Below are 121,896 nucleotides of genomic sequence, written 5' to 3' on the forward strand. Positions count from 1 at the left end.
GCCTGCACCCCACACCCGTCTACACCTATTCCTCTTCTACCACGAGGGTGTTAGGGCTCAGACTCTACAACTTCAGTTGGCTGTCTTTGCCACCTGTCCCAATTGCCAGTGTCCCACATTGCCCAGCCCCCTCTCTGGAAGTCGCCTGTCCCCTGAGACTTAACGCTAGTCTGGTCCCTGACAGAGATGTGGGTGAGTTCGCATCTAAGTAGCCTAGCGCTTCCCCGCCCCCACCCCTTTCCTAGAAGCCAGAAGCTGCGACGTCACTTGCAGGTGTCAGCTGCCCCGCCCCTCCTCTCTCCGCCTTAAAGGGGTCGCGTCTCCCGAGGCTTCCCAGGGGCGTAGATAGCACCTCGGCGGGACCCGTGAGGGCTCCGTGGCCGCGGTGCGGGAGGTGGGTGTCCGGATCCTAATCCTGCCCTTCTGGCGTGGTGTGGCTCTTGGCCTCCGTTTTCTCGGCCTGAGAAGTGGGGACGCCCGGATTCCTCGCACTGAAGCAGGCGCTCAGGGGGCATTTTCCAGGCCCGGGAAGGGGGTGGGGCGGCAGCCCAGAGAAGCCGCTTCACCCACCGGTTTCTCGGACCTCGCCCGCCCCACCCCCACGATGACCGCCCACATCCTCCTGCTGTTGCTCCTCGCCTCCTCCACCCTGGGGGACCCGGACTCCGCGGGCAGGTGAGAAACGCCGGTGTCAGCGGGGACACAGCCGGAGGGAGACCGCGAGGGGCGTGCGACCTCTCTAGGCGGTTTTCCGCTTCGGTGGAATCGGAAGTTGATCAGGAAACGCGCCCGCCAATCTCGGGAGTTCTGGGTCGCCTACAGGGCTCCATTTCTCGAGTGGATTGTTTGAACCCGCTTTTCTCTCACGCTCCATCCCCAGGCGGCCCCAGCGCCAGGTCTCCCAGCAGCACAGGCACCTCTGTTCACTGGGCACGTGCCAGACGCACCGCCTGCCAGAGATCATATACTGGCTCCGCTCTGCCTCCACCAAGGAGCTCTCAGGGAAGGCGGGCCGCGAGCCTCAGGATCCCCACAGCTATGGGCGCCGCCGGCGGCGCGCGGCCAGACTCCTGCTGCGTCTCCAGGACCCCAGCCTGAGGCAAGGAGGCCAGCGCAGTGCCCGGCTCTCTGGGTGATGTTGGGCATATCTCTGCTCGTCCCCTGGCTTCAGTCTACCCATCTGTGTATCGGGGCCGTGACCCCAAGTTTCTTTTCCCCTAACTCCACCTCCTGGGCTCTCCCCAGGCAGCGACTGGGCTGGACCACGTGCACACCGGACCCAGCATGGACAAAGAATATTAACGTCCAGAGCTGAATAAAACGAGAGTTCCATGTTTCAGTCTCTGCTTGTCTGTGCCCATTCTGGCCTCCCAATCTGAGCTCGGTCCCTGAGCCCCTCACCTTTACCCACGCACTTTTCCCTTCACGGAAGTCCCTCTGACTAACTTGAATCCAATCTGCTGTAGCACCTCCACGCCAACTTAATCCCTGCAGCTGCATCTTCCGTGGGTGGTTTTGGTGGGCCGACCTGACCCCAAAGCAGTCCTCCCCCCTCTCCTGGGTGGTAGGGCTGAGATTCACTCTGGCTCCCACGCGCGTGGGCTGTGAGTTCCAAGCTGACCTTCCTTCCTCAAAGGGAAAGAAAAGAGACAAAGAGTGGACTGGAGAGCCGAAGAAACGGGTTCGGAGGAGAAGTGCTGCGTAGAACGGGGGAGGCCCAATGGTGGAGAATCAGGCGGGTAGGAGTCTGTGGGCTGGGAATCGAACGGAGGGAGGGGATTGGACGCTGGGATTCGAAGGGGGCGGGAACTGAGCGCGGGGATTGGAAGGGGGCGGGGATAGAAGATTGGAAGGGGGCGGGGTTAAAACCTGGGACTTGAATACCCGGCGAGGCACCCGTTAGACAGAAATCCGGGTTCTTGGATGTTGGATAGTTGGAGGCGGACAGGTGCTCCGGAGGCCCATCGACCAAGTCTTGGACTCATAGTCACTGGGATTGGGTATATGCAAGTGGGAGGCTTGAGTCCGGCGCTCTAAATCGGGGGTCGGGGGGGTGTACTCGGGCTTGGTCTCCAGGATCCGATCGGCGGACCCCTGACTCAGCGTGGTAAGTGCCGGACTGGAGTGGCCCGAGCTCCTGCGGGGGCTGGAGGATTGTGTCTTGGGTTGGGAGTGCGGGCCTCTCCATCACTTGTCCTCGACGCTCGCCTCTGCTCTCAGCCTCAGCATCCCTGCCCGCGAGGCATGCGCAGTAGGGTGCTTCCCCCCGCATCCCCTTCAGCCCGGGGGCGGGGGGAGGGGACGCTGGGCTACCCCAGAGCGTATGAATTTATAGAGAACCCCCACCCAAATCCCCCCTCACTCCCACCCCCCAGCCCCAGACTTGGAATGGGAAGCGGAAATGGAGTGGACAATGCCAACGTCCGGCAGGTGTTCATTTCAAATGGGTTTAGGACTAATGTTTTTCCCGAGATCCCGCAACTCACCCTGGACCGGTTTCCCGCCCCGAACCCCGAATCTTGAAAGGCCCTTGCGGGGGGGGGGCACTGTCCCCGCACCATGTTCTCAGAATAGCCGCAAAAGGGCTATTATCCCGCAAATTATCCCTCCTGCCTTTCTGTGTGTTCACAGAGGTCCCCAACTGAAGTCCTCCCGATACCGGAGTCTTCGGCCAGGACCCTCAAGACCCCTCAGGTGGTTAGGGAAGGGTGAGCTGGCGTCCTATATCCCTGGGTCTGCGGAGAAGGGTCTGGGGGTCTGGAGAATGACCCTCTGTCCTCCTCCCAGGGCTGTAGCGTGACATGGCTGAAGCGCACCAGGCCGTGGGCTTCCGACCCTCGCTGACTTCGGACGCGGGAGAAGTGGAGCTCAGTGCCCCGATGTTGCAGGAGATCTACCTCTCCGGACTGCGCTCTTGGAAAAGGCATCTGTCCCGTTTCTGGGTGAGGAGGGCTGCGGCTTGGTTTCCTTCCGGGAATCCAGTTACCTGCTTCCGGGATGCCTGAGGCTCCCTTCCGGCATCCTGGTGGTCCCACTTCTGGGATCCTGTCACCCCTTCTGGGAATTTTGGTGTCTACTTCAGGACCCCTTAAAGCCATTTCCGGGTTCTCTATGGCTCACTTCCGGGATCCTCAACCTCACCTACTGGGAACTGCCCTTTACCTCTTGTACCCACTTCCTGGAAGCCCTTCCCACTCTCCCCACACCCACAAACACAACTTTCACTCCACTTTCTAGAACTCAGTCCCCTTACCGTTCCCTTTCATCTCTACCTCTAAACGAGGTGCTTCCGATTCCAGAACCCCATGGCTTGATCAACATCTTGGGTAGCCCACACCCCAATCCTGAAGGCCCCCCTTTGCCATAGTCCTTACCCACTGGGTCTGAGAGTCCCCTCCTTGCCCCTGCTGTGAACCTCCAGTACCCTCTCCAATATGTGGCACACCCTCCCTACAGTTCTGAGATGTGAACCTCCACTGTCTGTATCGTCTAGTTACCCATCACCACAAACCCTGCTGCCCCAGCTCTGGAAAAGACAAACTCCTTGCCCTAGAATGCCCACATCTACCCAGGGCCCACCCAGGTCAGCCCGAGACTCCCTGGTTCTAGAACTCTGGCACCATCTACGTATGGAGTCTCCCTGCTTGTCACACCCTCTTTCTGTGAACACAGGTCTTGAACACCTATGGGGTCTGCCAGGACTGAGTTTGAATCCTGGCTCTGCCACTGACTAGCTGTGTGGCCTTGGGCAAGCGCGTTGCTCTGAGACTCAGGTTCCCCACGTGTGAAACAGGAGTGATGGTAGCACCTCCCTCACAGGACAGTTTTGAGTTCATGTAAGCACTGAGCCAAGTGCTTGGCCCGTGGCAGGTGCTGAGTAAGTGTTAGCTTTAGATTATAATATTGTTCGTCATTTACCGAAAATCTGTGGAGCATCTGTTAAGGGCCTGGCACTGTTTGGAGCGCTGGGGACACGGCAGGGAGCAAGACGGACAGATCTGCCCTCATGGAGCTCTTGATCAAGCGGGAGGAGAAGGCAATAAAGAAGATAAACAAGCAAACCATAGAGTATTTTAGGTAGTGACGTGCTATGGAGGAAGATAAAGCAGGCAGGGAAGAGGGAGCATGGAGGTGTTATAATAAAACCAGGGGGCAGCCCAGGAGGATCTCTGGAAGCCGAGACATTTGAGCAGGGTGGATCACACTTCTGTGGCCATATTGGTTGTTAAAATGGTTATTAAAATAGAGATGTATCTGCTCCAGTGAATAAATAGCCACTAACCCAAACTCCCAGAGAAACCCCGCCCCTGGGACCCCCTGCACCTCAGGCCAACCCAGCAGCTAAAATGTTAACCTGTGGTTAAATACACACATTTATATATATATACACATAAACAGACATTTAAACTAAGATCTAATTATATACGGAAAAATGCACAGATTGTTTTTAAGTGTACAGTCCTTGAATTTTGTAATATCTTTGTAACCTGTATAATACCTGTGTAACCAACTCCCCATCAAGACAGCACTGCCATCATTCTAGGATGTTCCTTCGAGCTCCTTTCCAGCCAGCACTCCCTACCTCACCCTCACTGCGAGGCAACCACTGTTCTGATTTCTATGCTTATAGACAGATTTGGACTGGTGTTGCTGTGTCGAATATTTTGACTGTCACCCCTGTATCTGAGTCACCTCTGAAGCTCTTTTCTGACTCATGTCACCTGTTGCAAATGGCCCCCACCAGATCCTCATATTAGTATTAATTGATAATTGTAATAATGACAACTCTTGCCTTTCTGTCACATAGCTGCCTCTCTCCCTGATGGTCACGTGGAGCTCTCACATCCTTCCTCTCCAGTCTGGGACCCCAGGAACCATCCTGAAGCCGTAGCTCCTGGAACTTGGTCCCAAGATGGGGGCTGTGCCATCAGCAATGCCAGAGCTGTAATTCCATAGACTCATTGCTAAACCTTACTTTCTTTTCTTTTTTAAAAATTTATTTGTTTTATTTATTTATTTTTGGTTGCGTTGGGTCTTTGTTGTTGCGTGCGGGCTTTCTCTAGTTGCGGTGAGCAGGGGCTACTCTTCATTGCAGTGCATGGGCTTATTTTGGTGGCTTTTCTTGTTGCGGAGCACGGGCTCTAGGCATGCGGGCTTCAGTAGTTGTGGCACGCAGGCTCAGTAGTTGTGGCGCACGGTCTTAGTTGCTCTGCGGCATGTGGGAGCTTCCTGGACCAGGGCTCGAACCCGTGCCCCCTGCATTGGCAGGCGGATTCTTAACCACTGCGCCACCAGGGAAGCCCTAAACCTTACTTTCTTCACTTAAAAAATGGGAACCTTGACAGTCCCTGCCTCAAGGGATTGTTGTAAGCATTAGTTGTCTTAGCAGAAGGCCTGGCTCACAGAAGTGACAACTCCAGCATCGCGATTCTTGTCTTACATGCCACATAGGTGCTGTGTAGCCTCCAGCATGTTAGTAACTTCTCTGAGCTTCTGCTTTCTCATTTCTAAAATCAAACTAGGTAGTAATGTGTCTCAGGCTCAGTACCAACCAAGCCCTTTGACTCTGTTGCTCATCTGGTCCTCATCAGGGCTTTTTGTTTTTGGCTGTGCCGCGCGGCTCGTGGGGTCTTAGTTTCCCAACCAGGGATCGAACCCGCGCTCCCTGCAGTGGAAGCATGGAGTCTTAACCTCTGGACTGCCAGGGAAGTCCCATTAGGGCCTTCTAAGGTAAGCCTATCATTAGTCCCATTTTACAGAAGCCCAGAGAGGTGCTTTCACTTTTCCCAGGTCACACAGCTGCTAAGATGCAGAAGTAGAGGCAGAGCTAGAATTAGCAGTCTGGCTCTGGAGTCCATGCTGAGGCCCCACTATCCTGGGGTGCTTTTCTAGAATGTGATCTCAATATCTGTGCCAAAAGAGCTGTTGTGAATTATGTGCAGTGGGTCACTTGGGCCAAGCATATGGCACGGCATCCGGCACTTAGTGGGTGGTTCATTGGCAGGAGATTTGAGTGTCATCTGAAATAATTTCCAAAGGAATATGGAATTCTGAGATACGGCAGACTTCAGAGTTCGGTACCTTGTGGTTCATCCTGGTGCATTAGGGTCACAAGGCATCCCGGATGGTTTAAGTGATTGATGGTGGACCCTGGAGCCAGGGAACCTGGGTTCAAATCCTACCTCCACCACTTCCTGGCCATGTGGCCTTCGAGGAGTTCTTCAAACTTCCTATCTCCTCAGTTTCCTCACCCATATGATGAAGATAATAAGAATTTCTGTCTTACTGAGTGACAGGGGAACGAGATAATTTAATGATGCTCCTTGTACTTGGGAAGTGCTATGGAGACATTTCCTGTTATTAGGATGCCCCTGTTCTATTGCAATACAGAGCCCTAGATAGAAGAACTGAAAATTTCTTTTAAAAAGAAAATTAAACAACAAAAATAACCAAATTTGCCAGTAACCTTTTCCTGCCAAGCCAAAGGGAGACTGCCAAGTAACTACATCTCCAGTGAGAAGTAGCTTAGCAACAGAGGGGATCATCATAATAATTACTGAGCACCTACAGCGTGCCTGGCTATGAGCTATGCAATTTACCATTCCGCTCCCCCCACCCCGAGCCCTCTGCTTTGTTTTTCTCCATAGCACCTCTCGTCATCCGACCCACTTCACTAAAGCCTTTTCTTATGTAGGTATTGTCTCTATCCCCCATGAGAGCAGGAATCTTGCTGTCTTGTCACTGTTGTTAGACTGCAGTAAGCATTTGTGGAATATTTCCTCATCCAGCCCTTGTGACAGCCCTATGAGCCCAGTACTGGGATTGTTCCCATTCTACAGATGAAGAAACTGAGACAGAGAGGTAAAGTCACTTGCTTGCGGTCACTCTACTAGATAGTGACAGAGCAGAGATCTGAACGCAGAGGGTGGGGACTCCAGAGCCCAAGGTCTAAACCATGATCTCTGAGGCCTTCTTGGTTATTAAAATGTGGGAAGAGGAGAGGGAGTGGTTTCTTGAGCCCTGGTGGTGATACCAAAACCAACAGCAGCTCTTATCCCGGCTTAACCATGCTCTCTGTGTGACTTTGAACCTATGTGTTTTCTTTTGTAAAAAGAGAACATCTTAGTACCTACTTCACGGGGTTGTTGGGAGTTAATTAAAGAGTTAAGCCTTGCAAATGGCACCTGGCATGTAGTAAGTGCTCATTAAATGTTAGTCGACTCTTGGGGCTTCCCTGGTGGCACAGTGGTTAAGGATCCGCCTGCCAATGCAGGGGACATGGGTTCGAGCCCTGGCCCAGGAAGATCCCACATGCCGTGGAGCAACTAAGCCCGTGAGCCACAACTACTGAGTCTGCGCTCTAGAGCCCACGAGCCACAACTACTGAGCCCACGTGCCACAGCTAATGAAGCCCGCGCGCCTAGAGCCCGTGCTCCTCAGCAAGAGAAGCCACCACGATGAGAAGCCCGCGCACCACAACGAAGAGTAGCCCCCGCTCGCCGCAACTAGAGAAAGCCCGCAGGCAGCAACAAAGACCCAACGCAGCCCAAAATAAATAAATAAATAAATAAACAAAAATTTAAAAGGAAATGTTAGTCAACTCTAGCATGCTCCCCTGGGAGTCTGATTAGTTACCCAACACTTTGATTCATTCCTCAGTCATCCCATGGCCAGCTCCTGAGCTCTGGACCCTGCTGTATAGGGGATACCAGTTTGCTTTTTTGACAGTTTCACCTTCGGGGTCCTGCCTGGGAGTAACCTCTCCTCCAGGAAGCCCTCCCTGACTCCTTCAGGCTGAGCAACCTGCCGTATCCTATCGCCATTAGTACTCACTTCATTCTGGTCTGACCTCCCTGGGGGCAAGACCCAGATGTGTCTGTTCCCCACGGCGTCTGGTACACCCAGCTCAGTGCTGAATCAACATCTAAGAATGGTGCTGAGCAGATGGGATAATTGATTGAATAGGTGCCCTTTCCTCTCCGCAGAACGATTTTCTCACAGGTGTGTTCCCTGCTAGCCCCCTCAGCTGGCTGTTCCTCTTCAGTGCAATCCAGCTTGCCTGGTTCCTCCAGCTGGATCCTTCCTTAGGACTGATGGAGAAAATCAAAGAGTTGCTGCCAGACTGGTGAGGTCTCCCACTTCAGCCCAGTAACCTCCTAATCCCTTTCCCTCCACCCAGTAAGTTTCTCTATCAGCATGTATGCCCCTTAAAGAAAAGTAACCCTTGAGACTTACTTGGGGTCAGATAAATAAAGGTACAGACTCAAGTAAAAGGAGGTGATTTCCTCTCTTGCCTCTGTACATTTTCCATCCTGGCTGCTTCTTGCTAAAGGGGATGGTGGCAAAGTAGACAATATCCAGTTATGGTTACATATACTAATGGAAGTATGAACTCTGCTAATCTACAGTTGTGTAGTCTTGGGCAAGAGACCTCACCATTCTTGGTGTCAGGGTCTTCACCTGTAATGTGGTAATAATAATAATTGCTTCTTAGGGTGGTTGGAGTAATTAAACAAAATCATGCATGTGGAATATTCAGTACATTACTAGGAGGTTATTAAATAGGAGTGGTTGAATTACTATAGTTGTTGGGGAAGGTTTGGAAACCAGATGTGGGTGAAGTGGCAGGTTCTAACTCTTGGATTAGTCCTCCTGGGGAAGAAGGTTCAAACTTTGTGCAGACGGCCTCAAAGGGCAGATCCAGGATCAGACATAGAAATTTCTAGGAAGGCTAGATTTACCCACAGAGGGGAAGTGGCTTGCCCCGAGTCCTCCAGGTGGGATTTGCTCACAGCCTGTCTGATTGCAACTTTGCAAACATGTTGATTTACTGTATCTTTAGACCAGCATTTCCTGAACTTGAGTTTGTATTGAAGTCACCTGGAAGGCTTGTTACGACACTGATCGCTAGGCTGAACGCCAAGAGATGGAGATCATGGGGCCCAGAAATTTGCATTTCTAACAAGCTCCCAGGTGGTCCTGATGCTGCTGGTCCACGGGCCACACATTGAGAACCACTGCCTTACAGTGTAATTTGATCTGGTATATTTCACTAGAAATACCAGCTCTTATTTATTAAGCACCTGCCAGTTTCCATGGGAAGTGATTTTAGAAGCTTGGTGTCTCCGCAGTCCTGGGAGGAGATGGTGGGTGTACCGAGAAAAAAATCACACCTAGCACTTCACAAATGAGGAAACTGGACTTTTTCTGACCAACTCGAATGCTACAGGATATTCCTCCAACAGCTAAAAGATCAGAGTCAGCGTGTTAGGAACGGCAGGCGCTGGGTGGGGCTGGAGGCGAGGGGTGTTCTGAGGCCAGGAGACCCAGGCCTATACTCTTTCTCTACCCCACCCCCACCCCAGGGGTGGACAGCATCACAGGCTTCGGGGGGTCCTGGCGGCCGCGCTGTTTGCTTCGTGTCTGTGGGGAGCTCTGATCTTCACGCTTCATGTGGCCCTGAGGCTACTTCTGTCCTACCACGGCTGGCTCCTCCAACCCCACGGAGCCACGTCCTCACGCACCAAGACCTGGCTGGTATGCGAGGGGCAGAGCCCTGCTCAAACTCTCTCTGCCCCATTCTCTCTGTGGGTTGCCACTCCGCTACCCCCAACACCTGGCTGCCGGGCTGCAGTGAGGAGTTTAATGAACCACTAATTTTCCGCCAGGCCCTGGTTCGCATCTTCTCCGGCCGCCACCCAATGCTCTTCAGTTACCAACGCTCCCTGCCGCGTCAGCCTGTGCCCTCCGTGCAGGACACCGTGCGCAAGGTGGGCCAGGTACCCGGGGATGGGGCGGGAGGCTGCTGAGCAGTGGGGTGTGACTTGCCGTCTTCCCCTCCTTGCCCCTCAGTATCTGGAGTCTGTCCGACCCGTCCTCTCCGACGAGGACTTCGACTGGACCGCGGCCCTAGCACGGGAATTCCTGAGGCTGCAGGCGTCACTGCTGCAGTGGTACCTTCAGCTCAAGTCCTGGTGGGCGTCCAATTATGTGAGTACAGCATCCTGTAGGCAAAAGTTCTGAGCCGGCCCTCCTAACCCTGCCAGTTTTTCGCCCCGCCCACAACCCCCGGGCCCAGCGGAGTCTGGAGCTTCACTCCAGACGTGAGAACATTCTGAGCCCTGCCCCCACGCTCCAATATTTTAAACCCAGCCCCAGATGGATCCAATATTCTGAGCTCCTCCCTCCTCTCCCATATTCTGGAACCCGTCCATCCTGTGCCAACATTTTTGAGCCCCGTCCCCCCGTGCTCCCGCATTCTGAGCCCGGCTCTTCAATAATCTAAGCTCCGCCTCCAGGGTCCGCCCACACCCAGAGCTCCGCCCCCAACCCTCCAATATTTAAACCAGAATTCCGGGCCCCTTCCAACATTTCAGCCCCTCCTCTGGCCTGCCGAGTCTGTAAGTCCCGCCCCCAGTTCTTGTTTCCTCTCCCCTGTCTGGGCAAAGACGCCAAACGGGCTTCTACTATGATTTCAGGAGCTAGAGCCCTAGAACGCACTCTGAGTTGAGATCCTTGGGAAACCGAGGCATAGAACCAGTAAGCGAGTCACCCTGTAAGCGGCTTCCAGGCCTCCCATTCCGTAGGAAGCCACAAATATCTGTCAGGCAGCATGTGATGAGGTGGAGGTAGGAAGAAGAGACGGATGTATCACTTTTTTAGATTTCACATATAAGTGATACCATATAATATTTGTCTTTCTTTGACTTACTTCACTTAGTATGATAATCTCTAAGTCCATCCATGTTGTGCAAATGGCAATATTTCATTCTTTTTATGCAAGCCTTAGTAGGTTTTTTTTTCATAAATTTATTTATTTTTGGCTGCTTTGGTTCTTTGTTTCTGTGCACGGCTTTCTCTAGTTGCGGCCAGCAGGGGTTACTCTTTGTTGAGGTGCGCGGGCTTCTCACTGCGGTGGTTTCTCCTGTTGTGGAGCACGGGCTGTAAGCACGCAGGCTTCAGTAGTTGTGTCATGCAGGCTCAGTAGTTGTGGCTCACAGGCTGTAGAACGCAGGCTCAGTAGTTGTGGCGCACGGGCCCAGTTGCTCGGCGGTATGTGGGATCTTTCCAGACCAGGGCTCGAACCCGTGTCCCCTCCATTGGCAGGAGGATTCTTAACAACTGTGCCACCAGGGAAGCCCAACAAGCCTTAGTTTTAAGGGGTTTTTTTTTTCCCTTCATGCTCTTGGACCAGATTCTGCTCTTAAAAAAAAATATATATATATATATATATATACACACACATATAAATAATATAGCAATTATATAATATATAAATTATATAAATATGTGTTGTTTATTATATATAAATAATGTATATACACACCATATTATATATATTTCATTGTACCTCTAAGGCACTGCCAGTTATAACATACAGCATTATCTTATGGACAACTAAGGGAAAATAAAGTCTAACACAGTGCTTTCTTATCACTTATTATATAGGTCGATCCTCATTATTCATGCATTCTGTATTTGCAGATTTGCTGACTTGCTAAAATGTATTTGTAACCCCAAATCAGTATTCATGGCACTTTCATAGTCATTCACGGACATGCGCAGGATGGCAAAAATTTTGGCTTGCCCGACGTGCACGTTCCCAGCTGAGATGGAACAGGGCTGGAAGGAACCTGACCCTGATTTCCCCTTGGAACAATGGCTCAGTGTTCGCTAATCAGCGTTCACTGCCACTTTACAGGACATAACGACCGCGAGTAATAAGAATCAACTGTATACGTTAAAACAGCTCAGACTTACTTAGACATAGATTTGTATCAACTATCACTCCCAAGCAAGCTCAGAAAAACGGAAATGTAAATTGTAATAAATTGGCTTAAGCATCCCTAAGACTTTCACGCTCAGAATCCATCTCTTCTCAATTGCTTTTTGACTCAGACTTGTCCGTATCTTCCTACTTTCTGCACAGCTTCATCCTCTGTGTTGTCAGGAACACAGTAAGAACCTTGACAATGTAGCATTTCCTGAAAGATCCTATGATGTACCTAAAGCCATTGGTGCAGTGCACTAAAGTGGCCTTTATTAAAACCAGATAAATTTTTGCTTTGCTTTGGAGATTTTCTTTTTTCTTTTTTCTTTTTTTTTTTTTTTGCTTTGGAGATTTTCTGATTCATCGCCACCTCCCCAACGCCCCTACCGCCCCACCCCTCCCCGACCTCCCATCCCAACAGTTGGGTTCCTGGAAGTTAAAATCTTGCTCCACAATGATCTCTAGGATTTTCTTCTGAGTCATAGACTTTAGCAAGCTTTGATGCTGGTGAGGCTTTTCTTTGAAAAAAATGGTACATGATATGCATATAATGTTACAAATTATTTATTTATTTATTTATTTATTTTTGGCCAGGCCACAGGGGCATACAGGATCTTAGTTCCCGACCAGGGATTGAACCCATGCCCCCTGCAGTGGAAGTGCAGAGTCCTAACCACTGGACAGCCAGGGAATTCCACAATATTATACATATAGTATTGTAAAATACACAAATCTTACATGTACAGCTTAATGAAGTTTTATGTATGCATATAACCAGACAACCCCTGGCTAGGTCAATATATCGAACTTTTCTACCGTTCGCTGGAAACTTATGGATTTTTCCAGAAGATGTTGCACAATTTCCAGGGAATGACAACTACATCCTGCCTAGTCTAAGCGTAAGGAAGTGTAGGATGCCATGAACTTTAAGACGCAAGCAAACATGTATGTCTTCATAGATTCTACGCGATTCTATGACATAGAAGAAAGAAAAACATCTAGAAAACATTCAAGTCCTCTCTGACTGCCTCCCTTTAATTCTTGTTTCTCCCACCATCGCCTGTGAGAAACACTTCGGTCAGAGTCTGTTCTGAGTGTATATATACATATATTTATACCCAGGGAGATATATACATATATTTAAGTATATAATTTTTATTTATAACATATAATTTTAAAGTATTTAGTAATATGTTATATATCATAACACATTAATATTTAATATTATATATAAAACAAATATCATATATAATTTTAATTGTGACTAAAATATACATAATATATTGGGCTTCCCTGGTGGCGCAGTGGTTGAGAGTCCGCCTGCCAATGCAGGGGTCAGGGGTTCGTGCCCCGGTCCGGGAAGATCCCACATGCCGCGGAGCAACTAGGCCCATGAGCCATGGCCGCTGAGCCTGCGCGTCCGGAGCCTGTGCTCCGCAACGGGAGAGGCCACAACAGTGAGTGGCCCATGTACCGCAAAAAAAATAAAATAAAATATACATAATATAAAATTTGTCTCTGTAACCATTTTTCAGTGTACAATTCAGTGGTACTAAGTACAGTCACAGTGTTGTGTAACCATCACTACTATCTCTCTCTAGAACTTTTTCATCATCCCAAACAGAAACTCTGTGTCCACTAAGCAAAATCTCCCTATTCTCACTTCCCCAAAGCCCCAGGTAACCTCTGTTCTACTTTGTCTCTCTGAATTGGCTTATTTTAGATTTTTCATAGAAATGGAATCATACACTATTTGTCCTTTTGTGCCTGAGTCATTTCACTTAGCATAATGTTTTCATTGTGGCCCCGAAGACTTAGAACTTCATTCCTTTTTATATTAACATTCCATCATATGGATAGACCACATTTTGGTTGTCTATTCATCCACTTGGTGAACAGGTTGGGCCTTAGTAGTATTTTTTTAAATAAAATGGGATAGTTTCATATATCTTGTTGTGTGCCTAGCCTTTTTCACTCTGCAGCCTGTCTTGGTGCTCATTCTCTGTCAGTAATGTAGATGTAACTTTTTAAAAAATTAATTAATTTATTTATTTTTGGCTGCGTTGGGTCTTCGTTGCTGCACACGGGCTTTCTCTAGTTGCTGTGAGTGGGGGCTACTCTTTGTTGCGGTGCGCGGGCTTCTCATTGCGGTGGCTTCTCTTGTTGCAGAGCATGGGCTCTAGGTGCGTGTGCTTCAGTAGTTGTGGCACGCGGGCTCAGTAGTTGTGGCTCACAGGCTCTAGAGTGGAGGCTCAGTAGTTGTGGCGCACGGGTTCAGTTGCTCCACGGCATGTGGGATCTTCCCGGTCCAGGGCTCGAACCCGTGTCCCCTGCATTGGCGGACGGATTCTTAACCACTGCGCCACCAGGGAAGCCCAGATATAACTTATTTTTAACAGCTGTGAAGTGTTCCATAACACGAGGGTTACATGGTTTAGCTAACTGATCCCCCATCGATGGACTTCTAGGTTATTGCTAGTTATTGATCTTGATGCCTCCTTCATTGAGCTCCACCCTCCCTATTTGACATAGCAAAGTCTTGGGGGGCTCCCCTCCCCCACTCACCCCCCGTACCTTGACCCCAGCCACCGCAGCTTTGTGTCTCTCTGCCCCACTCCTAGGTCAGTGACTGGTGGGAAGAATTTGTGTACCTGCGCTCCCGGAACTCACTGATGGTGAATAGCAACTATTATATGATGGTGAGAAGGGGAGAAGGAGGTTAGGCACCGGGCCGGGGATGGGGTTCATAGTTCCTGGGGTCTAGGGTTGGGGCGTCTGGGTAGAATGTGGGGTTTAGGGTCAGTGACCTCAATCACAATCTGGATTTCACCATCCTGCCTCCGTTGGGATCAAGACCTGTGTTTGGGGTCAGTGCCCCCATCAGAGGCAAACCTGACCCCAGGCGTTTTGCTATCCCCTGGACCGGCCCGCAGGACTTCCTGTATGTCACGCCCACTCCCGTGCAGGCCGCCCGTGCCGGGAACGCGGTCCACGCCCTCCTCCTGTACCGCCACCGCCTGAACCGACAGGAGATCCTGCCGGTAAGAGGGCTGCCCCCGCGGGCTGGGGACAGAGGCTGTGGTCCTGAGACCATGAGGCCACATGGGTCCTGGGAAGCAGTTCATGGGCCCATGACCTCCTGCAGACTTTGCTGATGGGAATGCGGCCCTTGTGCTCTGCCCAGTATGAGAAGATATTCAACACCACGCGAATTCCCGGGGTCCACAAAGGTGAGCCCCCTCTCCCCTCCTCACTGATAGAGGCAGAACAGTGTAGTGGCTAAGAGCACGCTCTCTGGAGCTAGCCTGCCTGGGTTCAAATACCAACTCTGTAACTCCCAAGCTGTGTGACCTTGGGCAAATTATTACCCTCTCTGAGCTTCAGTTTCCTCTTCTCTAAAATGGGGTAATAAGGGTACCTAGGGTGGTGAGGATTAAAGGAGTGTGTCAGACAGTGCAAGCCACTTGGTAAAGTGCCTAATAAAGGTCATTATTCTTTTTTTGGGGGGGGGTATAACTGCTTTACAATGTTGTGTTAGTTTCTACTGTACAATAAAATGAATCAGCTATATGTATACATATATCCCCTTCCTCTTGGACCCCCGCCCCCATCCCATCCATCTAGGTCATCACAGAGCACGTTATTCTTATAATGTATCACCCCTAGACCACATCCGCCACCTCCGTGACAGCAGACACGTGGCTGTCTTCCACCGGGGCCGATTCTTCCGCGTGGGGACCCACACCCAAAGCGGCCTGCTTTCCCCGCGGGCCCTGGAGCAGCAGTTCCAGCGAATCCTGGACGACCCCTCTCCTGCCTGCCCCCACGAGGAGCATCTGGCGGCCTTGACGGCTGCTCCAAGGTGAGGGTCACAGATCTGGGGGCCCGGAGGCCCAGCCAGCATCTTGAGGTTGCAGGCTGGGTGGAGGCTGGGCAGGGTAGAGAGTCAGCCGGAACTCAGGCACTCCCCCGACAGGGACATGTGGGCCCAGGTGCGGAGGTCCCTGAAGACCCAGGCCCAGGAGGCCCTGGAGGCCGTCGAAGGGGCTGCTTTCTTTGTATCACTCGACTCTGAGCCCGCGGGGCTCACCAGGGAGGACCCTGCAGCTTCCTTAGATGCCTACGCCCACGCCCTGCTGGCCGGTAGGGGCCACGACCGGTGAGTCAGCCTGGGGATTTGGACCCCACCCCACTTGTGACCCCAGACCCAATGCATTGAGACCTGGGGACCTCTGAAGCAGACAACTGCTAGACCTGGGACCCCAGATCCAGAACCACAGATCTAAGGACCACCAAACCCCTGACCTGGACCCTCAGACCTTGAGAAACTCTAGACCTGGGACTCCAGACTTAGAATCTCAGACCCAGTGACCCCAGATATGAGGATTAACAAATGCCAAACCTGGGACCCCTAGACCCAGAGACCTGCAGCTAGACCCCAAGCCTGGGGACCTCAGACTCAGAACTGCAAACTATGGAATCCTCAGACCTTAATGCAGGCACCCCAAACCCAGGACCTCACACCTGGGACCCCGCCTACGTAGAGATCCTCAGACAACTTCCTTGATGCCCACCAGGCACCACTCTGAGTTCTGAGGCTCCTGGGAGAGTCCGCCTAAGCTCTCAGCATCCGTAAACCCTGAACTTTTTTTATCACATTCTTTCAAAAGCCCTGAACTCTCCAAACCTGAGACACATCTCAGAGACCATCAGTACCTCCACCTTCTTAGAGCTCCCCATACCAGGACCCCAGCCCTGATTCCTAGATCTCCTCACAGAAACCCCCTGAGTTCTCACAGAGAGCCCCCCGACGTCCCTCCTGGCCTCTTTGGTGAATACTCTGAACTCTCCCCCCGCAGCTGGTTTGACAAATCATTCTCCTTAATCGTCTTCTCCAACGGGAAGTTGGGCCTCAGCGTGGAGCACTCGTGGGCTGACTGCCCCATCTCAGGACACATGTGGGAGGTATGGCAGCTGGCCGGCCCCACCCTGTGGGCTGCCCGCCCCCCCCCCCCCCCCACCGCCCATCTCCAAAGACCTTCTCCAGCGCCTTAAGGTCAGAAGAAAAACGGAGGCTCAGAGAGAGGCAGAGACCAGACCAGGGTCGACCTGCAGCAAAAAAGGGTGTCTGGGATTATGACCTTTCTCTCTCTCTCTCTCTCTTTTTTTTTTTTTTTTTTTTTTTGCGATACGCGGGCCTCTCACTGTTGTGGCCTCTCCCGTTGCGGAGCACAGGCTCCGGACGCGCAGGCTCAGCGGCCACAGGTCACGGACCCAGCCGCTCCACGGCATGTGGGATCTTCCCGGACCGGGGCACGAACCCGTGTCCCCTGCATCGGCAGGCGGCCTCTCAACCACTGCGCCACCAGGGAAGCCCTCTCTCTCTTTTTTTTTTTTTGGGCCGTGCCACATGGCTTGTGGGATCTGAGTTCCGCAATCAGGGATCGAACCCGGGCCCCAGCAGTGAAAGCGCCGAGTCCTAACCACTGGACCACCAGGGAAGTCCCTATGACCTTTCTTTGATGAATGGGCATGTGGGGCTCAGAGAGGGGAAGTGATTTGCCCAGAGTCACAGAGCGAGAATAAGAATCCAGAATGCTCTGAGACCAGAGTGTGACCAACCGTATCATACTCGCACTGGGTCAGACCTATCTCCCAGCTCTGGTTTGCTGTGTGACCTTCAGCAAGTTACTCCCCTCCTCTGAGCCTCAGTTTCTGCTTCATCAGGTGAAAAGGTTGGATTTTCTTTTATCTTTAAGCTCCACTCCAGTCCTGAGAACCTTAGCATCTCTCTTTTCTCTGTTTCACTTAGTACCTAAATCATAAGGGGTGGTGTCTGCACCCCACCAGTTTCCCAGTCTTCCGTGGTGCTGCATGAGGGGTTAGCTGGGATCCAGGGTGCGGATTAGGCATGTATGAGGGGAAGGGAGGTTGCTTCCAGATCTTGAGAGCAGCCCCAGGTAAGCACTGAGTCTTCTGTGCCTGTTTATTGTTTATAAAATGGGAATTTGCCTTTGATTATATTGGTAAATGACACTCTCAATTTAATTTAACCTCAGACCCTCAAGACACTGCCTGTCATCTGTCATCTCTGCATATTGACTTTGAACAAAGAGATGTCACATAGAGTAAGATAAAGAGAAATGGAAACTCTAAGGCATAAAGTGAGAGGTTCTTCTCCTCCTTTAATTCTAATGTCGAAATGGGGACCTTAATCCCTTCTTTCTAGGGAGAAATTAAGTGGGAGGCTGGCCCATAGTAGGTGCTCCATCAGGACTGATTTAAAACATTTAACCACCAGCAGGGCATGGGTACCACTCAATCAGAAGGAATGCTGAGCCCTAGAAGCCCATGCTGTGCCCAGCTTTCTCTCTCCTGTCCTAGGATCATGGCGGGGGTTGTCTTGGGAGGGCTGGGGCGGCCACTGGTGGCTCTTTATCCGCCTGTCAGAAGTACAAGGGCAGTAAGCACCGAGTATTAGTATTAGCCTTGCTCTCAATGAGTATGACCCCAAGAACCCACCTGTGACCATCAGACGTTTCTGTTTCTCAAGGATTGTCCCTGACCCCCTTAAGAAGGGACTTAAGAAAAGAGGTCCCTGGTTAGATGTCCCTTGGTCCAGAGGGAGGAAGGGACTCTGACAGCTTTCGTTTGTACACAGTTCACTCTGGCTACAGAATGCTTTCAGCTGGGCTACGCGGCAGATGGTCACTGCAAGGGGCACCCTGACCTCTCACTGCCCCAGCCCCAGCGGCTGCACTGGGACCTTCCAGACAAGGTTAGGCCTGGTTTCTAGGCCTCTCTTCCAAGTCCCCAAATTCCTGGCTTTGACTCTAACCTCATCCCCACTGCAATCTCAACTGAAAAATCAACCCCATCCCTAACCCAACACCAAACCCACACCCCATCCCCCCAAAAGCCCCAACTTCAAACCCCAACCCTCTCTTCAGTCTAACCCCATCCCAACCACAACCCCAAATGCAAACCCACCCCATACTAACCCTCTTCCCACCACCCAGCCCCACGCTCAACCCCAATCCCATCTCCATCCCCGATGTCAACTTAGTTCTATCCCCACTCAAGCCCAACTTCATCTCCACACCAAACTCATCTCCATCCCCAACTCCATCGCTATTCTTAAATTCAGTTCCATCTCCAACCCTAACCCCATCCTCAACTCTAGCCCCATCCCATACCCAACACTAACCCCATCCTCAACCCTAACCCCATCCCATACCCAACCCCTAACTCATATCCCATCCTATACCCAGTCCCAACCCCATCCCCAGCTCCAATTCAGTCCTCATTTTCAACCCCATTCCCCATCCTATCCCTATCCCCAACCCCAATCCTATCCTGACCTTCACTGCCAGCCCCATCTTTAGCCCTTCAGCTCCATTCCCTTCTTTGTCCCCTTTTCCATATTCCACCCCAACCTCACTCCATTCCCATCACTTCCAGCCCCATTCCCAGCTCTGACCTACCCCTATCTGTAACCCCTGGCCATTCCTCCCTCCTCCTTCTCTGGCAGATCCATCTATCCATCTCTCTAGCCCTGAGGGGAGCCAAAACCTTGTCTGGAAACATCGACTGCCACGTCTTCCCCTTCTCCCACTTCGGCAAGAGCTTCATCAAACGCTGGCATCTCTCTTCAGACAGCTTCATCCAGATGGCCTTGCAGCTGGCCTACTTTCGGGTCAGTTGGGTTCCCGACCCCCCACCCCCTCTCAGGACCTCAGTTTACCTGGGCCCCCAAGACCCGCCGCATTGACCCCTTTAATGACTTCTTTTATTGCCATGGTGAGTCCGCCATCTTGATTTCTCTCTCCCAGTCACATGTCCATGGGTAGGAGGAGCTGGAGGTCCAGACAGAGGGGGGTCAAGTCCGTGAAGACTTCCTGGGCCTAGCTGACAGGCTGCTCTCCTCCTTGTCCCCAGGACAGGGGTCAATTCTGCCTGACTTATGAGTCGACCATGACTCGCTTGTTCCTGGAAGGGCGGACAGAGACGGTGCGTTCTTGCACGAGGGAGGCCTGCAACTTTGTGAGAGCCATGGAGGACAAAGAGAAGACAGTGGGTGTGGGCCTCGTTTGAGGCTTCAGTCATTTCCACATACTCATTCATACATTTACAAACTTTTAAGGAGCACCTTCTCAGGTCCAAGCTCCGTGATGGGACAGGGGAGGAACCAAGCCTGGTCTCTGACCTCAAGGAGCTCACTGATGGGGGGAGACAGAGGTAGTTCAGCACAGTGTGATAGATGCTTTAATGGAGGTCACACAGAGGGCACTGGGGGAGCACCCAAGAGGGAGCCCTGGTTCCACAATGTAGGTCTCTTTATTTAACCTCTGTGTGACCTTGTGCCTTTCATTTGTACCATTCTTCATGTTCCCTATATAACCTCTCTGCTCAGAACCCCCCAGGCACCTCTGTTCCCTCTCCCCCCAACTTACGAAGTATTGTGGTTCAATGGAAGGAGTTTGGGCCCTAGAGTCAGACAGCCCTGGGAATCCACCTGATTCTGCCTTGCTGTGTGACCCTGGGACTTCCCCTCTCTGTGCCTGTTTCCCTTCTGCAAAATAGAGTTGATATCCCTGCCTTGCAGGGATGTTGCAAGCTAGGTTGAGGCCGGGGGGTGTGACAGGCCTCAGCAGTAAGCCCACTTCCTGTCTTTCCATGACCTGTGACCTCCCCGGGGACCCCAGGACCCACAGTGCCTCGCCCTGTTCCGCTTGGCGGTAGACAAGCACCAAGCTCTGCTGAAGGCAGCGATGAGTGGACAGGGGGTCGACCGCCACCTCTTTGCTCTCTACATCGTCTCCCAATTCCTCCACCTGCAGTCTCCCTTCCTGGACCAGGTTGGGGTGCAGGGAAAGGGTTAAAGAGGGAAGTGGCAAACCACTGGAGAAGGGAGGCACTTCCGGGAAAGGAGGGTGATGTTGGAAAATGGAGGTATCAACAGAGGAGAGAGTTAGGGGGACCCGGGAAAGAAAGGGAGAGAGCGGACAGGGAAAAGGGGCCAGGAAAGAGGGGCGTGGTTATGGAAAGAAACGCGAGGGGCGTGGTCAGAGAGGAGAGGGGCGGGGTCACGGCTTGAAAGGGAGAGGGGCGTAGTTGGGGGAGGGGGGACAGGGAGAGAGGGCGGGTTCTGGGAGAAGGAAAGAGGGGTATGGTCAAAAGGGAGAAGAGCAGAGGGGTGACGTCAGGAAGCGGAGGGGCAGAACGGCACAGATTTAAGGGAAATAGGCAGTTCAGCCAAGGCGGCGCGGAGTTGCCGGTCAGTTTGTCTTTATTGCACACGTGACCGACTTCTGTCCCTCAGGTTCACTCGGAGCAGTGGCAGCTGGCCACCAGCCAGATTCCTGTTCAGCAAATCCACCTGTTCGACGTCCACAGTTACCCCGACTATGTTTCCTCTGGTGGTGGATTCGGGCCTGTGAGTGGACCTGGGCCCTGAGGGAGGGAGGAGGGGGCTGGGCATCCGCACTCCTACCTAGTGGGGGGTGGGGAGGGGGACCGGGGGCTATGTTGTTGCCCTCACTCTGTCCCTGTCAAGGCTGATGACCATGGTTATGGTGTTTCCTACATCTTCATGGGGGATGATGTGATCACCTTCCACATCTCCAGCAAAAAATCAAGCACAAGAACGGTGAGACTAACCCACCCCCGCCCCTTCCTCCCTCAGGACTCCCACTTCCCTGCTCTCCTAGGAGCGCAGACTCCCATCTCCCGACCATCCCATGATCCAGGAGTCCTAATACCCAAACCCCTCACCCCTCAGACCCAGGAACGGGGACCCCAGACCTCTTGTTTCTCAGCCCCTGGGAGCTCCTCTCCCAGCTTCTCCTGGACGTGACACATCTCTCCTTCCAGGACTCCCACCGGCTGGGGCAGCACATCGAGGATGCATTGTTGGACGTGGCCGCCCTTTTCCGGGACGGGCAGCGTCTTAAGCGCAGAGGGTTAGGGGAGGACGACTCGGGGCACAGCCGTGACTCTCTCCCCTGCCATACCAGGGGCTCCAGGGCACCCACGACAGCCACTAACTTTTGACACCTTCCAGAGGGGAGCTGGTCTCCCCAGGAACTAGGGGGAAGGTCTCTATGGCTGCGCTGGTGCAGGACAGAAGCAGCCTGTTTGGGTTTGGGAATCCCACATCCGGTCTAATAAAGATGTGTGCGCTGGGGATGTGGTGTCTGCCGTGCTCTCGAGCTGGGCAGGGATGGGAGAGGTGAGGGTCAGGGTAGAGGAGGAGAAAAGTTCCCATCCATCTCCAGGCCCCACCATGAATTCCCGGTTACAATCACCACATCAGGTATAACCCCCAACACCTGCCCAATTTACTGCATTTCCAGCTCTAGTCGCACCAAACCCAACCATTCGAAGCCCATCCCAGTCAAACAGTCCCACGAGCTCTCATGAGCTCAGTTGGAACACCAACTGCCCACCCTAAACTTTTTTTTTTTTTTTAATATTTTCTTGGCCAGTCTGCAGGGCATGTGGGTGCTTACTTCCCCGACCAGGGATCGAACCTGTGCCCCTTGCATTGGAAGTGCAGAGTCTTAACCACTAGACCACCAGGGAAGTCCCTGCCCACCCTAAACTTAAAGGTTGACATCTCCTAAATGAATCCCCCAGGATTCTTATTACTTCTAGAGGCTGCCGACGTTCCTAGGTTATGATCCCATCTTCCATCTTCACAGCTAGCATTGCTGCATCCCTCTGTGGCTTTCTCCTCTAGTCATACCTCCTGTGACTGACTCCTGCCATCATCTTCTAAGGACCCTTGTGGTCCTTAGGACCCTCGTAGTTAGACTGAGCCCACCCAGATAATCCAGGATTAGCTCCTAATCTTAAAACCAACTGATTAGCAACCTTAATTCCATCTGCGACCTAATTCCCCTTTGCCATGTAGCGTAACACATGCACAGGGTCCAGGGACTAGGAGGTGGGCATCTTTGGGGGAACCATTGTTCTGCATACCACAGGGGCATAGATGAAACCAGACTGGCCACGAGTTGATAAGTAGTGAAACTAGGGGAAAGGTCATTGGGATGGGGATGGTTCATCATATTATCTTACTTTTCTTTTGTAATTTTAAAAAACTGACGTATAGTTTATTTACAATGTTCGTTAGAGATTGTCCTACTTTTGTAGATGCCTAAAAATTCCATGACAAAGAGTTAAATGAGGGGGCTTCCTGGCGGTCCAGTGGTTAAGACGCCGCACTTCCACTTCAGGGAGCACGGGTTCAATCCCTGGTTGGGGAACTAAGATGCCACATGCTGTGCTGGGCGGTGGGGGGGGGGGGCAAAAAAAAGTTAAATTCAAGGTTATTGAGCTTAAAAAAAAAATTAAATGAGTGAAAATACTGCTCAGCTTTTTCCCTCCTTTGCTGATTATAAAGAACACCTCCCCACTCCAGCCTGTCCAATATAGTCATAAGCGGGCGGGGGGTGGTGACTGTCACGGGGGTCTGACCCACCTGCTCATGCAGCTTATTTGTGTCTTCCGGTCCTGCTAATGCCTGATCTAGGATCCACCTCCCGATGGATCGCTGTTGTATCCGCCCACCCTGAAATACTTGGGGGTTCCAACAGAATAAACTCACGATGGGCCATGCTGGCTGCATGTCATGTGATAGCCTGTGTTCTGATCCTACATCTCTGTCGGCTCAGTGGCACACCAGGAGTTCCTCTGGAACGTGGTGCATGGCCTTGCTTCGCCACCCTGGGGTCGACACTGTGCTTTCTCTGTCGGGAGAATCCTTGGCAGAAACCGTGTGTGACATCTTTGCCAATCTACAGATATTTCTGGGTCCCATGACCCAATCGGCAGGGCTGCTTGCATTGCAGCTTGTACCTACTGCAGGTCTTTTCCTGGCCTGGGAGTCACTCAAAGCTAGAAGTCTTCCGTGTCCCCCCAAAAATGGATCAGAGCAGTATTTCCCAGTGTAGAATATGCTTCCTCCAGAACCTGAAGATGCCTGAGCCCATAGGATGAAGAGCGCGGACTTCTTTCTTAGTGGTAAGATGCAGTATTTGTCCTTCCCTTTCCAGTAGGTACTGCCCACTCCTCAGATGCCTGGGCTTCTAAAACCCTCACTGATGTGATAGGTCCCTGAAACTTTGTAAAGTTTATTTCCCATCCCCTGGACAGCATGTGTCTTATCAATACCTCTAATGCACTTCCTGCTTCTTCTTTATCCAGTCTGATTAACGTGATATTATTGATAGGATGAACTAATGTGGTATCTTGAGGAACGTTTAAGCCAGTACTGTGCGCCACACATGTAATTAAAATTTGTTAACATCTTGTAAACTTGGCTTGGAGGACAAAAACGTGAAGATGTCCATATTATCCAAAGCGATGTACAGATTTGATGCAATTCCTATCAAAATCCAGTGACTTTTTTAATCAAAATAGAAAAATCCAACCTAAAATTCATATGGAATCTCAAGGGACACTGAATAGTGAAAACAATCTTGAAAAAGAGGAACAAAGTTTGAGATCTCACACTTCCAGATTTCAGAAGTTATTATAAATCTACAGTAATCAAAACAGTGTGGTACTGGCATAAAGGCAGACATACGGAACAATGGAATAGAGTAGAGAGCCCAGAAATAAACCCTGGTATGAAAGGTTGCCAGGACCGTTCAGTGGGGGAAAGGACAGTCTTTTCAACAAATGGTATTAGGAAAACTGGATATCCATGTGCAAAAGAACAAAGTTGGAGCCTTATCTGATACCGTATACAAAAATGGACTCAAAATTAAAGACCTAAATGTAAGAGCTAAAACTATAAAACTCTTTTTTTTTTTTTTTCTGCATAAAGCTCTTTATTGTTTCCATTTGGTCCATGGCTGGGGAGAGGGCTCCAGTGTGGTTAACAAGCTGCCTACTGGCTTCAGAGAGGGGCTTCAGGCAGAAGCCCTGACACCAGAGGGGCTCCTCAAAGGCTGCTGGGATCTGCAGGCTCCTAGTCGTGCTTGAGGGTGAGCCTTTCAAAGAAATGCTCGCCCAGCCCAGCCTGGGGACCAGCCAGCTTGCGGAGGTCGATCAGGTGATCGCCCATCTTCTGGATGAATTTCACTTGCTCATCTAGGAGGTGGCTCTCCAGGAAGTCGCAGAGGTGGGGGTCTGCATGGGTAGAACCCAGGACATGCAGATCCACAAGGGCCTGGTTCAGGTTCTTCTCCGTGAACACAGCAGCTTCCACAGCGTCCTGGGTTTTACCCTACCACCAGGTCCTGTGTTTGACCCTACTCAGCTTGGGACAGCTTCTGCATGTCCTGGAGGAGGGCGCAGCCGCCATGCTGGTTTTGCATTTTCAAGAGACGCTCGGCGCCCTCGAGCTTCTCCTCGGCCAATTCGCAGAAAAAGTGGCCCACGCCCTCCAGAGTCAAATCCTCCCGGTGGAAAGAGAAGCCCTGCAGGAAGAGATGGCGGGAATAACGGTTAGCAGGAGGCGGGGCCAGGCATGCGGACTCCGCCTCTGACTATCCGACTGGACAAAGAAGGCCAGCGCGTGCGCAGAGAGCCGGAGGTGCGCCGCTGAGGGGAACTTGGGCTGGGGGCGTCCTGGGGACCCTCACCAGAGAGAGGTAGGTGTAGGAGGCCCGCAGATGCATGTTGACCAGGCGGTTGACGGCGGCCTCCACCTCGGTGGAATAATTCTGACGAATCTGGGAGCTCATGGTTGAGGAGTTAAGCCCAAAAAATGGTGTCGGCTGGTCCCATTGAGCGAGGATAGCTGAGTGGCTGATTCGAAGGTTGCGACTGGAAAAAAGGTTGGAGGCTGGTGGGAGGCTGGAGCAAAGGGGCGTCCCTGGGTCTGTTGAATTTAAACACTGTTGAAGCAAGAGACAGATCGGGGCGGGGGGAGAGGGGCCGCAGAGCGCACTCTATTAAACTCTTGAAAGAAAACGGGAGGCAGGGACTTCCCTGGTGGCGCAGTGGTTAAGAATCCATCTGCTAGTGCAAGGTACAGGGGTTCGATGCCTGGTCCGGGAATATCCCACATGCTGTCGAGCAACTAAGCCCGTGCGCCACAACTACTGAAGCCCGCGCGCCTAGAGCCTGTGCTCTGCAACAAAGAGAAGCCATCGCAAGGAGAAGCCCGCGCACCGCAACGAAGAGTAAGCCCCGCTCGCCACAACTACAGAAAGTCCGCGCACAGCAACGAAGACCCAACGCAGCCAAATTAAAAAAAAAAAAAGGTTAAAATTGTAAACTTTATATTATGCGTATTTTGTCACAATTTATTTATTTGAAGTATCATTGATTTATAATATGTTAATTTCTGCTCTATATCAAAGTGACTCAGTTATACATATATACATTCTTTTTTTTTCCGTATTATGGTCTACTGGCTGAATATCAGCATGTCAATTTACTAATATTTTTAAAAATTGTATTTATTTTTGTCTGTGTTGGGTCTTTGTTGCTGTGCGGGCTTTCTCTAGTTGCAGCGAGCGGGAGCTACTCTTCATTGCGGTGCACAGGCTTCCCATTGCCGTGACTTCTCTTGTTGAGGAGCACAGGCCCTAGAGCGCTTGGGCTTCAGTAGTTGAGGCACGCGGGCTCTAGAAAGCAGGCTCAGTAGTTGTGGTGCACGGGCTTAGTTGCTCCACGACATGTGAGACCTTCCCAGACCAGGGATCAAACCCGTGTCCCCTGCATTGGAAGGTGGATTCTTAACCACTACACCACCAGGGAAGTCCCCACATATACATTCTTTTTTTTTTTTGCTGTACGCGGGTCTCTCACTGTTGTGGCCTCTCCCGTTGCGGAGAACAGGCTCCGGATGCGCAGGCTCGGCGGCCATGGCTCACGGGCCCAGCCGCTCCGCGGCATGTGGGATCTTCTTGGAACGGGGCACGAACCCGTGTCCCCTGCATAGGCAGGCGGACTCTCACCCACTGCGCCACCAGGGAAGCCCCTGCATTCTTTTGCATATTCTTTTCCATTTTGGTTTGTCACAGGATATTGAATATAGGTCCCTGTGCTATACAGCAGGACCTTGTTTTTTATCCATCCTATATATAATAGTTTTCATCCGCTAATCCCAAGCTCCCAAATCTTCCCTCCGCTACCAGCCCCCCTTGGCAACCACAGGTCTGTTCTCTGTATCTGTGAGTCTGTTTTTGTTTCACAGTCGTGTTGATTTGTGTTGTATTTTAGATTCCACATATAAGTGATATCATACGGTATTGGTCTTTCTCTTTCTGGCTTACTTCACTTAGTATGAAGTAAGGATGGACTCTAGGTCCATCCATGTTGCTGCAAATGGCATTATTTCATTCTTTTTTATGGCTGAGTAGTATTCCATTGTGTATATCTATGCCACATCTTCTTTATCCATTCATCTGTCGATGGACATTTAGGTTGTTTCCATGTCTTTTGCCACAGTCTTAAAAGCCAGCCATTGCATTTGCTCATGCCTGGGTCGAGTTGGACTCACTGGCCTTGCTGTGGTCGTTGGGCATTGGTCACTGCATCAGGCTGAAGTGTCAGCTGGGAAATGGGATGGCAGGACTCTCCCTCTCCATGGGGTCTGTTTCACGAGTTTCTCTCCAACAGGGCAGCCTGACTTGTTCTATGGCAGCCCAAGGGTCCCCAGGGCACAAAAATGGAGAAGCCAGGATTCCTTAAGCTTAGGTCTGGAACCATCCTAGCATCATTTCCACTGTATTCTTCTGGTTAAAGCACGTCACTAGGCCAGACTGAAAGGGAGGGACCTACAGAGGGTATGAACACTAGGCTTTATGGCTCACTGAGCCTCTAATGAAACTGACTCCCCCAGCAGTTAAGTCTGTGTGCTCCTGCAGCCACTGCTGTGGGCTGGGGTGCGGGAGCTCCCTAGTTTCTGCTTTCATGATTGCAGGAGATAATAGCTACCCTGTAAGGGTGCTTTGGCAGTGCTGTTCTGAGAGACTTTCCCAGAGACGTAGCCCAGGGTCCTCTCCTCCAGCCCTTCCTGACAGTTTCTCTCTTTATTTCCTTGTATTCAACCCATTCTGCTTAAAAGAACTAAGGTAGCTTCTGTTACCTTCCCTTGAATTTTGACTAACTTGTAAACATTGCCACCGAGGGCTTACTGCCAGGGGCAGGGGAGTATATTAGTTTCCTGGGGCTTCTGTAGCAAAATACTACACACTGGGTGGCTTAAAGAGTAGGCCTTGATCGTCTCACAGTTCTGGAGGCCAGAAGTCCAAGGTCACGGTAGAGGCAAGGTTGGTTCCTCCCAGGGCCTGTGAGGGTGACTGTTTTCCAGGCTTCTCTCCTAGCTTCTGGTGGCTGTCTAGCAACTTTTGGTGTTCCTTGATTTGTAGAAACATCACCCCAATCTCTGCCTTTATGTCCACGTGGCGTTCTCCCTGTGTGTCTGTGTCCAAACTTGTCCTTTTATTATAAGGACACCAGTCATATTGGATTAAGGCCCATTCTCATTACCTCACTTTTTAAAAAAATTTTATTTATTTAATTATTTATTTTTGGCTGCGTTGGGCCTTCATTGCTGCACGCGAGCTTTCTCTAGTTGCGGCAAGCAGGGGCTACCCTTCGTTGCAGTTTGCGGGCTTCTCCTTGCAATGGCTTCTCTTGCTGTGGAGCACAGGCTCTAGGCGCGCGGGCTTCAGGAGTTGTGGCACGCAGGCTCAGTAGTTGTGGCTCGCGACTCTAGAGCACAGGCTCAGAAGTTGTGGTGCACCGGCTTAGCTGCTCCACGGCATGTGGGATCTTTCCAAACCAGAGATCGAACCCGTATCCCCTGCATTGGCAGGCAGATTCTTAACCACTGCACCACCAGGGAAGTCCCTACCTGATTTTAACTTGATTACCTTGGTAAAGACTGTCTTCCCAGTCAGTCACATTCTGAGATACGGGGGTAGGGGCTAGGACACCAAAATGTATTTTTGGGGGGACACAATTTAATTTATAACATGGAGTAACACTTTTCAGGGGAGAAGTTTGATGAGTTTCACAGATTTACCCCAGAGGGCTTATGCAAATAAAGTTCTTTTCAATTTTCTTCTATTTTTCCTAAGATCTATTTGGAATTTATTTTACAGTAATATATCAGAAAAGGATCTAAATTTTATATATTTTAAGCAATAACTCTGTGGTTTAATAAAAAGTATTTGGTCTTTGTCATTAATGCCTGGTGTAGGAGAGGGAAAAAAACACACCTTTTTTTTCCTCTACCCTCTTATGTTCAGTGTATGGGGCAAATTAGACTGATAAAGACAGAGTAACAGGGAAACAGTTTTATTATTAAGTATGCATGTGGAGGCCTTCATAGAAAAGTGAAGACCCAAAGAAGTGGATAGGCCTGAGAGCTTATATACCTTTTTCTTTTTTTCTTTTTTTTTTTTTTAGCTTATATACCTTTTAAACAAAGAACAATAAATTGTGGAGATGCAATGTGACAGAAAAAAAAGTTTTAGGCTAGGGGTGATAAGTTGTGGGAAAGTGACTAGGATATATATATGGGCAAAACTAATGGAAGATAAGACCCATCTTGTTGTCAACCTTCCATCTTCTTCACGGTCATAAAACTGCCCTGGGGGGACTTCCCTGGTGGTGCAGTGGTTAAAAATCCATCTGCCAATGCAGGGGACACGGGTTCGAGCCCTGGTCCGGGAGGATCCCACATGCCGTGGAGCGACTAAGCCCGAGCGCCACAACTACTGGGCCTGTGCTCTAGAGCCCACGAGCCACAACTACTGAAGCCTGCATGCCTAGAGCCCGTGCTCCCCAACAAGAGAAGCCACCACAAGGAGAAGCCCGCAAACCGCAATGAAGAGTAGCCCCTGCTTGCCGCAACTAGAGAAAGCCCGCGCACAGCAACGAAGACCCAACGCAGCCAAGAAATTAATTAATTAACTTTTAAAAACTGCCCTGGGAGAGGGGGTTTATGAAAGTCTTCATTTCTCAGAAATTTCTGCTTTTAGTCAGATAAGAGTAGCTCTGAGAAGGCTTCTTTCTGCATCTGTTGATTCTCATTTGCCTCCAGTTCAAAATAATCCTTATGCCAAAGTGCTGTATTTTGCCCCTTCATTGCCACAGAGGTCCTAAAAATTCCTAAAAGACAATATTCCTTGGAATGTCTCGGTGATAAAAAGTGTTTTTGGTATGCTGGTGAGATGGCTCTGGGCTGAGGGGCCTCTAGGTAGCTTCAGGAGAGGGCCTGGTCTCCAAAAAGACCAAGCAGTGATTAGAGTGTTGGGACTGTCAGCCCCACCTTCTGGCCTCTTGGGGGTGGGAGAGGGACTGGAGATTGAGTTCAATCACCAATGGTCAGTGATTGACTCAATCATGTCTAGGTAATGGAACCTTCATAAAACCCCTGAATTGTTGACCTTCTGAGTTGGTGAGCATATAGAGGTGCTGGGAGGGTGGCATGCCCAGAGAGGGCAAGGAAGCTCTGCATCTCTTCCCCCATGCTTCGCCCTATCTATGCCTCTTTCCCCTTTGGCCCTTCCTGGGTTGTATTCTTTAGAATAAGTCAGCAATAGTAACTGAAGTGCTTTCCTGAATTTTGTGAGTTCTTCTAGCAAATTATTGAACCTGAGAGGCATGGATCATGGGAACTCCTGAATTTGTAGTTGGCTGGGCAGCACTGGGGGAAGACTGGGCACCCCATTTGCAGCCAGCACCTGAGGTCTTAACCTGCGGGGTCCGGGCTAACTCTGGAGGGTTAGTGTCAGAATTGAACTGAGTTGCTAGACACCTAGCTGGTGTTGGAGAATCAGAGAATTAGTTAGTGTGGAAAAACTATTTGATGTCAGGGGAGGAAAAAACTTTCACCCCCCCCAATAATATTTTGAATAATTTCACTATTCTTGGTTGATTTATAACAACATATTTGTCAGATATTATTTTATATGAAATTTTAATATTTATCTTTTTTAATCTATTTTTTAAATAAATTTCTTTACTTATATTTTTTATTTTTGGGTCTTCATTGCTGCGCGTGGGCTTTCTCTAGTTGCGGCGAGCGGAGGCTACTCTTTGCTGTGGTGCACAGGCTTCTCATTGCGGTGGCTTCTCTTGTTGCGGAACACAGGCTTTAGATGCACAGGCTTCAGCAGTTGTGGCTCACGGGCTCTAGAGCGCAGCCTCAGTAGTTGCGGCGCACGGACTTAGTTGCTCTGCAGCATGAGGGATCTTCCTGACCAGGGCTTGAACCCATGTCCCCTGCCTTGGCAGACGGAGCCTTAACCACTGCGCCACCAGGGAAGTCCATTTTATCATCTTTTTAATCTTCCTTCAGAACCGCATGATTAGTGTTACCTTATATTTTAATATATTGGCTTTAGACCCATCTTATTACACTTCTGTAGAAAAAAAAAACTTTGCTTCTCTCATATTATTTCTTCAGAAGACCTTTAGAATAATTGGATAAAATTCTTTAAAAAATAATCTCATTGGGATTTTGATTGAATTTGCATTAAAACCACAATGGAACTTGTATAGAATTAACATCAACACAACATTCAGACTAGCTATCCAGGAAAATAATTACTCTCAGGTATTCAAGCATGCTTTAAAAGATACATTTGGGCCTTAGGGGTACGGAATTGGATTACTCATAGCCGCTAGTCCTTGGCACACACTACAGTTATGTGGGCACAGTTATTAAGCTATTATCTCTTGGTTTCAAATTCACTCCCTTGTGAATCTGGGACTCTGGGACACTGCAAACCGCACTTCTTCTTTGCCAACTGGCTGTGTTCGACTCTGCCAATAGGGGGCACCAAAGGGACTGTAGAAGCCTGGAGGAAGCAGTGGGACTGGGCTCTTCCGGTTTGCTCTCTGCTTATTTCCTGTCAGTTTCTTGTTCTCATCAGCATCACCCAGCACAGCTTCTTTACCCCAGATGAGGCAGTTCCTTCCTGTAGCAGCTGCTAAATCTAGTTTGCAGTTTTTCCAAATCTTGCACACCCTCACAGACGCCAGCACCATTTCAGGGTGCTTCCAAGGAAGGTCCTAGTCCCTGGTGGTCCTCTGAGGTCAGATACACCTGCACCATCTGAACAATCCCCTCCTCCTCATGGTCTGAGTTTCATCTTCACTGAGCCTCTCATCCAAGTGTTTAGTTTTCATAATTCTAACCTATATCCTTTGTTTTTCCTGCACCAGGGGTGTTAGCTGCTTCCCGTAGTTACTACGACCATGATAGCATAGGGCTCTCTTTCTGCCTTTTCAGTTACCTGGTTACCAACACTTCATACCTAAGTAACATTTCTTTATATGAAATCATCTCTGTGAAAATAACTGGTGTGATTTCTGTCTCCAGAATATAACTTATTTTATTTTATTTTATTTTATTTATTTATTTATGGCTGCATTGGGTCTTCGTTGTGGTGCACGGGCTTCTCATTGCTGTGGCTTCTCTTGTTGCAGAGCAAGGGCTCTAGGCGAACAGGCTCAGTAGTTATGGCACACGGGCTTAGTTGCTCAGCGGCATGTGGGATCTTCCCAGACCAGGAATCGAACCCATGTCTTCTGCATTGGCAGGCGGATTCTTAACCACTGCGCCACCAGGGAAGCCCTCCTGAATATACCTTGGCTGACATCAATATTGGCAAGAAGCAGATTGTCAAAAGATGGGGTGTGGAGGTGGTTTAGTTGTTTTTTAGGATTTGAACGTAGTGATGAGCTCTTTGCCAAAAAATGGGATGCTAGTAATCCGTACTTTGCAGTGGCATCATGGTAAATCATATATTAGCATCCACGTTGACTGTGATGAGGTTCCAACTGAAATAAGTGACTTGGGGGATCCAGTAGCTACTGCAATTAACCTTTAGGGCGCTAAAAATGGCCACAGGGATAGTGATATTCAGTTGAGTCTTTTACCATGTTTACCTTTTTTTAATTTTAATTTTTAAAATTTTCTATGTTTTGGCTGCGCTGTGTGGCTTGCAGAACCTTAGTTCCATGACCAGGGATCTAACCTGTGCCCCCTGCAGTGGAAGCATGGAGTCTTAACCACTGGACTGCCAGGGAAGTCCCTCAGTTGAGTCTTGACTGCTGTGGTTCTTGGTGCAAAGAGTGACCTCAGGAAACAGATCCCCAAAATGGGATTCTGGGATTAGGTGTTCATCTGCTTGAACTTCAATGAAATGATATCCATGTAGGGGGAAAATGGGATTACAGTTATCCCTAGAATACATTGTCTCTAGGAGGAATATAAAATGTTGTAATTCTGGTTCTTTTACCCATTAACTATGTATCCTTGTGTAAATAATTTATCCTCTCTGGACCTAGTTCCTCCTCTGTAGCTTCCTCAGTTCAGGCTGCTATAACAAAGTTCCAGAGACTGGGTAGTTTAAACAATTTATTTCTCACAGTTCGGGACGCTGGGAAATCCCAGGGCAAAGTGCTGGCAGATTTAGTGCCTGGCGAAAAGCTTGCTTCCTTGTTTGCAGATGGCTGCCTTCTTGCTGTATTCTCACATGGTAGGGAGAGAGATTGTCTTCTTAAAAAGGCACTAATCCCATCATGGGGCTCCACCCTCATGACGTCATCTGATTACCTCCCAACGGCCCCATCTCTAAATACCACCACATTGGGGATTAGGGCTTGAACATATGAATTTTGAGGGACACAGAGTCCATAGCACTATATAAAATGAGAATAATTATTCATCCTCTGAGAGATTTTAGATCCCCCAATTCCCACTGTCTTGTTGGTACAAACAGAACCACATTAATAAATCTCATACCTGCTATCTTCAAATCTATAAATCAATCAGAGAAGTAACATCTTTATAATGACATCTTATAAACCATGAATGTGGTATAATTCCCCATTTGTTAAGGTCTTTAACTTCTCGTAATAATATTTTAAAGTTTGATGTAGAGATCATAACTTATCTTTTGTTGGATTCCTAGACATTTTTTAGTTTTATGCTACTTAGAAATAGCACCATTGAAAGTTTTTCATTTTCTAAACTTTCATCACTGGCATACAGAGATAATTTTTTTATGTCACCTTTTATTCAGCTTCCTTGCTAAACTCACTGATTTTTAGTAATTTATAGATTCCGTTGGATTCTCTTTGATTATATGTACCGTTATGCCATCTCAGAATAATGATAGTTTTCTTCCTTTCCTATCCTATAGTCTCTCTTTTCTTACCTTATTGCAATGGTATTAGAAGAATAGGGGTTACCTTTGGGGTAGAAGGAAAGGGTAATGATTGAGGTTCAGGGAATGCTGGTCAGGTGTAGTTTCTAAATCTCAGTGGTGGTTACACAAACATGTCCACTTCATGAATTCATTGAGCTGTTCACTTTTTTTTTTTTTTTTTTTTTTGGTGGTATGCGGGCCTCTCACTGTTGTGGCCTCTCCCGTTGCAGAGCACAGGCTCCAGACGTGCAGGCTCAGTGACCATGGCTCACAGGCCTAGCCGCTCCGTGGCATGTGGGATCTTCCCGGACCAGGGCACGAACCCGTGTCCCCTGTATCGGCAGGCGAACTCTCAACCACTGCGCCACCAGGGAAGCCCTGTTCACTTTTTTTTAAACGACTGGCTTTTTAAAAAAATTTATTTATTTTTGGCTGCATTGGGTCTTTGTTGCTGCACACAGGCTTCTCATTGCGGTGGCTTCTCTTGTTGCAGAGCGCAGGCTCTAGGCCCGCGGGCTTCAGTAGTTGTGGCACACAGGCTCAGTAGTTGTGGCTTGGGGGCTCTAGAGCACAGGCTCAGTAGTTGTGGCGCACGGGCTTAGTTGCTCCGCGGCATGTGGAATCTTCCCAGACTAGGGCTTGAACCCGTGTCCCCTCCATTGGCAGGCAGATTCTTTTTTTTGCAGTACACGGGCCTCTCACTGTTGTGGCCTCTCCCGTTGCGGAGCACAGGCTCCGGATGCGCAGGCTCAACGGCCATGGCTCACAGGCCTAGCCGCTCTGCGGCATGTGTGATCTTCCTGGACCAGGGCATGAACCTGTGTCCTCTGCATTGTCAGGCGGACTCTCAACCACTGCGCCACCAGGGAAGCCCTAAGCTGTTCACTTTTAACTTGTGAACTTTTCTGTTTATATTTCAACTGTACATTTAAAAATAGTATTAGTGTGGTGGTTTAAAATATATACACAAATTGACATTCTCTTAAAAATATGTCTGCAAATTCTTTGACACACCCTGTGAGTATGATCTGGACTTAGTGACTCAGTTCTAGTGAATATAAAAAGAGAAAATGATGGTATGCAACTTCGAAGACTAGGTCATTAAAGGCATCTTAGCTTCCTGCTTGTTCTTAGACTGCTTGCCCTGGGGGAAGTTAGCTGCCAAGAGAAACTGAGGCCTCCAACCAAAAGCCATGTGAATACGCCATCTTGGAAGTATAACATCCAGCCCCAGGCAAGCCTTCAGGTGACAGCAGCCCCAGCTGATATCCTGACCGAAAACTCTTGAGGACCCTGAGCCAGTACCATCCAGCTATGCCACTCCCAGATTCCTGACCCTCAGAAATGTAAGATAATATGTTATAAGCAGCTAAGTTTTTTGGAGGGGAGGGTAGTTTTTTTACACAGTGGTAGACAACATCATTATCTAGTAAAAGTCATCCTAAAAAATGTTGGCTTGACAGGCTCAAACTGCACCATAGAACCTTATTTCTACCCCCTGCCTCCTTTTCAAAGAACTGTACTGGACTTCCCTGGTGGTCCAGTGGTTAAGACTCTGAGCTCCCAATGCAGGGGGCCTGGGTTCGATCCCTGGTCAGGGAACCAGATCCCGCATGCCGCCACGAAGATCCCACATGCCGCAACTAAAAGATCCTGTAAGCAGCAACTAAGACCCGGTGCAGCCAAATAAAAAAGGCAAATAAATAAATAAATATTAAAAGACAACAAAAACCCAAGAAACTAAAGAACTGTACCACCATCGACACCCTGTTGGCTGAGGACCAAGTCATAGTGAGCACGGAGGCTGGTGCATGGCGCGTGTGCAATTTTACTGGCCCTCTTTTGGTGCCGAAAAGGAGATGGAATTCATGCCAGCATGAGGGGCCATTTATTGCTCAGGGGTTGGGCCCCCACGTTTTGGGGGAGTTCCCCCATCATTTCCTCCCCCCATTGTCCCCATGGACCCCTCGAGTGGCAGGTTGCTGAGTTGATCGTGGAGAGAGCACATCTTCAAGTGTAGATAGTCCAGAGCGGCCACCTTCTCCCTGTAACGAGACAGTGGGCAGTTAGTACTCGGGAGGCCCGATGCCTCGGGGCTGGTGTGGAAGCCGGGGGTGACTCAAGCCCTTTCCGCAAGACCTCACCCTCCTCCCATGCCCTCAGCCTCCTTCCTCACTCTGGCTTCATCTTGTCCGTCAGCAGCAGGTTCTTGGCCCGCAAGGCTTCGTCTTGGGCCAGCCGAAGGGTGGAGCTTAGGGCCTCTGCCCTGACATGTTTGGCCAAGGCCTGGCGCTCCAGCTCCTGGGGAGAGGAGTGTAGGTGCTGCTAGGCTTGCTGGACTGGGCTGGGAGTGGAGGGGGATCTGGATCTTGGAGGGCAAAGGGCAGGGTCCCCTAGGGTCCGCATTCCTCCTCCAGAGTATCCCATCATGCCTTGAGCCTGAGGCTGACCCCAGCATCCCACAGTGCACTGGGCCTCCCAAGTCCCATTGTGCACTAGACTTGTGTCTGTCCCACTATCTGTCCCCTACTGCACTGGCCTTCTTTGTCCCTGTAAGCAGTAAATCAGCATCTATCACATTGTCCCCTAATGCCCATGAGCCATCATGCATTTGATGTCCGGGCCCCGGTATCCCATCACATGGGGATCATCTACATCCCATAATTCACATTATGGGATGTGACCCCCACATCTTATCAATTAGGCCAGCCTCTCAGTCACAGTAATAGTCCTCAGTGCTCTGGTTCCCTATATCCCACAATGTACCAGCCCCCATGTCCTATCATGTCTTAGTCCTCTAGATCTGCCACATGACTGTCCGTTACTGCCTCATTTGTCTGTTTCACCCACTACAACTCATATCCCATCATACATTAGGCCAGTATCCCATAATATACTAGATCTCTATGTTTCAGAATGTACACCAGCCTCAAGTTCCATCAGTTATTGGGCCTGAGTCTGTGTGCAATGCCTCACGAAGAGCTGTGGTTCCATTTCCCATAATGCATTAGCTTACTGTGACCTGCTATTCGCTGGGTCCCCTCTCTGATCTCAGTGATCCCATATAATGCATTGCCTCTCTTAAGTCTCATAGAAAATCAGGCTTATATTCCATGAAGCTATAGACTGGTGTTTGTCTCCTCTGTCCCACAGTGCACCAGATCCATGTCCCATCATGCTTTGGGCCCATATCCATCACCCAAGCTTCCATAATGATTGACCTATGACTCACTAGACACCAAACAGCTCCCCTCTCACCCCGTCCCGAAGTATTAGAGCCAAGTGTTCCCCCAACACCTCCTGCCCACAGCTCATCCTTCCCATCCTGCCACACACCAGAACTGTCCTTGTGCCTGGGGCTCCCCCGCCCTGCCCTGACCAAAAAGTGGGGCATAGTGGCCCATGGTCCTTGGTACCAGAATCTTCTTGTGTAGCCTCTGGCAGCTGGGGCAGGCAGGAACCAGGCCCTTCTGCTTCACCTCGTCCACTAGCGGGGTCAGCGCTCGCTCCAGCAGCTGCTGCAAGAACTCCGTGGACAACTGCTGTCCCTGGCTGGGGGAGGGGTAGTCACCAGGTGAAAGAGGCCTCGGACCAACTCCATTCCCAGGATACACCATGCCCATCTCCCCAGCCTCCACCCAGGTCCCGTTTCCACTATGCACCCAGGCAACCTTCCCACCATGCACTGGGCCCAAACTACAGTTCATCTGGTATGCTCTGGTTTCCACAGCGTGGGGAGATCTCACAGTGCCTGGGGATTTCCACCACACGGTCCTCGGTTCATCAAAAACTCACATTTCCCACAATGCACTAGTTAAAACCGATCCCATGTTGTATTGGAAATGCTCTGCACCCTCCCTAACACAGATCAAGCATGGTATCTGTCGACTTCCAACACCCCAAGGTCTCATTTCCCTACGATGCACTGAGAAAACCTGCCTCCCACCCAGTACCACTGCCCAGCCTTCCCACAATGCACTGGAAATCCAAGATGCTCGAAAAACATCAAGTCTTTCTTGCGTTCCACAAGACACTGACTTCACCTTGTGGGGAGGGAAGAAATGTGACTCCCATAATGCCGCGAGACTGGCCCATCCTGCAATACATGGGCATGCCCTGTCTCCCACAATGAATTTCCCTCTCCACTCTTGCTAAAGTCTCATCTCCTTCAATGCTTGGTCCTTAATACGATGCAGAATGCACCTGGAGCCAGGCGCTGCCCCCTTACCTGGCACAGCGGGCACAGGAGCCTTGGGGGGCCCGATCCAGGTTCATAGAGAGGTCAGACCCTCTACGAGAGCTCTGAAAGTGCCGCCCAAGCTCCTCCAGAATCGGTTTCACCGGGCTCAGCGCCTCCAGTTCGCTCCTCAGTGAAGCCACAGACACTGCTGACCGCTCCACCCTGCGGTGTGAGAGTAAACAGTACAGTGAGGTCGCCTCTCCAACAGTATACAGGCATCCTCCGATTTTTGAAAGTTCGCTTTACCCCACTTCATTTTTACAAAAGGCCTACATTAGTACCTGTTTTCACTAACCAAAAGAAGTCCGAAGAGGATTTGCCCTTTTATGCAAAAAAGCGCAAAGCATTTGTTTTGTAGCAAGCTGTTACAGAAGCAGGACACGCTCCAAGCAGCGAGAGTGGCGCCACCCAGCCCCTTCTCCGAGAACTACACTCAGTATCTCAGCACCAAGCCACCATAGCTTTGAACTGTGTTGTCTATGGCCACCTGTGCTTTATCTCAATTTATTTTGTGCATCTGTTAGCAAGATGTATTCTAAGGTAATTGCTTCTTCGCTTTATGCTATTTTGGCTTACCGAAGGTTTCACAGGAACTGCTCTACTTTTGGATGGCAGGGAAACCTGTAGTCCCAGCAAGGCTCCGCCCAAAATTAGCCCAGCACCTCTGTCTCCACCCAGTTTTCAATACCCCGCTCTGCCTTGCCCCCTCTGCTCTGATTGGTACCTCCTTTTGCATTTTATTGTCGGGAATGTACCTCCCTGTTCTCTAATTGGTTTCCCCTGTTCCTGCTTGGCTCCGCCCCTTGTCCTTGTAAGGTGTGGAACTCACCTCTTCTCTAAGTGGCTCCGCCCCTCAGTGCTTCTTAGGTATAACACGCCCCTCCCTACTCTCTAACTGGGGTTTCCACCTGTCAGTATATGCGCTCCACCCGATTGGCTCCAGCTGATTGGCCCACCCCTTTCCCTCAAGGCTCCGCCCTCCCACCTCCCCGCCCCGTGCGCTAGTCTGGGTCCTTACATGGTGCACAGCTCTTCCGTGCGGCCCCGCAGCTCTTGCAGGCCCCGCGCGGCCTGAGCCTGCTCGCGCTGCGCTCGCTCCCACTGGCCCAGGAAGCTGTCGACCCTGCCGCCTAGGCCCCCGAGCAGCCGTAGGGCCTCCTGCACGGCCCCCTCCTCCTGATGCCACCGGGCGGTCAGTGAGGACACCTCCCTCCTGTAAGGGTAGAGGTAAGGAACGCGTCAGGGCTAGGTTTGAATACGCCCCCGTCCGCCGCGCCCCGCCAAGACCACGCCCGTGGCTCCGGACCCACCCTGTCCCCGAATTCTCCTGTCCTGTTCATTTATTGGGATCCTCTCATGTCCTCCAGAACCCTGCCTCTATCCCCTTATCAGGTATCCTGGCCTTCTCTCGGCCTGCCTCCCAGCCCCACATCAGCTCCTCCAGACACTGCCTCCTCAAGATACCGCTCGCGCCAACCCTGTCCCCCGGAGTTGGAGCCTCCAAAGACCTGCCACGTCCCAAAACCCGCCCACCTCATTTTCACCAGACGCGGACCCCCCTGCCACCGGCCCTATGTTCAAAACTCGGTTCTTCGAAGTCCTGCCCTTCCAGGTCACCGCCCCCAGAACGCTCCTCTTCGAGGCTCCACCCCCTGGGCCTATCCCAGGATCCCACTCACCTCAGCTCCTCAAGGTAGGCAGAGACCTTCTGCAACTCCTGCTCGCTCACGATGGGGCCCTCCCCTGCCCGGGGCCCCATTCCCCAGCCGCCTGGGGCCAGGCCTCGCCGTCGTGGGGATCCGTCGGGGCTCCCTGGCGGGCTGGAGCAGCCTGGGGGCTGGGTGGCGAGGCCCAGGCCGTGGCGGGAGAGGCCAGCCTCCAGCTTCTGCTCCAGCCCCTGCAGCTCAGCCTCCTGCCTCCTGGGCGTCTCATCCTGCATCTGGAGGTAGCGCAGCTTCTCCTGGGCGGGGAAAGAGGGCAGGGTTACTGCCTCCGGCCCCTTGCCTCCCACCACTACCACAGCCTCCACCACCAAATCCGCCCAGTGAATTCCTGAGGCTGGAAAGTGAATGGATGTGGACACGGGATATCGGGAAGTCCCACCTGAAGTCTTGATGGACTCCCGCTTGCTGTTACTAGGGAGGGATGCCCCATTCGAAGCCCAGCTGGAGTCCAACTCACCTTGGACTGAATGCCTGCCTCTTTGTCTCCATCTATCCCTCCACCCTCACTCTAATCCTCGAAGGCATCCAATTCTAGTCCCTCCTGTTTAGGAAGAACAGCTGAAGCTTTTCCAACATTTTGGTGGGAAATGAGTGGGTATGTGGGCAGGACAGGCATTCCCACTCCAAGTCCGATACGAATCCCTCTCTCCGGGACTTGAATATGACTGTGCATGGAAAAGTATGACCATGAACATGAAGGGGCAGTGTGGTGGTGGTGGTGGCAGGGCGAGAAGTCCCACCTGAAGTCTACCTCAAGTACCTCGGTTACTTGAGTACTTTCCTCAAACCCTTAGACACCTCCCCCTTACCTCCAGCAGGGCAGAGTTCTGCTTCAGGACGTTGGTTTTTATTTCAGCATCTTCCACCGACCGGGTCACCTTCCGGCAGTTCTCCTGGGTCAGGACACCAGGGCAGGACCCCTGCCTTCGCATTCCAGTTCCGCCTCCCAACCCTTACCCTCGCTATTTTCCATATAGCCTCCACCACCACCACCCCCCCCCCCCCGCGTTTAAGGCACGCCCCCTCCTTCCACAAGGTCTGCCTTCTGCTTATTGGTCTGCCCTTTCCCGGCTTGGTTCCCTTGGCTAAAGAAATGGTTCTTCCTCGGACCTCTGCCATACTACTTTTCCACTTCACCCCACCTCTCTCCTGTCCACCACTCCATTCCTCCCCTCTTCCTCTCACCCTCTTCCTACTTCCACTTCCTACTCCTGCCCTGTTCCTGCCCCACAGCGGCTCACCTTGAGTTGACTACAGTACCCTTCTAGTTCTTCCGCCTCTTGCCGCCTCCTCTCTAGATTCTCACTCAGCACAGAACACTCACTCTGGAGCATGGAAGGGAGGAGAGGTTAGCCAGGGCCTCAAGGAGACACCCCGTGGGGAGGAGAGGTGGGAAGCTTCCTTTCCCTTCTGAGCCTCATTCTCCCCAACTGGGCTATGGGTGCTTTGAGTTGGAGGATAGCTCTAAGAGGGCAACGTGACCCTGGAGGAAGAGGAGATGTTGCGGGAGGGGGCGGGTGGTCCTCACGACCTGCAGCGTGTGCACGTGCTGGTTAACCCTGGTGGTCTTTTCCTTCAAGCTGGTGATGGAATCTTTGGCGTGGACCAATCCACTGTTAACCCAGCTCTGGGGAAGAATGGGAGACAGGTGGGTCAGTGGGTGCGTGGGAGCAAACCCCAACCACAAGAGAAAGTCTAGAACTAGCTTTACACCTGGATTCTGCCCTGGAATAGCTGTGGAATTTGGGGCCAGGGCTGCGCCTCTTTGATTCTTGGTATAAAACCGGGGGGCAGCCTCGTTTTCTGCTTAGCGGATGGCAAGAAAAATAAGTAGGATCCAGGAGGGAGTCGGGGGTGGGAAGCTCAGACATGGGGGAGAAGGAGGTTGGTCTTAACCTGAGATAAATGCCTTTGGGGTCCACATACATAAATAAGATAAACTGTTAAAACACATGCCTGTCTTTCCCTCCAGGCAGTGGAGAATTCCAAAGATAACCCACTTTCCAGATATAAGCACTCACGATGCACCAGGCCAAGCCCTTACCCACATTTTCCTTTTTATTCCTCACAACCACACCTTTTGAGGTTATTTGCCCCATTTTGCAAGCGAGGCAAATGAGGCCCAGAGAGGGGATGTCCCTTGTACTCCCGGGTACACGAGACAGGAGGTGGCCTTGTCAGAATTTATGCTCAGAGCCTTTGTTTCAAACCATGACGCCATATGGCCTCTGTTCATTGCTACCTTATGTCACCATAAAATTCTTTGTGACTCCTGTCAAACAAACTGGCTCAGGAGGGATGAATATCTATCATGGATCTCCACTCTCCCATTTCCACATTTATAGAAGAGTTAGCCTGGTACCTCACTGCTCAGCCAAAGACGACAATTCCCAGCTGCCCTTACAGCCAGGTGTGGCCATGTGGAATATGAGTGGAAATAATGCAGGCAATTTCCAAGTCATGCCTTTAATAAAGAAAAGTAGCACACCTCCCTTTCTCTCTCCCTACCATGTTGATAGCTAAAGCCAGAGCAGCCATCTTGGACCATGAGATGGAGGACACAATATAAAAGAAGACTGGGGCTTCCCTGGTGGCTCAGTGGTTGAGAGTCCGCCTGCCGATGTAGGGGACGCGGGTTCGTGCCCCGGTCCGGGAGGATCCCACATGCCACGGAGCGGCTGGGCCCGTGAGCCATGGCCGCTGAGCCTGCGCGTCCGGAGCCTGTGCTCCGCAACGGGAGAGGCCACAGCAGTGAGAGGCCCGCGTACCGCAAAAAAAAACAAACTGAATCCTCCACCCTGTGAAGCCGCCATACTTAATTCCAACCACTTATGAATACTTTTATACATGTAACCAAGAGAACATTTTCCATCTTGTTTAAACTATGCTACTTTGTACCTTTTTGTTACAGCAGCCAAACTTGTGGCTTAATAGCTGAGCCCCCAGAACACTGGAGCCTCTAACCTACTGCATTTGAAGAGACCTGCTATACTTGAGACATTTATGTGAGCAACAAACTATCCTGCTTCCACCAGCTATTTTGGTTTCTTTCACAGCTGTTGAACTAATACACAAACAGAAAAGAGAGAGCGAGCTTTCTCCATTGTAAAATGGGAACAACTTCACATTTCTTGCATAACTGCTCTGGAGAACAAGTGTGATAAGAAATATTGTATTAAGGTGACATCAGCAAAATGGTGGAGTCGGGAAGCCCCACATTCCACCCCTCCAAACTGGCCAAAACTATGAGTCAAGTCATTGAGGGGATTATAACAATCATAAATATATATGCACCTAATAGAGCTTCAAAACACATGAATCGAAAACTGTTAGAATTGGGAATTCCCTGGCAGTCCAGTGGTTAGGACTCTGTGCTTTCACTGCTGAGGGCCCAGTTTCAATCCCTGCTCAGGGGACTAAGATCTGCAAGCCCCACAGTGTGGCCAAAAAGAAAAAAAAGACACTGACAGAAGTGAAGGGAGAAATTGACAATTTAACAGTAATGGTTGGAGACTACAATACCTCACTTTCAAGAATGGATTGAACAACTAGATCAACAAGGAGATAGAAGACTTGGACAACACTATAAACCAACCAGACCTAACAGGCACCTACAGAACATTCCACCCAACAAAAGAATACACATTCTTCTCAAGTGAAATTAAACATTGTTCATATGGTCGAGGACAGACCATATATTAAGTGACAAAACAAGTCTCAATAAATTTAAAAGGATTTGAAAACAAAGTATGTTTTCTGACCTCAATGACCTCAGTAGAATGAAATCAGGAATCAATAGCAGAAAGAAATTTGAGAAACTCACAAATATATGGAAATTAAACAACACACTCATAAACAGCCAATGGGTAGAAGAAGAAATCACAAGAGAAATTATACTTAGGAATGAGGGAAAATGAAAACACAACATACCAAAACTTGTGGGATGCAGCAGAGGCAATACTTTGAGGGAAATTTAGAGCTGTAAACACCTACATCAAAAAAGAACTTAAGGGCTTCCCTGGTGGTGCAGTGGTTGAGAGTCCGCCTGCCGATGCAGGGGACACGGGTTCGTGCCCTGGTCCGGGAGGATCCCACATGCCGCGGAGTGGCTGGGCCTGTGAGCCATGACTGCTGAGCCTATGCGTCCGGAGCCTGTGCTCAGCAACAGGAGAGGCCACAGCAGTGAGAGGCCCACGTACCGCAAAAATAAAAAAAGTAAAAGAACTTAAGATCAGTAACCTAATCTTCCACCTTAAGAAACTAGAAAAAGAAGAGACAACTTAACCCAAAGCTAGCAGAATGAAGGAAATAATAAAGATTAGAGTGGAAAAAAATGAAATAGAGAATAGAAAAACAGTAGAGAAAAATCAACAAAACCAGAAGTTGGTTTTTTGAAAAGGTCAACAAAATTGACAAGTTTTAAGCTAGACTGACCATGAAAAAGAGGAAGAAGGCTCAAATTACTAAAATCAGGAAGGAAAGAGGACATTACTACCAATCTTACGGAAAGAGAAAAGATGACAAGGGAACACTCTGAACAATTGTATGTCATCAAACTTGATAATCTAGATGAAATGGACAAATTCCTAGCAAAACACTAACTCAAGAAGAGCTCGGACATCTGGATAGACCTGTAATAAGTAAAGAGGTTGAGTTAGTAATTTTAAAACTTCCAACAAAAAAAGCCCAGATGGCTTCACTGGTGAATTCTACCAATCATTTGAAAAAGAGTTGCTGCCAATTCATCTCAAACCCTTCACCAAAAAAAAAAAAAAAACCAGAAAACAAACAAAACAGAAGAGGAGGGAACTAACTCATTCTATGAGGCCAATGTTACCCTGATACCAAAACTAAAGACATCACCAGATAATAAAACTACAGATCCATATTCCTTCTGAAAGCAGCCACAAAATTTTCAACAAAATACTAGCAAACCAAGTCCAGCAGCATATAAAAAGGATTATACACCATGCCAAGTAGGATTTATCCCAGGGATGCAACATTGGTTCAATGTGAACATTAACCCATGTAACATTCCGTATTAATGAAATATAGGGGGGAAAATACAATCATGTCAATGAATAGAGAAATAGCATTTGATAAAATCCAGTGCCCTTTCATGATAAAAACCCTCAGCAAACTAGAAGCACAAGGGAACTAGCTCATCCTGGCGAAGGGCACCTACGAAAAAGAAAAAAATTTAAAACCAATAAAACCCACACAAAACCATGGTGGTTTAAAATATGCCCACAAGGTTTCTGAGGCTCTTTTAAAATGTGCAGCCTTATTCCTGTCACTTGAGTGTCAGCTGGACTTAGTGACTCATACCTAGTAAATAGAATAAGGCAGAAGTGACGGTATGTGACTTAAGACATGAGTTCATAAGAGGAACCATGTCTTCCTTCTTGCTCACTCTTACTCTGGAGAACGATAGTTGCCATGTTCTAAGCAACTACCTATGGAGAGGCCCGTGTGGCAAGGAACTGAGGCCTCCAACCAAGAGCCATGTGAGTGCGCCATCTTGGAAGCCCAACCTCCAGCTCCAATCAAGCCTTCAGATGACTGCAGCCCCTGCCAAAATCTTGACTACAACCTCATGAGAGACCCTAAGCCAGAACCACCCAATTAAGCCACTCCAGGTCTGTTGTTTTAAGGTTGGGAATCATTTGTTTCACAGCAATAGCTGTGATATTTTTAAACTGAAGACCCAATGGTCCTGGATTTCCCATAGGTAGCTGTTCTGGGAAAGTAGGGGAGCAGGTTCTGGAGTCAACTCAGTTCTTCCACTTACTAGCTGTGTGACCTCAGGGAGGGGACTTCACTTCTCTAAGCCTCTGTTCCCCTACCTGTAAAATGGGGAGGGACTAACAACTACCTTCACAGGGCTGCTGTTGGGAGGAACACAGGCTAACCCAGAAAGGCCCTTGGTCAATACTTGGGAAAAGAGAAAATGCAGCTGGGGTCCCTGGAGGTGAGTTTTAGCTTCACTGCTAGCCTTGGCTAAAAGAGCGAATGGCATGGTGGTGGTGGGGAGCCAAACCTGGGGATAAACCTCTCCTTGGCCATCCACATGCCATGCAACTGGGCAATCCAATTCCCCACTCCGAGCCTGCCTCGGTTTCCCTTCTTGTCAAATGGGAATGAGGATACCTTGCTCAGATGGTGGTGAGGAAAGGTCAAGAAGATGATAGGATCCATAAGCCAAGTGCAGTGATTAGTGTCAGCATCGTTAAAGACAACACGACAGGACCTACCAGGAAAGCGCTTAGCACCAAGACCCTACAGCAGCCTCAGGGAAATCTGTAGACAGCAGGACAACTTCCAAGCAGGACTCAAAAGACCTGGTCTGGCCATTTCCGCATGGAGGCACTGACCTTCCCCCAAAGCAATACTACCTCCTCAGCTGCATCCTTTGGCCTCATAAAGATGTCAGAGCTTAAGACAGGAGCCAGGGAATTCCCTGGTGGTCCCGTGGTTAGGACTCCATGCTCTCACTGCCAGGGGCCTGGGTTCAATTCCTGGTCGGGGAACTAAAATCCCACAAACTGCACAGCACGGCCAAAAAAAAAAAAAAAAGCCAGGAGCCAAAGCTGTTTGCTTCACCATTCTTCTGCTGACCCTCCATCCAGTCTGGGAATTATCACTCTCTCACCCAGGGTCTCCATCGCTCCCAGGTTCTCTTCCTTTCCTCTCTAGTTCTCTGTCCCACCTCTCTCTCTGGTGTCCGTTCCTTCCTTCTCTGTGTCTCTGGCCCCCTCTAGCTCTGGTTTTCTGTCTCTGTCCCCCTCCCCAGGTCCCCATCCTCCTCTCTCTGGGTCTCTGTCCTCCTTTCTCTCTGGGTTTCTGCCCCACCCCCCTCTCTGCCCATCTCCAGATTTCTCTCCCGATGTAGCTCAGATGCTGTGTGCCAGCCTGTGTTCTTCCTGCCCACCTCCTCACGGTTCCTGCCCATACCCTAAGGTGCTGACTGACAGTACTTTTTCCATTTTATGGAGAAGCCCCATAGAGGCTGATGCTCCCCTGCAGCCCCACAGTGAGCCGCAGCTGCATCAGACCTTGATCTTGGCCGCCCAGGGCTCTTTCTCAGGCATCACAATCCTCTGGAGGATGTGACTCAGAAATAGCTCCGGTGGGAGGCGGACCTCTGCAAGTGCTGCCTGAGCGATGCTGGAAGAGAAGGGGAGGAAAGTGTTCTGGCGGGAGGGGACGCCTCCCAGGCCATCCATCCCACCTGGACTCTCTCTCTCTGCCTGCTGGCTTCTCTCCACCTGGTCCTCTTACCCTGGACCGTCGCCCAGCCTGCCTGCCTCCAATCTCTCCCCTCCAAACGTCTCCCACCCGGGGCCAGAGGCATCTTCTAGGGAAAGAAACCATCACACTCGCTAAGCTTCTGGTCCTGACCCTGCTTCTTACAAGCTCTCTAACCTTGCAGGGGATCACTCCACCTCTCTCTACCTCACTTATTTTTGTTTTCATCTTCCTTGCAGAACCTCTAAGAGAGGAAAACGAGAGCCCCCCCCCCACCATAGGGATGTAGCACAGTGCCTGGAACATAGCAGATGCTCAGTAAATGGGTGTGGAGCCCAAATGCCGAGTTGCTCCTGTCCCCCGCCCAGGAACCCTCAGTGGCTCCCCATTGTCCTCAAGAGAATGGAGAATGCCCACATTTCTCAGCCTCTGTGTCCTGTGCCCACCCCCTGCCAGCCTTACCTCTCCCACACACCACAATCTAGCCACAAGGACATGTTCCCCAGGCTCTTTTCAGCTCCTGCCCTTTTGCGTATGCTGTTCCAGCTAGGTGGAACACCCTTCCCTGTATTCTGCCTTCCTTTATCTTCAAGATCCAGCTTGTGTGCTGCCTTTTCTAGAAAGCCTTCCTTGACCATGGTCGGCTGGGCCAAGGCCTTCTTCAGGGCTCCCACGGTGACCTCTACTGCCCCCAGCAATGCGGGTGCTGACTCCTAAGCCCGGCTCCACTACTTAGAAGCCGTATGACTTTGGGTATGCTAATTAACCTTCTAGGGGCTCAATATCTTCATCTGTGAAATGAGGATAAAAATAATGACTAACTATTCCGTGCATACAACTGACTATTGTGCTAAACATTTTACATGAACGAATTTCATTTCATTGTCATGACAACCTCATGAGATGGGTGCAATTCTCTCCAGAACTCTGTTTTGGGTGCTGCTATATTTCCTCTTCCTAGAGCAGTGCCTGGCACATTGTAGGTGTTTAAGAACTATTTCTTGAAAGAACAAACACATGCATCTCCATTTTACAGATGAGAGCACTGAGGCTCCTGGAACACAGAAAGTGCTCAGTATGTGCTAGTGAATCTTTTTTTTTTTTTTTTTTTTTGACCATGCTGTGTGGCATGCGGGATCTTAGTTCCCTGACCTGGGATTGAAGCCATGCCCACTGCAGGTTGGAATCCTAACCACTGGACCGCCAGGGAATTCCCGCTAGTGAATCTTATTAGTATCATTCTGGCCGTGATTATTGTTAGTGTAATTCTCAGTGTCCATGTCAAGCCAAGTTCAGGGTCTGACCCAGGAGAAGCCTGGCAGGGGGTGAAGGTTGGTGGGAGAGTTAAAGGACCAAGCTGTAGCATTCTATGCTCTAGTCAGGAATTCTCTAAATTCTCCTAGGTCTTGCTCACCTCGCAGTTTTGCCCCACAGTCTGAGGTGGTCCACTCAGAGAACTCCTGCTTATCCGTCAAAGCCCAGTTCCAACACTGCCTCCTCCAGAAGTTTTCCCTGATACCCCTAGCCTGGTTTGAGGGGCCCTTTTCTGGGATCCCCAGTGTTACCTCCATTATGGAATTTGTCACCCCAGTCTGTATCTGTCACTCCCACCAGACGGGGGGCTTCCCTGGGGCAGACACCTGGCCCGATTCCTATCTGTGACTCCAGCTTCACCCAGGACATTTGGAAGTGACTGAATGAACAAAAGACCAACTCGCAGGCAGCCGGCAGCATTCACCCTGGATGGAGCAGATTTATGGCTGACTGTAGGGCCTCAAAGGGTGACACGAACCTTCTCATTCCGAATCAAGAAGACACCCCCCCAAACCCATCCTCAGTATTTGCCTACCACCAGGGGAGAACCCTCGTATTCCCCAGCCCGGCCAAGGGCCCTCTCACCAGTATTTCCGTGATGTCTGGGTCATCTGGAGCCCAGGGTGGGATGGGCACGGGCAATGCCATCAGGCTGCTGTCTTCCACGGTTGAGTCTGTCCCCGAGGAGTCGGTGAGCTCCATGGTGGCCAGGTTGAGCAGGGACACATTGGTGCAGGCTGAGGACCGTTTGAGGTTCAGGCAGCAGTGCATTGGCTCATAGGACATCCGAGGCTCCACCCTAGGGAGGAGAAACAGGCAGGAGGGTCAAGATGCCACCCCAGCAGGGTATGGCCCCTCCCACCTCCCTGTCTGCACATTCCCTACTCTCTCTGATTTCAACCTCGCCGCCTGCTTTCTTCTTTCTCCTCCATCCCTGCTGCCTGTTTTCCTCCCTTTCCACCAGCACCCACAGTGGGACTTGTGTTCTGTCAGAGGCAAGGGCTGGGTGCTGGGACCGCCCCCAACAGGGTGTGACAAACCCACCCGTGGAAGGACACAGCCTTCTTTTTCTTTGAGATCCCTTTGACTGGGCTGGTCACACCCCCAGGAGCCTCGGGGACCAGCTGGGAGCGACTCTCGACCCCCGCGGGGGGGTCCCCAGCCTCATGGATCTCTTTGGACTGCCAGATCGTCTTCACCACCACGCTCGCCATGGCCTGTGGAGGGCCCGGCTCCCAGGGGCTCCTTCCTCTGAGGCTCTCCACCTACACTGACCACTGACCCTCAAGGTCCCCTGTCCCCACAAGCCTGCCTCATAAAGGACCCAACCAAAGGGCCCCAGTAACGGGGGGGGGGGGCACAAGGGTGGGGAAACATGACTTGGCACGTTCCCCCGGGGGGCTCAGTGAACTCTTGTTCAGGATTCTAGTTCTACCCCGATCTGTCCCTCCCCTTCAGAAGCACAGTGAAATTCCTTCTAGTCCAGAACTTAGAGTGGACGGACCCACTGGTTCTTGGGAGGGGTCCAAATTACCTTTCCCTGAAACTCACTGTGGGGTCACCCAGCCCCCCCATTCAGACTTGCTTCATCATGTAATACATTGGATTTGTCACTTTCCCAGGATCTGGGGGACGATGAGGATTGAATACCAGCGCTGGAGGATCTTACATTCTATGGGGGGTTGGAAGGGGACAGGCAGGCAATAGAAACAAACCAGAAATACCAAATGTCCGAACGTGATATAAAGGGAATCAAAACTGGGTGATGGCCATGTGGACATTTGTCAAAGCTTGTCAATTTGTGCACCTGGGATCTGAGCCTCTTATTGTGTGTGAATTCTGCCTGTTAAAGGGTCTAAGCAGGCACTGAACTATAGTTCATTATGTGCATGTTGAATGTTTGGAGTTGTGTTAGACCCCGGGACTGCTGTAACAAAGTCCTGCAGACTGAGCGTCTTAAACCATAGATAGGTATTGTCTGAAAGTCCTGCAGGCCAGAAGTCCAAGGTCAAGGTGTCAGCAGGGTTGGTTCCTTCTGAGGCTGTGAGGGAGAATCTGTGCCTCTCTCCTAGTATCTGGTACCCTTAGGTGTTCCTTGGTTTGTAGATGGCCATCTTCTCCCTGTGTCTTCACACTATCTTCTCTGTGGAACTGTTTATCTCTGTGTCCAAATTTCCCCCCTTTTAAGAAACTGGACATATTGGATGAGGGCCCACCCAAATGACCATGTCTTAACTTGATCATCTGCAAAGACCCTATTTCCAAATAAGGCCAAATTCACAGCTACTGCGGGTTAGGACTTGAGCGTCTTTTGCAGGACGTAATGCAACCCGTAACAGGGTTGATGAGTACTGATATCTGCAACTTTGTTTTATTCTGTTTTTTAATTGTTTTTTTATTGAATAAATTTGACTTTGTTGTTGTTGTTTTGTTTTGTTTTTTGCCACGCTGCACGGCTTGTGGGATCTTAGTTCCCTGACCAGGGATCAAACCTGGGCCAAGTCCTAATCACTGGACTGCCAGGGAATTCCCAGACATATAGTGTTTATAAATTTAAAGTGTGTCTTACTTTGATACATTTATATATTATAATATGATTGCCATTGTAGCTATATTATCACATCATTATAGCACAATATTGTTATCTATATTCACTATACTGTGTATTAGATCTCTATGGCTTATTTATTATTTGTTGCAAGTTTGTACCCTTAAACAACATCAATCGTATCTCCCACACCCTGTCTGCTGGTAACCACCATTTTAATCTTTTTTTACAGGTTAGACTTTTAAGATTCCGCATATAAGTGAAATCATACAGTACTTGTCTTTTCTGTCTGGTTTATCTAGCTTAGCATAATGTGCTCAGGGTCTGTCCGCGAGGCTGAAAACAGCAGAATATCCTCTTTTCTCACGGCCAGATAATATTCCATTGTGTGTATATACCACCTGGTTGTTTCCATATCTTGGCTATTGTGAATAGTGCTATTTGCAACTTACTTTGAATGCATTAAAAATACATGATGGGAAAAAAAAAATACATGATGGGGGCTTCCCTGGTGGTGCAGTGGTTGAGAGTCCGCCTGCCGATGCAGGGGACGTGGGTTCGTGCCCCGGTCTGGGAGGATCCCACATGCCGCGGAGCGGCTGGGCCCGTGAGCCATGGCCGCTGGGCCTGCGCGTCCGGAGCCTGTGCTCCACAACAGGAGAGGCCACAACAGTGAGAGGCCACAACAGTGCATACCGCAAAAAAAAAAAAAAAAAAAATACATGATGGATTTGGACTTCCCTGGTGGCACAGTGGTTAAGAATCTGCCTGCCAACGCAGGGGACATGGGTTCAAGCCCTGGTTGGGAAGATCCCACATACTGCGGACAACTAAGCCCGTGTGCCACAACTACTGAGTCTGCTCACCTAGAACCCGTGCTCCACAACAAGAGAAGCCACCGCAACGAGAAGCCCGTGCACGGCAACGGAGAGTAGCCCCCACTTGCCGCAACTAGAGAAAGCCCGCGCGCAGCAACGAAGACCCAACGCAGCCATAAATAAATAAAATTAAAATAAAGAAATGAATAAATTAGGATAACTTGGGGAAAAAAAAAAAGACTCCTGCGCTCCCAGTGCAGGGGGCTTGGGTTCGATCCCTGGTCAGGGAACTAGATCCTGCATGCATGCTGCAACTAAGAGTTCACGTGCCGCAACTAAGGAGCCAGCAAGCTGCAACTAAGGAGCCCGCCTGCTGCAACTGAGACCCGGCGCAAGCAAATAAAATAAATAAATTTTTTTTAAATTAAAAAAAAGGGGGCTTCCCTGGTGGCACAGTGGTTGAGAGTCCGCCTGCTGATGCGGGGGACACGGGTTCGTGCCCCGGTCCGGGAAGATCCCACATGCCGTGGAGCGGCTAGGCCCGTGAGCCATGGCCGCTGAGCCTGCGCATCCGGAGCCTGTGCTCCGCAACGGGAGAGGCCACAACAGTGAGAGGCCCGCGTACTGCAAAAAATAAATAAATAAATAAATAAATAAATAAATAAATAAATAAATAAAACACATGATGGATTGATGGATGGAGGAAGGGAAGGCCAGATGGACTTGTGATAAAGCGAGTGGAGTAAAATGTTAATGCCAGCATTGGGGCGATGGGGTATATGGGTGTTTGCTGTACAGTTGTTTCAACTTTCTGAATATTTAGAAGTTTTCATTGTGAAATGTTGGAGAAGAAACTGGGTGATGGGGATGAAATGATATCATGGGGGGGGCTTGCTTTAAAATAATGCAGTGGGGGGTAGGGAAGTCAAATGCAGGGGATTATAAATGAAAGAATAAAGGTCATATGTTGATAACTGTTCGAGCTGGGTATATGGGGGTGCATTATACCCTTCTGCTTTGCAGGGGTATATTTGAAAATTTCTATAACACATTAAAAAAATTTTTTTTGGTTTTTATTTTTTGGCTGCGCCGCGTGGCATGTGGGATCTTAGTTCCACAACCAGGGTTTGAATCCAAGCCCCCTGCATTGGGAGTGCAGAGTCTAAACCACTGGACCACAAGGGAAGTCCCTTAAAATGTTTTAAATTGAAGTATAGTTGATTTACAGTGTTTCAGGTATACAGCAAAGTATTTCAGTTATATATATATATATATATATATATGTATATATATTCTTTTTCAGATTCTTTTCCATTCTAGGTTATTACAAGATAGTGAATATAGTTCCCTGTGCTATATAGTAGGTCCTTGTTGTTTATCTATTTTATATAAAGTAGTGTATACCTGTTAATTTCAAATTCCCAATTTATCCCTCCCCCCTTCCCCTTTGGTAATCATAAGTTTGTTTTCTATGTCTGTGAGTCTATTTCTATTTCGTAAGTTCTTTGTATCATTTTTTTAGATTCCCCATATAAGTGATATCACATGATATTTGTCTTTCTCTGACTTACTTCACTTAGTGTAATTATCTCTCGGTCCATCCATGTTGCTGCAAATGGCATTATTTCATTCTTTTTCATGGCTGAGCAGTATTCCATTGTATATATGTACCTCATCTTCCTTAGCCATTCATCTGTTGATGGACATTTAGGTTGCTTCCATGTCTTGGCTATTGTAAATAGTGCTGCTATGAACGTCGGAGTGCATGTATCTTTGAATTAGAGTTTCGTCTTTCCCGGATATATGCCCAGGAGTAGGATTGCTGTAACACATTTTTTTTTTTTTTTTAATACTGGATAACGTGTTCAAGTACGACACGGAGAGGTCACTTTATTTTTTTATTTCTTTATTTATTGGCCATGATGCACGGCATGTGGGATTTTAGTTCCCTGACCAGGGATTGAACCCATGCCCCTTGTGGTGGAAGCACAGAATCTTAATCACTGGACCGCCAGGGAAGTCCCGAGAGGTCACTTTAAATCCCTAAATCCAGAAGTTCTCTCCTAAGAGGGGACATTGCATTGAGACCTGAAGGATGAGCCAGCCATGGGGAAAGCTGAGGTGGGCAGGGGGCAGGAATGAGTCTGGAGGGTCTTAATGGTCAAGAGGAGGCCGGTGTGTCTGGTGCATTTAAGCTGCGGAAGGACACAGCTGACTGATGTTGCAAAAAGCACCCTGAGTGGCCAGGATGGAAGCAGGGAGAATGGCCAGGGATGTCGCTACAAGGTTCCAGGCAAAAGATGATGGTGATGGTGGCCTGCACCAGGTGAGGCAGTGGGGATGGGAGGAGGCGGCCGGCTTTGGGGTGTGTCCTGGCTTTGGTTTGGGGTGAAGGACGGGAGGGGGTCCGTCCTGGCAAGAGTGCCTGGGTGATTGATGGTGGGCCCAGCTGCCAAAATGGGAAGACTGGGGATGAGTGTAGTTTTTCTGGAGAAAATCAGGAGTTAATTTGTTCAGGTCAAAATCTTAAAAGCTATTGTGGTTCAACCCCTGAGCAATTCGAGGAGCTCCTGGGGTTCCCTCTTAATGCTCCATCTTTTTTTTTTTTTTTAAAGATTTGATTTGATTTTTAGTTTTTTGTCTGTGTTGGGTCTTCGTTGCTGTGTGCGGGCTTTCTCTAGTGGGGGCTACTCTTCGTTGCGGTGCGCGGGCTTCTCATTGCGGTGGCTTCTCGTGTTGTGGAGCATGGGCTCTAGGCACGTGGGCTTCAGTAGCTGTGGCACGTGGGCTCAGGAGTTGTGGCACGTGGGTTCTAGAGCGCAGGCTCAGTAGTTGTGGCGCATGGGCTTAGTTGCTCCGCGGCATGTGGGATCTTCCCGGACCAGGGCTCGAACCCGTGTCCCCTGCATTGGCAGGCGGATTCTTAACCACTGCGCCACGAGGTAAGTCCCAATGCTCCATCTTGAAACCAAAAAGGACTTGTCTAAGCCTCATCTAGAACCTCATACATGAACTTGTTCATGACATGGTCTTAAAACTTAGTAATGGGTCACCTCCTCAGCCCCTGAACCCCAGAATGGTCTTACTCAAATCCCGTCCTGTAATTTGTTGCTTTCCAATAATGGCCTTGTGGCTGCTGAGCGCTTGCGACGTGGCGTGGCATGTCTCAGCTGAGCTGTGCTATAGCACAGATTTCAAAGACTTAGGAAGATAAGAATGTCAACTATGTTGAAATGATAATATTTGGGTATATGGGGTTAAACGAAATATATTATTAAAATTCATTTCACCTTTTCTTTTTACTTTTTTTTTTTTAACGTGGCAGGAGTATACTGAAAACTGTACTTGTGGCTCCCACTGTATATCTTCTGGGAAGTGCTGCTCTAAATGGGCAGGGATGAGTCCATGAGCTCCTGTGGGTGGCGCCACATCCACCCCCCCACGCAGGATGGGACAGTCCCAGGGATTTTCAGGTTAGGGTGGCTCTTCCCAATCTCACGCCTCATGTGTGCCCAGAACGCCTCTGCTTTACAGCCAATCTTAAAAATTAACTTTTGGCTAATTTATGAGCTCTAGAGGGGGCTGGGAGAGGACTGAGTTCCCCCACCTACCATGACAGAACTTAGAAACAGGACATCTTTCACCCCACAACAAAACCCCAGAGTTTACTCTATCTGGCTCCTGGTGGGCTCTGGGTGAAGGGTTGGTTGAAGGTGGTGGGTGACAGGGAGGTGGATAGTTAAAGCTGGGAAGTGGGTCGCTTTTCCCTCTTCCTTAGGGACAGAATTTTCCTGTTCTTCAGACTCTGGATGTCTCTCTTCGCATCCCTCGAAAAGCAGACTAGTACCAACCTCACTACTGATATATATATATATATTTTTTAATGGCGTTATCCATACCCCCAGAATTCAGAGTGGATGTTCCCAGCACCCGTGACACTCCCCCAAGGCTCATTCCAAGAATACTAGGCTTCTGAGATCGGAAAAGGCTCGCAGGTGGGGCTTAGTTCCTCGAGGTGACAGAATGGACTCTTCCCGTTCCGTTCCTTTTGCCCCAAATTTCTCTTTAGCCCTGGGCGTTGGAGTTCTGGAGGCTTTGCCTTCCCCAAAACCAGTCACCCAAAGGTCTCTGGGGCGCCAAGGGGTAGTGGTTGGGCGAAACAAAGCGGATTCACCGATTCCTTCCCTTTAACCAACGTTCTTCATTCAGTACCAGGTCCCCTTCTTGTTCAGGAGGAGCTCCAAGCCCAATTTTTTATTCGATATCTGTTTAATGGTGTTATGGTTGAAAAGAAAAAAGCCATTGTATATTGAAAAGTGGTTAAAGGCCAAAATATAGTTTACATCCAGGCTCTACCACTTCTGAGCTGTGTGACCTTGGGCATGTCATTCAGGTCCTCTTCGGACCTCAGTTTTAACCTCTGCTTAATGGGAGTAGACTTGAATTACTGGGTCCTCCGCTCTGGGATACTTGGTCTCCGGACAAGTTTAGGTCGCAACATCTTGGCCTCTAGAGAAGGTAGGGGAAGGGGGAAGGGATGTCTTCCTGGAAGGAGATTAAGGAGTCGGGGGTGAAGGAAAGGGAGAAAGGAGAACAGAAAGACGCTTGCGCAGCAAATACCTCACGCTCTCCTGCCCCTCCCAACCCCTTCTCTGCAGCAGGGAATTGCAGGCGCCACTCCACCTATCCTAGCCCAGCCGAGGGACAACCTCCTGCTCCTTCCTTCTCTACGGATCGTCGCCCTCCTCCCGCCCCCACAACAGCCCAATCGGGGGTGGGAGTCGGACTGGCCCGGCGAATCCTCGACGCCTGCGGGGGCGGTCTACCCGCCCATGGGCCTCAATCAACGTAAGTCCCGCCTGCTCGAGCCCGCTCCCCCGCCTTCCTTCACGTCAATCCCTCCTTTCTAAGAGAGCGACTGGATCCAATCAGTATCGGAGCCGGCCGAGCGGAGGGGGCGGTCCCACTGTACGTAACCGAACTCCGCCCGTCTCTCGGGCAACGCCCCCACCCCCCCTAGGGATCGGAAATAGCGGGGCTCTGGGCCAATCGTAGCGGCGTGCCTTTGTCCAGAGACCAATGAAAGAGGGAGTGGGGATGAGCCCGAGTCTGAGCGGCAGTAATACAAGCCAATAGGCGGCTGAGAGCTCAGGATGGTGGAGGGGAGGGGTGGGGCCGGGGGCGGAGCCGCGGCCTGCCAGCCCGCCTGCCTGCCAGCCCGCCTGCCAGCCCGCCCTCCCCCCTTGGCCGGCTCGGCTCCTCTGCGCTGCCTGGGGTCCTTCCCTCCCGGTCCCCGCCTGCCAGCCCCCGCTGTGCTGCGCCCTGCCCGGCCAGGCCTGGAGCCGACACCACCGCCATCATGCCGGCCGTGTCCAAGGGCGATGGGATGCGGGGGCTCGCCGTGTTCATCTCCGACATCCGGAACTGTGAGAGAGCGGCCGGGGGACACCGGGCGAGGGGGAGCGTGGGATTGAGGGATTCGGGGGTTACAGAGGGGCCCAGGGGATAGAAATCCATTGCGGTCTTAGAGTGAGAGGATAGAGAGGCCCCGGGGGTACTTTAGGGTGGGGGGGATGGGAGGGCTTAGAGTGTCATAGTGTGCCTCTTGAGGTGACGACACGGAGTGGCTAGAGGCGTCCGGGAGGGTCTTAATATAGAGGAGGCTAGTAAAGTCCCGGGGATGGGGCATAGAGTTGTCCCTGGGAATGGAAGAAAGGCTGGGGGATCGTATTAGAGATAGGGTTAGAGAAATCCCTGATGTAGCTAGAAAGGGAAAAGGGTGCATGGGTGGGGGTATCCTGTGGAGAGATAAAGTGGGAGGAGGCCAGAGAGGACTGGGAGGACGTGAAACACAGGAAGCCTAAAGGGACTGGGCTTGAGGGCCTGGGTGAGGGGGTGTCATAGAGGGGAAGGGACTAGGTAGGTCACCGAGGCTCCCAGCTAGTTCATAGAGAGGACTTGAGAATAACAGAAAGTCCCAGGGGTTTGGGGAGGAGAGACGGAAAGGTGGGGGCCTGTAGTGGGCCCCTGGTGAGGGATAGAGGGGCTCCAGGATGGAGGATTGCTTAGGAGACATGGAGGGCAGTGGAGAAGGGGCTAGAGGGGGTACTGGGAGGAGCACAGAGGAGAGGCGCTGCAGGTGGAGAGTCTTGGGAGAACCTGGAATAGCGAGCTGGGGGCCTGCAAAGGAGAGGACATTATAACGCGGGGTCTTGGGGTATGTGCCAGAATGGGGAGAGCCCAGATCTCAAAGAAGGGGACAGGGGGCCTTAGGAATTTGTGGGGAAGAGATCTGGAAAGCTGGGGGTGGGGGAAGCCTGGCCCCAGAGAGGGGTCATAGGTCAGGGAGCAGGACAGCCCTGAATCTGGAGCGCTCTCCCATCTGACCACATCAACATGGGGGCAGCCATCACCAGCAGGAAGAATGGTCGTGACTGTGGGAGGCCTGGCGCCAAGTCAGCTCCCAGCTCCTGCGAGCGGGTGTTGGTGTTTTGGGCTGCCAAAAGCTTCACAGGCTGTGTCCGCGTGGGCTTTGGGGTCAGCCAGACTTGGGTGTGAGTGTGAGCGCTCTCACTCCCCAGCCGTGTGACCTGGAATAAGAGACTTCGCCTCTCAGTTTCCTCATCTGTCAGGAGGGACTGCTGATCACACCTTCCTGATGGGGTTGTTATGATACCGAATGTGGGTGAGGCCTTTCACACACTCCAGGCACTAGGTAGCTTGGCTACTGTTCTTGTTATTTGGCTGGGTCTGAGGAGCGGCCTCTGCTGGGTGCCCAGTGATGATTTTAGAATTTAGTAGGGATGGGAGGATCTGGCATGTAGTAGGTGCTCAGCGAGCAAGAGGGGTGGAAACTGTTGGGTCTCAAGTGGCGGAGAGAGGTTAAGTCTGTTATGAAAGGGGTGGAGCTTCGAGGATTTGTGGGTTGCGGGGGCCAGCTGTTAGCAGCAAGTGTGCATTGCCTCTGACACCTGCCTTGCGACCCTTGGCAAGTCATTCAACCTCTTGGAGGCTCCCTTTTCTTGTCGGCCGACTCCCATTGATCAGAACATCTTGTCTCTGAAGGTTCGTTCATTCGTTTATTCATTTGACAAAAAGCTTTTTGATCACTCCAGTGTGCCAGACACTGTTCCGGGGACTGGGGCTATAACAGTGAACAAAAATTCCTGCCCCTGGGAGCACCCATGCCAGGCGGGAGATTAACAAGTAAACACAGAGAACCGCAGGGTCAGACGATGACTAGTGCTGTGAAGAAAAATAAGGCAGGCAAGCGGGGGAGGGGAGGGACCAGGATTGAGAGGGATCGAGCCCTGCAGACTTTGGAGGAATGAGGGGTCCAGGCAGGAGAATGGTGCATTCAAAGGTCCTGAGGTTGTAGCGTGCTTGGTGTGGGTTCAGATAAATGCGAGGAGGCTTGTGTGGCTGGGGCCAAGAGAGGGAGGGAGGGAGAGCGGTGGGAGATAAGGACAGAGAGGGGACAGGGCTTTGTGGGCCACTAGGAGCACTTTGGCCTTTCTCTGAGTGAAGCTAGAGCAGCGGGAAGGTTTTGAGCATAGGAGGGACAGGAGCTGATTGATGTATTAAAATAGTTCCTCTGGCTGCTGGGAAGAGAACAGACCCAAGGAGGTCCGAACAGAAACAGGGAAGGAATTAGAGGGCCGTTGCAGGCATCCCAGTGAGAGACGGTGTTGGTTCGACTGGGGTGAGAAGGAAACGATGAGAAGTGTTTGGTTGGAGATAGATTTTGAAGGATCTGCAAAGGGATTGGATGATGGGGGCAGGACAGGAAAGAGAAAACAAGTGGGTGTCACTGCAGGACCCCAGAGGGAAGCCAGAGGACGGAGGGGAGACTCCGACTTGGGGGCAGTGGAAGTAGTTTAGCCAAATGAACCAGGGCTGGAGAATCAGGGCTTCCCCTTGTCCTTGGTTTTCTCATCAAGTGTAGGTTGAATGTTTCAAGCCTTATCATGGGCACTGGAGAAACAGTGGTAAATAGGACAGACTTGTCTGTACCCCCATGAAACTCCCAGCCCCTGAGGGAGACAGGTGCTGCATAAAAATCGCAGCTGTCCATCTCCCAAGCACTTGTATATGGATGTTCATACAGCATCGTTCATGATAGATAACCAAAGAGTGGAAACAAACCCAAATGTCTGCCAGCGGATGGATGGCGAAACACAATGTGGATACCCACACGATGGAATAGTATTCAGCCATTAAAAAGGAATGAAGTACCGTAGAGGCTACAGCACGGATGAAGCTCGAAAACATCATTTTAAGTGAAAGAAGACAGACACAAAAGGCTACATATTGTAGGATTCCATTTCTATGAGGTGTCCAGAATAGGCAAATCCAGAGAAACAGAAAGTAGTTGAGTGGTTGCCTAGGGCTAGGGGGTGGTGGAATGTGGAATGACTGCTAATGAGAACAGGGTTTCTTTGGGGGGTAATGAGAATGTTCTGGAATTAGATGGTGGTGATAGCTGAACGACACTGGATCTGCTAAAGACTACAGAATCGCTCTATCAAATGGTGAGCTGTGTGGTATGTGAATTGTATCTCAGTTTTTTTTTTAAATTGAAGTATAGTTGATTTACAATATTGTGTTAGTTTCAGGTGTACAGCAAAGTGATTCTGTTATACATATATATATATTTTTTCTCATATTCTTTTCCATCATGGTTTATTACAGGATGTTGAATATAGTTTCCTGTGCAAATCCTGGTTGTTTATCTGTTTCATATATGCCACTGTTAGATGATATATTAATTTTATTTTCTTTACCTAAATTGAGGAAGAAACCTAAAATCAAATCTAAATATATTACAAGGCATTCGGGGAGGTATGTTTTGTTGCCCCTCAGAAAATTACCTGAAATTTACTTTCAAAATTAGATCTGCTTGTTTAAAAGCCCTATCCTGGCTCCTTTCTTGTTTGCATCAAGTTTTTTTTAAAGCGGAAAAAAATTGTAGCTGTCCTAAGTCCAGTGAGGTAGAGGGCCACAATGATGAGAGAACGGGGCCTCTGTCTGCTTGCGTTGCCCAGACAATGGGGGGGGGTTAGCCAGGCCAAGGGAAGGGGAAAAGAGCTGTGAAGGCAGAGGAACAGCAAGTGCAAAGGTCCTGAGGCCCCGTTGAGACTCTGTGCTAAGGCCTATGTGGCTGGTACAGAGAGGGATGGGATCTGACACTGGGGAGGTGGGCAGAGGCCAGGTTGGTGTTTGTCCCGAGAGCCCCAGAGAGGGTTTCAAGCTGGAGTGAGGGCAAAAGAAGGGATGAGGGACATGGATGAGGCCGTGCTCAGAGCTGAGCAGGTGGAGGACAGCGAGGAGTGTGGAGCCATCCTGCTGGAGGATCTGAAGGGCATAGTGGAATTCAGGGGGAAGGAACTAGAAGGAGGTGAAAGGCAGGCTTTGAGAAGGAGAGCCAGGAAGGGCAAATTCTGCAGATAAGAAAGGGAGAGGTGAGGCTGGGCCCAGCCTGAGGGCGTAGTCCTGTCCTGTCTGGAGGGGAGTCAGCCTCCCAGACGCTTATCTGACTGGGAGCTCCCTAAGGCAGGAGCTGGGGTTGCCTCCTCTCTAGGGCCCAGCTCCCCCCAAGCCCAAGGACAGTGTGAGTGAATGAATGGGAAGGGGGTTGCTGGGCTGCCATAGTGCCCCGAGCTCTCCATGAGGGCACATCCCACTGCAAACTGTGACCCATTCTGTTTGTGGCGTCTCCCTCAGCCCCTGGAGTGCAAGCCCTGGTCTGATCCCTCCCCGGGTCCCCACTTCCACCTTCTGCAGGGCCTGGCCCGCAAGAGTCCTTGGGAGGTGTTTGCTGATTGAATGAATGAATGAATGAATGGACAAATCAATCTTTACTGAGCACTGATTGAGTGCTAGACACTTTCTAGGTGATGAGACTAAAACGGTGAGCAAAAGTCCCCTTCCAATGGTGCTCACATTCTAGCGGGGAAATGGACCAATATACAGGTAAATATGTAGTGTTCAGGTGTTCAGACAGGTAGCAGTGAGTGTTGGGAGGAAATAAAGCAGGGAAGGGGTGTCGGGGTGTAGGGATGGCGCTCTCATATAGGCTGCTCGGAGCGTCTCTCACTGAGCAGGTGACATTGGAGCAAAGAATTTGGTGGGTGAATTGGCCTGCAGCATCTGGGAGAAGACATTTTTGGCAGCGCAGACAGCCTATGCAAAGGCCCTGAGGCAGGACTGTGCTTGAGGTATAGGAGGAATGCGGTGAGAGGGTGGGAGTTGTGGTCAGAGAGGGAACTAGTGGATCCAGTGACGACTTGTTTTTACACTGAGCCAGATGGAAGCCAGGGAGAGATTCAGTGCAGAGAAGGGACAGGGTTTGACTCAGCTTTTCACAGAATCCCTCTGGCCGCTGTGGAGAGAGCAGAAGGAATGAGTCCCACTTTGGTGGTGCTCCAACATCAGTGTGCCGTTGGGGACAGCGCCCCTCCCCCCACACCCCTGCTCAGGGCACTTAAAGGAACTGGCTTTAGGTTGTGAGTGGCATCCAGATGCTGGCAACAGACAGATCCAGGCCTGAGCTCCGTCCCTCTCTACCTGTGTGTTATCTAGTGACCTCGGTCCACAATCGCATTCAGCACCTCCCCCGCGTCAGGACTGCTCTGGACCCTGTGTCAGGATGCTACACGGGACGCAGCCACCCACCCCTGCCCTTGGGGAGCTGGCATTCCCAGCCAGAAGCCGAGGGCTTACAGAGCAACATGTGCCCCCTTAATATGTTAGGCGGCAGCTCAGGGAGGTCTTTGCAGCTACGTTCAAGTAAGGGAATGACAGGGTGTGACTTGGTTGCTCAAGGAGAATATTTTCTCTCAGAGATGTTGACAATTTTGATAACGTCTAACCCAGGGTTGTCATGCGGCGATCCACATACGTACATTTTTTAAAAATTGAGGTATAGTTAATTTACCGTGTTATGTTAGTTTCAAGTATACAGCAAAGTGATTCAGTTATACGTATATATATTAAATACATATACGTATGTCTATATATCCTTTTTCAGGTTCTTTTCCATTTGAGGTTATTACAAGATATTGAGTATATTTCCCTGTGCTATACAGTAGATCCTTGTTTATCTCTTATGTATAGTAGTGTGTGTATGTTAATCTCAAACTCCAAATTTATCTCCCCCCCTCCCCCCCACCCCTGCAGTTTCCCCTTTGGTAAACATAAGTTTATTTTCTGTGTCCGTGAGTCTATTTCTGTTTTGTAAGTCAGTTTATTTGTATCCTTTTTTTATATTCCACAGATAAGTGATATCATATGATATTTGTCTTTCTCATCTGATATTTGTTACTTCACTTAATATGATAATCTCTAGGTCCATCCACATATGTACATTTAAATTTTCCGTAGTCACATTAAAAAAGTAAAACCAGGGAAATTAACTTTAATATGATTTATTTCCTTTACCCCAGTATGCCCCAAATATTATCTGAATGTGTAATCGATATTTTTTCAATGATTAACAAGTCAGTTTATGTTCCTTTCTCAACTCGGAGGCTACAGTTTCTTTGGAAATATTTTCTCTGTCTTAAGAGTTCATAAAACTTACGGTTAAAAAAGAAGATTCACAAAGGGTCCAAGTCGTTCCAGACATACTTTTCCAGTGACTGAGTGGAGGACTGGTTTTTAATTTTTAACTTACTGCAATTAAATAAAATTAGGAATTCAGTCCCTCCATAGCACCAGCCAGTTTTCAAATGTCCAGTGGCCACATGTAGCCAGTGGCTCCGGTGGTGGGCCGCGTGGGCCAACATGTTCTGAACTTTATAGGGGTCCAGAGTCAACAAGCATCATCTCCCAGAGCCCTCTTTGAGGACTCAGGGCTGTTGGGACTTGTGTGGGAGACATCGGAGCACATCCTAGTAGAGAGAAACTTTTGTTGCTTTGTATTGTAAACAGTTGTCTGGAAGGCAATGAAGGGTCTTGCAGTGAGGTGCCAGCCAGTGCCTGGGTTACCGCCATAAGCGCATGTCAATCCCTTCATGGTAGTCCAGGTTTGTTAGGAGGCCTTTTGTGGCAGTGACAGCCCCACCCCGATGCCCCAGGTTAAATGCTTAGGGAGGCTTATTTCCCCTACCCAGAAGCCCCAAGGTCCTTCTGGAGCCGTCAGCAGTAACCTGCCCTGGCCTGTAGCAAGGGGGTGGCCTCTTTTCCACCTGCACGGCCCTCACAGCAACAGCTGCGGGCAGAATGGGACCCCCTGCCCTCCCAGGGCTCCCCAGCACCCTCAGAAAAGCCAAGAGGTTGCACGGTCTGTCCCCGCCTGCTGTGCTGGCCCCCAGGCCTTTGCACAAGCTGGTCCTCGTGCCCAGAGCACACCTCCCCTTATTTCTGCTTGGTTCATTTCAGCCTCGTCTTTTGAGCCTGAAATCCCAGGAGCGCGGAATTCCCTGGCGGTCCAGTGGTTAGGGCTCCCTGCATGCTTCCACTGCAGGGGGCATGGGTTCTATCGCTGTTAGGGAACTAAGATCTCACATGCTGCAGCGTGGCCAAAAAGGAAAAAAAAAAAAAAAAAAAAATCCCAGGAGCTGGCCAAAAAAAAAAAAAGTCTCAGGAACTGGGTACCAGGAAGCCTTCCTCCCCCCCATCTGATTCCAGCGTCCCAGCCCCCACTGTGTTTGTCCCTGTGAAAGTTTTCCCCATTGTCCCTGTCAGCCTCTCCAATCAAGGAGCATCCCCAGGGCAGAGCAGGTGTGACTCATCCCTGAGCTTGGCCCAGGGAATGTTTGAAGATAAAGGAATCTCTTTAAAACACCCTGAAATGCTTGCATGCCTCTTGTGACGGGGAGCTCATCCTTCTGTCGCAGGCTGGCCGAGTGATGGAAAGTTTCTTCCATGAGCCCAGTTCTGTCACAGCTGCCTTCAGCCCCTTTCTCCCATGCGTTACCCTCAGCAGCGCCCAGGTGCTGTCTCTGGGCACCCAGGCTCTAGATATTTGCAGAGGTTATGTGCTCTGCTGGGATGCATTTCCTCTAGGGCCACAGAGCATTCTCTTTTGGAGACCTGATGCTTTGTTCTTTCTGTGAATTCTTTTTTGTAGCAAAGTATATTGGTGGTGCAGAAGACAATATCAAATAGACGTGGACAGTTTAAAGACTAAGGAAAAAACATATACACACACAAACATATATGCTTTGAATATTCCTTACTTTAAATTTTATTTATTTATTTATTTATGGCTGCGTTGGGTCTTTGGTGCTGCGCGCGGGCTTTCTCTAGTTGCGGCGAGCAGGGGGCTACTCTCCTTTGCGGTGCGTGGGCTTCTCCTTCCGGTGGCTTCTCTTGTTGCGGAGCAGGGGCTTTAGGTGCGCGGGCCTAAGTAGTTGGGGCTTGCGGGCTCTAGAGCGCAGTCTCAGTAGTTGTGGTATGCCGGATTCATTGCTTCACAGCATGTGGGCTCTTCCCAGACCAGGACTCGAACCCTGTGTCCCCTGCACTGGCAGGCGGATTCTTAACCACTGCACCACCAGGGAAGCCCTAAAAATTTATTTTTAATTTTTACACATAGCAGGCACTAATAATATTTTTTTATTAAATGAGCGAAATGTCCAACTATACCATAATAATTAAATAAATTACGGGATAATTCACTCAGCTATCATAAATTCTTTAATTAGGAAACAGATTCTCATACCATGATGGTGGGATATAAACTGGTTCATTATGGGAGAGCCATTTGCCTTCATATATCAGAAAAATTTGAAAATGGGCATACTTGTTGCTCTAAGAACTTTATTTCCGGGACTTTATTCTAAAAACAAATTACATAGTGTTATCATTTAGCTATAAAGAGGTGTATTGAAGAACACTTCAAATTAGCCAAAATTTATGAACTATGGCCATTATTTTTCTTTTCCATATTCTCTGTCATGTGCTTATGTTATCTTTGAATTTTTGTTTTTTTTGGCCACACCCCGCGGCTTGCAGGATCTTAGTTCTGTCACCAGGGATCGAACCAGAGCCAAAGTGCGCGTCCTAACCACTGAACCGCCAGGGAATTCCTGCATATTCTTTAAATTGTCCATATCTGTTTTATATTCTCTTCTACATCATTGATACACTTCACTATACAAATATATTAATATATATTTGTATACAAATATATTAACTTGTATATTCACATATACATATATAGTGTATCTATAAAAAAAGCTCACAGATCAGAAGTGATGAATTTTGATGAATTCATCATCAAAATCTGATGAATTTTCTCCAACTGAACACAGCTGCGTAACTGGCCCCCAGGGTCAGAAACAACATCCCTAGCTCCCTGGCACCCCCCTCCCCACTGCTCAGTCATCCAACACCATAGGTTAGTTTTGCCTGCTTCTTGAAGCTTTTAATAGAGGTAAACGAAGGCCAGAGAGAGCTCTAGGCTCAGTAATTTAATTGCCGTTCAGATACCCGTCTATCTGTGGTAAAAGTTAGGCAGCCACCGTGTGCTATATGGTCCATTTATAAAAGCTGTTTGGTTGTTTTTTCTCGTCCCTACAGAATAGCTTTAAGGCAACTGATTAGAGCAATTGTGTGGTTATCCTCAGGTTAGGAGGAGAACGGAACCTGCGCACCAGTTTTGAGGAGCTGCCGTGCTGGTCACCGCCCCTGCCCTGCCCCCAGAGGGAGGTGCTGTCCTGACCCCCTGGCCACCCTCCGGTGGGCACACCTCAACAGTGTGACGTGGTTCTGGCTTAGTTCTCGCTGGTGAACTGCGCCTGAACCCTCCTCATCTTTCACGGCCCTCCTCAAATGTCCCCTATTCTTGGCAGCCACCAGCAAGGCCCCTGGGGGTGTCTGGGTGACCTCCAATCGTGCCCATCTCGCTCAGGTGTGGGGACAGGGCCCCGCTGCCTGCGCCCCACCAAGCCAGGAGTCCCTGGGGGAGGATCAAAAGTGCCAGATCTGCGTGGGCCCTGGGTGCCCAGCGTCGCCCCACTCAGGCCTGGCCCACAGGGCTTAGGAAACGTGTAATTAATAAATGAAGCATCAGATAGCCTCTGGGCCACACAGGCCAATTCAGCCTCATCACTGAGGTACTGGCCCTTCATCGCCTGGCTCCCAGAGACCTCCCACCCTCCCTGAGGCCTGGGAGTGGGTCACTCTGTACCTCTTCAGCCCCTTTTTCTTTCACATCTTCATGCCTTTCCTGAGCTCAGGCACTCAGTAAGCCTGTGGAACGTGGAGTCACTACCCAGAAAAGTGGCAGACGCTGGCCCTACCCTCGGGGCTCTGGTGTGGTCTGGGGACAGCAGCAGACCCAGACACGCACAGCAGCGTTGAGGGAGGTGACCCGGGCAGTGTGGGAGCCCAGGAAAGGCCCAAGAGCAGCGTTACCCAGAGTGCAAGCCACATGTGTGGTTTTTAACTTCTTCAGGAACCACTTTTTTGTTAGTAGAAAGTAGAACGGAATGGGCCAAATTAATTTTAATAATATGTTTGTATAATCTGATATACCCCCAATATTCTTTTTTAAATACTTATTTATTTATTTATTTTATTTTGGCTGCCCCAAGTCTTAGTTGTGGCACGTGGGATCTTTTTAGTTGTGGCATGCGGGCAACTAAATATTCTCATTTCAACATGTATTCAGTATTTAAAAATTTTTTTGATTAAAAAAATTTTAAACAACTAATTAATTATATTTTTAACTTTGTAATGAGATAGTTTACATTTCTTTTTTTAAATTAATTAATTTGATTGTGCTGGGTCTTACTTGCGGCAGGCAGGCTCCATAGTTGTGGCATGCATGTGGGATCTAGTTCCCTGACCAGGGATTGAACCCAGGCCCCCTGCACTGGGAGCACAAAGTCTTAACCACTGCGCCACCAGGGAAGTCCCTACATTTCTTTTTTTTTTTTTCCGCACTCAATCTTCTAAATCCCGTGTGTCTTTGCCACTTACTGCCCATCTCAGTTGGGAGCAGCAACATTTTAGGTGCTTGAGAGCCACTGGCTGATGGCTGCCATATTGGACACAGCAGCTCTAGCGTCTATTTGGAACTGATCAGGAGGTGCTAATCAGAAGGGGCTTTAGAGGAGGTGATAGCTGAAGTGAGGCTTATGGGAGCTTCCCCGGAAGTTGGGAGTAGGTGGTGAGGCAGGATTTCTAAAGAGAAAGAGAGCACATACCCTCGCTTTCTCCTTCATTCACTCATTCATTTGAACCTCCCAGTTGCCTGATGACACAGCCATGGGTTAGAACAGGCTCCACCATTCAGATGACCAGACATTTATTAAGCACCTGCTATATGCTGGGCACTGTTCTAGAAGCTCCCCTGTGATGCTTATAATCTGAAGGGGGAGCCGAGGTTTGACAGTAAAGGTAAATAAAATAGTTACATGGTGTGAAATGAGCCAGGGAAGACTTTTTTTTTTTAAATATTTATTTATTTGGCTGCACTGGGTCTTTAGCTGTGGCATGCAGGGTCTAGTTCCCTTACCAGGGATGAAACCTGGGCGCCCTGCATTGGGAGCACGGAGTCTTTTTTTTCTTTTCTTTTTTAAATTTATTTTTTAGAAATTTATTTTATTTATTTTATTTTTGGCTGCATTGGGGTCTTCATTTCTGTGCGTGGGCTTTCTCTAGTTGCGGTGAGCGGGGGCTTCTCATGGCAGTGGCCTCTCTTGTTGTGGAGAACGGGCTGTAGGCACTCAGGCTCAGTAGTTGTGGCTCGCAGGCTCTAGAGCGCAGGCTGAGTAGTTGTGGCACACAGGCTTAGTTGCTCCGTGGCATGTGGGATCTTCCCGGACCAGGGATCGAACCCATGTCCCCTGCATTGTCAGGCGGATTCTTAACCACTGTGCCACCAGGGAAGCCCGGGAGCCCGGAGTCTTAACCGCTGGACCACCAGGGAAGTCCCAGGACATTTTTTTTAAATGATGGAAACAGAAGAAGAAGGCACTGACTTTAAAGAACTGGCCAGGAGGGAATTTCCTGGCAGTCCAGTGGTTAGGACTCTGCACTTGCACTGCCAGGGCCCCCGGTTCGATATCTGGTTGGGGAACTAAGATCCCACAAGCCGTGTGGCACGGCCAAAAAATAACAATAATAAATAAATAGAGAATTGACCAAGAAAGGCCTCTTGGAGGAGGTGACAAGAGCTGAGACCCGAGTGATGAGAAGAAAACTGGATAGATGGGCAGGTGGAGGGCACAGCACGTGCAAAGGCCCTGGAGGTGGGAAGGAGTGTGAATTGTCCCTGGAACTGACAGAGGCCTGCGAGGTGGGGACACACAGCAAGATGGTGAGCGGTGACACTGGTGGGGTGGCCAGGGCAGGGCCAGAGGGCTTGGTAGCCACGGGGTAGAATCCCCCCAGTGGGAAGCAAGGATGCCAGAAAGGAGGCTGCCACAGTGATCTGGCTGGGCAGGCGGAGGTGGGGAGCCGGGAGCTCAGGACCCAGTGCCTGGCAACTGGCTGGAATTGGGAAGGTGCAGGCCCAGCAGTTTTCAGGAGACACTGAGCTCTGGGGGTGTGGTCAGAGTGAGGGTCCAGGGGGCCAGCTCAAAGGCAGCCTATCTCTGCATTCATTCATTCATTACATATTTCCTGTCAGGGGCATATTTCAGCTGGGGGCTGGTGCAGTGGTAACCGGAGCCATGGGTGGGACAGGAGCTGGAGGAGGGAGGGAGGCAGGGAGTGCCCCAAAGTGTGTGCGGGGCTCCTCCTCTGGGTGGTAGGGACCAAAGAGCCAAGGTTCCCACCTCCCGGAAGCTCCCAGCTAGAGAGAGGGCCCAGGCCTTGCCTCAGCCCCCTCGGCCTGGAGCCCCAGGGTGGGGAGAGTCTGCCCTTCCAGCAGGAAGGACCTTGCCCAGCAAAGTGAGGACAGGCGGCTCAACTCTCTGGGACCCTCCTGACCTGTCCTGCCGTCTCCCTTCCAGGTAAGAGCAAGGAGGCGGAGATTAAGAGAATCAACAAGGAACTGGCCAACATCCGCTCCAAGTTCAAGGGTATGCTGGGGGTCCAGGCTCCTGGGTCTGTGGGAGGAGCGGGCTGTGCGCTGGGGCTGGGATACCTGGGACTTGTAGGTTTGATCCTTCCTCATTTTTACCTCCCCTTTCTTCCTTCCTCTGGCCCCAGGGGACAAAGCCTTGGACGGCTACAGCAAGAAAAAGTATGTGTGTAAACTGCTCTTCATTTTCCTGCTCGGCCACGACATCGACTTTGGGCACATGGAGGCCGTGAACCTGCTGAGCTCCAACAAGTACACGGAGAAGCAGATAGTGAGTCTGAGCGGGGAGAGGGCTGGGGGCCTGGATCCTGGGTCTGAGGTGGGAGGGGCCGGGGGCCTGGATCCTGGGTCTGACGGAGGAGGGGCCGGGGGCCTGGATCCTGGGTCTGATGGAGGAGGGGCCGGGGGCCTGGATCCTGGGTCTGAGGGAGGAAGGGCTGGGGACCTGGATCCTGGGTCTGAGGTGGGAGGGGCCGGGGGCCTGGATCCTGGGTCTGACGGAGGAGGGGCTGGGAGCCTGGACTCTTGGGTCTGAGGTGGGAGGGGCCGGGGGCCTGGATCCTGGGTCTGAGGTGGGAGGGGCCGGGGGCCTGGATCCTGGGTCTGACGGAGGAGGGGCCGGGGGCCTGGATCCTGGGTCTGAGGGAGGAGGGGCTGGGGGCCTGGATCCTGGGTCTGAGGGAGGAAGGGCTGGGGACCTGGATCCTGGGTCTGAGGTGGGAGGGGCCGGGGGCCTGCATCCTGGGTCTGAGGGAGGAGGGGTTGGGGGCGGGGACTCCTGGGTCTGAGAGGGGAGAGGCCTAGGACCTGGACTCCTGGGGCTGAGGGAGGAGGGGCCAGAAGTGCAGACTCCAGGGTTGAGGGTTGGGGTCTAGGGCCAGTTAACCACAATGCTCCAAGCCCACCACCTCCCTCCGCAACCCAGGGTTACCTGTTCATCTCGGTGCTGGTGAACTCCAACTCGGAGCTGATCCGGCTCATCAACAACGCCATCAAGAACGACCTGGCCAGCCGCAACCCCACCTTCATGTGCCTGGCCCTGCACTGCATCGCCAACGTGGGCAGCCGTGAGATGGGCGAGGCCTTTGCCGCTGACATCCCTCGCATCTTGGTGGCTGGGTGAGGCGTTGGGGACCCAGGTGGGGGGATGGGGTAGACAAGACCCAACCCAGTTTGAGGGTCAGAGAGGCTCTGTCACCTGCCCAAGGTCTCCCAGCCAGGCTTGGCACCACCGTGATTCCGGTGGCAGCCCCATGGTTGTCTCTTGTCATCTCACCAAAGTGACTTGACAGTGTAAGGCAGCTTCCCAGCAAAGCCAGTGGGATGTCTATCTGATCGACCTTTAACATCTAGTAAAGAAGAGGTGATAACCTTAAGTTATGTCGGTGACAGCCCTCCAGAGCTTCTGCCTCTTCTCCATTCATTCATTCAACAAACATCTGTTGAGCATATATGTGCGGGGCACCATGCTGATTGCTGGGGATGTAGCCATGACCAGAAGCGGACATGGTCATCCTCCTCCCAGGATGAAACATATATTTCCTCTCAGAACCATGCTGTGGGGTGCAGAAGCCCATAGGGCATGTAGTAGGCATGCCTGACCTAGCCTGGGGGATCAGGAAGGACTTCTCAGAGGAAGTGGGATCAGGCTGAGACCTGGGTGAGTAGCAGGAGTTGGCTGTGGAACAGGGAAAGGCGTGAAGGGTGGTGGATCAGGCTGTGTGACCTTTCTGAAGCAGGAGGTTGTTCAGCAAACACTTCTTGAGCACCTGCAATGTGCCGGGCACTGTTCTGGGCATGGGAAGGCAGGAGGGAGCAGCGGAGACGGTCATGCCCATCCTCGGGGAGCTTACATCTCGGGGGGAATCCAAAGAGCAAACACATAGGCAAAGAAGTGAGTTGAGTTCAGTTAGTGACAGTTCCTCTGAAGAAAACAAAACAGGGTAGTGGGGGGCAGCAGAGATGGTGGGGAAGGCTGCTTAAGTCAGACTCATCAGGGAGGGTCTCTGCAAAAGGTGACATGTAATTTGAGACTGGAATGATGAGGAGAAGACAGTCATTCAGAAATGTTGGAAGGTATCTCCTCACACCAGTCAGAATGGCCGTCACCAAAAAATCTACAAACAATAAGTGCCGAAGAGGGTGTGGAGAAAAGGGAACCAACCCTCTTGCGCTGTTGGTGGGAATGTAAATTGATACAGCCACTGTGGACAACAGTATGGCAGTTCCTTAAAAAACTAAAAATAAAACTACCATACGACCCAGCAATCCCACTCCTGGGCATATACCCTGAAAAAACCATAATTCAAAAAGAGTCATGTAGGGCTTCCCTGGTGGCGCAGCGGTTGACAGTCTGCCTGCCGCTGCAGGGGATCCAGGTTCGTGCCCCGGTCTGGGAAGATCCCACATGCCGCGGAGCGGCTGGGCCCGTGAGCCATGGCCGCTGAGCCTGCGCGTCCGGAGCCTGTGCTCCGCAACCGGAGAGGCCACAACAGTGAGAGGCCCGCGTACCGCAAAAAAAAAAAAAAAAAAGTCATGTACCATAATGTTCATTGCAGCACTATTTACAATAGCCAGGATATGGAAGCAACCTAAGTGTCCATCAACAGATGAATGGATAAAGAAGATGTGGCACATATATACAATGGAATATTACTCAGCCATAAAAAGAAACGAAATTGAGTTATTTTTAGTGAGGTGGATGGACCTAGAGTCTGTCATACAGAGTGAAGTAAGTCAGAAAGAGAAAAACAAATACCGTATGAAAACACATATGTATGGAATCAAAAAAAAAATGGTTCTGAAGAACCTAGGGACGGGACAGGAACAAAGATGCAGGCACAGAGAATGGACTTTGAGGACACGGGGAGGGGGAAGAGTAAGCTGGGACGAAGTGAGAGAGTGGCATTGACATATATAGACTACCAAATGTAAAATAGATAGCTAGTGGGAAATAGCTGCATAGCATAGGGAGATCAGCTCGGTGCTTTGTGACCATCTAGAAAGGTGGGATGGGGAGGGTGGGAGGGAGACGCAAGAGGGAGGGGATATGGGGATATATGTATACGTATAGCTGATTCACTTTGTTACACAGCAGCAACTAACACAACAATGTAGAGCAATTATACTCCAATAAAGATGTTAAAAAAAAAAAAGGTTGGAGTAGTGCTCCAAGCAAAAGGAGCAGCACGTACAAAGGTCCTGAGGTAGGCATGAGCTTTGTACATTCAAGGAACCAAGAGATGGTGTCTCTGGCTTGACTGTGGTGAACAAGTGAGAGAATAAGGGGAGTATGGATTTATTCTAATTGAAATTGGGAGGCAGTAGGTGTGTTTTGAGCAGATAAATGACATGCTTGGCTTTGTTTTTTTATTTTATCTTTTTAATTTTTATTTATTTATTTTTAATTTTTGGCTGCATTGGGTTTTTGTTGCTGCACATGGGCTTTCTCTAGTTGCAGTGAGTGGGGACTACTTTTCATTGCAGGGCTTGGGCTTCTCATTGTGGTGGCTTCTCTCGTTGCAGAGCATGGGCTCTAGGCACGTGGGCTTCAGTAGTTGTGGCTCATGGGCTCTAGAGTGCAGGCTCAGTAGTTGTGGCGCACGGGCTTAGTTACTCCGCGGCATGTGAGATCTTCCCAGACCACGGCTCGAACCCGTGCCCCCTGCATTGGCAGGCGGATTCTTAACCACTGCGCCACCAGGGAAGCCCCTGTTTTTGTTTTTTTTTAATGTTTTAAAATTTTATTTATTTATTTATTTATTTATGGCTGTGTTGGGTACTTGTTTCTGTGCATGGGCTTTCTCCAGTTGCGGCGAGCGGGGGCCACTCTTCATCGCAGTGCGCGGGCCTCTCACTGTCGTGGCCTCTCTTGTTGCGGAGCACAAGCTCGACGCGCAGACTCAGTAGTTATGGCTCACGGGCCTAGTTGCTCTGCGGCATGTGGGGTCTTCCCAGACCAGGGCTCGAACCCGTGTCCCCTGCATTGGCAGGCAGATTCTCAACCACTGCACCACCAGGGAAGCCCGCCCCTGTTTTTTTTCTGCTACTTTATTATTTATTCATTTATTTATTTATGAAGCCTCTGTATTTTTAAAAGGTCACTGAACCTGGTGTGGGAGAAGGTAGGACTTGTATTTCTGGCAGCTTGTGGGCTAGATTCCTGCCTGAGGGTCTCCCCAAAACGCAGTTATCAATGTGGGTTAAAAGAGGAAATGAAATATTCTTCAGTGTATTCATGAGCTAGCAAGAAAATAAGGAGACACACAGACCACAAGCCAAGAGGAGCCTGACACCCAGGGAGATGAGCAGAGTGCCTAAGCTGGATTTTGCTTGGAGCATTTGCTGACCTGGATGAACTTAGGTATTGGTTTTGGGGCCCTATAGCCTCTGGGAGCAGAAGACAAGCTGGTTCAAGCAAGGGCTCCAGAGACCTCACTTCAAAGTGAGGGTGACCTAGAAATAAATCCCCTTAAGGTCTATAAGCAAAAGTATCCTTTTTGAACTTTGGCATGGAACGGCCCACACACTGGTGTTCAGTCCGATTTTCCCCTTCCTGGGTCATCCATAGAAACTTAAACCAAACTTCAGCTTAAGTGACACAACCTGCTCGTACCCCAGTGCCTGACAGAAGCAAACAGATCTTTTTGGGAGAAACCCACTTCCACCATAGGCCTCAACGATTTCCACAGATGAAGCTCCAAGTTACATGAGTAGCTCACAGTCGAAAATCACTAAGCACAAGACGCAAGGCACCATGAGGGAGAACCAGCAGAAAGAAAATGGAAAATAACAGTTGGATTGGAGTTTTCATACAGAATGTAAGATGAGTATGCTTAACATGTTTCAAGAAAAAAGAGAACAATTTAAAAATGGAACGAAGTGTAAGCATTTTTTAAAAAGAAATGGACAACATTTAGATTTAAAAAAAAAATTAAGTGGTCTAGTTTAGCAGCAGAGTAGACAGAACCAAAGCAAGGATTGTAAATAGGCAGAAGAACTGGAGAAATTAATCAGAATGCAGCCCAGAGAAACAAAGAGATGGAAAAATTTAAAAGAGAGGTTAAGAGTCAAGGGAGATAAAATCTAACAGCACTCTTTAGAGTTCTAGAAAGAGAGAAGGGAGAGACTCACAACACGACACAGTGCTTGAACAGCTTATGGCTAAGAATATACCAGAACCAATGAAAGAACATGATCCTTAGATCCAAGTAGCCTAGAGACTGTTGGGGGCGCCAAGCATGGTAGCAGGGAGACCATTGAGATGTCTGTTGCCGTCCTGGGCAGAGCTGACGGTGGCTGGGACCAGGGTTGTTGCAGAAAATAGTTACTAGAGCTGTATGTTTTGGAAGGAAAGACAACAGTACTGATTGTATATGGTGTAAGAGAGAGAGAGGAGTGAAGTTGAACAGGTGGATGAATGATGAAGGAGGGAGTGGGGGAGAACCAAGTGAAGGAGGGGGAGGATCCAGAGCTGGGTTTGGCCATGTTGAATCTGAGATGCCTAGTAGACAAAGTCAAAACAAATAAGTAGGGACTTCCCTGGTGGTGCAGTGGTTAAGAATCGGCCTGCCAATGCAGGGGACACGGGTTCGAGCCCTGGTCCGGGAAGATCCCACATGCTGCAGAGCAACTAACCCCGTGCACCACAACTACTGAGCCCGTGCTCTAGAGCCCATGAGCCACAACTACTGAGCCTGTGCGCCACAAATACTGAAGCCTGCACGCCTAGAGCCCGTGCTCCGCAACGAGAGAAGCCACTGCAATGAGAAGCCCGCCAACCGCAACAAAGAGTAGCCCCTGTTCAATGTAACCAGAGAAAAGCCCGCGTGCAGCGAGGAAGACCCAGTGCAGCCAAAAATAAATAAATTAATTAATTTAAAAAAAAAGTAAAACTAATTTCTTTTTTTTTTTTTTTTTAAATTTTTGGTTGCACCGTGCGGCACGCGGGATCTTAGTTTCCCCACCAGGCATCGAACCTGTGCCCCCTGCAGTGGAAGCTCAGGGTCCTAACCGCTGGACCGCCAGGGGAATTCCCCATCTAATTTTAATATTTTAATCTCACCTGATCCATCCAGAATCATTTTGACATTGGATCAACATACACATTATCCAATATTTTTTGCGTTAAGTCTTTGAAACCACTGTGTAATTTACACACATGGCATCTCAGTCTGGACTCACTCCATTCAAGTGCTCGGTAGCTTCGTGTCGCTGGGGGCCACCAGATGGGACAGCGCAGGGTGGATGGTAATGAAAGCCACGGCCGGATGAGGTCCCTCAGGCAGGATGTGACCAGAGAAGAGAAGAGACCAAAGGCTGGGGTGATCCAGCGTGTGGAAGTCTGGCCAGGGAGAGGGAGGAAAATGCAGAATGGGCTGTGGCTTGGAGCTTGGAGAAGAAACTTTCGCGGAGGAGGGAGTGGTCCGCCATGGTGAATGCCGCTGACAGTTTCTTTAAGATCAGGACAGGCAGCTGGCATTGGCTTGGGTGAGTCAGGTGGCCAGTCACCCTGATTGGGGAGAACTTGGCACCTCTGAAGGCTGAGAAAGAAGCCAGTGTGACAAACATATATGAGCACAGGTGATGTCCCCGTTTCGCACAAGGGCAGGGCCCTGCCAAAGTCACAGGCCATGCTGGGCTTGTCTGACTATAGGCTGGGCTCTCAGCACTGGAAACTTGACCTTGACAGTGACTGGGGCACAGAGGAACTGTTTTTATGTTTTTGATTTTTTGTTTTGTTCTGGTTTGGGCTGCACCGCGTGGCTTGTGGATATTCCCTGGCCGGGTACTGAACCTGGGCCATGGCAGTGAAAGCCCAGAATCCTAACCACTAGACCACCAGGGAACTCTGGGTTACTGTTTTCTGAGGTAGTTTTTTTTTTTTTTTTAATTTGAGGTAAAATTCACATAACATAAAGGTCACCATTTTAAGCACTTTAAAGTATACCGTTCGGTGGTCTTCAGTCCATTCACAGTGTTGTTCAAGCATCCCCACTATCTAATTGCAGAACATTTCCATCACCCAAAAAAGAAGCCCTGTGCCCATCAGCAGTCATTCCCCAGACCCTCTCTTCCCAGCCCCAGGCCATCTCTAATATGCTCTGTGTCTCTAAGGATTTGCCTGTTCTGGACATTTCAGATAAATGGAATCACACAGTATGCGGCCTTTGTGTCTGGCTTCTTTTCTCTTGGCATAATGTTTTTGAGGTTCACCCCTGTTGTCGTATGTGTCAGGGCTTCATTCCTTTTTTATGAGCCAATAATAACATTCCACTGTATGGATGGACCACAATTTATTAATCCGTTCATCACCAAGTTTCCACCTTTCGGCTGTGATGAATAATGCATGCATTTGTGTGAACTCTGTTTTCGGTTCTGTTGCGGAGCTGCCTGGGCATGAAATTGCTGGGTCATAAGGTATTACGCCTTGTTTCAAAAAAAAAAAAGAAAGAAAGAAAGAAAGAAAACAGCTGCGGTTGAATTTCCCTTCGGGTCCCTCATATCATCTCTCCATCTGGCGTTCCTCCCGGTGCCCTGAGTCTGATGGTGCTTATTCCCATGTACGTTTTGTCCTTTTACACCCAGGCACACCCCCCTATATTATGTCGCTTTCAACTTTACCTACATAGTATCACAATCTCTGTGTAACTTAACCAAGTTGATCAATCGCTCTTATTCTTTTTTTTTTTAATATTTAAATATTTATTTATTTAATTTATTTGGCTGCATTGGGTCTTAGTTGCAGCACGCGGGATCTTCGTTGCGGCATGTGGGGTCTTTCGTTGGAGCACGCGGGTTTCTCTCTAGTTGTGGTGCGCGGGCTCAGTAGTTGCTGCACGGGCCCAGTTGCCCCACGGCATGTAGGATCCTAGTTCCCTGGCCAGGGATCGAACCCGCGTCCCCTGTATTGGAAGACGGATTCTCAACCACTGGACCACCAGGGAAGTCCCCGCTCTTATTCTTTTATTTGGGATTCTCCTGGACGTTTCCTTACCTGTCACGGAGATGATAATAGAGTCCACCTCCTCAGAGGGCTGTGCTGAGGATTAAACGTGTTAATATGTAGAAGCTCTTAGAGCCTGGGCCAGAGGCAGGCCTCATGGGGTGTGAGCTATGATGATGATGGTGGAAAGACCACCATCCATGGAGCTCTGCTGTGGGCAGACCTTCTGCTGGTTTCTGGTTTTAATATGATCTTTCCTATGCCATGACCTTGAGCACGTGTGTGTGCCTTTCCCCAGGGCAGGTGTCTGGGAGCAGAATTGCTGGTCTAGGTCCGCATGCCTTACAGCAGCTACCTGACCAGGGGTAGCCCAGCTCCTTTTCTGACGGCCTGTGTCTGTGTCCACCCGTGGCCACGGCACCCGAAGGCTCCTGTCTCCCCAGCCTGGCCGACACACACGAGTCTGCCTAGCTGATGGGAGAACACGGAGCCACCATGTCCATGCAATTCATGTTTCTCCTACACATCCAGGAAAACATCTTTTCACCTGGCCTTTGACTCCTGCAGTTTCACCCACCCTTCCTGGGACCCTCCCCTGTGCTTCTGTTGAGTCCTTTCTGGGGAAATGTCACTGTAAGGCCCAGCCTGGGTGGTCGAGACAGCTCCTAGGACCCATTCTGTGCTTGAGGCCGCGATACCCAGGTTCACTTCTTCATCCCCCAATCTGTGGGGGTCCTCATTTTCCCCAGGAGGAAATTGCCAGTCAGAGAGGGTCAATGCCTTATCCCCAGGTCACGCCCCACAAGCAGGCGTGTCTGACCCCAGAGACCGGGGAGTGCTTTCTAGAACTGTTATGCTTCACACTGTTTGTGATGCTGGGACCTGGGTACTGACCGGGCCATGAACTCAGCCCTCTGGGATGGGACACTGCTGGCTGCCAGGCTCTGTGCTAACCCAGTGCCTGTTCAGTTTCCTGTGGCCACTGTAACCCACGACCACAAGTTAGGGGCTTAAAACACACATTGATTCTCTCACAGTTCTGGAGGTCAGAAGTCCACAGTGAGGCTCACTGGGCTAAAAGCAAGGTGTTTCTAGGTCTTTTCCAGCTTCTAGAGGCTGCCTGCATCCCGTGGCTCATGGCCCCTTCCATCTTTAATCAGCAGGGTAGCATCTGCTCTCTGATCTCTGTATCTGGCCTTGCATCTCTCTAACTCTGATCCTCCTCCTCCTCTCTTCTAAGGACCTTGCGATTACATTTAGGGCTCACCTGGGTAATCCAGGATCATCTCAAGATCCCTGATTTCATCATATCTGCAAAGTCCCCTTTGTTTTTGTTTTTTTATTTGTTTTTGTTTTTTTGCAGTACGCGGGCCTCTCACCGTTGTGGCCTCTCCCGTTGCGGAGCACAAGCTCCGGACGCGCAGGCCCAGCGGCCATGGCTCACGGGCCCAGCCGCTCCGCAGTATGTGGGATCTTCTTGGAACGGGGCACGAACCCGTGTCCCCTGCATCGGCAGGCGGACTCTCAACCACTGCGCCACCAGGGAAGCCCATATCTGCAAAGTCCCCTTTGAATGTAAGGGAACACATTCACAGGGTCTGGACATTAGGATGTGGACCTGTCGGGGGGGGCATTATTCAGCCCACCACAGTGTTTGACAGGCTTCCTCTCCTCTGAAGAGGGGAGTAGGGTTCCCATTTTATGAAGAACATTATGGAGGCTCAGAGAGGGAAGGGCGCTTGCCAGAGGCCACACAGCCCTGTGGGTCCAGGGCCACACTGGGTGTCTCGTTAGCATGTCAATTTCGTATCTGTTCAGTATCAAACTTGGGTCTCATTCAGCGCCCCGCCAGCCATCTTGCCCCAGGTCCCCACACAACAAATGGTCTCACCACTCGCCAGGTCCCTCAGGTCAGAAACTTGAGGGTCACCTTGTCCCCTCTTCTGTCTCCACCACCTCATAGTAAAAATGTATCAGAACAGAGCCACTTCTCACCTGCATGGCTGCAGCGGGGTCTGAGGCACTGTCATCTCCTGTCATCTCCTGCCTGGACTATTGCTGTCACCTCCCCCCCCGACCCCGCCCCGGCCTCCCACAGTCTCTTCTCCACACAGCAGCAGAGGGACCTTTTAAAAACATAAGTCAGGGCTTCCCTGGTGGCGCAGTGGTTGGGAGAGGCCCGCGTACCGCCAAAAAAAAAAAAAAAAAGCAAGTCAGATCTGGGGACAGTGGTCCATAGTAGTACCTATTTTCTCGGTTTGTTGTGGAGATAAAATGAATGAGCCAGTGCCTGTACCAGGGCCGAGCAGATCGGAAGGGCCCTGGGTGGTAGCTTTTACTGCTGTCGCCTTAGTATCATAGCTTCCCTGCTTGTCACCTGCAGCGGCTCCATCTCCCGCTGGGTAAAAGCATAGTCCTCACCATGGCCTGCAAGGCCCCACACGGTGTGGCCCTCAGCCCCTGCTCTGTCCTGTCTCCAGCCGCACAAGACTCCTCCAAGCTCCTTCCACACACAGGCCTGCCTGCCTCGAGGCCTCCACGGGCTCTTCTGTCTGCTGGGAACATTCTGTGCAGAGTTTTAGTCGTTTCTCTCAGTTTTCTGTTTACCTGGTGCCTTGTTAGTGAGGCCTTCATCCAAAATAGCGTCCCCAGGGACTTCCCTGGTGGTGCAGTGGTTAAGAATCCGCCTGCCAATGCAAGGGACACGGGTTCGAGCCCTGGTCCGGGAAGATCCCACATGCCACGGAGCAACTAAGCCCGTGCGCCACAACTACTGAGCCTGCGCTCTGGAGCCCTCGAGCCACAACTACTGAGCCCATGTGCTGCAACTACTGAAGCCCCTGCGCTCTAGAGCCCGTGCTCCACAACAAGAGAAGCCACCACAGTGAGAAGCCCACACACCGCAACGAAGAGTAGCCCCCGCGCCACAACTAGAGAAAGCCCGCGTGCAGCAACGAAGACCCAACGCAGCCAAAAAGTTAATTAATTAAAATAAAAAATTAAAAAAACAAAAACAAAACCCCAAAATAGCATCCCCGGAGTGCCTGCCCTAGTTTGCTCTGTAGCACTGAACCTGGACAGTATGTGTTGTAGGATGCCGGCTGCCCTGGTGAGAATGTACGCTCTGTGAGGACACACTGTTTTTGGGGGTTTTTTTAAGAAAGAACAACTTTATCTGATACTCTGTGGATTATTTATTTATTTTGGCTGCATCAAATCTTAGTTGCAGTATGCGGGATCTTTCGTCGCAGTGCGCGGACTCTTCATTGCGGTGCGAGGGCTTCTCTAGTTGTGGCACGTGGGTTCCAGAGCACATGGGCTCAGTAGTTGCAGCGTGTGGGCTTAGTTGCCCTGCAGCCTGTGGGATCTTAGTTTCCCGAGCAGGGATCGAACCCGTGTACCCTGCATCGGAAGGCGGATTCTTAACCACTGGACAACCAGGGAAGTCCCTGTGAGGACACACTTTGGACCAGTTTGTCCACCACTCTGTCCACAGAGCCGACAGCAGTGCCTGGTTCCCAGTAGGTGCTCAATAAGTGGACGGTAACTGAATGAAGGTGCAGAGCCACGCTTGGCATTTTGCTCGGCCCTGCCCATGACCCCATGAGGTTACTGGGATGCAACCCATTTTGCAGATGAAGAAACTGAGGCCCGATGGGCAGTGAGGGCAGCACCAGATGGGTTCCTGGGTCTGCCGGGCTTTTTCCGCCTCTTGTTGGACACCCTTCCTGGGAGGAGCGAGAGAGGAAGGGGGAGGTGTGCAGGGCCGTGGTCACGCTGACCCCCCACTCCTACCCCACCTTGTGTCCCGGCAGGGACAGCATGGACAGTGTGAAGCAGAGTGCAGCCCTGTGCCTGCTGCGGCTCTACAAGGCCTCACCCGACCTGGTGCCCATGGGCGAGTGGACGGCCCGCGTGGTGCACCTGCTCAACGACCAGCACATGGTGAGACCCCTGCCTGGTGCCCAGGGACCCTGGACCCAAGACCCACCGCCCTTGGCAGCCACCTGATGCCTGGGGCCCCCCACCTCTGCCCTGATTCCCACCTGGATGCCTGGGGACCCCTCCTCTGCCCTGATTCTTACCTGAATGCCCAGGGCCCCCCACTTCTGTCACTGACACCCACCTGGATGCCCGGGGTTCCTGTCCAGTGTCCCCAACACCCGTCACTCACCCAGCCCCTCAGAAAAATCCCAGCCTCTGTTTCCAACACCCAGAGATTCCCCCATCGCCTGCCCAACCAGCACAGAGACACTGACCTCTGTCGCCACCCACAGTGCTCCAGTCCCTCATGGTCCCCAAGCCGTGAAACAGCCACCAGGACACCTGTACAAACCCAAGCGCACCCCTCAGGCCACCCCAGCCCCAAGTACTCCTGCGCCTCTCCTCTCAGAACCACAGCCTGGACACTTGTCCCCAGTCTGACCCTCCCCCGAGGGCCCTGACCTGCCACTCGTCTGCCCCTACAGGGCGTGGTCACAGCCGCTGTCAGCCTCATCACTTGTCTCTGCAAGAAGAACCCGGATGACTTCAAGACATGCATCTCCCTGGCTGTGTCTCGCCTGAGCCGGGTGGGTGTGGTATCAGCGCCAGCTAGAGCGTCCCTGTCCCCTGGGCACCTCTCTGGTCCTCACTTTCCCAGAGAGACCATCTAGCTCAGTGGTTAAGGACTCAGGGTCAGAGCTGGGTTCATCCCAGCTCCGTCACTTCCTGGCTGTGTGGCCCTAGGCAAGTGGCTTCACCCCTCTGGGCCTCGTTTGCCTCATGTGTTCAAAGGGGATTATTCCAGTGCCTGCCTCACAGCATAGCTGCTGTGAATTAATCTGTATAAAGAGCACAGGGCCGGGCACACGATGAGCACCCAGGAAGTGAGGTTGCTCTCCTGTCTGTCTCCCTCTCGTCCCCCTCTCTTTCTTCTTCCTGCTTCTCCTGCTTTTCCTTCCCTCTTCTGCTCCTCTCACCACCTTCGACCCTGTCCTGGGAACATGCCCTGAGGCCTCCTGTGGGCCCATCTCTGTGCAGGCTGACACTTGGGGACACGGATGAGTCAGACCCGAGCCTGCCCTCAAGGAGCCTGCCCTCAAGGAGCTCCCTGTCCTGTTGAGGGGAGGGATGTACGGCAGGGCCAACTCAGGCACAGATTATCATAAAAGGTGCGGTGTGTGCAGTCGTGGAGGTAGCAAGGATGTTGCAGGCCCCCCAAAGGAGGCACTTCACCCAGCCTAGAAGTCTGGGAAGGCTTCCTGGTGGAGGTGATCCTTGCCTGAGTTGAGACTTGGAATAAATATAAATGTTTCCTGAGGAGGTCGAGAGAGGCCTGTGTTCTCCACCAAAGAGAACAACACACCAGCTTACTCCTTCGTATTTTCATTCATTCACCACACATCCGAATTCTCTCGTGGGCCAGGCTTGGTGGGGGAGACACAGACAGTAACAGCGGGGGCGGGGTACCTGCTCTCATGGAGGTGGCTCAGAGCAGGATGGGGCTTGCTTCCTGGAGAGGGGTTTTCAAGGTGGCGTAGGAGTTTGTCGTGAGGAAAAAAAGTTGCTAATTCCCCCACCTCTTCCCTGATCCCTTCTCGTGTCTGACCTTGTAGTAGGCCCGGGGACCCAGGAATGGGTCAGACCCAGTTCCTGCCCCTGTGTATCTTCGGGTGTTGGGGGAGGGCCACAAGGAAGCACTCTCCAGGGAGCCGTGGGGTCCAGGTTCTAGTGAAGGCAGCCCAGGGCATTGTGAGGCGCAGAGTTGGAGTCCCCTTCACAGAAGGGGATCGGGTTGGCCGAGATTTCCTGCCCACCCAACGCCAGCTTTACTTGGAAAAACCGACCAGTCCCAGATCCAGCCAGTCACTCGCTGTGTGCCCGAGGCTTCCTCACCACCCTCCCTGAGCCTCAGGTTTCTGCACCATAAAACTGTCAGGTCACAGCCACCCCTCCCCGTGCCCCCACCCATGCCTCGCCCCCCTCCTCTGCCCCCAGATCGTCTCCTCGGCCTCTACCGACCTCCAGGACTACACCTACTACTTCGTCCCGGCGCCCTGGCTCTCGGTGAAGCTCCTGCGGCTGCTGCAGTGCTACCCCCCGCCAGGTACTGCCGAGCGCACCCGGGCTGGGGTCTGGGGCCTCCAACCCCATGGCTGGGCAGCGGGGCCGGGTGCTGGGGGTCTGTGTCAGGAGTCCTCTGAGGCTGGGCTGGTGCCTCTAGCCCCTGTTCCGAGGCTGCAGTGGGGGCAGCGCTGAGCCCAGGGCCCACGCTGGGAGGCCCCGGATGAGAATGTTGTATGAGGCTGTTGGAGACGGGTTGGGGGAGGGTGGGCAGCAGAGAGCAGGGCATCCTCCCGGCTCAGCACAGACAATGGGACAAATCGCTTGTTTGTTGACTCCCCTGCTGTGGGCCTGGGTCCCTGCAAAACCAGACTCACGCTCCAGCCCTGAATGCTCCAGCCCTGGAATGTCGGGGCTGTCATCGCATCTGTTACAGATGAGGAAACCAGGGCTTGGAGAGGGGAGGGCCTTGTCCAAGGTCACCCAGCAGGTCAAGGGGCAATTCCAGGCCATGCAGTGGGAGTTAGCATAGCTCTGCTAGGGGTTTTTCATGCCCTCGTTGCTCATGGTCATGACCGCTGGTGTGGACGGAGGGTACTGCAGTGAGCTGGCACTGCACCGGGGTGTCCAGGTGCCCCCAGCAGAGCTGGCGAGGGGCAGCTGTCCCTGAAATAGACACACCGGGCAACTGAGGCTCGGAGAGAAGACATTGCCTTTCCAGGGCAGCGAAGGAAGAGCAGAGCCTGACTCCTGAATCTCTGCTCTAAACCCTTTCCCTCTACCACGTGGGCCGTGGCTCCCCCTGGGCTTCTGTATCCTCGGCTGTCTTACCTCACAGAGCAGTTTTGAGGCACCCTGTGCTGAGGTGCTCAGCACACAGTAGGCGCTTGATAAACCAGTGCCCTTCGATTCAGCCAGGGTGCTAAGCACCTGCTGGGGGCCAGGGAGCTGGTGTGTAGCCCCAAATCTTCACAGCCAGCTGGGTGCGAGCGTGCGCGTGCGTGCACACACGCACACACTATAATGGAGTGTATGATGTAGGTGACACCCAAGGCCCCTCCCAGCCGGTGAAAGCCAGGGATGAATTTTGTCATGAGGCCCTGGGGAAGCCTCGTCCCCACTCTGGGCCTCTTTTCTCATCCTGTAAGGAAGGGCATAGCTAGAACCTAAGCCCTCTTGCATCTAGAAGCCCCGCCTCATAATTTTGGGGTGTGCCCTGGGCAAGCACCTCACCAACTCTGATCCCCTGCCCTGTGAGAATTGCAGCCATTCCCCCACCCCACCCCCACCCAGTGCTGGGCAGGGAGGGGCTGCTCCAATTTGTTTCCAAGTAATTTATTTTTTATTCAGTTGCACCAGGTCTTAGTTGTAGCAGGCAGGCTCCTTAGTGGCAGCACGTGGGCTCCCTAGTTGCAGCAGGCGGGCTTCTTAGTTGCAGCTAGTGGGCTCCTTAGGTGTGGCATGCAAACTCTTAGTTGTGGCATGCATGTGGGATCCCTGACCAGGGATCGAACCCGGGCCCCCTGCATTGGGAGCGCAGAGTCCTATCCACTGTGCCACCAGGGAAGTCCCATAAGTCTCTTTTAATCTCGAAGAATTCCCCCTTCATTCCATGACACTGGCCTTCACTGCAACCTTTGGTTAAGAAAAATTTTGGACATAAGGATAACTTGGGAGAACAGTAAAATGACCACAGCCAGATGCCCCTGACCCAGACTCAGCGGAGCTTTACCACTTTGCTGGATTTGCTCCCTTGTTCCCTCACTGTCTCGGACATCCAGTTGCTGAATTACTTGAAAGTAAGTGGCAGGGACTTCCCTGGTGGCTCATTGGTTGAGAATCCTCCTGCCAAAGCAGGGGACACGGGTTCGAGCCCTGGTCTGGGAAGATCCCACAGGCCGCGGAGCAACTAGGCCGGTGCGCCACAACTACTGAGCCTGTGCTCTAGAGCCAGCGAGCCACACTACTGAGCCCACATGCCACAACTACTGAAGCCCGTGTGCCTAGAGCCCGTGCTCCACAACAAGAGAAGCCACCACAATGAGAAGGCTGTCACTGCAGTGAAGAGTAGCCCCCACTCACCACAACTAGAGAAAGCCCGCGTGCACCAACAAAGACCCAACACAGCCAAAAATAAATAAATAAAATAAATAAATTTATTTAAAAAAAAAAGTGGCAGACATCATAACACTCCCCCTCACCCCAAAATATTTCCGCAAACGTTTCTTAGAATCAAGAACGCTACAAAACCACAATGCTCTTATCACGCCTAAGCAGATTTAGAATAACCTTGGGGTCATCAGCTACCCAGGCAGCAAGCTGCCCTAATTGTCCATAGCATTATTTTTATGGCTTAAAAAATACAGCCTAGGACCACAAATTAACTGATTACGTCTTTGTCATTCTTTTTTTCCATCTGGGATAGCCCCACCCCCACTCCCAGTTTTTGAAGAAACGGGGAGGTTTTGGGTTGCGGTGTGTCCCATGTTTTGGATTGGGCTGATCGCTGCCTGTGTCCTTTAGCTGGTTCTCTATCTTGTGAATTTCCCAATAGATTTGGGTACAACATTCTTTGCTAGAACACTTGACAGTTGTTCTGTCCACTTGGTGTTGCCTCACCGGTGAGGGAATGGCAGTTCCCAGGGTTTGTGTGAGCTCCTAGATGGCAACTGTCTCAGGCACTCAGACCCCTCCTTGGGAAGAGCCGGGTTTGGGTGTGTCTCTGGGGAAGGTTCCCGCAGCTTTCTTTGTTCTGTGAGACTCCTAAAGTGCTGCGGAAGGGGAAACAGGGGCTCCCAAGGGTGGAGCCTCTGGCCCAGCAGAGTTAGAACGGAGCAGGACGAGAGCTCAGGTCTGGAGTCATGTCCTCTGTCAGCCTCCCCTGGTCACCTGGGGACCCAGGAAGGACTTGGGGGAGTGGAGGCCCCAGCCTGAAGCTGCAGGGCCTGCACTCTTCCTCTGGAGGATGGGAGCCATGGCGTGGCCCCTGCCCCTGGCATGCGGGCCGGGCCGGCAGAGAGCTCAGCCCAGAGCGTGCCCTCTGGTTCCCCAGAGGACGCGGCCGTGAAGGGGCGGCTGGTGGAGTGTCTGGAGACCGTGCTCAACAAGGCCCAGGAGCCGCCCAAGTCCAAGAAGGTCCAGCACTCCAACGCCAAGAATGCCATCCTCTTTGAGACCATCAGCCTCATCATCCACTACGACAGGTGCCTGCCTGCTGGGGGCGGGGAGCCTGGCCTGGGAAGGGAGGGCTGAGGGCCGGGAATGTGACTGCTAGCTAGGAGGGTGATGGCAGTGTGAAACGCTGCCCTGCCAGATCGGCACCGGGCCCCTCTTGAGGGGCAGAATTCCCGAATATCTGTATTTGGGCTGGATGCCCAGGTGTCTGGGTCCCCAGGGGACCCAGGGCAGGAGTTAAGAGCTGAATCAGCTGAGGCCCGGTCCTCCATCTCCTCATGTCATCTTGGGTGTCTTCCCTGCCCCCACCCCGGTCTCTTCCTCTTTTGCCGGCAGTGAGCCCAACCTCCTGGTCCGGGCCTGTAACCAGCTAGGCCAGTTCCTGCAGCACCGGGAGACCAACCTGCGCTACCTGGCCCTGGAGAGCATGTGCACACTGGCCAGCTCCGAGTTCTCCCACGAGGCGGTCAAGACCCACATTGACACCGTCATCAACGCCCTCAAGGTGCGACCTTTGGGAGCCTGCCCCCGGCCACACTGACCTGGCCTGTGTCTCCTCTGCTCCCTCAGAGAGGCTCTGGGGGTCAGAGGCCCTGGGGTGGCCGGCCCATGCCAGGAGGGAGCCTAGAACACACCCTACCTGCTCTCCTCCCTCAGACGGAGCGGGACGTCAGCGTGCGACAGCGGGCGGCCGACCTCCTCTATGCCATGTGCGACCGGAGCAATGCCAAGCAGATTGTGTCAGAGATGCTGCGGTACCTGGAGACGGCCGACTACGCCATCCGCGAAGAGATCGTGAGTCCTGGCAGGGGCAGGACGCCCAGACTCCTGGGTCTCCAGATCGGGATGCGCTGAGCCCAGATGGGGTGAGTGCACACCCCACCTCCCCGCCGTGGGCACACTCGCACACCCGACCTCCCTCCTGGCTGGCAGGTCCTAAAGGTGGCCATCCTGGCTGAGAAGTACGCCGTGGACTACAGCTGGTACGTGGACACCATCCTCAACCTCATCCGCATCGCGGGCGACTACGTGAGCGAGGAGGTGTGGTACCGCGTGCTACAGATTGTCACCAACCGTGATGACGTCCAGGGCTACGCTGCCAAGACCGTCTTCGAGGTCAGCACCCCCGTCTCACCCCCACAAAGGGGCCACAAGGCAGAGCAAGGACAGCTGGGGCGGTGGGCCAGGTGGCCTGGGCCTCCATCCTGCTTCCTCCTCCTCAGAGGGGCCTTGGCCTCCTGGGGCCTTCCAGGGACACAGGGGCCGGGCCTCCACGGGCTCATATATATGAGGGTCAGCAGGGCGTGGGGTGCCTAATGTGTAGCCACCAGTCCCCAGGTCCCGGCAGTTTCTCACTCCCTCTGCCCCAGAAAAGAGGGCCCATTCTGCCCCGTTTTACTCCCTGTTGTGAACTCCGGCCAGTCACTTAACTGCTCTGTGCCTCACTTTCCCCATCTATAAACCCACCCACAGCAGAGTCAGGAGGCTTCTGCAGTTAATAGGAGTTGAGGGCTCAGCGCCGCGCCTGGCACATGCTGAGTGCTCCTGAGTCAGGATGGTGCCACTCACCGCTGTCCCCGCCCCCCAGGCGCTCCAGGCCCCCGCCTGCCATGAGAACATGGTGAAAGTTGGCGGCTACATACTTGGGGAGTTTGGGAACCTGATTGCTGGGGACCCTCGCTCCAGGTGAGGGGGTGAACGCACACAAACTCCTGAGGGGTCTGGGGCCCTGGGGTCCGCCTGCGATCCCCGGAAAGGTCCCCCTGAGGGAGGCGGCACCTCTCATGGGGGCTTCTGGGAGAGGGTGGTGGAGCTGGCCACCTGCTGACGCGCACCCCCGGCCCCGCCCCCTGCAGCCCCCCAGTGCAGTTCTCCCTGCTGCACTCCAAGTTCCACCTGTGCAGCGTGGCCACCCGGGCCCTGCTGCTGTCCACCTACATCAAGTTCATCAACCTCTTCCCGGAGACCAAGGCCACCATCCAGGGTGTCCTGCGGGCCGGCTCCCAGCTGCGCAACGCCGACGTGGAGCTGCAGCAGCGCGCCGTCGAGTACCTCACCCTTAGCTCGGTGGCCAGCACGGACGTCCTGGTCAGAGCCCCAGTCCCCACGCGCCCCTCCTCTGCACCTCTGTCCCCTCCTCCTCCCCGGGACGCCCGTCCCTGACCTGCTCCTTCCCCCCAACCCCCCTGCCCCGACCCCGCAGGCCACGGTGCTGGAGGAGATGCCACCCTTCCCCGAGCGAGAGTCGTCCATCCTGGCCAAGCTGAAACGCAAAAAAGGGCCAGGGGCCGGCAGTGCCCTGGATGATGGCCGGAGGGAGCCCAGCAGCCACGACATCAATGGGGGTGTGGAGCCCACCCCCAGCACCGTGGTGAGTCCCGTGGGGCTGGGCTGCCGGGGCTGGGCCCAGCCATGCCGTCCTCTCTTTTCACCTGTGCCTGCATTCCCTGCAGTCCACGCCCTCACCCTCCGCCGACCTCCTGGGGCTGCGGGCAGCCCCTCCCCCAGCGGCACCCCCAGCTCCCTCGGGTGCGGGCAACCTCCTGGTGGACGTATTCTCCGACGGCCCGGCCGCCCAGCCTAGCTTGGGGCCCACCCCCGAGGAGGCCTTCCTCAGGTACCGCCCGCCTTGGGCCCAGGGCTGCCCCCTTTCCATCTGCCCCCTCCCAACTCCCCCCTCCCTCCCTGTCCCTGAGCCTCTGTCGCCCTGGCTGCCACCTCCCCCGGCCTCCTGCCTCCCTCTGGGCCACTCTGGACTCTCGGCTGACCCTGGCCACCCTGTGTTGTCCTTTCCCGTCATCACGTCTCAGCCTGCTCTTCCTTCTCTCCTTCCCTTCTCCCCACTCCCTCTCTCTTTGCCCTCTTGCTGCCTCTCTGGGATTGGCTGCTGCCACGCCTGTCTTCTCTTGTCTGCTCTGGGATTGGATGGCCCAGCGAGCTGGAGCCGCCTGCCCCTGAGAGCCCCATGGCTTTGCTGGCTGATCCAGCTCCAGCTGCTGAGTAAGGGGTGGCCTCAGGGGGTTGGGGGGCAGACTCCCGTGTCCCCAGGGAGGGTTAGGGGACTGGGAGCTCTCGTCAAGCTCTCCTGATGAGCTGCAAGGAATTGGAAGGGAGTGAAATCAAGGCCGTCTGATACAGGGTAGGGGGGTGCTGACGGTACCTGCCAGGGTCCTATTCCCACTAGAGGCAATTGCCAGTCTGATTCTGGGGCTCTTTGGGGAATCTGGGTATATGGGTTCTGGGCTTCTGTTCCTTCAGGGCTTGCAAGCTCTCACCACTAGCTCTGGGCCTTTACCTCTAGCCCCCCAAGCCCCTTCCCATCTCTCTCCTTTCCCACCTGCAGCCCAGGTCCTGAGGACATTGGCCCGCCCATCCCGGAAGCCGATGAGCTGCTGAATAAGTGAGTCGTGGGTGAGGTTGGGGAGGGCAGTGGGGACAAGTGGGAAGCACAGAGCAGGAGCCAGGCGAGCACCCGTCATCTTGAGCTCCCACCGCCCCCACCCAGGTTCGTGTGCAGGAACAACGGGGTCCTGTTTGAGAACCAGCTGCTGCAGATTGGAGTCAAGTCAGAGTTCCGGCAGAACTTGGGTGAGTCCAGGGGGCGATGGGGTGAAGTTTCAGGGAGACCTTGGCTTCGGGAGGGCATGGAAGGAACTCAGATGGAGCCCTACCTCTCCTCACCCCCCACAGGGCGCATGTATCTTTTCTATGGCAACAAGACTTCAGTGCAGTTCCAGAACTTCTCTCCCACCGTGGTCCACCCTGGAGACCTCCAGACTCATATCCTGTCGGCCTGGCCCAGCCCCGCCCCTCCAGGTCCACCTTCCTGGCAGCTGGGAAGGAGATGGACCCAGGTCCAGACCCCTGTTGGGCCCTCTTACTTGAAAGCCTGAGCCCGTGGTACTTCTCTGAGATTTAGTGTCATCTGTAAGATGGGGTGGGCCTCTTTAACAGGACAGGAGATGGTAGTGACATGATGTGATAGGGATGCAGGAGGTGTTACTTCCGGAATCACAGCTGCTCTGGGCCTCAGTTGGTCCCTGTGAAGCCCCTCCCGTGTCCTGACCTCGTCTTCCATCGGGCTCGACACCCGATTCCAGTGCCTCCTGCCCTCGAAAGCCAGGCCTGGGGGTCTTGTTGCCAACCACGGCCTTCTCCTGTGTGTCCTGGGCCAGTCACTTGGCCTCTCTGAGCCTTGCTATCCCTTCTGTGAAGTGTAGATCCTCCTCCTCCTTTTCACAGGCTTGTTTTGAATATCAGTGTGGTTCGAAGACCCTGGGAGGGTGGCTGGCATAAAGGAACTGCTTGAGCAATGTCGTCAGTCCCCTGTCCCCCTTCTCTGGGCCTCAGTTTGCACAACTTGGAAATTAGAGTGGTTAGACCCTGAAACTGAGGACCTTTTCAGTTCTTTGGTTCATTCAGCACTTCCAGAGGCCTTCTGTAGGCTCAGCTCTGTGCTGGGCAGGGCCCGGGGGAGAGAGACATAAGACCCCGTCCTTGCCAGTGGGTTGTTGACACAAAGGCCACCGTTTTGGTGAACCTACCGTGTGCCACACACACTGACAAGTACTTGTGCTGGATGATTTCATTGACTGCTGAGGACAGTACGTCCATTTCGCAGATGAGGCTAAGAGAGGTTAAGTGACTTGCCCATAGTAACCGAGGTGCTAAGAGCTGGGATTCAAACCCAGGTCAGCCTTCAGAGCCATGGTGTGACCTGTACCATAATGGAGGTGGCTGAGCCCACTATGGAAGGCCAGAGGAGGCACCTAGGTCAGAGGTTTGGCTTTGGAAGGACTTTGGAGCTAGGCCTTGTACGATGAGCCCTGGACGGCAGCGCCGAGCCCCTGAAGGGACGGCAGGCTGGGGCTTCCAGGAAAGTTCTGAACCATCAGGTGGATGGTCAAGTCCCTTCCCCATCACCACCACCCCGCCCCCCGGGCCGCTCCTGTTTCTGGCTTCCTTGACCACGAGCGGGCACAGCTGGCCGTGCAGACCAAGCGGGTGGCCTCGCAGGTGGACGGCGGGGCACAGGTACAGCAGGTGCTCAACATCGAGTGTCTGCGGGACTTCCTGACGCCCCCACTCCTGTCCGTGCGCTTCCGGTGAGTCAGGAGGCGGGGCGCTGCCGGGTGGGCGGGGGTTCCGGGGCGAGGGCGTGGTCTGACCGAGCCCTCCCTCCTCTCCCGCCAGGTACGGGGGCGCCCCCCAATCCCTCACCCTGAAGCTCCCTGTGACCATCAACAAGTTCTTCCAGCCGACGGAGATGGCGGCCCAGGACTTCTTCCAGCGTTGGAAGCAGCTGAGCCTGTGAGCCGCGCGGGGGACGGAGCCAAAGCCGCCCTCAGGGTGGGCGGGGCTGGGGCTTCCAGATCCCTGACTTGAACCTTTCCCGGCCCCTAGGCCCCAACAGGAGGCGCAGAAAATCTTCAAAGCCAACCACCCCATGGACGCGGAGGTCACTAAGGCCAAGGTGAGACAGGCTAGACAGGAGAAGCACCGGGGCTAGTTTCCCAGCCCTGCCTCTCTCTCCAACTCTGGGATTTGGGGAGCAGTGGCTGCTCCACTTCTGAGCTTCTGTTTTCCCATCTGTAAAGTGGGGCCAATTTCCACTCCAAAGGGTTTGGGGGAACTGGTGTGCCACTGTCCGGGAGCTAACAGAGATCGGGCACCCTCTGACGGCTCCCCCCCTTCCTCCTCAGCTCCTGGGGTTTGGCTCTGCTCTCCTGGACAATGTGGACCCCAACCCAGAGAACTTCGTGGGGGCTGGAATCATCCAGACGAAAGCCCTGCAGGTGGGCTGTCTGCTCCGGCTGGAGCCCAATGCCCAGGCTCAGGTGAGTGGTGTTCTGCGAGGCTCCCCGCTTCGTGTGCATTCTCTGCACTCGGCCCCCTCCTGCCTCACTATGTTCTTTGAATCACATGCCTCTGCTCTGTGGCCCTGTCTCCTCCCTCTCCTGCCTCCCTCCTGTCTCCATCCTCTGGTCTTCCTCTCCCTTTCCCTCCCTGACTTTCATCTCTCCATATCCCTTACACCCTTTGTGGTCTCTTTTTTATCTTTCATACTTTACCTCTGTCTTCCCTGGCCCTTCTGTCACCTTTCTGATCCCTTGATCCTTTTTCTCTCCTCTCATCATTTATCTGCCCTGTATCCCCCTCCCCCCCAACCCCCCACTCCGGGCTCTCCATCCTCTCTGCCTCCTCCCTGAGTCCCCCTGTCCCCCCAGATGTACCGGCTGACCCTGCGCACCAGTAAGGAGCCCGTCTCCCGTCACCTCTGTGAGCTGCTGGCCCAGCAGTTCTGAGCCCTGGACTGTGCCCCCGGGGATGTGGCCGGCACTGGGCAGCCACCAGGACTGAGGCAGCCGTGGTGGATGGGGCAGCGAGGGGACCTCCGCTGGTGACAGGGAAGACCCCGGGGTCGGGGGGTGCCTAGGACCTTCCTCCAGCCTTTTGTATTTTTATTTTTGTTCATCTGCTGCTGTTTACATTCTGGGGGGTAAGGGGGAGCCCCCTTCCTCCCTTTCCCCCCCGAAGCACAGAGGGGAGAGGGGCCAGGGAAGTGGGAATGTCCTCCCCTCCCACCCCACCCTGTCGTAGCCCCTCCTGCCCCCTCCCTGTCCAGGGGCTGTGTATTATTGTGAGCGAATAAACAGAGAGACGCTAACAGCCCCATGTCCTTGTCTGTGTCTGGCGCTCATGCCCAGGGGTCAGAGGAGTGGGGTGAGGGCATGCAGAGTGTGGGTAGCTAGGTCCCGCAGCCCATGCGTGGGGCTCTGAGCAGACAGCAGCAGCAGCAACCGCCGTGGCCCCAGCTGCAGGGCCACCAGTCGCCATCCTGTGCCTGGCTCCTCAGCCCCCGACACCAGGTAGCAGGCTCTTGGTACCTGCGCCCGATGGACCACCTCCTCCGCCTTCTCCTCTGGCTGCCCCGCCTCTGAAGGAAGGACAGGGAGGGCCGAGGTGACCAGTGGGGCCTGGACAACTAGGATGCCAACCTGCGGGGGCCACCCCCATCCTGGGCCTAAGTTGGACTCCTGACAGCTGTCAGGACCTGAGAAGATCACGGACTTTCTCCCCCTCTTCCCACCCAGCCTCAGTCCCCCACTTTCGTGGGTACACTGCGTGTGCAGCCCTAGGTAATCTGCTTAGCAATACAGATCATAAACACGCAGGAGATGTTTCCCAGGTGCCGGGCGCTGGGCTCCAGGGAAGACCTCCCGTAACCCTTCTAAGGACCCTGCCCCACTTACAGGTGGGAAGCAGGTTGGGCGGTGGAGTCGCATAGCTAGGAAGGGACAGTCGTCTGCCCCTTCCAGGTGGAGCTTTTTACCATGTTGTTACACTCATCAGGGTCTTCGCTGGGGTGGTAGTGTCACTCTAGGTCCGCAGCCCATGCGTGGGGCTCTGAGCAGACAGCAGCAGCAGCAACCGCCGTGGCCCCAACTGCAGGGCCACCAGTCGCCATCCTGTGCCTGGCTCCTCAGCCCCCTTTGTCTCTCTGAGCCTCAGAGGTCATATGTGACAACTTTTCCTTCCGGACCTGGGCTCTGTGGAATCTACCACCCCTACTGCACCCAAGACTATCGGCAAAGTGTGTACTTGCAGCACTAGAGCAGGAGTGTGTGGATGTGGGAGCCAGGCTTGCCTGGCTGAATCGTGGCTCTGCTGCTTATTAGCTGAGCCTGTTTCCTCATCCATAATATGGGAATGATGACGTAACAGGAGATAGCCCTCACCTATGAGGATGAAGTGAGTCAGTACACAGAAAAGCACTTGGCAGGACATGAGGCCTCAGTGTTAGCTATTAGGATTAGCCAGGAGGTCCTGAAACCTACCGACTGGGACCTCCCTGCCCCTCTCTTGCCTTCCTGTCAGTGTGCACTGCCCAGTCCTCACAGACAGCCACGCCCACTTCGCAGCTGGCTTCTCCTACCGGTTTCCCCACCATCAGCTTGTGAGAGCTGGGACTCAAGTGTCCCAGCCTGTGCAAAGGGGGCGCTGTGCCCGCCGCTGACCTGGTGGAAAGTGCGTGGCGGTGACCAGGGTGTAGAAGGAGCGGAAGAGGCGCCGACGCTGCTCAGAAGACGGTTCTGAAGGGGGAAGAGGGACAGGGTAACAGAGAGCCCCTCCCCAGCCCACGCCCCTCCTGGCCCCGCCCTCCTCTGTCACCTTGATCCCCCGAGGGCTCCACCGTGAAGAGGCAACGTTTCAGTTCCAGGTGGAGGAGCAGCAGCCTGTGGGAAAAGAGGTGTCACGGCCAGAAAAGAGGAGATGAGGACCCCCAACCCACTCCCCACCTCCAACCCACTCCCCGGTCTGAGCCCTACCCAAGGATGTCCGTGTGCAGGGGGAAGCCCGCGGGCAGCGCTCGGGTTCCCAGAGGCAGGCAGGCCCGCAGCGGGTCCAGCAGTGGCTGCCACCAGCGCTCCAGAAGCTGCAGGGGGCGTGGCCAGCGAGAGAGGCGGGGCCGGTGGGTGAGGTCGAGGGAATACCAAGAGAAGGCGGTTTGGCCAGGGCAGGGGAGGAGATCACAAGGGCAGAGGGCAGAGGGGACCGGGAAAGGGGCGAGGCCTGGAAGGACGCTGTAAGAGGGAAAGAGGGGGCCGAGCTGCGGGGACGGTGATTGAAGCACAGCCCGAAGGGGGCGGGGCCTACGAGGGGCGGGGGCGGGACCAAGGGCGAGTCAAGCGTAAAGAGCGCACTCGCGGGTCAGGGTGCTCAGAGAAGGGCCGGGGGTAGCGGGTGAAATAGGGGAAGAACGGGACGTAGCCCAGATTCACCTGTGCATCCAGCTGGCTGAGGAGAGGGCGCGGCCCGCAGAGCAGACACAGCTCCAAGCCCGGCAGGAGCGTCAGGGTCAGAAGCCGGTGCGGCACCTGAGGCAGCCCGCAGAGTGGGCTGGCCGGAGCTCCTCCCCTTCTCATCGCAAGCCCCGCCTCCTCGAGACAGCCTCCAGGTACCACCCCTTGCGCGCTCCTCCCCGCCCCCACCTTCCCCCTGCCCACCCCATCCACTCACTCACCGTGGGACTCCCGTGAGGCAGGTACACCGGGTAGTCGCGAGCGGCCTGCGGCGGCAGGGATCCCACCAGCCAGGGGAGCAGCACGGCTTCCGGCATCCCCAGCCGCCACCAGCTCTCTGTCGCTGCCACCACCCGGCCCGACACGATCAGGCTGACGAAGTCCGTGCCCGCAGCCTCGGCGAACCCAGAAAGGGCTTCCTGGGTAAGGGAGGCAGGCCGGCTGCAGTTCAGGAGACCTGAGCAGGGCCGACAGTGACTTCCCAGGTGCGTAAGGAGTGGGAAGAGACGGCCATACAATTCAAAGCTTGCCTGGTGGCCATGCTCATGTGTCCCACCCTCCCTGGGCCTGAGCTCCTTCACCTTCACATGCAGGTACCATCCCAAGTCACAGTGCGAAATTAAACAGGTAGGGTGATTGCTACATAGCCTGACACGTCCTACAGAAGCTAATACTTGTAACAGCAGCAGCTACGGTTTATCGCGTTGTATTATAGGCCAGGTAGGCGCAATCTACAACCTACTGAAGCTCAGAGAGGTCAAGTCACCTGCCGAGAGTCACAATGCTGGGAGGCAAGTCATGCCAGATGAATCCAGAGCAATATTTAAGGAAGGGGAGATAGAGATCTCCTAGGTAGAAGGAACAGGATGTGCCAGGGCAGGGAAGCTGGGAAGCTGTGGGGATTTGTGAGACTCATGAGGCAGCTGGGAGAGGGTGGACTGCGGAGTTAGTAGAGATTAGGGCGAGCAGGCTGGCAGGCGTCAGATTCCTCAGGTCCTCAACACCAGGCTGAGGGGCTGAGACCTTGTCCTGGGGGTGATGGAAAGCCACGGGCGGGCTGTGACCAGGGGAGGGGCAGGGGCAGCTCTCGGTGTAGAAAGATCCTTCCGGGGTCAAGGCGGGGGTTGGACTAGAAGCCAAAAGGATAGGAAGAGGTTGAGGCAATTGTCCAAGGGTAAGAGGATGGGGACTGAGCCAGGGCCAGAGGGACAGTTTTAAGACTTTACAAGGCATTCCCAATACCTGCAGCAGGGACCCCTCTGGAGGAACCACACAGTCCACACACTGGGTCAGGTCCCCGATGAGCTCTGAGTCCCCAAGGAAGCTGTCGATGAGGCGGTAACTGGCCTAGCAGAGGGAAATGAAGCTTAGGACCCAGGTGGTACCCAGATCTGCTGCCTCCTCCTCAGAAAACTGGCCCTACTGGGCCTTGCTGAGGGGTGTCAGACAACCAAGCTGCCCCCTGAACCCACTGGGTCAGGCTGCCCCGGGGGCTTCTGGGAACTGTAGTTCCCAAATATCAGTAACCAGGTATCCTAACTTCCCATCCTCACGTCCTGCAGCCTCACCCTCAGCTCCTTCTTCAGTCTCTCTACATTGCGGATATTGGTCAGCTCTTCAAGTCCCACAAGAAGAACCTAGAAGAACCATATAGGAGAGCAGGGGACCTGGATAACTGGTTATAAGACAGGAGGGGCTGGGACTCAGACTCCTGTGTCTGCAGGAGGAGGAAACTGGGGATCTGGACTCCTTAGTCCGAGGCAGGAGGGACTGAGTTCTAGGATTCCTGGGTCCTGAGGGAGAGGGATGCTGAGAGTTCAGATTCCTGGGATTGGAAAAGAGGGCTGGGGAGTCTCACCATGGCCCCAAACACCATCTGGAGTAGTCTCTCCAGCCTCAGCTCCGAGGTGCCCTCCTCAGATGACAGAACAATGAGGGTGATGCTGTGAGAAAGGAAGGTGAGAAGGAAGAATGAGTCCAGGCCAAGGAAACAAGGCAGCGAGGAGAGTAGGGTCTGCCCTTGATCCCGGATGCCAGCTACATCCATGCCCGAGCACAACCTGCTTTTCATTCAGAGAAACTCAGGGATCAGAGAGGGTAACTGACTTGTCAAAGATCCCACAGCCAGGTAAACAGCTGGCGTTGGAGAGCTGGATGGCCTCAGGGTCGTCTTCAACAGGGGCTATCACCCTGGCCCTGCCCCCAAGCTACCCTTGGAGACCTGTCATGGAAGCTCTTCCACACCACGGTTGTGTCCTCCGTCTTCGCAGAGCTCAGCTGCACCTCGAGATTCTGCCCAAACATATGGACTCCATTGAGGGAGCCGATGACAGAGAATGGGAGCTGGGGAAAGATTGGGGATTTTAGACAGGAGCCCCCAAATCCCGTCCTCTATTGGAACCAATGACTCAGGTCCCCAACCCCCTCCTCTCTCTAGATCTCCTGGCCCCTCCTCTTCGGGGAACCAGGATCACTGGTCAATTGCACCCTCGACCCTCCAAACTCAATTCTGAAACTTCCCCAGCCCCTACTCCCTTGAAGACCCAGAGTCCAAGCATCTAAACCCCTTCCATTTCGGAGATCCAGGCGTCCGGGGCCCCACCTGTTGGCGGGCGGGGGCGCCGCCGCGGCTGCTCCTGCAAAACAGAGGGACCCCGCTGGATGCCGCGAGGCACAGCAGATGTACGGTGCCTTCGGTCCCCTCCTCCCCCATTTGGAACCCCCGCTTCCCAGTCCCTCCGTGGGGACAGTCAATGCCCGCCTTGGAGCATGCCGGTAGTCACACGAAGTCAGGCTGCGGTCCGAAGCCGACAGAGGGCGAGATGGGGAGCTAACTGGAAGAGGACTGGATTCCCGCCTTCTTCATCCAACTCAAACCCCCATCAACTCCTATTCCAGCACCTCCCCCAAGCCCCGTTACGCTCTCTTCCGCCCCAGCCGGAAGTCACAATACCCCTAACAAAGATGGCGGCTAACTTTATTTGCGAAGCTTCCTAGTCGCTCCTTGGAGCGGTTTGACTCTATTTAAGAGAATGAAGAGCCCGACTCGAAGGTAGGGACTGCGCCAAAGCGTTGCCTAGTAACCATCACGTAAACTAATACGTTTCACATTCTAAATTGACAAAGAGCCGTGCCACACTCAAAGATGGCGACGGTGCCGAGGCGTTGCCTAGCAACCTTGGCTTAGCTTTCCGTTTTGTAGTGGCAGCACTATGCCATACTGAACGATGGCGACAGTGCCTAGGCGTTGCCTAGCAACCACCATTCAGGCCTCGTTCTCTTCCAAGGCTAGAAACAGCTGTGCCCCTCTCAAAGATGGCCGCATGACGAATCCCGAGCACTTCCTTAGAGCAAAATCTCCCCCCTCACCCTCGAGGATGGTTTGGTCCGGCGAGCGTTGCCTAGTAACCCACAAATGGCATGGTTGTTTTTGCTGTTAGAAAAAGAAAGATGAAATCCTTTATTTTCCAGAATCGGAAAATAATATTATTTGTAATGAATTTACACATGATAGTGTATTGTGCAGAATGTGAAAATACTCCTCCTAAAATCCTTTCCCTAAAATAAAATCTTTACAGTTTAACACAGAATATTCACGTTTTCACAAATATGGTTACTGTGTTAATGTTGTTTTCAAACTTTCTTTTTCTCATGAAACCGTATAAATGCAATTCGTCTTTTTTTTTTTTTTGCTGTACTCGGGCCTCTCACTGTTGTGGCCTCTCCCGTTGCGGAGCACAGGCTCCGGACGCGCAGGCTCCGGACGCGCAGGCTCAGCGGCCATGGGTCACAGGCCCAGCCGCTCCGCGGCATGTGGGATCTTCCCGGACCGGAGTACGAACCCGTCTCCCCTGCATCGGCAGGCGGACTCTCAACCACTGCGCCACCAGGGAAACCCCACTTCGTCTTTTTTGAATGTCCTATTCTAACCTATATTATAGATGTAACAAAATAGATTTAGCCTATCCTATGCTGACATGCGTTAGGTTCTCACCTCTGTGTGTTTAAAGTGATGAAGTAAATCTTCATTAAGTTATCAATTTAGTCAGCTAGATTTTCTCTCTCTCTCTTTTTTTAACATCTTTATTGGAGTATAATTGCTTTACAATGTTGTGTTAGTTTCTGCTGTATAACGAAGTGAATCAGCTACATGCATAGCTACATCCCCATATCCCCTCCCTCTTGCGCCTCCCTCCCACCCTCCTTATCCCACCCCTCTAGGTGGTCGCAAAGCACCGAGCTGATCTCGCTGTACTATGCAGCTGCTTCCCACTAGCTATTTTACATTTGGTAGTGTATATATATCAATGTTACTCTGTCACTTTGTCCCAGCTTACCCTTCCCCCTCCCCGCGACCTCAAATCCATTCTCTACGTCTGTGTCTTTATTCCTGTCCTGCCCCTAGGTTCAACAGAACCATTTAGATTCCATATGTATGTGTTAGCATACCGTATTTGTTTTTCTCTTTCTGACTTCACTCTGTATGACAGTCCATCCACCTCACTGCAAATAACTCAATTTCGTTTCTTTTTATGGCTGAGTAATAGTCCATTGTATAAATGTGCCACATCTTCTTTATCCATTCATCTGTCGATGGACACTTAGGTTGCTTACATGTTCTGTCTATTGTAAATAGTGCTGCAATGAACATTGTGGCACATGACTTTTTGAATTATGATTTTCTAGATCTTTTCTCTTTTGTGAGAACAGTTGCCCTCATTTATCCAAATATATTTACAAAATATATAGCAATATTAAAAAAATTGTTTCTTTTATTTTTTATTTATTTTTAAAAATTTATTTATTTATTTTTGGCTGTGTTGGGTCTTCGTTGCTGTGCGCGGGCTTTCTCTAGTTGCGGTGAGCGGGGGCTACTCCTCGTTGCAGTGCGCAGGCTTCTCGTTGTGGCTTCTCTGTTGCGGAGCACGGGCTCTAGGCACGCAGGCTTCAGTAGTTGTGGCACGTGGGCTCAGTAATTGTGGCTGGCAGGCTCTAGAGCTAAGGCTCAGTAGTTGTGGTGCATGGGCTTAGCTACTCCGCGGCATGTGGGATCTTCCCGAACCAGGAATGGAACCTGTGTCCGCTGCATTGGCAGGCAGATTCTTAACCACTGTGCCACCAGGGAAGCCCACATTTGTTTCTTTTAAACATGTTTTGTCTGCACTCTGGATTTGATTTCTAGTAGTTGATAAGAAATATTAAGACATTTACCCTGCACATTAAATTACATTAAACTAGAGGAAAAGCTGCATAAAATAACAAATGAACTAAAATATCAATTTCTCCCTGTAGTTCTATGAATTTTTTCTTTAGTCCACTTATATTTATTTTCTACTGATATATTTAGATTTATTTCTATTGTTTTATTTTTATATTTCTTGTTCTGCCTTTTCAACGCTTTTTTCCTCCATTCTTATCTGTTACTGGATTTTTTGTTTGTTTGTTTCCTCAGTTCATTATTTTCTCTTTCTTCTGGTTTCAAAGTTATACACGAATTCTCTTTTATTTTTATTGGTTATCCTTGAAACTTTACCTTACACATCTAATTCAGCAAAAAGTTAAAGATCTTAAACCCTCTCTCAAATAATACAAAGAGAATATAACACCTTAACTCCGTTAAGCTCCCTCCCAGACTAACCAACTAGTGTTGTCAGCATTTTAGTTTTACTTTTTTTATGCCCTCGTTGAATATATCTCTTATTTTATGCAGGCAATATTTATTTGTAATTACGTAAATGTTTATGACTCATGTTGCTCTCCCTCTTCCTTCTTGTCTCTCAGATAATCTTTGCAGGTTAATTTAAAATTTTCCTACTGCCTGAAGTACTTCCTACCGAAAAACTGTTTCTCCCCTCACCCCATTTAAGGAACCGGCTTGCTCCCCTTCACGGAGCAAACAAGGGCACCTCTTTCTTGTTTTCGCTCCCTCCTGCTGCAGCAAGAGTCCCAATAAAGGCTTGCCTGAATTTCTTGTCTGGCCTTTTATCAATTTTTATTGATTAAAGAGTCCAAGGGGGCTTCCCTGGTGGCGCAGTGGTTAAGAATCTGCCTGCCAGTGCAGGGGACATGGGTTCGAGCCCTGGTCCGGGAAGATCCCACATGCCGCGGAGCAACTAAGCCCGTGTGCCACAACTACTGAGCCTGCACTCTAGAACCCATGAGCCACAACTACTAAGCCCATGTGCTACAATTACTGAAGACCGCACGCCGAGAGCCTGTGCTCCACAAGAGAAGCCACCGCAATGAGAAGCCCGCGCACCGAAACGAAGAGTAGCCCCTGCTCGCCGCAACTAGAGAAAGCCAGCGCACAGCAATGAAGACCCAATGCAGCTAAAAATAAAATAAAGTTTTAAAAATTATTTAAAAAAAAGAGTCCAAGGACCCTGGTGGGTGACACATGGAACCTCTGGCCAATAGCCTGTGAAGAACTGAACCCTGGTAACGATGACAAGAATGAGTATGAGAGAAGATCCTTTCTAGTTGTGCCTCGAGGTGATTACAGCCCTGGCTGACACTTTGATTATAGTCTCTGAAGCAGGGGACCCAGCTAAGCCATGCCTGGATTCCTGATCTACAGAAACTGCGAAGTAACAATGTTGTTGTTTCAATCCACTAAATTTGGGGTAATTTGTTACACAGCAGGAGACAACTTAATGTCCTTTATTTATCCTATTATTTTGCATATTGTGGTTCATTATGAACCTGACAATTCCAGTACCTGGAGGTGGGGGACCTTCATCTGTTAACTGTTGTTTCTGTGGACTCTGATTTCAATCTTTACTTCTGTGCTGGTGGTCTTTGTGATATTGATCAGAGTCCTCTAGGGAGGATTCACTTCTACTTCTGCAGGTTGTCAGGAGTGTTACTATCCTGGAACTAGATCAGCTGCCCTGGACGGCTCTTGCTTAGCTGGGGAACTACACTGAAGTTTTACAAATCACAGCTGGCTTCAGGCTCTTGGTAATGCCAGTGCAGTCCCATCTGGGGCAGGAAGTTCGATTCCAACTGCATCTTTTTTTAAATTTGTTTCCTCTGTGGGGGAGGGAAGATACTTGAAGACTACCCATACCTCTTATGAATCCACCAATGTCACAAAAACAATGTCATATCACCTAATGTATCATAATGCCAGAAGCTGAAGTCCAGGCTAAAATATCTCATTGTTTAACTTATCGTTTGTAATACATTAATGGAAATGGTTAAAAATCAGTTAATGGAGCCAATCACGCATTCATCTTATCTAAAGAAAAGTTTCCTTATGGTTAGGAGGGAATTTTAGGTACCATTTTAATCTCCTTACCTATTTATCATTTTGCCTTTCTCCAACTTACTTTTATCTTCCTTATAATTTTTAAAAATTTAATTACACTAGCATAAAAAAGAAAGGAGCTGCTTTAGATTAAAAGAAATTTAAGCCATCTAAATACGTGTTTGGTCATTGTTTGGATCTTGATACAAATAAAACAATTGTAAAAAGGCATTTTGAGAGAATTGGGAAAATTTGATTATGGATTTAAATGTTCAATGATACCAAGAAATAACACAATTTTGTTAGGGGTGTTAATGGCATAGTGGTTATGTGCAAAAATTTCCATCTTTTTAGAGATGCCTGTCAAGAATGTAGAAGTAAAATGATATGTTGGGATTTGCTTTAAAAGGGTTCATCAAAGAAAAAAGAAAAAAGGGATCGATAAAGTACATGTGACAAAATGGTGATACTGCTGAGTGCAAAGCAATGCACTCTTTTACCTTGAAATATATTGACAAACTGCATTGGAGCAAGTCGTTTTGGTTTCCACCCCCACTAGATCACCTCTGAGCTGGCTCATTTCACCCAAACCCTCCCACCCCAATGGACTTATTATTTCCAACTTTAATTAACATTACAAAGGTAAAATGCTATGTCATTGGACTCTCTGTTAGCACTTTTTAATTGGTGAAGATGAGCGGCTTTCAGATATTTGCTATTTTTAATATTTTTTGCGTGTGAGAAAAGCCTGCTTAGTTTTCTTCCCCATTAAAAAAATCAAGTATTTCTATTTTCCTTAGTTTTTATTGATTAGTAACATGTATTTATGTAGTTACAATGACTTTCCCAGTTTACAGTATCGTTTTCAACTTGGTTCATGGAGTCTTATGCAAACAGTTCAATATTTTACGTTCTCCGGCTTTGCTGTAATGATAAGAAAATCTTTTTCCAGTCTTCAGGATTACACAGGGTTATGCTTTCATTTGTTATATTTACATTTTTAATCCACCTGGAACGTATTTATGTTCTAGGCCAGTTTCTGGCTCTTCTCCCGGAAAACAACTAGCAGGTGTTGCTTAGCAACCTCCACTTGGGTTGGAGTTCGGCTTCTTTTCAGGGTGGGAAAAACAGCTGCACTGCCTTCAGAGTTGATTGCAACCTTAAAGCGTTGCCTAGTAACGCCGTTTCGGATGCTGTGATTGGACCCTTCACACGACCCCCCCCATCCCCCCAAGCCAGAAAGAACTTAACTAGAAACCTAATCTCTCTTTTAGAAAACAAGGGCAGCGTACGCGTTGCATAGCAACCAGGTCTCCAGACCCTCCCATTGAAACTAGTGTCGGAATCGTCGCCCCGCTCAAAAATGGCGGCTGACGCACCGCTTTCAATATATTTCGCTCTCGACAGTTCTACCAATAATTCAGTCTTCCACATCAGGCCCCCGAAGGGGTTCGCTAGGTCCTTTTTGAGTCTTGCACACACTGGGTGCGAAGGAGGATGGAGATAAACCCACCAGCCCTGGGTGCCCCGCACAAACATGGCCGCTAGAGCGTCAACAGCGACGCAAGGCCGTCCGGCGCGGCTGCGCGCGCAGCGCAAGCGCATTTCCGCTCATCCCGCAGTGGCTACGGCGGCGGTGACGGTTGCGGCGCAGGGCATGGTCCCCGGGTCGGAGGGCCCGGCCCGCGCCGGGGGCCTCGTAGCTGACGTGGTGTTTGTAATTGAGGGCACGGCCAACCTGGGGCCCTACTTCGAGGGGCTCCGCAAGCACTACCTGCTCCCGGCCATCGAGTGAGTGCCGTTTCCGCGACTCCAACCCCGCCCTCCGACTTTAGTTTTCCACAGTCTCTTGCCTCACCCCGACCTTTCACCTCCGACTTTCACAGGTATTTTAATGGTGGTCCTCCTGCCGAGACGGACTTCGGGGGAGACGTGAGTCTTGGGACTCCTGAGTTTGAGGGAAGAGGGAAGCTGGGAATCCGGACTCCTGAGTCTGAGAGAGGAGGGGGCGGGGACCTGGACTCCTGGGTCTGAGGTGGGAGGGGCTGGGGTCTGGACTCCTGGGTCTAAGGGACGGGGAGCTGGGAGCCCCAGCTCCCCTGAGGGAAAAGGGAGCTGGGGTCCCAGATAAAAAATTTCTCTGTCCTCCCCTTCCAGTATGGGGGAACCCAGTACAGCCTCGTGGTGTTCAACACGGTGGACTGCGCCCCAGAGTCCTACGTACAATGTCACGCTCCCACCAGCAGCGCCTATGAGTTTGTCACCTGGCTCGATGGCATTAAGTGAGCTCTTTTCTGGGCTTTGGGAAGGGTTGGGGGACCCTGTGACGGACCGCGGAGGAATGGTGGCTTGGATTTGAGCTGCAGGATCCATCCCCTCAGATTATTTGGCTGAAAAGGACTGTGATGGGGATTGTGGTTTTATCCCTAAGTCATTTCTGTGGTCGGTTCTGTGTGCTTAGCTGATGTTGCTGTCTGGCTCGGAAGTAGAAAGAACTTCCCAGTCAAGGAGGCCTGTGGAACTCCAGCACCCACGTGTGATTCCTCCCTTTTCTGCCTGTTGCTTCTCATTTCTACTCTAGTTCTCCATTTTCAGGTGGAGGCATTGAAGCCTGAGTGCAAGAGGGGTGGGGCTAGGCCAAGATAAGCTAGGCCTCTGTGCTTTGGAGTGAATTGTGATAGTTCACATTGCAGGCTCTTGCAGGTGCAGACAGACTGGGGCCACAGCGTGGCTCCACAACAGAACTCTCTGTCCCCTGTGTCTAATATAATTTGTCTCTAAAACGGGAAGGTTAGTAGTACTTATAGGTATCGTGTTACTTATTCACTGTAGGGTAACAGATTAAAACTTAGCAGCTTGGGACTTCCCTGGCGGCCCAGTGGTTGGGACTCCACACTGCCCCTGCAGGGGGCACAGGTTGATATCTGGTTGGGAACTAAGATCCCACATGCCTGGAGGTGTGGCCAAAAAAAAAAAAACAACTTAACTGGCCTAAGACAACAGACATTTATTATCTCATGTGGTTTCTGTAAGTAAGGAGTTCAGGGGTGGCTTCGATGGGTTGCTCTAGCTCAGGGTCTCTTGTGGGATTGCAGTTACCATGACTTTGGGCTGCAGTCATCCAACAGTTTGATTGCGACCGGAGGATCCATTTACAGGGTGGCTCACCCTATGGCTATTGGCTAGAGGCCTCGATTCCTTGCCAGATGTTAGCCGTGGGGCTGCTTGAGTGTCCTCCAACAGCTGGCTTTCCTCTGCCTGAGCAATCCAACAGAAAGAGCAAAGAGGAAACCACAGAGCTTTTTACGATCAAACCTTGGAAGTCACACACCATCACTTCTATCACATTCTGTTTAGTACACAAGTCAGTCCTGTCCAGTGTTTGAGGGGGCGTGAATACTAGGAGACGAGGATCATTGGAGACATGGTTACCGTGACTTTGTAGGGATACTTTGTGAATTAAATGAGTTGATGCCTCTTTAAAACAGTGCCTGAGGGCTTCCCTGGTGGCGCAGTGATTGAGAGTCCGCCTGCCGATGCAGGGACACGGGTTCGTGCCCCAGTCCGGGAAGATCCCACATGCTTGCGTACCGCAAAAAAAAAAACACCAAAAAACAAAAAACAGTGCCTGACACGTATTAAGTGCTACCTAAGCTTTTGCTGTTGTTTCGTGTTTTGGTTTCTTGGATTGCAGATGGATGATGGTAGTCCATGTCTCAGCACTCTTGGGAGGATCACAGGACCTGATTTTCATACTGTGTTCAGCTCAGGGTCTGGTCAGAGTTCATTAAATAACACCAGTTCGCTGTTACCTTTGTATGTCCCTGCAGCAAATGTTTGTTGAACACCTGCTTTGTTCCAGGTTGTATGCGCTGGACTGGGTGCTGCATGTTCACTGCAAAGTTGACTCTTAAGTTTCCCCCTCATGGTCTTTAGAATTCATGGTCAGGGTAGAGCAGGGTTTCTCAGCGTCAGCACTGTTGACCCTTTGGGCCAAATGACTCTTCGTTATTGGGGGGCCGTACTATGCATTGTAAGGTGTTCAGTAGCATCTCCGGCCCCTACCCCCCAGATGCCAGTGGCTACTTCCCTCCCCCAGTCTGACAAACAAAGGTGTCTCCAGACGTTGTCAGGTATCTCCTTGGGGGCAGAATCCACCCCATTTAAGAACCTTTGGACTAGATTGTGGTAAGAGTTGAATAATGTTGAATGGGGGGCTCCTTGAGGCCCAAGTCCAAGTCTGATGTTCCTCAAGTCTCTAGCACCCAGCACAGGGCCTGGCACAAAGGAGGCCTAAGGAAAACTTTGTTGAACAAGTGAGTAAATGAATGAATGCCCAGAATGCACTTCATAATCTGGTTTCCCCCCCTGGTAAACTCCTATATAAACATCAAGACCTGACTCAAATGTCCTTTCCCTGATTCTGGCAAGCAGCCAGTTGCTCTCTCCTCTGACCGCATTGCTCCCAGGTGTTTCCCTGTCACAGCTTCACACCTCTGGACTGTGAATGTCCAGGACTTGGGTGTTTCTCCTGCTGTTTGCTTCCAGCTGGGGCCTGGGACCCAAGAGGCCTTAGGAGACCTTTGCTGAATAAATGAACGAGTGAAAGCTGTGGGGAAGATAATTACCAGGAAACCAAACCTTCTGGTGGGTGTCAGGAAAAGCAGTTAAACCCCCTTATTTAAAAATGTCAAGGGTACTGGGAAGATAAGAGGGAAATGCTTTCTGAATACTTTCATCCCATATTCACCCTCCCCTTTAACCGACCTAGAATACACTGTACCTATAACCAAATAAAAAAGCTTTGTGTGCTGTATGCTCACCGGAATCCTCCCAATCAGCTGATAAACATTTTAAGCCATTATTTAATATTCACAGTCGTCACTGTTTTATCAAGTCCTATGTAACTATCTAAATTCAGTTTCTGTGGCATTCAGGGCCATTCTGTAACAGAGATCACGAAGAAAGTCAGCAAGTTTTGTTCACGCTTGGAGAAATCTTATCTTTTCCTGGAACATCCATCACTTATGGAACAAAGCAGGCAGTGTGATTTTTTTTTTTCTTTTTTCTTTTTTGCGGGACGCGGGCCTCTCACTGTTGGGGCCTCTCCCGTTGCGGAGCACAGGCTCCAGACGCGCAGGCTCAGTGGCCATGGCTCACGAGCCCAGCCGCTCCGCTGCATGTGGGATCTTCCTGGACAGGGACATGAACCCGTGTCCCCTGCATCGGCAGGCGGACTCTCAACCACTGCGCCACCAGGGAAGCCCAGCAGTGTGATTTTTGAAATGTCCTTGCTTTGGAGAGGTTCATTTCTGATGTTACATTTTCCTGTCTGACAAGAGGGGCGGTTCCCCCTCCCCCCTACAGCTAGTGACCCAGCATCAGAAAAGCTAGGGTAGGGACTTCCTTGGTGGCTTGCAGGGGACATGGGTTCAAGCCCTGGTCCGGGAAGATCCCACATGGCACGGAGCAGCTAAGCCTGTGCGCCACAACTACTGAAGCCTGTGTGCCTAGAGCCTGTGCGCCACAAGAGAAGCCACTGCAATGAGAAGCCCGCGCACCGCAACAAACAGTAGCCCCCACTTGCCGCAACTAGAGAAAGCCTGCACGCAGCAATGAAGACGGATTGCAGCCAATAAATAATAATAATAAAAAAAGATTAAAAAAAAAGGATAGGGTAGAAGGAAAATAGCCCAAGTGTCTTCCCCATAGCGTTGTGACAGTGCATTTGGGCATTCATTCATTCATCTGTGCCTTCATTCATTCAACAGATGTTTGTGGGGCAAATTGTTCCAGGCACCGAGGAGTCGGGGGTATGAGGCAGGCAAAGTTCTCGCCCTCTTGGAGCCAGTGTTCCCCTGGGGTGATGGGCTGGGCAGGAGTCTGGCAATAGGAAGTCCCTGGTCAGAGCTGGCTGCTGTTCATGTTCCTTCAGTCCCTCTGGGGGGCTCCCGGGGCCTGTTAGCCCATGAAAGTGGGTGGTGAGGACTCAGTGGTGTGACATCGGGCGGAACAATTGGGGGCAGAGGCATGAGGATGAGGAATCATTTTATTTTTACTTTATGTTTATTACTTGAGGGGTTTATTTGAAACTTTATGATATTTAAAACATGTTTTGCAACTGGTCATGCTTTCTCCCATTCCCCTTTTTTTTTTTTTTTTTTTTTTTGACCGTGCCACCCAGCTTGTGGGATCTTAGTTCCCCGACCAGCGATGGAACCTGGGCCCTCGGCAGTGAGAGCGTGGGGTCCTAACCACTGGACCGCCAGGGAATTCCCTCTCCCACTGCCCATTTTTAAGGTTTTCTCATTTCTTGGACAAAATATTTGTTGCATGTCTCTCTCTGAGTTGGTAAAGGATGGCTTATGCTCACTGCTCAACAAGAAAAAAGCCAGCTCTGGGATCTCAAAGTGGCCAATTGCACTTTCCCTCGTCAATTATTTTTTTTAGAAATTGGGGTGAAATTCACATAACACACAGTCATTTTATTTTATTTATTTTTAAATATTGATTTATTTTTTGCTGCGTTGGGTCTTCATTGCTGCGTGCCAGCTTTCTTTAGTTGCAGCGAGCGGGGGCTACTCTCTGTTGCGGTGTGCGGGATTCTCACTGCAGTGGCGTCTCTTGTTGTGGAGCACGGGCTCTAGGCACGCGGGCTTCAGTAGTTGGGGATCGCGGGCTCTAGAGCGCAGGCTCAGTATTTGTGGTGCACAGGCTTAGTTGCTTCGCGGCCTGTGGGATCTTCCTGGACCAGGGCTCAAACCCATGTCCCCTGCATTGGCAGGCGGATGCTTAACCACTGCGCCACCAGGGAAGTCCAACACGCAGTTATTTTAAAGTGAACAATTCAGTGACGTTTAGTACATTCAAAATGTTGTGTAGCCACCTTCTCTATTTAGTTCTGGAACATTTTCATCACCCTAAAAGGAGACCCCGAATGCCTGAAGCAGTTGCTTCCTGTCTCTCCCCCTGCCCCCTTACCCCTGTCTCCTTAGCCCCAGCCATGAAGATGGCTTGATTTCTTCCAGCACAGGAAGCTGGCAGTAGGGTGGATCCAGAGTTGGTTCATTTATTGGGGTCTCCCCCAGCTCTGTGCCATTCAAATTCCTGTGCAAACTGGAGTCTCGGTGGTGAGGAAGAGGAGGGCTGGGGAGTGGGTCGTGGGGAGGAACAGTGGTGTGGCCTGAGCACCCTGAGAGTGGGCGCAGAGGGCAGGAGTCTACACCGGGAAAGCATTCAGGTGGGGCACAGAGGGGTCGTGCTTCGGTGGCTCACTTTCTCAGCAGGCATTTCCCGGGACTCTCAGACCACTGGGTCTCCCTCACTGAGGGCTGCACCGTCTGGAGGGGAGGTGGGCTGTGGAAGGAGGCTTGACATTCGCAGTATTGGGGGACACGTGATGTGATTGAGGGTGGGCCCTGAGATCAGGTGGCAGGTGAGGAAGGCTTCCTGGAGGAGGATGACACTGGGCTGGGTGTCTGGTTAGGCAAGCAGGGTTTCTACCTGTGCCAGAAGGGGCAGTGGTACATGGTCTTGGGGTGGACAGCACAGGCAGAGGCCTGGGCGCGTGGCTGGTCACGGAGTCCAGGGACACCCAAGAAGCTCTGGAGGACTTGCACCCAGAGAGGATGGAGTGGAAGGTGGACAGGGCCCCAGATGCCCAGCTGAGGGCTTGGCTCTATTCTGGCCTTGATGGCCAGGGTTGGATTTGAAGCCATTTGTTTATGTAACACACAGTTCCCAAGGCCTCCCTTGTGCCAGGCTTGGTGGGGTGGGGTCGGTGAGGCTGGCAACAAGGGAGGTCAGAGACCCCCGTCCCTGCCTTGTCGGGGAGACAGGTGCCGACACAGACACAGGGGCCACGGTTCAGAGCAACAGGGCCCTTAGGGTTCCCAGAGCGGGGCCCAGTCTGCACAGATGTCCCCTGCAGCAAAGGTTCAGCCTTGTGACCACGTGACCCGAAGAATCATGGTGACAACAGCTGCAGTCTAGGAGAGGCCTGCCACAGGCCACACGGGGACAGACACTGGGGACCCCTCTGTAGATCAGCTGTGGGAGAAGCCCAGATCTGTGTGTAGTCGTTTTCTGGGGCTGCTGTAACAGTACTAGAAACAAGGTGGCTTACAGCAACAGAAAGTTATTGTCTCGCAGTTCTGGGTCCAGGAGTCTGAGATGGGGGTGGGCAGGGCCGTGCTCCCTCTGGAACTTTAGGGGAGGGTTCCTTCCTTGCCTCTTCCAGCTTCTGGTAGCCCCAGACGTTCCTTGCTCTATGGCAGTGACATTCTGATCTCCACGTGGCGTTCTCTCTGTGTCTCGTCACATCCACATTGCCTTTCCTCTGAGTGTGTCTGTCTCTGTGTCCCGAGTCCCCCTTCTTATAAGGACACCGGTCATATTGGATTAAGGCCACCCTAAGGACCTCATTGTAGCCTGTTTACCTCTGTAAAGACTCTGTTTCCAAATCAGGTCACATCCTAAGGTGTGGTGGATGGCTAGGACTTAAGCATACCCGTTTTGGGGGACCCAATTCAACCCATAACACTGTGGGAAGACAGAGGAGGCCCCTGCACCAGGCTGGGAAGCTGGGGTGAGGCCAGGGCAGATGGCCCAGAGAGAGCAAGGTGCACAGGGACTGGGACACAGCACAGGATCCTGGGCTTAGAGTCCTGGGCCCTTTCTCTGTTCCATCCTCTGATGGGGCCTCTTGCCAGAGGGACTGCCTTGCAGGAGATGACAAATGTCCCCTGTCCTCGTGCCGGCACTGGGGATAGAGCAGGAAACTCGGCAGTGTCCCCGTCCCAAGGTGCACAGTCTATGAGGAGGGATGGCACAGGTTCGGGCCCTTCCAGGGTGGCCCAGGGGCTGGGGGCTGGAGCCGCAGGGCCCCCCAGGGGCTGACCGCCTGGCCCCCTGCAGGTTCATGGGCGGGGGTGGCGAGAGCTGCAGCCTCATCGCGGAAGGCCTCAGCACAGCCCTGCAGCTGTTCGATGACTTCAGGAAGATGCGGGAGCAGATGTGAGTGGCCCACGCCGGTCTCTGTCCGCCGGGCACGTAGCCTGCTTTGCCTGTCGTGGGGCTCCACCCCCGGCCTCACTGTGGGGAGGTGGGTGGGCTCTGCATGCTGGACACGGGGCTGGGAAGCAGGTGGTGTCCAGACGATGTTCTGATGAGGACAACTGGCCTGTGCCCAGTCTCGGTGTCCTCATCAAAGGGGAGCCAGCTCTGGGTCTGCTTCCTGCCTGCCCTGCTTGCCAGGCATCTTAGAGTGAGTCAGGACCTCTTCCGGGCCTCAGTGCTCTCAGCTGTGAAATAGGGGCCTGACTCCTGACTTCCTGTGGGCCGGAGGACTTGCACCTCTGCTGGTGCCGGCTCTGGGTCTTTTCTCAGGGCCCCTGTTGCCACGCGCTCCACATCTTTCCTTGTCCTCGGCAGCGGCCAGACACACCGAGTCTGCCTCCTTATCTGTAACTCGCCCCCGTACCTGCTGCCTGCTGTCGAGAGCACCACGTACTCTGGGTGCACGACGGAGACCCTCGTGCAGAAGATAGGGGAGGTGAGGGCTCCTGGGTCTGAGGGAGGAGGCTGGGGCCTGCTGCCTTGGGCCACAGGATCGCCACAGACCCCGTGGCCAGCTCAGCTGGCTCCTGTGGGAAGAACTATAACCCAGAATTCTCTGGGGCAGCTAATACAGGTCTTGGGGTCTCCTGTCCCAAAGCCCGAAGGGATTTGGTTTTAGGGCCCAGCAGGTGTGACAGCTAGGGCTTGGCCTGGTGGCTTTGTCCTGACTGCTTGTCCCCTCTCCTGTAGCGAGGAATCTACTTCTCCATCGTGTCTCCCCGGAAGCTGCCTGCCTTGCGGCTTCTGTTCGAGAAGGCAGCTCCCCCGGCCATGCTGGAGCCGCTGCAGCCGCCAGCAGACGTGAGCCAGGACCCGCGGCACATGGTGCTCGTGCGGGGGCTTGTGCTGCCAGGTGAGGCCCGGGTGCTGCTGGGGGGACGGGGGTGGGAGGGGCGTCCTCCCTGGCTTCTTCTGACTTGGATTTTCTTCCCGTCTCTCAATCCCCTTCTCGTGGGGCTCGATATCCATCCTTGGCTCTCAGTCGGAGGTGGCTCGGCCCCCGGCCCCCTGCAGCCGAAGCAGCCTGTGCCCCTGCCTCCAGCACCACCCTCGGGGGCCACGCTCTCAGCAGCCCCCCAGCAGCCTCTGCCCCCTGTCCCCCAGCAGTACCAGGTGCGAACATCACCGGGGAAGGGACACGCTCCTGGGGCCTTGAGGGAGCCCTGGCCCCTTGGGAGAGACCTAGCTGGATGTTGGGCCTTGGGGGTGATGGGTGTCTCCCTTGAGACACCTGGAGAGTAGAACTTTTAGGGTGGGGAATCATGTCCCTGTGGGGTGATGGGAGTCACGAGCTCCTGCGATATTGGGGCTGGGGAGGGTGGTCCTCACCAGCCCCTCCCCTCTACTGCCAGGTCCCTGGGAACCTGAGTGCAGCCCAGGTCGCTGCCCAGAACGCAGTGGAGGCCGCCAAGAACCAGAAGGCTGGGCTGGGCCCTCGCTGTGAGTCCTGGGCGGGGATGTGGCAGGGCGGGTGGGGGCAGCCGGGCCGCTCGCCACACACCTGCCCCCACCGCTTCCCTTGGTGTCTCCCGCAGTCCCGCCCATCAGCCCCCTTCAGCAAGCCGCTGCGGGAGCCGGTCCCCCCTACAGCCAGGCCCAGGCCCCCCCGCTGCCCCCAGGGCCCCCCGGCGCCCCCAAGCCACCTCCTGCTTCCCAGCCCAGCCTGGTCTCCACTGTGGCCCCTGGCCCTGGCCTGGCCCCCCCTGCACAGCCAGGGGCACCGTCCATGGTAGGTACCTGCCTTCTGGCTGCCAGCACAGTGCAGGGGAGGAGCAGTTGGCCTTTCTGAGGAGGGCCCAAGGGCACGTGGGTCTTGTTGTTCGGCGTCCTCAGGGGCTCGTGGAGCTTGTGCTGTAGGCAACACTGAGACTGCAGGGTCCGGGGGCAGAATCATGGGGTTTGTGGTTCCGGGTGGGTGAAGACTGTTCTCAGGAGCCCGAGGGCTCCTGGGAGTGCAAGACATCAGGGCCTTGAGAGTCTTTGAATCCTACAGGGTCAGAGCATTTATGGTCCCAGGCATGGCCCAGTGGTGTTCTGGGCCTGTGGGTGCAGAGGAAGGGACCTCCGTCCCGTTCTGCTTGTTGGTTTGTCCCTCTCTCAGGACACTTCCCCCCAGAAGATGGTCTGACCCTGCCCCATGGCCCTCCTTCCTCCCCTCTGTCAGGCGGGCACCGTGGCCCCAGGAGGGGTGAGTGGCCCTTCTCCGGCCCAGCTCGGGGCCCCGGCCCTCGGCGGGCAGCAGTCAGTCTCCAACAAACTTCTGGCCTGGAGCGGGGTCCTCGAGTGGCAGGAGGTGAGTGGATCCATAGGGCCAGGCCTGGTGGGGTGCAGGGTTAGGCCGGGGCCCCCATGGGGTCGTGGGACTTGTGGTCCTGAGGATGGTTCCAAGGACACGTGGGATTTATAGCCCGGAATTCAGGATTAAGAGAGGTCTTGGATTCTCGGTCCAGGGAAGATCCGGGGGATGGTGGCATCTAGGGGACAGAGGGCTGTGGGATTTGGGGGCAAGAGGAGGAGCCCCAGCGTTTGTGGAATTCGAAAGCTAGAGGATTGTGGGATTGATGGTCTGGCGGAGGGGCCCAGGGCTCGTGGGACTTAAACTGGGGTGGGGGTCCTGAGTTTCGGGGCTCCCAGAGTAGGGCAGGGAGGCCAAGGGGATGGAGGCTCAGGGCCTTTCTCACTGTGACATGCCCTTCTTCCCCTCAGAAGCCCAAACCTGCTTCCGTGGACGCCAACACCAAGCTGACTCGGTCACTGCCCTGTCAGGTCTACGTGAATCACGGCGAGAACCTGTAGGTGCCTGCTGGGGGTGGGGCGGGCGGGGAGCTGGGGTGTGCATTTCCTGACGCCCCTCCCGTTGTTGCCCCAGGAAAGCAGAGCAGTGGCCCCAGAAGCTGATCATGCAGCTCATCCCGCAGCAGCTGCTGGTGAGTGGGGAGGGGACAGCCGCCCACCCCTCCCGCCTCTGTCCTCAGGTCCCTGCTCCGCCCGCTGGCTCATGTCAGTGTCTCCCACAGACCACCCTGGGCCCTCTGTTCCGGAACTCAAGGATGGTCCAGTTCCACTTCACCAACAAGGACCTGGACTCCCTCAAAGGCCTCTACCGCATCATGGGCAACGGCTTTGTGAGTGGGGTGGGCGGGTGGGGGGGCAGGTGGCCACTCCCCATCCTCGTGGGCCCAAGGGAGCCACTTTTGATGGTGGAGCTGCCTTTGTGACCTCGGGTTCCTCAGCCTTAGCTTTTTTTTTTTTTATATAATTACAACAAGCACCAGGTTGAGGTCCGTTCCGTGTTAACACCCTTGGCTCTGACGGGGCTTTGCTGGGTTGGCTTCCTGGGGCCAAGAACGACAGAAATGTATTCTCTCGCACTTCCGGAAAAGAGGAGTCTGAATGAAATCAGGGTGTCAGCAGGGCCGTGCTCTCTGAAGCCTCTAGGAGAAGACCCTTCCTTGCCTCCTACAGCTGGTAGCCCCTGGCGGGGTTGGCTTTAGGCAGCAAAACTCCAGTCTTTGTTTCCGTTGTCACATGGCTGCCTTCCCTCTGTGTGTTTCTTCCCTGTGTGTGTGTCTCTGTCGTCTTATGAGGACACCAGTCATTTGGACTGGGGTCTTCTTTAATGATCTCATCCTAACTTGTTACATCTGCAAACACCCTATTTCCAAATAAGGTCACGTTGACGGGTGCTGGGGTTTGGCACTTCAGCATGTGTTTTCGGAGGATACAGTTCAACTCATAACACTGAGGGAGGCTCTCTAAATAGAGCAGAACCAGTTAATGAGTACATCCTGTGGACCTGGCACTTTTCTAGGAGAGGGGACTTTAGGCGGATTACCTCATGGAATCCTCAGGAAAATTCTACAAAGAAGGTGATCCTGAGAGTTGGGAATACCTGCAACTGCAGATAGCAATACACCCAACCAGCAGAGTTTTTAGAGCAGATAGATGATTGGGGTGGAGGCTTACAACAGTTCACGCTTTCTCCTAGTCCCGTGTGTGTCAGCTGGGCTCAGCTGGGCTCAGCTGTGCTAGTCTTGCTTGGGGACTCTTGTGGGGGTTACTGTCAGGTGGCGGCTGAGACTGTGGTCATCTGAAAGCTCACCTGGGCTGGAGGTGCAAGATGGCCCACTCACATGGTGCGGTCAGTGGGGTTCAGCTGGGCCTGGCCATCCGGGTGCCCACATGTGGCCTCCCCATTTGGCTTGGGCTTCTTCAAAGCATGGCAGCTGGGTTCTGAGAGGGATGTCCCCAAAGCGAGCACTGTACAAGCAGACATTCATCTGTGACATGTAACAGGACATCCAGAGGTGAGCAGCTCTCGGGGTTACTTATGTAGCCCCATGACGTCAGGGCCAGGATCTCTGGGGTTCTCTTGGCTTCTCTCTAGTGGTTGTAAGATGGCTTTCGAAGCTCGAGAACTCTTGTTTGACTTGATGTAGGAAGGCAAGAAGGAGGCGTGGCATCAGCCGTGTATTTCCCTTTCTTTAGGAAAGCACTTTCCCACACTCGTGGGCAGGCTTCCCTTCACGTCCTGGGCCAGACCCAGGCCACTGGGCCACCCCTGGCTGCATAGGAGAGCATCGGGGAACAGGCACCCATGAGTGCACTGGGACCCAGACATGTTGCTACCCAAACGGAATCGGGGTTCTCTACCCAGGGGAGAAGGGCAGATGGTAGACAACTAGCAGGGTCTGCCTCACGTGAGAAAGCAAAGCTTACTTGGCCAAGGTTCTACAGGGGGGACCTCAGTCTTATCAGCCCCTCCTCCCCCAAGAGCCCACCTCCTGAATACCCTGCGTATTACGGCCTTACCTGACATTCGCTAATGTTTCCCGGGTACTTCCGTGCGTCCAGCCATGGGCAGGCTGCCTGACGTGTGTCGGCACATCCCGGAGTCACATCCCCTGTGGTGTTAGCGCTGCTACCCGCGGTTCTCACTGCGGGTACTGAGCCTGGGAGGGTGTGGCACCCCCAAGGGCCTCTTGGATTCCCAGTCAGTCACGTATCCGCCACCACCTTTGATCACATGATTCCAGTGTCAGCTCTCTGTTGAAGCCCCTCCCTCTCAGCTGTGAGCCCTCCCAGCCTCCCGCAGTGTGGCCAAGTTGGGGGGACTTCCTCTCTGCTCTCCTGCCCGGTGGTCAGCAAGTGCTCAAGTGAACAGGTGCCCAGCCTCGCCCTGTTCCTTTGGGCACCCAGCTCTCTGGAGCAGCCTCAAGCCAAGCCTTGAGTCTCCTCCACCTTTCAGAGCAGGAAGCTTGCCACTCCCGGCCTGTGGGGCCTCTAGAACCATCTGAAACCCGGAGGGGTGGGAGGCCTCCTCCAGGGTGTGACCAGTTGCGATCCTCTCCCACAGGCGGGCTGCGTGCACTTCCCGCACACGGCCCCCTGCGAGGTGCGCGTGCTCATGCTCCTGTACTCGTCCAAGAAGAAGATCTTCATGGGCCTCATCCCCTACGACCAGAGCGGCTTCGTCAACGGCATCCGGCAGGTCATCACCAACCACAAGCAGGTCCAGCAGCAGAAGCTGGAGCAGCAGCGCGGGGTGAGCGCCGCGGCTCCCGGCCCCAGAGCTCATGGCCAGACCCCGCAGGGCCCTCCTGGGACTCCAGCGCTGGGCACTTACTCCTGCCAAGTTCAGCCCCGTCCCCATGTTGCCATGCACCATTGCTCTCCTTTTTTAGTGTTCTTGTCGGATCTCCAAGACACAGCCCCCTCTTGGGGACCTGGGAACGTAAGGTTTACCTCCCAGACCTGCCCACCTGCTGCAGAAAAGGTCCCCAGCTCCTGACAGGTTCCCTCTCAGGGCGCAGACCCTCCCCGACATGGGGACGCCCCGCCAGCCACTGATCTGCTCCCTCTCTCCTCACACAGATGGGGGCACAGCAAGCACCCCCGGGGCTGGGCCCCATTCTGGAGGACCAGGCAAGGCCCTCGCAGAACCTGGTGAGGACAGGGCCAGTGGGGTCAGGGCCCGGGCGGGGGCAGCCCCAGAGGAGGCTGTGATTCTGACCCCACCACAGAGGTCAAGGTGTCTGGGGGCTCTGCCCTCACCCCCGTCTCTTCCCGTCAGCTCCAGCTCCGCCCGCCGCAGCCCCAGCCACAGGGTACCGTGGGGGCCTCTACGGCCACGGGGCAGCCGCAGCCCCAGGGTGCTGCCCAGGCGCCCCCGGGCGCCCCACAAGGCCCTCCCGGAGCGGCCCCCGGCCCGCCCCCTCCCGGACCCATCCTTCGGCCCCAGAACCCCGGGGCCAACCCCCAACTGCGGAGCCTCCTCCTCAACCCACCACCGGTGAGCTTTGGGGGCGGGGGGCAGATGGGAGCTGTGGGTCCTGGGCCTTGACAGTTTGATTCCTCTCATCTTGGAGGCGGGAGGTTGGTTTGATTGGAGGGTGTGACTGGCGGCCCGCCTGGCTCCTCCCCATGTGTCTTACGTGGGTTTCTGATGAGATTCCTTGGAAGAAAGACCAGAAGCTACCCGAGGGGCTGGGGGAGGTGGGGGCTCCCCACCAGGGCCCTCTGAGCTGCTTTCCTTGTTCTCCCAGCCCCAGACTGGGGTGCCCCCGCCTCAGGCCTCCCTCCACCACCTCCAGCCACCAGGGGCCCCTGCACTGCTGCCCCCACCGCACCAGGGCCTGGGGCAGCCCCAGCTGGGGCCCCCGCTCCTGCATCCGCCGCCGCCGGCCCAGTCTTGGCCTGCACAGCTTCCCCCCAGGGCTCCACTGCCAGGTAAGGGGGTTCGGGGGAGGCTAGGGTCCTGGACTGAGTATCCCAACAGCCCCTGGACTGGAGCCCCAAGACCAGTGACTTCTGGGAAGTAAAGTTCTGGGATTGAAGAATAGCGGGTCCCCCATGGCTCTTGGGGCTCTAAGGGCTCCTGGGGGACCAAGGAGGCAGGAGCTCTCCCCACCATTCCCCTCCTGCGTGTCTTCCTGGGGTTGCTGGGAAATGTAGTCTTAGGGCCAGAGAGGTATGTTGGGGGATGGGCTCCCAAAGGCTTATCGGGAAACAGACTATCTGTGGTCACATGGCGTCAGAAGGCGACTCTGTGGGTCCCCCCAGGTCTTCCTAGACCACTCAGTGCCTTGGGCTCCCAGAGGAGGAGGGAGGAAGCAGGTCCAGGGCCCTCCAGGGCCCCAGGGACTACTGGGAGATGCAGTCCCTTCCCCACTGCCCCCCAGGTCAGATGCTGCTCAGCGGGGGTCCCCGGGGCCCGGTCCCCCAGCCGGGCCTGCAGCCCAGCGTCATGGAGGACGACATCCTCATGGACCTCATCTGAACCCCCGACACCCAATAAAGTTCCTTTTAACACACGCCCCGGCTCCCGTCACTGACATCCCCCAGGACTGGGCAGGAGGAGACGGGGGGAGACACCTCTGTCCTTGTTCTCGCTTCAACAGACGTCCCTGAGGCCCCGGGCTGGTGAGGCCAGGGCCTTGGCGGCGAGTCAGGCGGTCTGGTGCAGCCTGGCTCCAGGGAGATGTGGAGGCAGCAGGCAGGGCCCCCAGGACCACGTGCACTCGTGGAGCTAGAGAGGGTACCAGGTGGGCCCGGGCTCTGAGGCCTCTGAGCCAGCTGGGCTTGGCAGCATCTGTGAGAAGCAGGAGTCAGGGAGGCTGGGAAGGCAGGCGCTGGCGGTCTAGGTGCGGAGACCACAGAAATGAACGTGTGGGGGCAGGAGGAAGCTTGGGGTGGTCAGAGGAGCGAGTCCATCCTTCTGGAACACGAGCATAAGGGAGGGGGGCCTAGAGAGGTGGGCAAGCGCCAGGCGGGGACGGGGCTCAGGTTCCAAACCAAGCAGCTGGAGGCTTGTTCAGGGGATGCAGAAGAGCTGCAGGAGGCCACCAGCAGGGGCCAGGCCTGGGTCGGCTGGCTCTCAGAAAGCCCCCTCTGGGCTATGGGATGTGATGGGGCAGGACGGAAGGCAGGTAGGGGTCTGGGGCAGTTTCCCTGGGGAGAGGAGAGGTCAGAGGAGGGGCTGGGCCGAGTCGGGGGGCAGGAGGGGTGAGGCTAGAGACTAGTGTGCTGTGCGAAGAAAGCTGGGGGTGTACGGGCGGGGTTGAGGGCGGTGCCCAGGGCCTGGCCTGGGTATGTGGTAGACAGTGGGCCTCCCTGAGGCAGGGAGCTGAGAGAAGGAGCCAGTAGTGAGTGTGATGGTCCAGGGACATCCAAGTGACCAAGGCCGTGTTGGGAGCTCAGGATGTGTGTCCTTAGTGACAGTATGTGTTTGGTGGTTGAAGACACCAGAATGGATGAGGTCTCATGTGGAGAGGGCAGGCTCCATCCAGGTCCCAGGCAGAGACCTACCTTCCAGGGCTTTGGACAGGGTGGACAGTGGAGCCATCCTGCTGATGGGAAACCCAGCAGGAATGTAAGGAGGATGTACAGGTTTGGGATGTAATGAGGCAAGGGGCCTCAGGTCGTCCTTAGAGAGACGTCCAGGGGACGGCTGGATACAGACACGTGGCTGGAGCACAGGGGTGCTCTGGCCTGGGGGCAGAAAATTAGTTGTCCGTTGTCAGACCCTAGAGCAGTGTTGCTCAGAGCGTGGTCCACGGCTGGACCACCAGCATCCGCATTGTTTGAGATGCCGGTTAACATCAGATTCCCTGGCCCCGTCCCAGGAGAGAGGTTGCAAACTGGTGGCCCGTGGGCCACTCTACAGATGAGTTTTGTTTGGCCTTCCCTGTGTTAGCGTATGTGGCATTTTTTTTCCTAACAAGTTAGTTGTAAAAATCAGGATAATTCACACACACGCACACACACACACACAAACACACACACACACACACACAATCTGCAGTCTTGGCTTCTCTTGACAAGTCAGAAGATCTGGCACCCCTGGGCCCGCCCTTCTGCCTAGCAAACAACGGGCTGGAGCTGCCCCTTTCCATGGGGCGTGTGCTCTCTGGTTCGCCACAGTCCCCACCACTCCCTCTTGACTCCCCTACCACAAGGCAGGAGGCTGTTGCCTTTGGCACGGGGCTTGCACTGTTGTTGTTCCTGTGGTAGCGTTCGGAGACAGTGAAATCTTTCTTGTACCCATGTCTCTACCAAAAGTGGCAAAACGAAAGAGAGAACGAGAGGGCCACGTGTTTCGAGAGAAATGGGAGCGAGCCTATTTCTTTGTGGAGGTGAAGAGCATGCCTACGTGCTTAATATGCAAAAAAATCGTGTCTGTGTTGAAAGAATACAACCTGAGGCGTCACTATGAATCCAAGCACAGTAAGAGCTTCGACCAGTACACAGAGCAGACGCGAGACGCGATACTCAATGAACTGAAAAAGGGCCTCAAGTGTCAGTAGGGCTGGTTTTGGGAAGCGGACTGGAGCAGTGGCACGGCTGCCACGCACGGTTCCGGAATCATGTGAAAAGAGTCACCTGGGCATTCCAGCCTACCGACAGCGAGTTTATAAGGGAGCAGAAATGACGCCTCCCGAACAGAAACTCATGTCTGTCTGGACCATCCTTTAAGTCTAGCAGGCATCTGCATCCCATGGGGAGGTGAAGAGAAATCCGAAGACTGACAAGTCCGTTGCTTGAATGAGTCAAATCAATAGTGGCCTTTTCTATCGCTGCTCATGAACTGTTACCACCCAGTTAGCTTTATTTATTTGTGGTGTGGAGAATCTCGATGTGACCGAAGAAATCTGTGACATGGTGCCAAGGCAGGCCCGACACCGGGAAGTGACCTGTTTTCTGTGTGTTGAGAGAAATGCACAGTTTCACGGAGACTGGTCAAAATGCCTGAGCACAGCTACAGACCGTGGTAGTGATCAAACGA

At 52.3% G+C, this 121,896-nt stretch overlaps 6 protein-coding genes and 1 pseudogene across 13 annotated transcripts; 4 read left to right on the forward strand and 3 right to left on the reverse strand.

Moving 5' to 3' along the window:
• Nucleotides 1-469: 469 nt before the first annotated feature.
• On the forward strand, nt 470-1,221 carry ADM5 (adrenomedullin 5 (putative)). Its single transcript, XM_082863184.1, has 2 exons — nt 470-675; nt 881-1,221. Exons 1-2 carry the CDS (start codon nt 605-607, stop codon nt 1,134-1,136), a joined length of 327 nt encoding a protein of 108 aa, XP_082719310.1. The 5' UTR covers nt 470-604; the 3' UTR covers nt 1,137-1,221.
• A 1,580-nt stretch (nt 1,222-2,801) lies between these two features.
• Nucleotides 2,802-21,955, forward strand: CPT1C (carnitine palmitoyltransferase 1C; the record flags this gene model as incomplete). 4 transcript variants are annotated; one of them, XM_082862019.1, is made up of 18 exons in its annotated part: nt 2,802-2,942; nt 7,986-8,125; nt 9,366-9,537; nt 9,669-9,770; nt 9,853-9,990; nt 14,392-14,469; nt 14,704-14,811; nt 14,916-15,000; nt 15,437-15,632; nt 15,747-15,929; nt 16,630-16,735; nt 18,432-18,548; nt 19,302-19,466; nt 19,709-19,843; nt 20,476-20,628; nt 21,093-21,206; nt 21,327-21,419; nt 21,644-21,955. In XM_082862019.1, 18 exons carry the CDS (start codon nt 2,802-2,804, stop codon nt 21,821-21,823), a joined length of 2,406 nt encoding a protein of 801 aa, XP_082718145.1. In that variant the 3' UTR covers nt 21,824-21,955. The 4 variants fall into 4 exon arrangements, with proteins under 4 accessions (XP_082718145.1, XP_082718146.1, XP_082718147.1 ...); XM_082862020.1 differs by having other exon boundaries at nt 14,737-14,811; XM_082862021.1 differs by lacking the exon at nt 19,709-19,843.
• Nucleotides 21,956-24,624: 2,669 nt separating this feature from the next.
• LOC309976597 (ferritin light chain-like) lies at nt 24,625-25,467 on the reverse strand (annotated as a pseudogene). Its single transcript has 2 exons — nt 25,366-25,467; nt 24,625-25,200 (listed from the first exon to the last, which is right to left on the reverse strand). The product of its transcript is annotated as a ferritin light chain-like (transcript).
• A 10,327-nt stretch (nt 25,468-35,794) lies between these two features.
• On the reverse strand, nt 35,795-49,646 carry TSKS (testis specific serine kinase substrate; the record flags this gene model as incomplete). Of its 2 annotated transcripts, none has more annotated exons than XM_082862649.1 (11): nt 35,795-35,951; nt 36,083-36,207; nt 37,323-37,458; nt 38,135-38,308; nt 39,165-39,359; nt 39,826-40,106; nt 40,680-40,763; nt 41,112-41,195; nt 41,402-41,497; nt 49,018-49,231; nt 49,477-49,646. In XM_082862649.1, 11 exons carry the CDS (start codon nt 49,644-49,646, stop codon nt 35,795-35,797), a joined length of 1,716 nt encoding a protein of 571 aa, XP_082718775.1. The 2 variants fall into 2 exon arrangements, with proteins under 2 accessions (XP_082718775.1, XP_082718774.1); XM_082862648.1 differs by having other exon boundaries at nt 40,680-40,790.
• A 7,398-nt stretch (nt 49,647-57,044) lies between these two features.
• Nucleotides 57,045-93,303, forward strand: AP2A1 (adaptor related protein complex 2 subunit alpha 1). The gene is made up of 23 exons (XM_082862432.1): nt 57,045-57,224; nt 69,708-69,776; nt 69,907-70,049; nt 70,704-70,897; nt 81,539-81,668; nt 82,193-82,294; nt 83,703-83,811; nt 86,821-86,971; nt 87,279-87,447; nt 87,600-87,737; nt 87,876-88,058; nt 88,531-88,628; nt 88,799-89,030; nt 89,146-89,313; nt 89,396-89,559; nt 90,286-90,342; nt 90,448-90,530; nt 90,633-90,721; nt 91,923-92,047; nt 92,136-92,252; nt 92,346-92,415; nt 92,645-92,779; nt 93,170-93,303. The coding sequence occupies exons 1-23, from the start codon at nt 57,158-57,160 to the stop codon at nt 93,245-93,247; spliced, it is 2,871 nt and encodes a 956-aa protein (XP_082718558.1). The 5' UTR covers nt 57,045-57,157; the 3' UTR covers nt 93,248-93,303.
• A 301-nt stretch (nt 93,304-93,604) lies between these two features.
• On the reverse strand, nt 93,605-98,622 carry FUZ (fuzzy planar cell polarity protein). Its single transcript, XM_082863123.1, has 11 exons — nt 98,349-98,622; nt 97,968-98,089; nt 97,605-97,689; nt 97,315-97,383; nt 96,989-97,093; nt 95,968-96,165; nt 95,726-95,821; nt 95,273-95,379; nt 95,115-95,179; nt 94,961-95,035; nt 93,605-93,879 (listed from the first exon to the last, which is right to left on the reverse strand). Exons 1-11 carry the CDS (start codon nt 98,457-98,459, stop codon nt 93,653-93,655), a joined length of 1,260 nt encoding a protein of 419 aa, XP_082719249.1. The 5' UTR covers nt 98,460-98,622; the 3' UTR covers nt 93,605-93,652.
• A 6,003-nt stretch (nt 98,623-104,625) lies between these two features.
• MED25 (mediator complex subunit 25) lies at nt 104,626-121,487 on the forward strand. Of its 3 annotated transcripts, none has more exons than XM_082862868.1 (18): nt 104,626-104,786; nt 104,882-104,927; nt 105,153-105,277; nt 111,912-112,010; nt 112,428-112,548; nt 112,803-112,965; nt 113,095-113,225; nt 113,465-113,552; nt 113,648-113,841; nt 114,277-114,405; nt 114,819-114,904; nt 114,982-115,039; nt 115,130-115,237; nt 117,469-117,657; nt 117,987-118,058; nt 118,186-118,404; nt 118,658-118,841; nt 121,173-121,487. In XM_082862868.1, exons 1-18 carry the CDS (start codon nt 104,653-104,655, stop codon nt 121,415-121,417), a joined length of 2,391 nt encoding a protein of 796 aa, XP_082718994.1. In that variant the 5' UTR covers nt 104,626-104,652; the 3' UTR covers nt 121,418-121,487. The 3 variants fall into 3 exon arrangements, with proteins under 3 accessions (XP_082718994.1, XP_082718995.1, XP_082718996.1); XM_082862869.1 differs by lacking the exon at nt 121,173-121,487 and adding an exon at nt 119,294-119,400; XM_082862870.1 differs by lacking the exons at nt 104,626-104,786; nt 104,882-104,927 and adding an exon at nt 104,814-104,881.
• Nucleotides 121,488-121,896: the final 409 nt, after the last annotated feature.

The sequence above is a fragment of the Leucopleurus acutus genome (assembly GCF_964270905.1).
Source record: "Leucopleurus acutus genome assembly, chromosome: 20".
Classification (NCBI taxonomy): Eukaryota; Metazoa; Chordata; class Mammalia; order Artiodactyla; family Delphinidae; genus Leucopleurus; species Leucopleurus acutus.

Coding starts and splice junctions, on each gene's coding strand:
- ADM5 (XM_082863184.1), top strand. CDS start 605: ATGACCGCCCACATCCTCCTGCTGTTGCTCCTCGCCTCCTCCACCCTG. Junction 676..880: donor GACCCGGACTCCGCGGGCAG/GTGAGAAACGCC, acceptor CTCCATCCCCAG/GCGGCCCCAGCGCCAGGTCT.
- AP2A1 (XM_082862432.1), top strand. CDS start 57,158: ATGCCGGCCGTGTCCAAGGGCGATGGGATGCGGGGGCTCGCCGTGTTC. Junction 92,048..92,135: donor CTCCTGTCCGTGCGCTTCCG/GTGAGTCAGGAG, acceptor CTCTCCCGCCAG/GTACGGGGGCGCCCCCCAAT. Junction 92,780..93,169: donor AGCCCAATGCCCAGGCTCAG/GTGAGTGGTGTT, acceptor CTGTCCCCCCAG/ATGTACCGGCTGACCCTGCG.
- FUZ (XM_082863123.1), bottom strand. CDS start 98,459: ATGGGGGAGGAGGGGACCGAAGGCACCGTACATCTGCTGTGCCTCGCG. Junction 96,166..96,988: donor CAGAGGGGTCCCTGCTGCAG/GTATTGGGAATG, acceptor TCCCTTACCCAG/GAAGCCCTTTCTGGGTTCGC. Junction 93,880..94,960: donor CGCCACGCACTTTCCACCAG/GTCAGCGGCGGG, acceptor TCCTTCCTTCAG/AGGCGGGGCAGCCAGAGGAG.
- MED25 (XM_082862868.1), top strand. CDS start 104,653: ATGGTCCCCGGGTCGGAGGGCCCGGCCCGCGCCGGGGGCCTCGTAGCT. Junction 117,658..117,986: donor AGCTGGAGCAGCAGCGCGGG/GTGAGCGCCGCG, acceptor CTCCTCACACAG/ATGGGGGCACAGCAAGCACC. Junction 118,842..121,172: donor CCCCAGGGCTCCACTGCCAG/GTAAGGGGGTTC, acceptor CTCTACCAAAAG/TGGCAAAACGAAAGAGAGAA.